The 144179-nt window shown below is 44.0% G+C and overlaps 1 protein-coding gene across 1 annotated transcript; it reads left to right on the top strand.

The window, feature by feature from the left end:
- The first annotated feature begins 29801 nt into the window (after positions 1 to 29801).
- Positions 29802 to 142552, top strand: LOC142099474 (disintegrin and metalloproteinase domain-containing protein 33-like). Its single transcript, XM_075182989.1, has 23 exons — positions 29802 to 29950; positions 70698 to 70777; positions 86362 to 86435; positions 113836 to 113914; positions 114834 to 114910; positions 115925 to 116114; positions 117149 to 117214; positions 120124 to 120195; positions 120677 to 120843; positions 121350 to 121434; positions 122445 to 122587; positions 122835 to 123012; positions 123148 to 123237; positions 125859 to 126054; positions 126566 to 126674; positions 126890 to 127094; positions 129315 to 129392; positions 130743 to 130851; positions 131156 to 131291; positions 137446 to 137548; positions 138617 to 138862; positions 139676 to 139803; positions 140852 to 142552. The coding sequence occupies exons 1-23, from the start codon at positions 29857 to 29859 to the stop codon at positions 140907 to 140909; spliced, it is 2763 nt and encodes a 920-aa protein (XP_075039090.1). The 5' UTR covers positions 29802 to 29856; the 3' UTR covers positions 140910 to 142552.
- The last annotated feature ends 1627 nt before the right edge of the window (positions 142553 to 144179 follow it).

Genomic DNA, 144179 nt, shown 5'->3' with positions numbered 1-144179 from the left:
TATAGAGACTGACGCTCACCCAGAGACGCTCTGTCCATATAGAGACTGTGACGGTCACCCAGAGACGCTGCGTCCATATAGAGACTGTGACGGTCACCCAGAGACGCTGCGTCCATATAGAGACTGTGACGCTCACCCAGAGACGCTCTGTCCATATAGAGACTGTGACGCTCACCCAGAGACGCTGCGTCCATATAGAGACTGCGACGGTCACACAGAGACGCTGCGTCCATATAGAGACTGCGACGGTCACCCAGAGACGCTGCGTCCATATAGAGACTGCGACGCTCACCCAGAGACGCTCTGTCCATATAGAGACTGCGACGGTCACCCAGAGACGCTGCGTCCATATAGAGACTGCGACGCTCACCCAGAGACGCTCTGTCCATATAGAGACTGCGACGGTCACCCAGAGACGCTCCGTCCATATAGAGACTGTGACGGTCACCCAGAGACGCTCCATCCATATAGAGACTGCGATGCTCACCCAGAGACGCTCCGTCCATGTAGAGACTGCGACGCTCACCCAGAGACGCGTCCATATAGAGACTGCGACGCTCACCCAGAGACGCTCCGTTCATGTAGAGACTGCGATGCTCACACAGAGACGCTCTGTCCATGTAGAGACTGCGACGCTCACCCAGAGACGCTCCGTCCATATAGAGACTGCGACGCTCACCCAGAGACGCTCCGTCCATGTAGAGACTGCGACGCTCACCCAGAGACGCTCCGTCCATATAGAGACTGCGACGCTCACCCAGAGACGCTCCGTCCATATAGAGACTGCGACGGTCACCCAGAGACGCTCTGTCCATATAGAGACTGCGACGCTCACCCAGAGACGCTATACACAGAGATTATGATGTAGAAAGAATTGTTGCCGTTAGTTTTGGAATTTTAACATCACATCAGTTTGTGTATGGGAAAGTTATTAAAGTTGAACCATAAACCACTCAAATCTAATCCCCCAAAAATCCCCACTGAGCAGTGCCCCAGCTAGGAGCCAGAGATTGGTAATGCACTTACAGAAATTCCACCTTACAGTAAAATACATACCAGGAAAAGGAATACATCTGGCCGATGCGTTACCCACCAGGCCCGGATGAGAATTCAGAAGAAATTGAAGGACATGAGCACATGTTATTCACAAATCTACAAGTGTCATGGGAGAAACTAACAGGTTTTTATAAAAGAGACACAGGATGGTGAAACTGTATTAACTAATAGACCGCCGTGTGGAATGACCAAGAGAGGAGATAAGATTCCACAAAAGTTACGGGGCTTCTGGGTCTCCAGCGAGGAGGTGACTGAAGTGGATGGAATTATCGTCCCATTAAAACGTAGAAAGGAAGTCATTATGATTGGAAGGCCTTAGCAGACGGTGAGGAAACTTACGCTTTTGGTCTGCTATGTTTTATAACATTATGAATATGGTAAATGCCAGATTTTCTATACACACAGAAAACTTCAAACCAAGGAGCCATTACTACATGACAATCTCTGGGAGTCGACTTACTCACCTTTGTCCAATAGAACCACATAGAAATCCATTACTATCCAAAAATCATTGATATTGATTGTCTAAGTAAAGGTAGAGGTTTGATGATAATTACTAACCCAAATACTCATTTGGTATTGAGTTCCCATTTCAGAAAATGCGCCACAAATGAATTCACAAAAGTCCAAGTGTTTACAAAGGACTCTTGAGTTTTTCCATCCCACATCAAGCCTCCATGATCTTCTGACAGGATGGCGGAGGGAGGGGTACAGACTATTACGATAATGCTAAAAAAAAAGGCCAAAACAGACGGGATAGACCCATTCCTGTCTCTGCTAAACTGGAGAATGATCCCAGTACAAATGCATTAATTATTCATAAGGATGAATAATACAATTTTTTTCATCTAAAAATTTGAAGACATTTTCTTATGAAACAAATGTGCTTTAATAAGCCACTTCCTTAGAATTGTATCTGTGTCAACATATTTGCTTTATATTTCCTTCCTCTTTTACTTTCTGCTAATGAATATCATTGTAGCAGATCATATTGATACATGAAAATTATTTTTTGCTTCCTTTGGCCTGACTTGAAAAGGATCCAGATGTTTAAGGGCAATATTGGAAGGGATTACATACCTCTAAACTCTTCTTCATGAGGTCTTCATCTATAGTAGCCCCCTTTCCAAGGAACACAATATATTCCAAAGTACTTGGTTGACCCCATGTCTTAACTCATAGTAGTGGCAGTTTCTAAAATAGAAAATCGCCTGGTGGACAGGACATGGAAAGATGTAGCAGACAACTGCAAGAGTAGCAGGATAAGTCCAAATAGACAAGCTGAGGTCAGGGCAGGCTTAGAGCAAACGTGATCAAAAGATAAACAGGTCAGGGCAGGCTGAGTACAAATGTGTGATCAAAACACAAGCTGAGGTCAGGGCAGGCTGAGTACAAACATGTGATCAAAAGACAAGCTGAGGTCAGGGCAGGCTGAGTACAAAGATGTGAATCAAAGACAAGCTGAGGTCAGGGCAGGCTTAGAGCAAATGTGATCAAAAGATAAACAGGTCAGGGCAGGCTGAGTACAAACATGTGATCAAAAGACAAGCTGAGGTCAGGGCAGGCTGAGTACAAAAATGTGATCAAAAGACAAGCTGAGGTCAGGGGAGGCTGAGTACAAAGATGTGATCAAAAGACAAGCTGAGGTCAGGGCAGGCTGAGTACAAACATGTGATCAAAAGACAAGCTGAGGTCAGGGCAGGCTGAGTACAAACATGTTAATCAAAGACAAGCTGAGGTCAGGGCAGGCTGAGTACAAACACGTGGTCAAAAGACAAGCTGAGGTCAGGGCAGGCTGAGTACAAAGGTGTGATCAAAAGACAAGCTGAGGTCAGGGCAGGCTGAGTACAAAGATGTGATCAAAAGACAAGCTGAGGTCAGGGCAGGCTGAGTACAAAGATGTGATCAAAAGACAAGCTGAGGTCAGGGCAGGCTGAGTACAAAGATGTGATCAAAAGACAAGCTGAGGTCATGGCAGGCTGAGTACAAAGATGTGATCAAAAGACAAGCTGAGGTCATGGCAGGCTGAGTACAAAGATGTGATCAAAAGACAAGCTGAGGTCAGGGCAGGCTGAGTACAAAGGTGTGATCAAAAGACAAGCTGAGGTCAGGGCAGGCTGAGAGCAAAGATGTGATCAAAAGACAAGCTGAGGTCAGGGCAGGCTGCGCTTAATATAATAAGTTGTAGCACAGGCCACAGCTGGCAGAGTTCAATGCAAAATCTGGTTAATAGATCAAGTTCATGGCAGGAAGAGGTTAATAGCAGATCCAGAAATTTGGTAATGGTCAGTGGCAGGAGAAAGCAACAAACTCCAAGGTATGGGTCACAGCAAGGAGTCAAATCATATCAGTCTTTCAAACAACACATTAGCAGAAACTGACACCAGCATGGGTGACGCACAATAAGGGGTTTGTACACTGAGAGGGACCAGTGGGATGAGCCCAGCCTGATTGGCTCCAGAAATTGCAGGAAGCCTCTGATGAATGGATTAGCTAAGTAGCTGTTGCTAGCTAGCAAGGACGACACGCTGGAAGTTCATAGAGAAGGCACTGGTTGTCGGTTTCTGGGCAACTATCTGAGAACAAGGCGGAGTCCTCTACCGCCTGATTGGCGCAGGATGCCAGCTACTGTTACTAAGCATTCAGCCTGGCATGCAGCAGCGCCCAATGCATCTTCTAAGACAGATATCTGTGATTATTGAAAGCTGTATGATCGTACAAGAGACTTTGGCCTTCACTTGAAGCTTTAATTTTGCATAGAGCTTTCATTGGAACATGAGTAATTGTTGACATGCTACTTTAAAAGTAAGCTGGGATTTGCTGATTCAGGCTCTGGTGCTCCTGGAGGTCCTTTCATTTGTGAGTTTATGGTAGGAACACATAATACAGTTAAATGTCTACTACTTACTATTGGATCTATTGGAAACTTGTCTGACAGATGACCAAAATATCCTTGGAAAGTAAAAAGTGACAGTGGCTACCGTGGACTCAAGCAGTATGGATTTATCTGCAAAGCTTATTTTCTGATAAACACATCCCAAGACGGACATTCGAGGAACAGGATATCCATTGAGATGTCTTTGGAGGAAGAGAGCCCTTCGTCCTACCAGAGAAGACTTTGTGCTACCACATCATCATCATCATCATCATCATCATTTATTTATATAGCGCCAACATATTCCGTAGCGCTTTACAATTGGGGACAAACGTAATAAACTAATAAACAAACTGGGTAAAACAGACAAAGAGGTGAGAAGGCCCTGCTCGCAAGCTTACAATCTATGGGACAATGGGAGATTGACACATGAGGTTAAGTATACATTTTGCATCTTGGCCCTGCCAGACTGCAAAGGTAGGGTGACTCATAAGCTTAATGATCCTGTCACACAACAATGTTGGTCCGGGGGTAGTTGTCTTGTGTGAAATTGTGTAACAGGCTAAAGGTAGTGAGGTTAAGATGGTGGTTGAGGAATATTATAAGCTTGTCTGAATAGGTAGGTTTTCAGAGAACGCTTGAAAGTTTGTAGACCAGAGGAGAGTCTTATTGTGCGAGGGAGAGAGTTCCATAGAGTGGGTGCAGCCCGAAAAAAGTCCTGTAACCGGGAATGGGAGGATGTAATGAGGGTGGATGAGAGACGCAGATCTTTTGCAGAACGGAGTTGCCGAGTTGGGAGATATTTTGAGACAAGAGAGGAGATGTATGTTGGTGCAGCTTTGTTGATGGCCTTGTAGGTTAGTAAAAGTATTTTATATTGGATTCGGTAGAAGACAGGCAGCCAGTGTAGAGACATACAGAGTGATTCAACAGAGGAATAGCTATTTGCAAGGAAAATCAGTCTTGCCGAAGCATGCAAAATAGATTTTAGGGGTTTGAGTCTGTTTTTGGGAAGACCAGTAAGGAGGGAATTGCAATAGTCAATGCGGGAGATGATTAGTGCATGAATTAAGGTTTTAGCAGTGTCTTGTGTGAGATATGTGCGGATTCTGGAAATGTTCTTTAGATGTATGTAACATGATTTAGATATAGAGTCAATGTGGGGAACAAAGGATAGGCGTGAATCAAGGATTACACCTAGGCAGCGAGCTTGTGGGGTGGGATTTATGGTCATGTTATCAACAGAGATAGAAATGTCAGGTATGCTCTTGTTGGCGGGTGGGAATATTATTAACTCTGTTTTAGAAAGATTAAGTTTGAGTTGACGAGAGGACATCCAAGATGAAATGGCAGAAAGACAGTCAGTTACACGGGACAACACAGATGTCGAGATATCAGGAGAGGATAGATAGATTTGGGTATCATCCGCATAGAGATGATACTGAAAGCCAAAGGAACTTATTAGATTTCCAAGAGAAGCTGTATAGATAGAGAACAGCAGAGGACCTAGCACCGAGCCTTGTGGTACTCCAACTGATAGGGGAAGCGGAGCAGAGGTGGCTCCAGAGAAATTAACAGTGAAAGAGCGATTAGAGAGGTAAGATGAGAACCAGGATAGAACTGTGTCTTGAAGACCTAGGGATTGCAGCGTTTGTATGAGAAGAGAGTGGTCAACGGTGTCAAATGCAGCCGAGAGATCAAGGAGAATTAGGAGAGAGTAATGGCGTTCAGTCTTAGCAGTGATCAGATCATTAACAACCTTGGTCAGCGCAGTCTCTGTGGAGTGTTGAGAACGAAAGCCAGACTGAAGAGGATCCAACAGGTTGTTTGCGGAAAGAAAGCGTGCGAGGCGAGTGTAGGCAAGTCTCTCTAGAAGCTTGGAGGGGCAAGGGAGCTGAGAGATGGGACGGTAATTTGAGAGAGAGTTTGGGTCGGAGTTTTGTTTTTTTAGAATAGGAGTAATCACTGCATGCTTGTATAGTGATGGAAAGATGCCAGTAGAGAGTGAGAGATTACAGATTTGAGTTAGAGGTGAAATGAGCACAGAAGACAGGGATCTACCAATTTGCGAGGGAATAGGATCAAGAGGACAGGAGGTAGAGTAGGAAGATAAGAAGAGCGTAGAAATTTCCTCTTCATTTGTGGGGTCAAATGAAGAAAGGGTGTCAGAGGGTAGAGGGAAGGAAATGAGCTGATGGCTTGTTGAGGAAGAGGATACCATTTCTAGTCTGATCTTGTCAATCTTGTCCTTGAAGTAGGAAGCAAGATCCTGAGCACTGATAGTAGATGGAGGGTTCGGGGTGGGAGGATTGAGAAGATGATTAAATGTATTGAAAAGGCGTTTGGGGTTCGAAGCCTGAGCATAGATAAGAGATTGAAAGTATGTTTGTTTTGCAGTGTCCAGAGCATTTCGATAGGAGTGGTAGACAGAAGTATATGTGAAGAAGTCATTAGAGCTTCGAGATTTACGCCAGTGACGTTCTGCTTTACGGGACAGTTTTTGAAGATTTCGTGTTGCTTTGGTGTGCCACGGTTGACATAGTTATCTCTACGCTTTCCCTACAGCCAGTAACCTCCTGATTGAGGCCTAATGACCTTTCTGTTCACCAAGAACATGGTTCCATAATATAGTACAGGCCTGGATAGTTTATCCTTCTCACCCAATGGACCTCCTCCTCTACCCACTGCCTTGGTCACTCCCTTGATCTTGTCTTCTCCTACCTATGTAATCTCTCCGACTTCTCCATCTCTCCCTTTCCTCTATCCGACCACCATCTCCTCTCCTTCTCTCTCTCCTCTTCTCCTGCTCCCCCCCCCTGCCCAAACCTACTCTGTCCATACGCAACCTCGATGCTCTTGACCCTGCCTCTCTGTCCTCCTCTCTCGATACCCTCCTTTCTCCCCTTTCCTCCCAGGCCTGCCCCAACCAGGCGGTCTCCCTCTACAATCACACCCTCACCTCCGCTCTGGACGCGGTCGCCCCTGCCCACTCCGTCCACCCCCGCTGCTCCAAACCCCAACCCTGGCACTCCAAATTTACCCGCTTCCTCCAAAAATGCTCCCGTTCCGCCGAACGTCACTGGAGAAAATCCCGCTCCCTGGCTGACTTCCTCCACTTTAAATTCATCCTTTCATCCTACAGCTCTGCCCTCTCACTCGCTAAACAATCTTTCTTTAAATCCCTCATCTCTTCCCAGTCCTCTAACCCCCGCCGCCTCTTTGCCACCTTCAGCACTCTCCTGGCCCCCTCCCCTCCCCCCACCCCCTCCTCCCTGACTGCCTCTGATTTCGCCTCCTTCTTCTCCTCTAAAATCGAGGCCATCCGACTTGAAATCTCCTCCTCCACTCTCTCTTCCACCCCTCCCACTCTTCTGTCCTCCCCCCCCAACCACCTTCCCCTCCACTCCTTCCGTCCCACCACCGGCGAGGAAGTCCACTCTCTCATTTTATCCTCCCCCCCCACTACCTGCCCCCTGGATCCCATCCCCTCCCACCTTCTTCGCTCCCTTTCCCCCACCACCTGCTCCCACCTCGCTCACCTCTTTAATCTCTCCCTCTCAACTGGCATCTTCCCCTCCTCCTTCAAACATGCTCTCGTATCCCCCATTCTTAAGAAACCTAATCTCGACCCCACTTCTCTCTCGAACTATCGCCCCATATCTCTTCTCCCTTTTGCCTCCAAAATTCTTGAGAGGCTCGTCTGCAGCCGTCTCACCTCCTACCTTTCTGAATACTCCCTCCTTGATCCTCTCCAGTCTGGTTTCCGCCCCCTCCACTCCACTGAAACTGCCCTGGCTAAAGTCACCAATGACCTCCTCTCTGCAAAAGCCAGGGGCCACTTCTCCCTTCTCATCCTCCTTGACCTCTCTGCAGCCTTTGACACCGTTGACCACCCCCTCCTCCTTCACACCCTCCAGTCTTTCGGCCTCTCCGGCCCAGTCCTGTCCTGGTTCACCTCTTACCTTACTCACCGTTCCTTCTCTGTCACCACCTCTGGGTCTCTCTCCCCCCCATCCACCCTTCCAGTCGGGGTCCCTCAGGGCTCTGTTCTGGGACCCTTACTCTTCTCTCTATACACCTCGTCCCTGGGTGAACTCATCAGCTCCTTCGGCTTCAGCTACCACCTTTACGCTGACGACACTCAACTATACCTCTCCTCTCCTGATCTCTTTCCCTCCCTCCTCTCTAGGGTGTCCGCCTGCCTCTCTGCCATCTCCTCCTGGATGTCCTCTCGATTCCTCAAACTTAACCTTGCCAAAACTGAGCTCATAGTTTTTCCTTCCTCTCATACCCCATCCCCTTCTGACCTCTCCATCACTGTCGACAACACCTCTATCTCCCCTGTCCCCCAACTTCGCTGCCTTGGTGTCATCCTCGACTCCTCTCTCTCCTTTGGCCCCCACATCCTCTCTCTTGCTAAATCCTGCCGCTTCCAGCTGCGCAACATCGCTCGCATCCGGCCCTTCCTCTCCCAAGATGCCACCAAATGCCTTATCCACTCTCTGATCATCTCCCGCCTGGACTACTGCAACCTCCTCCTCACTGGCCTCCCCCACTCTCATCTCGATCCCCTTCGATCCGTCCTTAACGCTGCAGCTAGGCTTATTTTCCTCTCTCGCCGCTCCTCTTTTGTCTCCCCCCTCTACCAATCCCTTCACTGGCTCCCATTCTCCTTCAGAATCCTCTTTAAGCTCCTCACACTCACCTACAAGGCCCTCGCCAACTCCACTGCGCCCTACATCTCCACCCTCCTCTCTATTCATGCTCCATCCCGCCCTCTCCGTTCTGCCTCTGACCGTCGCCTCTCTTCCCCCCTTATAACCTCCTCCCACGCGCGTATCCAAGACTTCACCCGCGCTGCCCCCCTCCACTGGAACAAGCTCCCTCCCTCCATCAGAACTTCCCCTAATCTGTCCAGCTTCAAACGGGCCCTAAAAACCCACCTTTTTCTTAAGGCCTTTCTGTCTCCCACTTAACTTCCTACCTTATCTTCTGCCTCTGTCCCCCTACTCTCCCTCTCTCCCCCGCGTCTCTCTGTCTGTCCACCCCTCCCCTTAGATTGTACGCTCCTCTGAGCAGGGCCATCTCTCCTCCTGTTTCCACCACTTCTAACTCTGCTCTCCAGCTACTTAGCCCTCCTCCTCAAAGGTTCTCCACCCCACGTTCACTTTCGCTCCCTCCTCCCCCCTGGGGGTCTCCCTGTCTTCCGCGCCCCCCTTCTTGGGGGCCCCGTCATTTTCGGATCCTCCCTCCCCCTTCCCCGCCCTCTCTAGCTGTGCATTGAGCGTACTGAGTTGCTGTGTTTACTGTACTGTGCTGTCTCCCATTGTATTGTGATTTTGTTTGTCTCTGTACGGCGCTGCGGATGCCTTGTAGCGCCTTATAAATAAATATTAATAATAATAATAATAATAATAATAGCATCAGCTTTTGCCGAAGCTGTGAGCGGAGCCTGGGGGCCCAAGAAGTGGCAGCACCAGGGCCCGATATTACGCTCAGCGGGCCTGGGGCCCCAGGCAAAAAAAGAAGACAAAAGACCCCCAGTTTATCACATGCCTAATATGCCCTGTAAATGCTGAAAACAAGTATTATTACTATGGTCACTTTGTTTACTACACATAAGACGAATGTGGAGGCCGTATAATGTCGGTGTTCTCCCTCTGAACTGCAGCTTGGATCTCACTCTGTATTTGTTTATCTTTTTGTAAACATTTCCTGCTCATTTCCTGAGACATCTGCAATAACCGAATCACGTGTGTCTGAGCTTCGTCTCAATTCTGGCCACAAGCGAAACGTCTGCCCCGTGAGAATCCCCCCATGTCTCAGATATACCCCGGGGTCTCCAGCAGGGGGACTGCGCCATCTCACGTAGATCGTCATCTCTCGTTATAGTGTTAGTTATGTATCAGACTCTGAGTTGTTGTATGACCTGTAAAAGGAAATTATACCATTCAGGGTTTGATCTCACTTGCAGTTTCTTTATAATTTAATTGAAAACACGTTGGATGTATTTATTCAGCATTGACTAATACACAATGTTTTAATTACTTACAGGCCTACTAATTGGCAAGTCTGCATAGTTCCATCATTTTTTTTTATTGAAATGGCAAAAACAATCAAAAACAATGTATTTAAAAAGGAAAAATAACAAAACACAACAAATTTTACAAGTCAAAAAAAGTGCATTTTAGAGAACTATAAGACAGTAAAAAAAACTTGACTTAACCTAAATGATTGTGTGTGTGTGTGTGGGCTGGGGGGGTTACATGACATGGACATACGGGGGCATGGGAGGGGGATGATTCGGGAAGGGGTATCCAGGACTGCTCTCTGACACATATGGGGGGGAGGGGGAGGGCTTTGGTGGCAGAGTATTTAGTATGTATACTTGTGTCCACTTACCTGGGTAACTGGGTGGTGGGGGTGTTTTTGTTTCCATTGGGAGCATATAATGGGAGCTGTACTGAGGGGCTATATACTGCTCTAGCTTTGGCTTTCTTTGACTAGTCTTTGTGTCCTGCCCAAATATGTGTCTCCTATCATGGAGGTAGTACTGTAACGAAACTCACCTTTTCCACACTCCAGCGCTGACTTCTCTGTGCCACACGCGGCACCTCCGGGTAGCGAGGCTCAGACCGCTCTGATTGGGTACTCACCTGTCACTCGCCAGTCACTCGCTCCAGCCCTGGGCTCTGAGTGCAGCGCTCTGCATTTCCTGATGCAGGTCACATGACTCAGTCACTGGGGCTGGAGTTTCAAATCTTACCTATATAAATCCTGCACTGACACTCGAACGGTGTCAGCACAACTAGTTTGCTGTCCCTCTGACTCCCTTGTTGTTCTCTATTGCTGCATTATCCTTGAATCTCCTAGTGTACCAGTTATCGCCTTTCTGACCCAGTCTGTGGAATCTCCTAGTGTACCTATCTGCCTGATATTCCATGCACCAATTCCCTGCACCACGTTGCGTACTGCCGCTATTTCTGCAGCCACCTTCCTACTCTCAGTCCTGTAGCGGTTCCTCCATCCTATTTGAGACCTTCTCCTTTGGCCCAGACCTTGTGTTACCTGCTGAGGCAGTCCTGAGGGTCGCGACCTCCTGGATGCTAAGCCTATCCCGCCTTGCAGCGGTTCTTGGTTGTCACCGGGGAAGCCGTTAGATTCCGCGCCTCTGGTCTGCCAGCGCTAATCAGGATTGATACAGGTACCTACTGTATGTTATATTTCCATAGCTGCAACTATCTTCAGGAATTGGGTTGAAGATGGAAGTAGTTTTTTCCAGTTTTTGGCCAGAATACATTTGGCAGCAAATAATATATGAGAGCAAAATCTTTTAGAGTGTTTGCTAATGTTTTCAGGAGGGGTAACAGAGAATAAGAATCCATGGGTCCATCTGGATTGGAGCTGCCACAGGGTATTGGACATACCCCAGTACAGGGCAATTATGGGGAGGAATCACTAGATATTATACAGGGTTCTCCTGTGGTCACAAGTTCACCAGAATCTAAGATCAGTTACTGGGAATCATCTCATTCAGTATATCTGGTGTGTCGTACCACCCGTGATAAGCTTTATAAGAGGTCTCCATTATTATAGTAGACATATAGCTTTTTCTATCATTTCATATCATATTCCTCTCTCATGTCACCCCACGCTTCCTCATCTGGTGGAGGGCCGAGATCTCTCTCCAGTTCATGATGGGTGAGTGGGGGGGGGGGGGGGGGGGGAGGGGGCTAGCCCTTCCAAAAATAAAGCATAGAGGTGGGAGATCATGCCCCTGCTTAGTTGGGGCATTATTAAAGTGGTGAGGCCTCTCACAGTTTGGGACAGGGGAAGTGAAGAAAGAAAGTGATGAATGTGTATAAACTTAAAAGGCCTATGAGTCTATGATGGGAATTTCTGTTGACGTTCCTCCTGGGGGAGTCATTGGTCGTGTTTAGCAAAGTCGACCAGAAACCTATATCCTGCCTGGATACAACTGGGAAATCTAGGATGATATGCTGGATTATCCCGGAAGGGGGTCATTGCGGAGTTTCGAGTGGTTATTATATTATTATTTATCCCCTGTGAGTTCAGATTGACAATAAAGTACAGTTATACCATCCAGCTGTCTGCCGAACCCATAGAGGTACCAGCTGTCCTAAGCCATCAAACCTCTTATTGTAAAGGTGACATCCTATCACAGTACCACGCAGGAAGTCACTGAGCTCTTCAGAACGACCCATTTTGTATCCCAAATGTTTGCACATGGAGACTGCATGTCTAGGTGGTCAATTCAATAATTAACAGGTGTGGCCAAATACTTTTTCTTTTGTCAATATATGTGTGTATATATATTTTTTTATCTATATATATATATATATATATATATATATATATATATATATATATATATATATATATATATATATATATCAGATCATGGTTATATTTTTCATGTTATTTGATGGTGAAAATTAGACTCTAGTATAAGGGTTAAATTCTCCAACAAGTCATTCATTGTTCCACCACCTGTCATCCAGCTACGGATCTCCGTACGCGTCTCCACCTCATGTGGAACTGTCCATCAAACTGTTTCTTGCACAAGAGCAATTCTTCTACTGTTTATCATTCCAGTCACCCTGTAAACAAAGTGTTATTGGAAGCATCATAAATATATGCAGAATTTAGCCACTTTTATTTGGGCCTTTAATTAATTTGCAGGTCAAGGTTTCTGTGACCAGCTTATATTCTAATTCAATGACAAAATGAGTAATTAGATAGCAAATTAACCCAATAATAAATCAAACGGAGTAATTGTCCTTTTTTGGTAAATCACAGACATAGTCATTTCATATTATCATCATCATCATTTATTTATATAGCCTCACCAGTTATGCAGCGCTGTACAGAGAATATTTGCCAAACAGCCCTATCATAATCATCACCATTTATTTATATAGCGCCACTGATTACGCAGCGCTGTACAGAGAACTCACTCACATCAGTCACTGCCCCATTGGAGCTTACAGTCTAAATTCCCTAACATACACACAGACAGACAGAGAGAGACTAGGGCTAACCGCTAAGCCACCGTGCTTGGCAACATAATTGTATACCATCTTCATCATCATCCTCATTTATTTATATATAGCGCCAACATATTCCGTAGTGCTTACATCATATAATGTATGCATTTATTGCTGTCTTATATAACTTCAGGGGCTGCAAACTTTTAATCTCGGAGAGCCACATGTGGATCTAGTTGCCTCTAACTGGTCTCATATATAATTTTCCTTATTCCTCGCCCTTCCCCCACCAGTAGAACCACGTAATCCTTTCTCACGGACCATTCCAAACTATTCACCACAACGCGTTCACTTGGAGAGTGTCAAATATTAGGATATTGGCCAAGACATGTGTCGCTTCTTCAAACCGTGCACCCAACATCCTGCTTTCAGTTCCACTGAAAATAATCATGTTTTCCGCATGGTGACGGAGCAGAAGACCCAGTATATCTATCAACTGGAAAGGGAGGGGGGTGGAGAATTTACGTAATTGTCCTTTAATGTATATACATAATTGGTTATGACTCTTGCTGTGAAGTTGCCACACTACATCCTTTGTGTGTTTACGGCTAAGAGCCACAAGACAATGTGGTGAGTTTGACACTGCTGGAGAACCACCAAAATCTGTGTTTCTTATCCTCAAGGTTTCATTACAATATATCATCATTCTTCTATGTGCCGTGACTTTCATCCAGTATACACAGACAGGACAAGACCCTGATCCCTCCTAATATAATATTTCTAGGAGCAGAGAAACTGAGTATCCTATTAGGGGGTCCATGCATCAATAAGATGCGGTGCAGCTAAATATACATCGCTGCACATCGCAGTGATGCATATGTAGGTATCGCTAAGATGTACCATGCCGGGGCTGCTCTGGGAGCCCCGGCGAAGCGACCCCTCTCATGCGATCTTTCTTTCCTGCTTACCGTTGTTAGTCTGCTGGTCTGATCACCAACCCACAGAACTAGATGACGGAGGTCTTCACCTATAGCAGCCGCCTTTCCCTTAGAGCTAGATGCGCTCACCAGTACTCAGATTTCCCCAGGACTTAGCTCCAGCTGTAGTGTGGGTTGGTAATGCAGGACCACAGCGGCGGGTAGTCAAGCGGTAGCCGAGGTCAAGGGTCACAGGCAAGCAGAGTAGTCAGTAAACACGCCAAGGGACGGGGTCACAGGCAAAGTAGCAGAGTCCAAGGTACTGGCCAAAGGGTCAGGGTCACGGGCAAACAGGCAGAGTCCAAAGTCCAGGCAGGGGTCATACACAGAAAATCCAACAGAGTATCCACAGGACAGGGTAAAACAAACAGGAGCAGGTCAGCAAGACTGGATCAGAAGCGCTATAACCGGCAGGGAGGCTAAGCCCTCCCTGCCTTAAATACACAGAGCAACCAATCAGGGCTAAGCCCTAAGAACTAATTTAATAAGGCCACATTAATCAGCCCACAGGATAAGGAGATTTCGGCGCCTGCGCCCGGCTGTCCTATTTGCCAGGGCGTGCTGTGCAGGGAATTGGCGTCCGGCCGTTGCCTTGGCAATGGTCGGACCTGCTGGTGGAAGTGACGTCCCGGTTGTCAAGGAGACGACCGGGACGCTCAGCTGGGTAAGAGACGAGTCGCGGCTCCTAACAACCGGCAGCTTAGCGGATTCTGCGAAGCCAAAGAGGCTTCAGCAGGATCCCATAGGAAATTACAAGTAACGCCATTGTGAGATGGCATTACTTGTCCATGCAATGGGAAGCTTATCAAAGCTTCATGAATTGCAGAACATCACAGTCCCCATAGTAATCTATGAGGACTGCGATGCTGCACGGTGTCAGGCTAAACGGAGGAGATTTCTGTGAAAATCTCCTCCGTTAGGCAGTGAATACACAGCAAACGTACTTAAAGATGCGGAAACAGCCGTTTCTGCATCTTTTAAGTGGAAATTACCTTGATACATAGACCCCTAAGTGTCCTCATCGCTGTCTCCGTCAGTGTATCGTGATTGTACTCTACTGATGACTGATTCATCTCTATGAATATATCTCTAAAGCTAGTGGTGCAAAAGTGCATTGTTCGACCTCCTAGTAGCATTTTAGGAAGGGCCCGGCGATTGCGTTCGCTGCATGTGTACCTGACTCGCACATGCCCATAGAAGGCCTCTGCTCTGTTCCTTTGAGTGTGGAGCAGGGGGAAGCTGGGTCAATGGAGGTGGGATGGTGGGGGCAAACTGGCAGCACTGGATGGCTTTCAACACTGGGTCCTGTTGAGGCCACAACCCCTGCAGTGAAGCTGGTTCCACCACTATATGAAGCTCATTTTCTAGATCTAACAGATGCCAACGTAGCTTAGTAAATATCTGCACAGCGGCGATGATCCCTTGTCCTTCTGTCTGAGGTTCCTTGGTCTCTCGGAAGAGGGAACACTGAGACTGATAAATCACACAGAAACCACAAGCAAGATAACCGAACAACAGATTTAACAGAATGGAGATGTTCTGGGTCACTCGTCCTCTTGATCTGAGATGTTTTACAGCTACACTTTTACTGGTAAACAAACCTTACGAGGAACTAACCACAGATGTTAGAGCAGGCTGCATCTGTAGATTACATCTGTGTTATGGTAATTACACAATCTCGTCCTAGCAGTGTTTGTAGTCTGTTCCACCTAGAGACCCATAAGATCGCATGCCCTGAGCGGTCTCTTGTAAAATATTGCTATAAATGCCAACTGCTCTGCCATCGGGACCCTGTGGAAGTCCAGGAGAGACCGTGAGGCCTTCTCACAGGAGAAGCAGTAATCAAACGAGGATCACATGCAAAGCTGCCAAGAGTTTGCCTGAGGTGAAATACCAGGAATTGAGGTGGGGTCTCGGGAATCAGGGGAGCGGAGTGAGCGTGCTACAGGAGAAACAGAGATGTAGGTGGAGCAGGATATCTCCTGCAGAGACCCAGTGAGCACAGCAAGGGACGTGGATAGTGTAAATCTCAGAGGCTCATAGGGGTAGATTCTGTCTGGTGCAACAAAGGGAATCTCTGCTTGTGCCAACATAACGCAGCTTTTTGGCCGCCAGATAAGATCCACTTATTGCACCTGATGTTTTACCCATTTCAATGGCTCGCTGGATCTCTGGCAGAAAGTGCAGGGTTCAGAGAGCAGGAAAGTTGGACTTCGATACCCAGCTATTGCGGAACTACAAGTACCAGCATGAACTGGCAACCAACACTAGAAGGCATGCTGATGTTTGTTAAACCACAAGCATTACCAGTCAGTAGCTGCCAGGACATGCTGGTACATGTAGTTACAGAATAGTGGAAAATAATAATAATAATAATAATAATAATAATAATAATAATGTTAACTCCATAAAACACAGAATCCCTTTTATCATATGTTTAGTATCAAATAAAATTATTCTTCCTCATAGTATGACGGGAAATTCTTCCGTCTTTGTTATCCAAAGTCTATAAAGCTGACGCAGCCGGTCGCTTTGAACGCTAACATTGACCACATAGGGAAACTTTGATTGGGAGCCGGTGATAATTAGCTCCGTCGGTTTTTGGATTTCTTCTTTTTTTTCTTTTTTTTGTTTACTGTTATAAAAAGTTAAATAGACATTACTAATAATTCACAGAGTCCCTGCATCTTTTAATAACTGAACGCGTGGGTAGCAGATTCAAATAATTATTTACAGTGGCTTAGTAGTTAGCACTTCTGCATCACAGCACGGGGGTCATGAGTTCGATTCCCGACCATGACCTTATCTGTGTGGAGTTTGTATGTTCTTCCCGTGTGTGCGTGGGTTTCCTCCTGGTGCTCTGGTTTCCTCCCACACTCCAAAAACATACTTGTAGGTTAATTGGCTGCTATCAAATCGACCTTAGTCTGTGTGTGTGTGTCTGTGTGTGTGTGTGTGTGTGTGTGTCTGTGTGTGTGTGTCTGTGTGTGTGTGTCTGTGTGTGTGTGTCTGTGTGTGTATGTTAGGGAATTTAGACTGTAAGCTCCAATGGGGCAAGGACTGATGTCAATGAGTTCTCTGTACAGCGCTGCGGAATCAGTGGCGCTATATAAATAACTGATGATGATGATTGTTTTATGCGAGCCAAAATATCCCAAAATATCTAAAATATATATAGAATGGGGTAGGACATAAGCTGTCTGCGCTGTTCTATCTATGGGGAAATAACAGAGGTGGTAGAATGTCTGGTTTTAATCCCCAAAAATTGAAGAACACAATGGTGGAAGCTGAAAATGTACCATCTACAGCGTCATCATTGTGAAGTGAATTGTCCTCAAAGAGTCGATCTACCAACAAGATGTCCCGGGATGGAGTCTCTACATAAAGTTATATGTACGGGTGACAAGTATTAAACATGGCAGCTGTACAGATAACGTATATTCTACCACCTGGACTGTATTACTCCATGTACGTTCCAGCATAAATAATCAGAATCAGGAGGTGAATATATGGAGTCTGGATAAAGCCACATTCTACACTGTGCAAAAACAATATAATACTATGGATTCCCAATGGGAACCGCCTTAAATTAGACTGAAATGTGAAGACTAAATTACTTTATTAACAGAATCCAATAACTTTTTTTATACACTACATTACATGTAGAAATGTTAACGCCAGAGTATAATGAACAAATAACTATGTTATAAATCACTGTAATAAAGGAATTTCTTTACACATTGCACGTCCATAAAACCCAAAGGGGGAATTCAGTTGGTCGCCTTACTCTCGAAAGTAATGGGCACTATTACTGTTTCTACGGAAATAGTGCACATTGTTACCAAGAGTATGCTACTTTTGAGTAACGCAGCCAATTGAATTCCCCCCAAAGAGTAGTATTGTGGCAAATACGTCCTGTCCAACGCAAGCGGCGAATCAGTTGATTTTGATTGTGACGATAATATTCTTGACAGTAAGATGTTTGAACTGCACGCTCTGGGTGACCTGTAAGGGTTCCACCATGCTGACATCCTCGAGGGCGGCCTCTTGGCATGTTTGTTGTAAACACAGCGAGGATAGGTGAATAATGAAATAACACAGCAGTCCTTGATGGAAAATCCCACAAGATGCGCTGACATATGGCGCTGCAATTAACTGTCACAGTTTCTAGACCACCCAGCAGGTCACAATGTCCAGTTCTCCCAGCAGGAGCACAGGGAGAGTTCATGAACTGTCACAGATTCCAGAGCAACCAGCAGGTGCACAGGTGTATTGCCAACTGTCACATTTCCAGAGGACAATGGTAATGTATTGTTGTAAATGGCAGGCGAACCTTATGCGAAATAACTCTGAAACGTTGCAACTGATTACAACGCTGATATTTTTCTGCAAATCTACAGACCAAGACCTTTAATGTGGTATATGATGTGCTCTGCTCAGACAACAGCATCATAGAAATAAGTCACTCATAAAAGTCGTACTTATGCTACTAATATATGGATTGTAAATGTGACACCTCCCTCAATTATTGGCAAGTATGTTATCTAAACAAAAGTGTATAAAATGTATTCATTTCATCTGTTATCCACAATGCAACCCTCGCTATATGTCAGGTTAGACCTGTGTATACATTAAATGAACAGCACAGTTCAGTTATTTCTCTGTAAATAATTTTATACCCAATAGCCCAGCACAAGTTCCCGACGCATGTTTAAAAGATACAGCAGACAACATTAGAAGGAAATCAGTCACATTTATATCATGTGGGGGAAGTGGTAATTGATGACAGAGTTGAAATACATGTTGTATAAGTGCTTTGTCTGTGGGTCCTGTTTGATAACAACTGTTTAGATTAAATCTGTGTTTGTAACAAGATGATATGTTAGCTTTGAAAACTGATGTATTGAATTCATTGATCGATGGATCCCATCCACAAAATCATTTGTCTATTATCCAACTGCAAGCTTTATGCTTGACTCCCCTAAATATTACAATATTGCTACATGTCACAAACAAGATCTTATCTTAAAAGATAATCTTCAGGGTTTGAAATATTTATCTGCACTTTACTCTAAAAGTAATTGTATCACTTATGTGTATGGACAGATTAACCGATCTTAATTAAATTATCTCTTTTCTGTGTGTGTTCAATAGATCAAGGTCATCAGATTTAAATTGTTCTGTGTGTGCACAAATTGTTCAATGAAATGATCAATTGTGAAAAGACTTTCCAGTTCCAATTCATCGGTTGCGTGTGTGGGCACCCTGCGCTCAGAATAATCTTGGAGATTATATACATTTGATATCTGAACATGACAAGGATAAACACAATGGGCATGATTCATCAAACTGAACAATATACAGATCCCGACTGCGGGGCCAGAGCAGCTGGGACCAGTGTGATAAAGGGAAATAATGACACAGGAAAATATCATATTTTCTCAAATATCGTACTTATTGGAGTCATGCTTGGCATGAATGAAATGAAGGGAAACGTATGACCTGCTGTGTGGATGTAATATCATCTTTGTAGGACATTCTGGAGAGAAGTTAGGCCAGGGTAAATAAAACCTGGCTTGAAAAGTGTTTGAACAGTGGTCAAAAACAACTAATTTGCATTTACACACACTGTTACTTACACACTGTCACGGTTCTTACGAGGAGACTCGGTAGATGCAGTGAATTCTAGAGGTTCGTACAGTTTGGCACTACTCCAGCAGGGCGCGGAGTCTAACGAGGAGACCTTGTTCACCAGGAACCGCCGCAAAGCGGTATGGGCTTAGCCGCGTCTACCTCGCAGGTCGCAGTCCCTACTAAGAGCACTGTACGAAAGTCCTTGGGTAGGCTACAGGAAATAGTACCGTAGGAAGAGAGGTCAATGCTGTAAGTAATGGCAGCGTAGATGCCGGAGATAGGCGTCAGCTCTGCAGGCCACTATGTGGCAGATGAGGCAGGAGATGAGCGTCAGCTCTGCAGACAAAAGTAGAGAAGATTTCCGGAGATGAGCGTTAGCTCTGCAGGCCACTGTGTGGCAGATGAAGTAGATTCAGGAAGGTGAGTGTCAGCTCTGCAGACCACTATGTGGTGTCGATTTCAGGAGAGTGAGCGTCAGCTCTGCAGTCGAGTATAGATGGCAACTGCAGCAAGACACCAGGGAAGCCACTTCTATCACCAGGAGGTGACTAAAAGAACAGGCACTGAAGACAGAGAGGAGGTGACTTTTAAACTTGCCGCCAAAGAGAAGGACCAATGAGCAGGAGGCAGAACGATTAATGCAGCCGCCTGCGCAGACCCGGCTCCAAGATGGCGGCGCCCAGCGGGAAGCGGAGCGCCGAGGAGAGGTAAGTCTGCCGGGTGTCGGGTGCGCTGCCCAAACACCCGGCGCGTGATACACACAAGTACTGAAATCACAGGAAGGGGGGCTGTTGGTACCTGCAGCATGTTTAAAAATGTCCTGTAACTCTAAAAAAATTGTCACTTTTTAGGAGTCATTTTCATATTGAGAAGTGTCCCTTTATTTCATGCTCTCACAGCAAGGCAGGAACTGATCATTTGTAAGTTATTGTTTCTGTTATTTTATTCCTTTTAATTTTACAAGAAACTAATGTATTATATATGTGTATGTCATTTCATTAATTGTTTCTATCGTAAGCATTGTGGATTAATTTTCCATATTAAATTACACTTAATAAGTTCAGGTCTCTGTGTTCTTATGAATTCACACGTCAGGCTTAGCTTGGTATTTGAAAGCTACATGTCTGAAATAGAGGTTTATGATAACTCTGATGAAAGTAGAGTGTGATAGATTCGTTTATAGGGAGAACTGAAGGCTTCCTGAGTAAGAGTGTCAGCTCTTCAGAAAAAAACCTTGGTGGTAGCATAATTGGAAAGGCAAAGTTAGTGTGTGGCATAGACAGGAAAAGTTTTAATCATTTTTAGACAGACCAGGTGGCTGTTTTTCATTAACCCTTTGTCACACACACATTACACAGGCTCAGGTGGGGGCTGATCATGACAATCTCCCTGTCTATATTTTTCATTGTGCAATGCATAATGTTATTTATACTGTTTACTATGTATCATCACTGTATGGGTATTTGTAACTAATGTATTGCTTATGTTTTATCTAAAGTTGTTTTATTTGTTTTTTATTTGCTGATAATGAGTCGGCAGGTTATGTTCCCATAGAACGCACCCCATTATAAACATCTCAAGTTCTATAAAGGTATGAAAACTTTGACTTGTGTTTTAACATAATATTTTCTAGTTTATAGGTTAAGTGTTTAGCTGGGTGTTGAAAATAAGTTCATATATTAAGAAAAGTGTTGAGGGAACCATTTCTAACATAAATGAGGGAACCTAATTTTTAATTAAAATATACATTGATCTACCACATTAAAACCACCTGCCCAATATTGTGTAGGTCCCCACCATGCCGACAAAGCTCCTGCCCATTGAGGCATGGTCTCCACAAGACCATTGAAGGTGTCCTGTGGTATCTGGCACCAAGAAGTTAGCAGCAGATCCTTTACATCCTGTTAGTTGTGCGGTGGGGCCTCCATGGCTCGGACTTGTTTTCCAGCACATCCCACAGATGCTCGATCGGATTGAATTTGGAGGCCAAGTCAACACCTTGAACTCTTTGTCATGTTCCTCAAACCATTCCTGAACAATTTTTGCAGTGTGGCTGGGTGCAATATCCTGCTGAAAGAGGTCACTGCCATCAGGGAATACCGTTGTCATAAGGGTTATACTTGGTCTACAACGATGTTTTGGTAGGTGGTATGTGTCAAAGTAACATCCACATGAATGCCAGGACCCAAGGTTTCCCAGCAGAACATTGCCCAGAGTATCACACTGCCTCTGCCGGCTGCCTTCTTCCCATAGTGCATCCTGGTGACATCTGTTCCCCAGTTATATGATGCACATGCATCCGGCCGTCCACATTATGTAAAAAAAACTGTCATTCATCAGACCAGGCCATCTTGATGAAGGTTTAGAAAGAGATGGGGGTTTCAGAGAGAGGAGATGGAGTTTAGGAGAAGAGCTAGGAAATGTGATAACATTTTATAGAAATAACATTATAGGAAGAAAGACATTTAGGTTTAAGTAGAAAGGTTATTGAGTTTCAGAAATGGAGGGAATAGAGGTTTAGGATGTGTAAGAAAATATGGCTTACATTGAGAAGAAGCTTTAGGAAGAGGTGAGATGGTGGATTAGGAAAACACAGGAGATAAAGGTTTAGGGAGAGGAGAGATGGATGGTTTAGAAGAAGGAGAGTTGAAAGAGAGGAGGTTCATAAAATGAAAAGATAAAAGTCTTAGGAGCGAATATGGAGGTTAGGAAAAAGAAAAGCTGGTGTTAATAAGGCAGGAGTTGAAAGTTATGTTAGTGGGGGTTTAGGTAGAGAGGCAATAAAGATCTACGAGGTGAAGAGATGGCGTTCCCGGGACCCCAGGTGGTATCAGGAGAGTGTAAGTGACTTAGCAGAGGTTTAACATAGAACACATTCCATAGCGGATTGGCTGTTGTACGCTATTGCTTCATCATCTGCAATTTATGTTACAATAAAATAGTAATACACAGATTTACTTTGATTGAAAACTAAACTTTATTTCACATAAAATATATGAATGACATACATAAGACATAAGAGTGCTGCTGGGAGACATTACAGCAAGGTACATAAAAATGTATACATTATAAGACAGTATACATCATACACAATTATTATTACTATAGTTTATTTAGAAGGTGCCAAAGGGGTCCACAGCACTGTACACAGAGTATACAGTAAGACATAACATAATAAAACAGTACAATAACAATGCAGGCAAAGCACTACAATATAGACAGAGCAATATGCGCACAAGGATTAGCAATAGCGTCACTGAGGAGGTAGGAGGGGGATATCCTCTCCAAAAAACATGAGATATGGGGAGAGGGGGGAATACGAGAGAGTAAAACAGAACTACCTGAACCTGTACTCAGCACAACACGGTGGCTCAGTGGTTAGCACTTCTGCCTCACAGAACTGGGGTCATGAGTTCAATTCCCGACCATGGCCTTATCTGTGAAGGGTTTGTATGTTCTCTCCGTGTTTGCGTGGGTTTCCTCCGGGTGCTCCGGTTTCCTCCCACACTCCAAAAACATACTGATAGGTTAATTGGCTGCTAACAAATTGACCCTAGTCTGTCTTTGTGTATATTAGGGAATTTAGACTGTAAGCTCCAATGGCGCAGTGACTGATGTGAATGAGTTCTCTGTACAGCGCTGCGGAATTAATGGCGCTATATAAGTAAATGTAATAATAATATTAATAATAATAAAGTGGGCGTAGCAAGCAGGATCAGAGTCCCTCATTGATGAAATCAGGTGGTAACAAAAGTGGAGGAAGAAAATGACATAAGGGAAGAGGGTCCAGCTCCTGAGAGCATAGAATCTACAGGGAGGGGCAGGTGAACGGTATAGGGAGGGTGAGACAAGGGGAGTAAGGGTGAGTTAGGAGGAGAACTGATAGACATCAATAAAAAAATGGGTTTGAAGCCTTAGCGAGAGGTAGAATGCAGGATGATTGGGAGAGGGAGCTCTTCAGAAATTCCTGAGAACCACAAAGGAAGAGGAACGGAGGGAAAATGGGAACCTGCTTTACTGAAGACAGACACATAAAGGGGGAAGAGGTGGAAGAAGAAGTTTAATCCTCTCCTTCCTCAGGACTGTGTGTGAGGGAATCAGCTCCTAGCTGTCTTTCCATCAGCTTCATCATCTTCTCACGTTTCCATTCAAAATGATTCCTAGCAAGTCTCCAAATGTGTTATCACAGCCCCAAGGTGACAGGTTTCATAGATAGACCCAGGTGTTTATTCTAGAAAATAGTCTGTAAGGTGCTGACTGCTAATGATGGCTGTTCCTGGGCTCACTGTATCTGATCTCATGTTACATATTTCCATATGTTCCTTATCGTGGCAGCAAAAGGAGAGAGATGAGGCGCCGATTGTTAAGACTATATCTCTCCCCTTCTGCTTATACTAGATCGTATTCACAACCTCAGAGGTATTCTGACCTCCACCATTTCCTCATACAACTCAAACAGCTCTGGGACAATGAGGTCTCATAGTGCTTCATTGAGCTCCGCTGTGAGACGATCACTGCCCAAAGTCCTTCCAAGCCTAAAGGAACTAGTCACAGGAAGCAGCTCCTCCAACACTGAGAGAAAGTCCAAGGCTGATTTACTTATGATTTCAACAATGTTAGTGATATCTGACAGGAAACCATTGAGTAGAAGTTTAGAAGGTGTTATAGTATTCTCTAATGACTCTCACCGCACCCTCCTACCCCATTCCTGATAATGCCATTCTCTGTGATAGAACTCAGGGTGGAGTTTAACCTTCTGTAAAAGAAGACAATGTGCTTGGATTCCTCCTCAGTACCTTTTCAAGCCCACTTTGTCTTGTCAAGGTCATCTCTCTCGTCCAAGACACACAGGTAAAGTTTGTGCAGAGACTGTAGTTGCCTTGGCAGCCTTCTGTAGCTCCTCTTCATCTGACATATCTCCTCTTCCTATCTCATGTTATCCACCTTTTAACAGAAAGAATCTGTGAAAATTAATCTAGACATATTCCCACCACTATAAATACTGTCAAAATAAAGGCTCCAAGATTCGGAAAAATTCCATTTTGTTCCCGGGTGGTTTTCATGTTGATCCAGGAACCATCTATAAAAATCAATTTGCCACGGGCAAGCTTCTAGACAGAATCAGGCACTAGGAGACCCTGATCAGGATGCAGACACCCATAGACATCCGTTTCCTTCGTACCAGTAGAAGATTTGTGAGACCAATGCCTGCAAAAGTAGAATGGGTAGTTCTGCCATCTAATTGGTCCCTTAGTCTTATCAGATTAAGGATAAACACAGTGAAGAAACCATTTGTTCACTAAATACCCTAATTGCAGATTCTGCTTGAGTAGATCACCATCTCCTATGCCAGGATCTTCCTACCCAGGTTGCTCGATAACAGATGTGGCTGACATGCTGGACACCAAACAATGACAAAAAATGTAGCTACAGAACTAGACAGAGATGTTCTTTTACTCCTTTAATACCAGCTGTGACCGGATGGGCTTACTTCACCACCCAGTCTGTAGGGAGGAGGAGGAGGATGAAGGGATGTTCTTCCAGCACAGATTATCTGGGTTTACTGACCACTCCTACTGGTGTCACCTTGTCAACAGTCACTCGTTGACTGTGAATGCCAACTGCACAATAGCTGTAGGAGGATTCGGTTGCCACTACCAGGCTCCTTCAATGGCACCTAGAACTGCTTACTTCTAGGGTAGCTGGTATAGCTGCTGTAGCGCCTCTTTGTTATGTCCTGACTGGTACCTCCTGACCACTTACTATGTATCAGGACGACAAGGTAGCAGGCAAAGAGTTGACAAATAGATGCTGGGTTGTACACAGGATAACTGGGGAACGGACTAGAGTGTAAGCTCTTATCTGCTGGTCACAGGACACAGCAGGCAATAGGCCTCAGACAGAATCTTCAAACAGTGATATTTTACTACTCAAGAGTCCTGATAAAGACATTTACACACTAGTTGGTGGTACTAGTGATCATCCAGAAGTACAGAATAATACTACATTACACGGTACATAAGAGCTCCTTCTATACTGTTGCTGACACACATATTGACAGGGGGTAAACCATCAATCTATGATTTTCTAAATTACTTGCTGGTTGCATTATTCATGTAGCTCGTCATTTTAACAATGCAGGATTTATGTAACGAACGCCTGCTGTGATTTCAGACTAAAAACATATGCTAGTCACTTCGGAGATGAAAAGCCTGAATAAGGATGATTAGACTGCCTTCAGAAGTTACAAAAACAAATTTCCTCCTACATGGCATTCAGCCTCAGAAATCAATATAATGCCAATAAAATACAACACAATATCAAAAATTACTACATTTGCAATGATATAAAGCAGTGCACTGCACCCATAACTAAACTAAATATATGTCTGTACTAAAAGTGTCCCAAGAGTGAGGGGACATCGGAACTATCTGCGTTACATCTTTCCTTAGGTTGAGAGGACCCCGGGACTGTCTATATTACATATGTCCTGAGAGTGAGGGGACACAGGGCTGTCTCTTACACTGGGCACAATGGGCAGGTGCCCGGGGGCCCTGCTGGCAAGGGGGCCTGTCCGAGGCAGCGCTGTAAAAAAATAAATTCTGAAAAAAAAAAAATGAAAATACTTACCTTGCGGTCACATCAGTGGCGATCCGGCTCCCTCCCTGGTCCCCTCTTCCGTGCTGTGCTCGCAGTGAATGCTGGGTCATGATGTCACGCCGAGCATTTACTGGGAGCACAGCACGGAAGAGTGCAGAAGAGACTCAGCAGCGAGGAAAAAAAAAGAGAAGGGGATCAGACTTAAGGTAAGTTAACGGGGCCCCTATATATATATATAATCACTTTTTTTTTTACATACATATATTTTTTTTTTACACACACACACTATATATATATATAATTTTTTTCAGGGGCCCGGTGCACTGCAATGCACGGGGGCCCATAAAACAGTTAAGGTGGCCCTGAGGGGACATCAGGACTGTCTGTATTACATGTATCCTGAGAATGAGGGGACAGCAGGACAGCCTGCATTACATGTATCTTGAAAGTGAGGGGACACTGGGACTGTCTGTATTACATGTGTCCTGAGAGTGAGGGGACACCGGGACTGACTGTATTACATGTGTCCTGAGAGTGAGGGGACACCAATGCTGTCTGTATTACATGTGTCCTGAGAGTGAGGGGACACAGGGACTGTCTGTATTACATGTGTCCTGAGAGTGAGGGGACACCGGGACTGTCTGTATTACATGTGTCCTGAGAGTGAGGGGACACCAAGACTGTCTGTATTACATGTATCCTGAAATTGAGGGGACACCAATGCTGTCTGTATTACATGTGTCCTGAGGGTGAGGGGACACCGGGACTGTCTGTATTACATGTGTCCTGAGAGTGAGGAGGCACCGGGACTGTCTGTATTACATGTGTCCTGAGAGTGAGGGGACACAGGGACTGTCTGTATTACATGTGTCTTGAGAGTGAGGGGACACCAGGACTGTCTGTATTACATGTGTCCTGAGAGTGAGGGGACATCAGGACTGTCTGTATTACATGTGTCCTGACAGTGAGGGGACTCTGGGACTGTCTGTATTACATGTGTCCTGAGAGTGAGGGGACACCGGGACTGTCTGTATTACATGTGTCCTGACAGTGAGGGGACTCTGGGACTGTCTGTATTACATGTGTCTTGAGAGTGAGGGGACACTGGGACTGTCTGTATTACATGTGTCCTGACAGTGAGGGGACTCTGGGACTGTCTGTATTACATGTGTCTTGAGAGTGAGGGGACACTGGGACTGTCTGTATTACATGTGTACTGAGAATGAGGGGACACCAGGACTGTCTGTTTTACATGTGTTCTGAGAGTGAGGGGACATCGGGACTGTCTGTATTACATGGGTCCTGAGATTGAGGGGATACCGGGACTGTCTGTATTACATGTGTCCTGGGAGTGAGGGGACACCGGGACTGTCTGTATTACATGTGTCCTGAGAGTGAGGGGACACTGGGACTGTCTGTATTACATGTGTCCTGAGAGTGAGCGGACATCAGGACTGTCTGTATTACATGTGTCCTGAGAATGACGGGACACAGGGACTGTCTGTATTACATGTGTCCTAAGAGTTAGGTGACATCGGGACTGTCTGTATTACACGTGTTCTGAGAGGGAGGGGACAATGGGACTGTCTGTATTACATGTGTCCTGAGAGTGAGGGGACACCGGGACTGTCTGTATTATATATGTCCTGAGAGTGAGAGGACATAAGGACTGTCTGTATTACATGTGTCCTGAGAGTGAGAGGACACCAGCACTGTCTGTATTACATGTGTCCTGAGAGTGAGGGGACACTGGGACTGTCTGTATTACATGTGTCCTGAGAGTGAGGGGACACCGGGACTGACTGTATTACATGTGTCCTGAGAGTGAGGGGACACCGGGACTGACTGTATTACATATGTCCTGAGAGTGAGAGGACACCGGGACTGTCTGTATTACATGTGTCCTGAGAGTGAGGGGACACTGGGACTGTCTGTATTACATGTGTCCTGAGAGTGAGATGACATTGGGACTGTCTGTATTACATGTGTCCTGAGAGTGAGATGACATTGGGACTGTCTGTATTACATGTGTCCTGAGAGTGAGGGGACACCGGGACTGTCTGTATTATATATGTCCTGAGAGTGAGAGGACACCAGGACTGTCTGTATTACATGTGTCCTGAGAGTGAGAGGACACTAGGACTGTCTGTATTACATGTGTCCTGAGAGTGAGAGGACACTGGGACTGTTTGTATTACATGTGTCCTGAGAGTGAGATGACATTGGGACTGTCTGTATTACATGTGTCCTGAGAGTGAGGGGACACCGGGACTGTCTGTATTACATGTGTCCTGAGAGTGAGGGGACTCCGGGACTGTCTGTATTACATGTGTCCTGAGAGTGAGAGGACACCGGGACTGTCTGTATTACATGTGTCCTGAGAGTGAGAGGACACTAGGACTGTCTGTATTACATGTGTCCTGAGAGTGAGAGGACACTAGGACTGTCTGTATTATACGTGTCACTCATGATATTGCTTTCGTGTATAAAGTGTGTCTGGCTGATGGACTGTGTTGCCCTCGCAATGTTAAAGCAGAGAATGAAACTCCAGCGCCCCAGGGGACATTGAGAAGGTCGGGGAGAAAAATGCTGTGTGTCTTGTCTGACACTGCGCACATCTACTAATCATGTCCTTTCCCCACCCGTCTGTCTCATTTAAATAATCTTATCTGTCTAAACAAGATGAGATATTAACATGTGTTGCAAAGTTGATGACTTTATGTGCCTGGCTCGCACTCAGCGCTGACCGTCAGCTGCGTGGGACAACCCATCCCATACATGTGTCGCCCTCTTTGCCTGCACAGCTCTGACCTTTCAGGACATGTGGGCGCATTTACTCTAAAGTATTTGTGTGACATCACAAAACAGCATTTGCACTTTGTTGCACTATTACATATTTACACTGTGTTATAGGATCCTGTGTGTATGTTAGGAAATTTAGACTGTAAGCTCCAATGGGGCAGCGACTGATGTGAGTGAGTTCTTTGTACAGCGCTGCGGAATCAGTGGCGCTATATAAATAAATAGTGGTGGTATTAACATGTACATTGGCCCTGAGCGGCAGTGTTATAGGTGTCCAACAAGCCTGGTTTATCCAACGCTTTCCTCCCATTTCCAGATGTTTGCATGTTTAACCCGCTATTGTGTCCTCCGGCACACACACACACACACACACACACACACACACACACACACACACACACACACACACACACACACACACACACACACACACACACACACACACTATGGGGGGATTGTGTCAGATTAGTCCTGTGCTGCTGAGTTCTGATTATTGAGGAGCAGGGTGTATGTAGAGGAAGTGAGGGTTCAGCAAGGAGGGGCCCCAGGCTGGGTCCTGCCTCCTGCCAATCAAGGCATGGCTGTCTCTCTCCTCTGATTAACCCTTCCAGCTCCAGACCCCATCCATGCAGTGTGTGGTTGTATCCACACACACTCGCTGCCTGTCTGTCATCACATCTGGAGTCTCACAGAGCTCCAGCCATGGTCAGAAGGTGGTGGGGGCTGCTGGCAGCTGACACAACCAGCAGAATGAGTCTGCATCTGATTACAGCATGTTAGGGGCAGGGCAGATGTGAGAGAGCAGGGGGGACGTTTAGTCAGAGAGGAGGGGCAGGTCATATATATATTTATATATAGAAGGAAGGACGGCATGTTGGAGGATGAGTGAAAGAACAGACCTGGGATGGGGACAAGCTGGGAGAGAGGAGCTCACTGGATATATATTCTATACATTTTCTTTTTTATGGCCCCCCTAATCACCCCAGAGCAGACCCTCGGTGAGTAACCTCTTTAGCCCCATGGTGTGCTGTGGCCCCTGGCTGGGGGATAGCTGTTGTAGGGATAATGTATCCCGGGGTCAGTGGTGGGAATAACTGCCCCAACCTCACCTCAGCACTAGTAGGGATGGGGGGCAGTTTCTACTAGTCCAGTAAAGTTATCTGCTGATGTTCAGAGACAAGTTCTAGGAGAAACATTGTTGCAGATTTCTTTGTATTAACTATAATACAAATGTATCTAATGACTCTTCCACTGTGCGCTGTAGTTCTATTCATATGTCTCCTCTTAGTTGCATGATACAATGTTACTAAGTCTGTCTGACAGAACTGCTGCTGTTGATCGTTATTCAGAGTTTGTACAGCTCTAAAAACTAAACAAGACGTGAAGTAATTAAACAACGGGGGATCATCCCTGTATAAACGTTACTTAGTCACAGGTACAGGCTGAGGTTTGTGCACACTTATTAATGTATTTACATTATTTTGTTGTTCTGGTATTCAAAGTCTCTTCCAGGTATTTATTGTACTATATGTGTTGCTGGTTTCTGAAGCTATTTTCTGGTTATGGTTTGGAAACTCTTTATATAACAAATAGCAATGACACCTGAGATGATGGTGGCACTATATAAATAAATGATGATGATGATGATGATGATGGTGATGATGATGATGGTACATCCTGCAGTGAGATACAAGTCATCCAATCATGGAGCAGTGTTCGCTTTTTTGTGTAGTTTTCCATTGAATGCAATTACATTGTGTAAATCTATTGAATGGAACTATAATAATAAGTCAAATTCGCATAAAAGTAAAGACACAATTTCACAAAAAAATGAAATGCTCTGTCCGGACATCAGAGCTTGCAATCTATAACTTTAAACATCTTCAATCAATAATATTCAAAGTACAAACTGATTGGAAAATCCCATCAGCAGACAGACCTCTCTGTACTGATGTATTTAGAATATCCTCATAAATGTCGGTGCATTTAGCTAATAGGCCGATATAAGTTTACATTAGATTGCAAACTCTTTTGCCTGGTGTAAGTCTGTACAAAACTATGAATTCCGTGATTGTAAATCTTATATTTACGGCTTAAATAAAAAAGTATCCATATATAGCAATGGCCTTTCTGATCTGGCTGGGAAAGGGTTAACAAAACTCACGGTTTATTTTCAAACCCCAAGTCAGGCCTGGTTTCCTGCTGCTAGAGATACATGACATTCCCCAGATAATCACCCATCACCAACTGCAACTGTGAGAATACTTTCATGTATAGAGATGGGGTCTCTCTGTAGGGTACTCTCTCACATATATAGAGATGGGATGATGTACGAGGGGTCTCTCTGTAGGGTACTCTCTCACATGTATAGAGATGGGATAATGTACGAGGGGTCTCTCTGTAGGGTACTCTCTCACATATATAGAGATGGGATGATGTACGAGGGGTGTCTCTGTAGGGTACTCTCTCACATATATAGAGATGGGATGATGTACGAGGGGTCTCTCTGTAGGGTACTCTCTCACATATATAGAGATGGGATGATGTGCGAGGGGTGTCTCTGTAGGGTACTCTCTCACATATATAGAGATGGGATGATGTACGAGGGGTGTCTCTGTAGGGTACTCTCTCACATGTATAGAGATGGGATGATGTACGAGGGGTCTCTCTGTAAGTTATTCTCTCACATATATAGAGATAGGATAATGTACGAGGGGTCTCTCTGTAGGGTACTCTCTCACATGTATAGAGATGGGATGATGTATGAGGGGTCTCTCTGTGGGGCACTCTCTCACATATATAGAGATGGGATGATGTATGAGGGGTCTCTCTGTAGGGTACTCTCTCACATATATAGAGATGGGATAATGTACAAGGAGTCTCTCTGTAGGGTACTCTCTCACATATATAGAGATGAGATGATGTACAAGGAGTCTCTCTGTAGGGTACTCTCTCACATATATAGAGATGGGATGATGTACGAAGGGTCTCTCTGTAGGGTACTCTCACATGTATAGAGATGGTATGATGTATGGGGGTGTCTCTGTAGGGTACTCTCTCACATGTATAGAGATGGGATGATGTATGAGGGGTCTCTCTGTATGGTACTCTCTCACATGTATAGAGGTGGGATGATGTACGAGGGGTCTCTCTGTAGGGTACTCTCTCACATGTATAGAGATGGTATGATGTACGAGGGGTCTCTCTGTAGGGTACTCTCTCACATATATAGAGATGGGATAATGTACGAGGGGTCTCTCTGTATGGTACTCTCTCACATGTATAGAGGTGGGATGATGTACGAGGGGTCTCTCTGTATGGTACTCTCTCACATGTATAGAGGTGGGATGATGTACGAGGGGTCTCTCTGTATGGTACTCTCTCACATGTATAGAGGTGGGATGATGTACGAGGGGTCTCTCTGTAGGGTACTCTCTCACATGTATAGAGATGGGATGATGTACGAGGGGTCTCTCTGTATGGTACTCTCTCACATGTATAGAGGTGGGATGATGTACGAGGGGTCTCTCAGTAGGGTACTCTCTCACATGTATAGAGATGGGATGATGTACGAGGGGTCTCTCTGTTGGGTACTCTCTCATATGTATAGAGATGGGATGATATATGAGAGGTCTCTCTGTAGGGTACTCTCTCACATGTATAGAGATGAAATGATGTATGAGGGGTCTCTCTGTAGGGTACTCTCTCACATGTATAGAGATGGAATGATGTATGAGGGGTCTCTCTGTAGGGTACTCTCTCACATATATAGAGATGGGATGATGTATGAGGGGTCTCTCTGTAGGATACTCTCTCACATGTATAGAGATAGGATAATGTACGAGGAGTCTCTCTGTAGGGTACTCTCTCACATATATAGCGATGGAATGATGTACGAGTGGTCTCTCTGTAGGGTACTCTCTCACATATATAGCGATGGGATGATGTACGAGGGGTCTCTCTGTAGCCTACTCTCTCACACGTAAGCATGGCTCCAGAACTTCCAGTAAACACTTGTCATTATTATAATTGGATTTATATAATATTATTACCTTCTATTTATAGACAACATATTCCGCAGCTCTGCATGGTGAGGGATAAAACACACAGACATCAGTTACTGTGCAGGAATAGGAGATGAAACAAATGGAGCGGTCACAAGAGCTTACAATCTAATAGGGAGCTATAGTCTTGTGTATGTGTTTGTAGAGGCGGATGCATCGTTTTCTGTGCTTCTTTAATGCCTTTGTCTTGGTCAGGGGATCTGACCAACCATTGTGGCTTGTTAGATAGACTTCCCCATGGCAAAGCTTACCGCCAGTAGATTGGTTGCTCCTTTGATGTATTAAAACACCCTTTATTGCCAACAAGAGGGCTCTATTTGTACTTTGATACATAGATCCCCGTTTGTTAGTCACAGATGGAATCTGTTAGTAAAATAATATCTTCCAGGGTTACACTGTACAGTAGATCCTACGGGTGGAGTTATGATTAGTTTCAGCTTCAACTCCTTTATAGGTGCACAGATTAGAGATTACACATTACTGAACCCTGAAATGAGCATTTTTAAATGTAAACCCCCCACCCCAGGAGGAATGTGAGGTATTAGTATAATATTTGTGCTGCCCCCATATGACTGAGCCTGAGAGGGCTGTGGGTTTGTAACAATGTTATGTCTGTTATGAGATATTTGGAGCGAGTTATTGAACCTGGGACAGACTTCGCTCTGTTCTGCCAGACTCACAGAAGAGGAGATTTCCTGCCCATGTGCTCAGCCTGCACCCAGAGTATCTTATTATCCAGGGGCTGTAATACCCTCAACACAACAACATGACACAATGATATCAACCGTATAAAGTGCAACCAAATTACTTCTAACAAAATTGCAAATAGCCAATGAGAGACGTCTGGATTAGCAGAAACAAAGGTCATTTTCCAACAACACACAGTGTATAAACATGTCACATTATCTCTGCAGCTTTCTGAACGTAAACTTATATAAAGTACAACGTATAACACACAGCCACAAACACTACAACACAATGTAACACATAATAGTACAGTATAATAATTCCATAGATATCTCTGTATCATATTGGAAGGAGAGATGTGACAGCTGACAATGGGCCCTGCAGATGTGGAGCCCTAGTACTGATTTTATATAGTCTACATAAAATTAGAGGCTTTGGATAAACCATGTGGTCATTTGCATATTATTACCCATAAATCCTAGGTGCAGTTATTCCCATTATGTGCTTCATCACTTGGTTTCAGCTTCTAGAGCCAAGCAGCTGGGGCAAATACCCTAGGGTAGGGGGACAGGGGGCATTATGGTGGCACAAGAGGGTGACATGATAGGGCACAAAGATGTACTGTATGTGCCGGCATTGGGCTGTATGTACCTGGATGGTCGGATCTGCTGTGAATTTACCGTATTTAGCCACGCGGGTAGTTTTGTGGAGCTGTGTAAAAATAAGATTTCGATTTTGCTTCGTATGTCAACTAAAATAAGATAACGTGGTGGAGAGGGGGCATTTTTAGTGGAGCTCCTCACTATGCTGAGGGGCACAGTCATATTTAAATCTGCAGCAGGCTGAGAACTTTGCTTCGGGTCTCAGGTATTAGTGGGGTCGCACCCATTACCTTTAGTGGAACGTACTTTGTGCCTTCCAGTGGCACTTCGGAGGAGAAACGTGTTTCCTGGAAGCTCCGTCCCACCAAAGTGCCACTAGTTATAAAAACATCCCGATGTCCCCTAACTCATGATTAATTAAAGCCATCAATAAGCCTAAACAAAGCAGTGTTTCAGGAGACTAATAATCAATTAATAGAAGGATAATTTGTAAAGTGGTTAGTAAGCTGGAATTTGCTGTGGCAATTACAGCTTTCAGTTTATTTATCCCTTTCCCCTCGGCTGGACACACTCCTGTCTTGTGGATGCGTCTCCCAAGAGAGGAAGCTATGTGCGGACCTCGAAATGCGTTGGGTGAACCATATAGACCCAGTGCACTTTATAAATTAGGTCCCATGTATATTCCCTCTGCAGCGCACATCGCGTTTCATGGACTAATTTACCCCTAATTCTTACATCGTGCAGCTCTTACATAATCACAAGGATAAAACTGTGAAAAATGTTTATATGAGAACACAGATGTTTTGTTATAAGAAAATGTTCCAATGTGTCTTAAATCTCAAGAACGGGCACAAGCTAAGCCTTACTTTGTCCACTGAGATTGCTTGGTAATATTGTCTTCCATCCCGTCTAATAACTGCAAACGCCCTGAAAGGACCTCGTTTCATTTGGAGTTACTTATACTTGTGTGATACTGGGTGCACTGGCCTCATATTTCCCCCTGACTTCTATTTATGGAAAGTCTTTAATTTATGGTTAAACAAAGCAAGGTCAGGGGCCAATGTGATCAGGAGGCCACAGAGTTTCACACAAGAACCGCCTATACTTATAGCTTAATGCAGATAAATGATTAGGGCCCCTGAGAGTCATGGGAAAGGAGCAGAGCTCAATAATTATACCGTTACTTGGGGTCGTGTTTGTACAGTCCCGGGTCATACTATTACCAGCTGTGGTGCCAACTTAGCGAGTTCAAGTACAGCGGCAGGTCAAGGACCTCCGAGGAGATAGAATGACCCTATCTTCAGACAACAAGGACACTGGTCCACATGGAGTTTGCTTAGTCTATAATTCCCACCCTGCTCTTGTCTGCACTATAACTACACAAGTATAGGATTTATGGAGATCAGGAGGGCCCCCGGGGCCGCTCTGTATAATCGCTACTAGTTATTAATAAACCCAACAGTACAGAGTCATTTCCTACAGGCAGTATGTGGCTGTGCAGCTAATTAACGGACTCCACTAGTTGGTACAAGAACAGTTACATTGCCCCCGGCCTTTCTCCCTCCCCCACGGGAATCTCTTCCCATTATTCCTGGTAATCCAACATGAAACTTAGAAAAATGAGCATTCTGAGGTTAACATTTAAAGGCAAAAATCGGTACATTGTGAAGGTATTTACAGCAAAGATTGTTCTGTGACAATGGAAATACTTTGTTGTTGTGTGGAAATGTTTATGCCATGTATGCGGTGGTATAATATAACTTATAACTTGAAGTATGTATGTGGTGATATTATACCTTGAAGCATGTATGTGGTGATATTATACCTTGAAGCATGTATGTGGTGATATTATACCTTGAAAAATGTATGTGGCATTTTTGTTGCATTCCGAGCACATTTTAGGCATTTTAGGAATTCATCAAGATACAAGGAGAGAGATTACAGCCGGCAGAACATCTGATCCAGATTCCTGTGTGTGTATATCTTTATATAGTCAGATAGATAGATAGATAGATATAGATATAATATATATATATCTAATGGAAGACAAGCATTTTTCTGCATCACCATAGTCGTGTCTGCCGTATCTGGGCACAGTTCCAGCTTTGGCAGATTCATCCCTGGAATTATCCCTATTTTTTAGGAATGACCAATTGCACAATAAAAACCCTCTTTTCCTGCACATTGAATATGATTCTTTCCATCCGTCTTTATTCCCTGATCTTTCTAACTAGATATTTGGGGAGTTTTTACGATGCACAAAGCATGTTATAACCAAACTCTGTAAACACGGCATGCTGGGAGTTGTGGTACCTCCCATCAGCAGTGCGACCCTGGACGTAACCTTGGCACATGGCTCTGTGTAGCTGTCTGTAACATTTGGACAGCAGATGGTCCCCAGCAGGGGAAGCTATAAAGGAAGATAACATTAAACATGTCCTAGAACTGAGCCAGAGACTCCTCAGATGTTGTCACAGCTCATAACTCGCTGACAGTCAGAGCCCAGCTAGACCCGCTGTGGGATCATTGTCTGTTTAATAAACCTTACTGGGTCCTATCAGGGGCAGAGCTAGATCTTTGGGGGTGGAGCTTGATGACGCAGTTTGTGTGGTTGAGGCAGACTAATCGCATCATTAAGCCCCACCCACTTTAGTAAATACTAATGATGATGTATGAACGTACCAGAACACACTCACATATATATATATATATATATATATATATATATATATATATATATATAGTGTTAATGATGCAAGATCTAGTTATGTACATTTCTGATTCATGCTCGGTCGTATGTGAAGGGACTGTGTATATGCGCCTGGTATATTATAATAGCTGCGGAGGTCTGCTGCATGTCTAATGTCAGATCATGGTGGTGACACGAGTCTGCCAGGAAAGCTGTGTTGTAGATGTAATGTAGCTTCCTGGGGCAGGGACTGATGTGAGTGAGTTCTCTGTACAGCGCTGCGGAATTAGTGGCCCTATATAAATAAATGGTGATGATGATGATGATGATGATGGTCTGTTGAACTGGCTGTCACTTGTCAGCAGTGGTGGGTTTCAAATAAATTAACAACCGTCTCTCTGCCCTAATGACAGTTTTAAGTATACAAAAATATATAACGAATATATACCGAAAGGTATCTCAATACCTCATGCATTTAATACTCAAATAAGAACAATAAAAGAGGTACACAAAACTAGATTATGGTATAAGAAAGAGTTTTGTGCCATGCTGCTTATATCCCAATTCACACTGTGCCATGCTGCGTATACCCCTCTTCACACTGTGCCATGCTGCTTATACCCCTCTTCACACTGTGCCATGCTGCTTATACCCCTCTTCACACTGTGCCATGCTGCGTATACCCCTCTTCACACTGTGCCATGCTGCTTATACCCCTCTTCACACTGTGCCATGCTGCTTATACCCCCCTCACACTGTGCCATGCTGCTTTTACCCCCATTCACACTGTGCCATGCTGCTTTTACCCCTCTTCACACCGTGCCATGCTGCTTTTACCTCTCTTCACACCGTGCCATGCTGCTTTTACCCCTCTTCACACCGTGCCATGCTGCTTTTACCCCTCTTCACACCGTGCCATGCTGCTTTTACCCCCATTCACACTGTACCATGCTGCTTATACCCCCCTTCACACTGTGCCATGCTGCTTTTACCCCCATTCACACTGTGCCATGCTACTTATACCCCAATTCACACTGTACCATGCTGCTTATACCCCCCCGTCACACTGTACCATGCTGGTTTTGCTCCCCCCCCCCCCCCCCCCCCCGCCCCCTTTGCTTCCGTTCCTTCACTCACTTTTTCAATCGGCTTCTTTCTTCTCTTTTCTTCTCTTCTTGCCTTCTGTCTTCCTGCTGCTGGCTCCTCTCTGCGCCGCTCTTCACTGAATGTCGGGAGTGATGAAACTCAGTGCGGACGGAGCAGGGAGGAGGAGTGCCGACGCCGCGAACAGGTGAGTATTTTTTTTACCCTGCTCCCCCCACCAATGAAGAGGTCTCTGGAGCAACCGGTTTGCCGAACTCACCTTAAAATTAGGTATCGGTTCGGGCGATCCGCTGGGAACCGGCTGAATCCCACCACTGCTCCTCACAGGAACCGTGTGCGAGCATCCCAAAAATCTGCCCTTCGGGACTATCATTTATCAGACAAACTGTATAACGTACAAACAGCTAAAGGTGACCGGTTTCAGCTGCCAACAGTTTAAACAAACTTTTTTCAAGAAAATTTCATTTTGAATATAAATTTGTACTGATTACCAAGATTGGAGAACCTCAGGCTGGTTTATCAGGGGGCAAAAATCCTTATTACCATATTGGCTTTTTTCCCCAGAGTAGCCCCGACATGGGGCATTCCAGCGGTCCCTAAATGTGCATTCACTGCGATGTGCAGCGATGTATATTTAGTGGCCCTGCATTGTAATGATGCATAGACCCCCTACTGATAATAAATAGGGATCTTTCATAAATCAGCCCCATATCCATCTCTCCGGAACAGACCTGGCCAACCTGTGGCTTCTAGGTGTTGTGGAACTACAAGCCCCAGCATGCTGTGCCAGTAGATACCCAACTGACAGCTGGCAGGGTATGTTGGGATCACAACAGCCGGACAGCCACAGGTTGGCCAGACCTGGTGTAGATGGTTCTCCCAGCGCACCCGCTCCTCACTGCTGAAGTGAGGCTGTGGAGAGTACAGCGTTAGAGGGTGATACCCTCAGTACTATGAGTTAATGGGGGACAGCGTTAGATCCCCAGCACAGACCTCAGCCTGGCTGGGCTGATGAGTTCAGCAGGTCATGTCTGTGATTCTATGGAACAGATAATGATTGTACCAGCTGTAATACACAGCTCACTGGGGACGTGACTTCCTCCTGTACATGAGCCATGAGCTCTGTCTGTCTCACCAAATTCTATCACCACATCGGACTCATGTTCTCCTGCACTAGATTTATAAAAGCTCGGTCTGGATTTCATGCCCACAGGATCTTATTTCTCTTATTGCATAACGTTGAAACCTGAAGGTATCATTACCGATGACTCAATACCTGGCTGCAGAACAACTAATGGAAAATACTCAGGAGATAACAGACTGCCCCGTGTAATGACGTATGATGTTACTCACTACCCTCATTTTCATGGCTGGACCAGTACTTGGCCTATTAACTTGCTTAAAATCGGTGGCATTACTGAGGTATGAGGCACTTCCTGTCTTGTGCCTCATGTCTTTTGAATGAGTAGCCTGGAGCCTGGTAGATATCAGTTTAGCCAACACAATGGCTGTTTGTGCTGTATGCAGGAAACACTTTTGGTATGCTATGAGTCTGCAGTGTGATGCCCCCTACTGGTGTGTGTGTGTAGGGCAGGTAGTGGAGTATTTGTTATAAATAGATGGAGAGTGCAGGTTGAGTGCCTCAATCAGTGTATTTTTTTTTAAATAACTGTGTTCCGTCTTCTGCATTTGTGTATAAAATCCTTTCTTATAGAAGTGTGAAACCACATAGATTTTCCTGTCACACTTCCCGCTATCAAGTTGTCATATCACCATCTGAACCAAGTGCCCCCCCCCTATTTACTGACCTGTACTAGATATCCGGAGGCTTATAAGCAATCAGCAACGCTCTGCACATAGTTACTCAGCAATGCTCTGCACATAATTACTCAGCAACGCTCTGCACATAGTTACTCAGCAACACTGCACATAATTACTCAGCAACACTCTGCACATAATTACTCAGCAACGCTCTGCACACAGGGCCGTCTTTCCCATTGGGCACGCTGGGCAGATGCCCGGGGGCCCTGCAGCCCAGGGGGGCCCTCCGGAGGCAGGAAAAAGAAAACTCTGAAAAAAAAGAAGAAAATACTTACCGTGCTGTCAGCTGGCGATCCGGCTCCCTCCCTGGTCTCCTCCTCCGTCGCGCTGGCAGTGCATGTTGGGCGTGACGTCATCACGCCCGCCCGACATCCATTGCGGAGCGCGACGGAGGAGGAGACCAGGGAGGGAGCCGGATCGCCAGCTGACAGCACGGTAAGTATTTTCTTCTTTTTTTTCAGGGTTTTCTTTTTCCTGCCTCCGGAGGGCCCCCCTGGGCTGCAGGGCCCATATGTATAATCATTTTTATTTTTTTTGTATATATAGGGCAGGGGCGGATCTAGATAATTGGTGTACCGGGGGCGATTTAGGGGGGGGCAATTTAGGCCCCGCCCCCTTTCTGCCTTCTGATGATGCCGGCGGCTGCACACTATGTGCAGGTCCGTTCTGCAGTGACAGTGTGCTGCCCGAATGCAGCCGGGCAGCACACTGTCACTGCAGAATGGACCTGCACATAATGTGCAGCCGTCGGCAGCAAGCCCCTGCTAGGGGGGGCGATCGCCCCGATCGCCCCCCCCCCCCCTTCCTGGATCCGCCACTGATATAGGGGCCCCGGTGAACTGCTGTGCCCGGGGGCAAAGAGGTTCTTAAGAGGGCCCTAACTGCACATAATTACTCAGCTACACTTACCATATAATTACTGAGCAACACTGCACATAATTACTCAGCAACGCTCTGCACATAGTTACTCAGCAACGCTCTGCACATAGTTACTGAGCAACACTCTGCACATAATTATTCAGCAACGCTCTGAACATAATTACTGAGCAACACTCTGCACATAATTATTCAGCAACGCTCTGAACATAATTACTGAGCAACACTTTGCACATAATTACTCAGCAACGCTCTGCACATAGTTACTTAGCATAGCTTTGCATATAATTACTCAGCAACACTCTGCACATAGTTACTCAACAACGTTCTGCACATAATTACTCAGCAACGCTCTGCACATAGTTACTAAGCAACGTTCTGCACATAATTACTCAGCAACGCTCTGCACATAGTTACTCAGCAACACCAAAGTCTTTTCAGTTATTTACAGCAACTCAAACAGTAAAACCTGTGGACAATTCTCAGATATTCAAAATGTTGTTTCTACCAAAACAACCTGGAACTTGGCTTCTCCCGGTGCCTGTGGGATCCGTGCTGGGACATAGGTAATGACATAGGTAAGTAAACCTATAATTGATCCATGACACATCATATATGGACCTGGTGGCAGTGTTATAGTGTGTCTCTTTAATACAGGACCAAAACAATGGGCAGGCAGGAGAGGCAGCTGTCTGTGTCACAACAAAGTACCAGCTTTTAGAATAATATATTTTTTCCGCTTTGGAGAATTATAGGGAGAACGGGATCTCTGCAGCAGTTCAGCTTTTACATTTGCAGCCATTAGAAGATGCTGAAGATCTAGACTACAGTATTACGGTACATGAGATTAGATATCGCTGCATGTACAGATGTCCGTGTTCTTCTGCAGCTGGATTGTAAAAGAGAAAATAGAATGTTTTACAGCCGATGTGTTTCCTGCTCTCCCCTCTGATCCCGTATCCAGTTTCAGCTAAATTCCTATATTGAGGCTGCTTCCCATATAAGCACATTCCATGAATTATATCCACCCATCCATAGGTCCCATACAGAGCCGTCTGTCAGTATGTACACACATGTGCTCTCATACATAGCCATCTGTCAGTATGTACACACATGTGCTCTCATACATAGCTGTCAGTATGTACACACATGTGCTCTCATACATAGCTGTCAGTATGTACACACATGTGCTCTCATACATAGCTGTCAGTATGTACACACATGTGCTCTCATACATAGCTGTCACTATGTACACACATGTGCTCTCATACATAGCCGTCTGTCAGTATGTACACACATGTGCTCTCATACATAGCTGTCTGTATGTACACACATGTACTCTCATACATAGCTGTCAGTATGTACACACATGTACTCTCATACATAGCAGTCTGTCAGTATGTACACACATGTGCTCTCATACATAGCTGTCAGTCAGTACACACATGTGCTCTCATACATAGCTGTCAGTATGTACACACATGTGCTCTCATACATAGCTGTCAGTATGTACACACATGTACTCTCATACATAGCTGTCAGTATGTACACACATGTACTCTCATACATAGCTGTCAGTATGTACACACATGTGCTCTCATACATAGCTGTCAGTATGTACACACATGTGCTCTCATACATAGCTGTCAGTATGTACACACATGTACTCTCATACATAGCTGTCAGTATGTACACACATGTGCTCTCATACATAGCTGTCACTATGTACACACATGTGCTCTCATACATAGCCGTCTGTCAGTATGTACACACATGTGCTCTCATACATAGCTGTCACTATGTACACACATGTGCTCTCATACATAGCCGTCTGTCAGTATGTACACACATGTGCTCTCATACATAGCTGTCAGTATGTACACACATGTACTCTCATACATAGCTGTCTGTCAGTATGTACACACATGTGCTCTCATACATAGCTGTCAGTATGTACACACATGTGCTCTCATACATAGCTGTCAGTATGTACACACATGTGCTCTCATACATAGCTGTCAGTATGTACACACATGTGCTCTCATACATAGCGTCAGTATGTACACACATGTGCTCTCATACATAGCTGTCAGTATGTACACACATGTGCTCTCATACATAGCTGTCAGTATGTACACACATGTGCTCTCATACATAGCTGTCAGTATGTACACACATGTGCTCTCATACATAGCTGTCAGTATGTACACACATGTGCTCTCATACATAGCTGTCAGTATGTACACACATGTGCTCTCATACATAGCTGTCAGTATGTACACACATGTGCTCTCATACATAGCCATCTGTCAGTATGTACACACATGTGCTCTCATACATAGCTGTCTGTATGTACACACATGTGCTCTCATACATAGCTGTCTGTATGTACACACATGTACTCTCATACATAGCTGTCAGTATGTACACACATGTGCTCTCATACATAGCTGTCAGTATGTACACACATGTACTCTCATACATAGCTGTCTGTCAGTATGTACACACATGTGCTCTCATACATAGCTGTCAGTATGTACACACATGTGCTCTCATACATAGCTGTCAGTATGTACACACATGTGCTCTCATACATAGCTGTCAGTATGTACACACATGTGCTCTCATACATAGCCGGCTGTCAGTATGTACACACATGTGCTCTCATACATAGCGTCAGTATGTACACACATGTGCTCTCATACATAGCTGTCAGTATGTACACACATGTGCTCTCATACATAGCTGTCAGTATGTACACACATGTGCTCTCATACATAGCTGTCAGTATGTACACACATGTGCTCTCATACATAGCTGTCAGTATGTACACACATGTGCTCTCATACATAGCTGTCAGTATGTACACACATGTGCTCTCATACATAGCTGTCAGTATGTACACACATGTGCTCTCATACATAGCCATCTGTCAGTATGTACACACATGTGCTCTCATACATAGCTGTCTGTATGTACACACATGTGCTCTCATACATAGCTGTCTGTATGTACACACATGTACTCTCATACATAGCTGTCAGTATGTACACACATGTGCTCTCATACATAGCCATCTGTCAGTATGTACACACATGTGCTCTCATACATAGCTGTCTGTATGTACACACATGTGCTCTCATACATAGCTGTCAGTATGTACACACATGTGCTCTCATACATAGGTCACCATACATACCCGTCAGTCACTATACACACAAACATTTCATACATGGGTCACCATACATAGTCTATTCACAAATTAGCACATGTTGCCATCCATCTATTAGCCAGCTCAGCTAACTTATCCATCCACCCTCATTAGTATACATATACACCCAATCACCGATCAGCACACCTACCCATCCAGACACAGATCATTACATCTACCCATCCAGACACAGATCATTACATCTACCCATCCAGTCACAGATCATTAGATCTACTCATCCAGTCACAGATCATTACATCTACCCATCCAGTCACAGATCATTACATCTACCCATCCAGTCACAGATCATTACATCTACCCATCCAGTCACAGATCATTAGATCTACCCATCCAGTCACAGATCATTACACCTACCCATCCAGTCACAGATCATTACATCTACCCATCCAGACACAGATCATTACATCTACCCATCCAGTCACAGATCATTACATCTACCCATCCAGTCACAGATCATTACACCTACCCATCCAGTCACAGATCATTACATCTACCCATCCAGTCACAGATCATTACACCTACCCATCCTGTCACAGATCATTACATCTACTCATCCAGTCACAGATCATTACATCTACCCATCCAGTCACAGATCATTACATCTACCCATCCAGTCACAGATCATTACATCTACCCACCCAGTCACAGATCATTACATCTACCCATCCAGACACAGATCATTACATCTACCCATCCAGTCACAGATCATTACATCTACCCATCCAGTCACAGATCATTAGATCTACTCATCCAGTCACAGATCATTACATCTACCCATCCAGTCACAGATCATTACATCTACCCATCCAGACACAGATCATTACATCTACTCATCCAGTCACTGATCATTACATCTACCCATCCAGTCACTGATCATTACATCTACCCATCCAGTCACAGATCATTACATCTACCCATCCAGTCACAGATCATTACATCTACCCATCCAGTCACAGATCATTACACCTACCCATCCAGTCACAGATCATTACATCTACTCATCCAGTCACTGATCATTACATCTACCCATCCAGTCACAGATCATTACATCTACCCATCCAGACACAGATCATTACACCTACCCATCCAGTCACAGATCATTACACCTACCCATCCAGTCACAGATCATTAGATCTACCCATCCAGTCACAGATCATTACATCTACCCATCCAGTCACAGATCATTACATCTACCCATCCAGACACAGATCATTACATCTACCCATCCAGTCACAGATCATTACATCTACCCATCCAGTCACAGATCATTACATCTACCCATCCAGTCACAGATCATTAGATCTACCCATCCAGTCACAGATCATTACATCTACCCATCCAGTCACAGATCATTAGATCTACTCATCCAGTCACAGATCATTACATCTACCCATCCAGTCACAGATCATTACACCTACTCATCCAGTCACAGATCATTACATCTACCCATCCAGTCACAGATCATTACACCTACCCATCCAGTCACTGATCATTACATCTACCCATCCAGTCACAGATCATTACATCTACCCATCCAGTCACAGATCATTACATCTACCCATCCAGTCACAGATCATTACATCTACCCATCCAGTCACAGATCATTACATCTACCCATCCAGTCACAGATCATTAGATCTACTCATCCAGTCACAGATCATTACATCTACCCATCCAGACACAGATCATTAGATCTACCCATCCAGACACAGATCATTACATCTACCCATCCAGTCACAGATCATTACATCTCCCCATCCAGTCACAGATCATTACACCTACTCATCCAGTCACAGATCATTACATCTACCCATCCAGACACAGATCATTACATCTACCCATCCAGTCACAGATCATTACATCTACCCATCCAGACACAGATCATTACATCTACCCATCCAGTCACAGATCATTACATCTACCCATCCAGACACAGATCATTACATCTACCCATCCAGTCACAGATCATTACATCTACCCATCCAGACACAGATCATTACATCTACCCATCCAGTCACAGATCATTACATCTACCCATCCAGTCACAGATCATTACATCTACCCATCCAGTCACAGATCATTAGATCTACCCATCCAGTCACAGATCATTACATCTACTCATCCAGTCACAGATCATTACATCTACTCATCCAGTCACAGATCATTACATCTACTCATCCAGTCACAGATCATTACACCTACCCATCCAGTCACAGATCATTACACCTACCCATCCAGTCACAGATCATTACATCTACCCACCCAGTCACTGATCATTACATCTACCCATCCAGTCACAGATCATTACACCTACCCATCCAGTCACAGATCATTACACCTACCCATCCAGTCACAGATCATTACATCTACCCACCCAGTCACTGATCATTACATCTACCCATCCAGTCACAGATCATTAGATCTACTCATCCAGTCACAGATCATTACATCTACCCATCCAGACACAGATCATTAGATCTACCCATCCAGACACAGATCATTACATCTACCCATCCAGTCACAGATCATTACATCTACCCATCCAGTCACAGATCATTACACCTACTCATCCAGTCACAGATCATTACATCTACCCATCCAGACACAGATCATTACATCTACCCATCCAGTCACAGATCATTACATCTACCCATCCAGACACAGATCATTACATCTACCCATCCAGTCACAGATCATTACATCTACCCATCCAGACACAGATCATTACATCTACCCATCCAGTCACAGATCATTACATCTACCCATCCAGACACAGATCATTACATCTACCCATCCAGTCACAGATCATTACATCTACCCATCCAGTCACAGATCATTACATTTACCCATCCAGTCACAGATCATTACATCTACCCATCCAGTCACAGATCATTACATCTACTCATCCAGTCACAGATCATTACATCTACCCATCCAGTCACAGATCATTACATCTACTCATCCAGTCACAGATCATTACATCTACTCATCCAGTCACAGATCATTACATCTACTCATCCAGTCACAGATCATTACATCTACCCATCCAGTCACAGATCATTACATCTACCCATCCAGTCACAGATCATTAGATCTACCCATCCAGTCACAGATCATTACATCTACTCATCCAGTCACAGATCATTAGATCTACCCATCCTGTCACAGATCATTACATCTACTCATCCAGTCACAGATCATTACATCTACTCATCCAGTCACAGATCATTACATCTACCCATCCTGTCACAGATCATTACATCTACTCATCCAGTCACAGATCATTACATCTACCCACCAAGTCACAGATCATTACATCTACTCATCCAGTCACAGATCATTACATCTACTCATCCAGTCACAGATCATTACACCTACCTATCCAGTCACAGATCATTACATCTACCCATCCAGTCACAGATCATTACATCTACCCATCCAGTCACAGATCATTACATCTACCCATCCAGTCACAGATCATTACATCTACCCATCCAGTCACAGATCATTACATCTACCCATCCAGTCACAGATCATTACATCTACCCATCCAGTCACAGATCATTACATCTACCCATCCAGTCACAGATCATTACATCTACCCATCCAGTCACAGATCATTACACCTACCCATCCAGTCACAGATCATTACATCTACCCATCCAGACACAGATCATTACATCTACCCATCCAGTCACAGATCATTACATCTACCCATCCAGTCACAGATCATTACACCTACCCATCCAGTCACAGATCATTACATCTACCCATCCAGTCACAGATCATTACACCTACCCATCCTGTCACAGATCATTACATCTACTCATCCAGTCACAGATCATTACATCTACCCATCCAGTCACAGATCATTACATCTACCCATCCAGACACAGATCATTACATCTACCCATCCAGTCACAGATCATTACATCTACCCATCCAGTCACAGATCATTACATCTACCCATCCAGTCACAGATCATTACATCTACCCATCCAGTCACAGATCATTAGATCTACCCATCCAGTCACAGATCATTACATCTACCCATCCAGTCACAGATCATTAGATCTACTCATCCAGTCACAGATCATTACATCTACTCATCCAGTCACAGATCATTACATCTACCCATCCAGTCACAGATCATTAGATCTACTCATCCAGTCACAGATCATTACATCTACTCATCCAGTCACAGATCATTACATCTACCCACCAAGTCACAGATCATTACATCTACTCATCCAGTCACAGATCATTACATCTACTCATCCAGTCACAGATCATTACACCTACCCATCCAGTCACAGATCATTACATCTACCCATCCAGACACAGATCATTACATCTACCCATCCAGTCACAGATCATTACACCTACCCATCCTGTCACAGATCATTACATCTACTCATCCAGTCACAGATCATTACATCTACCCATCCAGTCACAGATCATTACATCTACCCATCCAGACACAGATCATTACATCTACCCATCCAGTCACAGATCATTACATCTACCCATCCAGTCACAGATCATTACATCTACCCATCCAGTCACAGATCATTACATCTACCCATCCAGTCACAGATCATTACATCTACCCATCCAGTCACAGATCATTAGATCTACCCATCCAGTCACAGATCATTACATCTACTCATCCAGTCACAGATCATTACATCTACTCATCCAGTCACAGATCATTACATCTACTCATCCAGTCACAGATCATTACACCTACCCATCCAGTCACAGATCATTACACCTACCCATCCAGTCACAGATCATTACATCTACCCACCCAGTCACTGATCATTACATCTACCCATCCAGTCACAGATCATTACACCTACCCATCCAGTCACAGATCATTACACCTACCCATCCAGTCACAGATCATTACATCTACCCACCCAGTCACTGATCATTACATCTACCCATCCAGTCACAGATCATTAGATCTACTCATCCAGTCACAGATCATTACATCTACCCATCCAGACACAGATCATTAGATCTACCCATCCAGACACAGATCATTACATCTACCCATCCAGTCACAGATCATTACATCTACCCATCCAGTCACAGATCATTACACCTACTCATCCAGTCACAGATCATTACATCTACCCATCCAGACACAGATCATTACATCTACCCATCCAGTCACAGATCATTACATCTACCCATCCAGACACAGATCATTACATCTACCCATCCAGTCACAGATCATTACATCTACCCATCCAGACACAGATCATTACATCTACCCATCCAGTCACAGATCATTACATCTACCCATCCAGACACAGATCATTACATCTACCCATCCAGTCACAGATCATTACATCTACCCATCCAGTCACAGATCATTACATTTACCCATCCAGTCACAGATCATTACATCTACCCATCCAGTCACAGATCATTACATCTACTCATCCAGTCACAGATCATTACATCTACCCATCCAGTCACAGATCATTACATCTACTCATCCAGTCACAGATCATTACATCTACTCATCCAGTCACAGATCATTACATCTACTCATCCAGTCACAGATCATTACATCTACCCATCCAGTCACAGATCATTACATCTACCCATCCAGTCACAGATCATTAGATCTACCCATCCAGTCACAGATCATTACATCTACTCATCCAGTCACAGATCATTAGATCTACCCATCCTGTCACAGATCATTACATCTACTCATCCAGTCACAGATCATTACATCTACTCATCCAGTCACAGATCATTACATCTACCCATCCTGTCACAGATCATTACATCTACTCATCCAGTCACAGATCATTACATCTACCCACCAAGTCACAGATCATTACATCTACTCATCCAGTCACAGATCATTACATCTACTCATCCAGTCACAGATCATTACACCTACCTATCCAGTCACAGATCATTACATCTACCCATCCAGTCACAGATCATTACATCTACCCATCCAGTCACAGATCATTACATCTACCCATCCAGTCACAGATCATTACATCTACCCATCCAGTCACAGATCATTACATCTACCCATCCAGTCACAGATCATTACATCTACCCATCCAGTCACAGATCATTACATCTACCCATCCAGTCACAGATCATTACATCTACCCATCCAGTCACAGATCATTACACCTACCCATCCAGTCACAGATCATTACATCTACCCATCCAGACACAGATCATTACATCTACCCATCCAGTCACAGATCATTACACCTACCCATCCTGTCACAGATCATTACATCTACCCATCCAGTCACAGATCATTACACCTACCCATCCTGTCACAGATCATTACATCTACTCATCCAGTCACAGATCATTACATCTACCCATCCAGTCACAGATCATTACATCTACCCATCCAGACACAGATCATTACATCTACCCATCCAGTCACAGATCATTACATCTACCCATCCAGTCACAGATCATTACATCTACCCATCCAGTCACAGATCATTACATCTACCCATCCAGTCACAGATCATTAGATCTACCCATCCAGTCACAGATCATTACATCTACCCATCCAGTCACAGATCATTAGATCTACTCATCCAGTCACAGATCATTACATCTACTCATCCAGTCACAGATCATTACATCTACCCATCCAGTCACAGATCATTAGATCTACTCATCCAGTCACAGATCATTACATCTACTCATCCAGTCACAGATCATTACATCTACCCACCAAGTCACAGATCATTACATCTACTCATCCAGTCACAGATCATTACATCTACTCATCCAGTCACAGATCATTACACCTACCCATCCAGTCACAGATCATTACATCTACCCATCCAGACACAGATCATTACATCTACCCATCCAGTCACAGATCATTACACCTACCCATCCTGTCACAGATCATTACATCTACTCATCCAGTCACAGATCATTACATCTACCCATCCAGTCACAGATCATTACATCTACCCATCCAGACACAGATCATTACATCTACCCATCCAGTCACAGATCATTACATCTACCCATCCAGTCACAGATCATTACATCTACCCATCCAGTCACAGATCATTACATCTACCCATCCAGTCACAGATCATTACATCTACCCATCCAGTCACAGATCATTACACCTACTCATCCAGTCACAGATCATTACATCTACCCATCCACTCACAGATCATTACATCTACCCATCCAGTCACAGATCATTACATCTACCCATCCAGTCACAGATCATTACATCTACCCATCCAGTCACAGATCATTACATCTACCCATCCACTCACAGATCATTACATCTACCCATCCAGTCACAGATCATTACATATACCCATCCAGTTACAGATCATTACATCTACCCATCCAGTCACAGATCATTACATCTACCCATCCAGACACAGATCATTACATCTACCCATCCAGTCACAGATCATTACATCTACCCATCCAGTCACAGATCATTACATCTACCCATCCAGTCACAGATCATTAGATCTGCCCATCCAGTCACAGATCATTACATCTGCCCATCCAGTCACAGATCATTAGATCTACTCATCCAGTCACAGATCATTACATCTACTCATCCAGTCACAGATCATTACATCTACCCATCCAGTCACAGATCATTAGATCTACTCATCCAGTCACAGATCACTACATCTACCCATCCAGACACAGATCATTAGATCTACCCATCCAGACACAGATCATTACATCTACCCATCCAGTCACAGATCATTACATCTACCCATCCAGTCACAGATCATTACACCTACTCATCCAGTCACAGATCATTACATCTACCCATCCAGACACAGATCATTACATCTACCCATCCAGTCACAGATCATTACATCTACCCATCCAGACACAGATCATTACATCTACCCATCCAGTCACAGATCATTACATCTACCCATCCAGACACAGATCATTACATCTACCCATCCAGTCACAGATCATTACATCTACCCATCCAGTCACAGATCATTACATCTACCCATCCAGTCACAGATCATTACATCTACCCATCCAGTCACAGATCATTACATCTACCCATCCAGTCACAGATCATTACATCTACCCATCCAGTCACAGATCATTACATCTACTCATCCAGTCACAGATCATTACATCTACCCATCCAGTCACAGATCATTACATCTACTCATCCAGTCACAGATCATTACATCTACTCATCCAGTCACAGATCATTACATCTACTCATCCAGTCACAGATCATTACATCTACCCATCCAGTCACAGATCATTACATCTACCCATCCAGTCACAGATCATTAGATCTACCCATCCAGTCACAGATCATTACATCTACTCATCCAGTCACAGATCATTAGATCTACCCATCCTGTCACAGATCATTACATCTACTCATCCAGTCACAGATCATTACATCTACTCATCCAGTCACAGATCATTACATCTACCCATCCTGTCACAGATCATTACATCTACTCATCCAGTCACAGATCATTACATCTACCCACCAAGTCACAGATCATTACATCTACTCATCCAGTCACAGATCATTACATCTACTCATCCAGTCACAGATCATTACACCTACCCATCCAGTCACAGATCATTACATCTACCCATCCAGACACAGATCATTACATCTACCCATCCAGTCACAGATCATTACATCTACCCATCCAGTCACAGATCATTAGATCTACTCATCCAGTCACAGATCATTACATCTACCCATCCAGACACAGATCATTAGATCTACCTATCCAGACACAGATCATTACATCTACCCATCCAGTCACAGATCATTACATCTACCCATCCAGTCACAGATCATTACACCTACTCATCCAGTCACAGATCATTACATCTACCCATCCAGACACAGATCATTACATCTACCCATCCAGTCACAGATCATTACATCTACCCATCCAGACACAGATCATTACATCTACCCATCCAGTCACAGATCATTACATCTACCCATCCAGACACAGATCATTACATCTACCCATCCAGACACAGATCATTACATCTACCCATCCAGTCACAGATCATTACATCTACCCATCCAGTCACAGATCATTACATCTACCCATCCAGACACAGATCATTACATCTACTCATCCAGACACAGATCATTACATCTACCCATCCAGACACAGATCATTACATCTACCCATCCAGACACAGATCATTACATCTACCCATCCAGTCACAGATCATTACATCTACCCATCCAGACACAGATCATTACATCTACTCATCCAGACACAGATCATTACATCTACCCATCCAGTCACAGATCATTACATCTACCCATCCAGTCACAGATCATTACATCTACCCATCCAGTCACAGATCATTACATCTACCCATCCAGTCACAGATCATTACATCTACCCATCCAGTCACAGATCATTAGATCTACCCATCCAGTCACAGATCATTACATCTACTCATCCAGTCACAGATCATTACATCTACTCATCCAGTCACAGATCATTACACCTACCCATCCAGTCACAGATCATTACACCTACCCATCCAGTCACAGATCATTACATCTACCCACCCAGTCACTGATCATTACATCTACCCATCCAGTCACAGATCATTACACCTACCCATCCAGTCACAGATCATTACACCTACCCATCCAGTCACAGATCATTACATCTACCCACCCAGTCACTGATCATTACATCTACCCATCCAGTCACAGATCATTAGATCTACTCATCCAGTCACAGATCATTACATCTACCCATCCAGACACAGATCATTAGATCTACCCATCCAGACACAGATCATTACATCTACCCATCCAGTCACAGATCATTACATCTACCCATCCAGTCACAGATCATTACACCTACTCATCCAGTCACAGATCATTACATCTACCCATCCAGTCACAGATCATTACATCTACCCATCCAGACACAGATCATTACATCTACCCATCCAGTCACAGATCATTACATCTACCCATCCAGACACAGATCATTACATCTACCCATCCAGTCACAGATCATTACATCTACCCATCCAGTCACAGATCATTACATCTTCCCATCCAGTCACAGATCATTAGATCTACCCATCCAGTCACAGATCATTACATCTACTCATCCAGTCACAGATCATTACATCTACCCATCCAGTCACAGATCATTACATCTACTCATCCAGTCACAGATCATTACATCTACTCATCCAGTCACAGATCATTACATCTACTCATCCAGTCACAGATCATTACATCTACCCATCCAGTCACAGATCATTACATCTACCCATCCAGTCACAGATCATTAGATCTACCCATCCAGTCACAGATCATTACATCTACTCATCCAGTCACAGATCATTAGATCTACCCATCCTGTCACAGATCATTACATCTACTCATCCAGTCACAGATCATTACATCTACTCATCCAGTCACAGATCATTACATCTACCCATCCTGTCACAGATCATTACATCTACTCATCCAGTCACAGATCATTACATCTACCCACCAAGTCACAGATCATTACATCTACTCATCCAGTCACAGATCATTACATCTACTCATCCAGTCACAGATCATTACACCTACCCATCCAGTCACAGATCATTACATCTACCCATCCAGACACAGATCATTACACCTACCCATCCAGTCACAGATCATTACACCTACCCATCCAGTCACAGATCATTACATCTACCCATCCAGACACAGATCATTACACCTACCCATCCAGACACAGATCATTACATCTACCCATCCAGTCACAGATCATTACATCTACCCATCCAGTCACAGATCATTACACCTACCCATCCTGTCACAGATCATTACATCTACTCATCCAGTCACAGATCATTACATCTACCCATCCAGTCACAGATCATTACATCTACCCATCCAGTCACAGATCATTACACCTACCCATCCAGACACAGATCATTACATCTACCCATCCAGTCACAGATCATTACATCTACCCATCCAGTCACAGATCATTACACCTACCCATCCTGTCACAGATCATTACATCTACTCATCCAGTCACAGATCATTACATCTACCCATCCAGTCACAGATCATTACATCTACCCATCCAGACACAGATCATTACATCTACCCATCCAGTCACAGATCATTACATCTACCCATCCAGTCACAGATCATTACACCTACCCATCCAGTCACAGATCATTACACCTACCCATCCAGTCACAGATCATTACATCTACCCATCCAGACACAGATCATTACATCTACCCATCCAGTCACAGATCATTACATCTACCCATCCAGACACAGATCATTACATCTACCCATCCAGTCACAGATCATTACACCTACCCATCCAGTCACAGATCATTACATCTACCCACCCAGTCACAGATCATTACATCTACCCATCCAGACACAGATCATTACATCTACCCATCCAGACACAGATCATTACATCTACTCATCCAGTCACAGATCATTACATCTACCCATCCAGTCACAGATCATTACATCTACCCATCCAGTCACAGATCATTACATCTACCCATCCAGTCACAGATCATTACACCTACTCATCCAGTCACAGATCATTACACCTACTCATCCAGACACAGATCATTACATCTACTCATCCAGTCACAGATCATTACATCTACCCACCCAGTCACAGATCATTACACCTACCCATCCAGTCACAGATCATTACATCTACCCATCCAGACACAGATCATTACATCTACCCATCCAGTCACAGATCATTACATCTACCCATCCAGACACAGATCATTACATCTACCCATCCAGTCACAGATCATTACACCTACCCATCCAGTCACAGATCATTACATCTACCCATCCAGACACAGATCATTACATCTACCCATCCAGTCACAGATCATTACATCTACCCATCCAGACACAGATCATTACATCTACCCATCCAGTCACAGATCATTACATCTACCCATCCAGACACAGATCATTACATCTACCCATCCAGTCACAGATCATTACATCTACCCATCCAGACACAGATCATTACATCTACCCATCCAGTCACAGATCATTACATCTACCCATCCAGTCACAGATCATTACATCTACCCATCCAGACACAGATCATTACACCTACCCATCCAGTCACAGATCATTACATCTACCCATCCAGTCACAGATCATTACACCTACTCATCCAGTCACAGATCATTACATCTACTCATCCAGTCACAGATCATTACATCTACTCATCCAGTCACAGATCATTACATCTACCCATCCAGTCACAGATCATTACATCTACCCATCCAGACACAGATCATTACACCTACCCATCCAGTCACTGATCATTACATCTACCCACCCAGTCACTGATCATTACATCTACTCATCCAGTCACAGATCATTACACCTACTCATCCAGTCACAGATCATTACATCTACTCATCCAGTCACAGATCATTACATCTACCCATCCAGTCACAGATCATTACATCTACCCATCCAGTCACAGATCATTACATCTACCCATCCAGACACAGATCATTACACCTACCCATCCAGTCACTGATCATTACATCTACCCACCCAGTCACTGATCATTACATCTACTCATCCAGTCACAGATCATTACATCTACCCATCCAGTCACTGATCATTACATCTACCCACCCAGTCACTGATCATTACATCTACTCATCCAGTCACAGATCATTACATCTACCCATCCAGTCACTGATCATTACACTTACCTATCCTGTCACAGATCATTACATCTACTCATCCAGTCACAGATCATTACATCTACTCATCCAGTCACAGATCATTACATCTACCCATCCAGTCACTGATCATTACACTTACCTATCCTGTCACAGATCATTACATCTACTCATCCAGTCACAGATCATTACATCTACCCATCCAGTCACTGATCATTACACTTACCTATCCTGTCACAGATCATTACATCTACCCATCCAGTCACTGATCATTACATCTACCCATCCAGTCACAGATCATTACATCTACTCATCCAGTCACAGATCATTACATCTACCCATCCAGTCACTGATCATTACATCTACCCATCCAGTCACAGATCATTACATCTACTCATCCAGTCACAGATCATTACATCTACCCACCCAGTCACTGATCATTACATCTACCCATCCAGTCACATATCATTACATCTACCCATCCAGTCACTGATCATTACATCTACCCACCCAGTCACTGATCATTACATCTACTCATCCAGTCACAGATCATTACATCTACCCATCCAGTCACTGATCATTACACTTACCTATCCTGTCACAGATCATTACATCTACTCATCCAGTCACTGATCATTACATCTACCCACCCAGTCACTGATCATTACATCTGCTCATCCAGTCACAGATCATTACATCTACCCATCCAGTCACTGATCATTACACTTACCTATCCTGTCACAGATCATTACATCTACCCATCCAGTCACAGATCATTACATCTACTCATCCAGTCACTGATCATTACATCTACCCATCCAGTCACATATCATTACATCTACCCATCCAGTCACAGATCATTACATCTACCCATCCAGTCACTGATCATTACATCTACCCATCCAGTCACAGATCATTACATCTACTCATCCAGTCACAGATCATTACATCTACCCACCCAGTCACTGATCATTACATCTACTCATCCAGTCACAGATCATTACATCTACCCATCCAGTCACATATTATTACATCTACCCATCCAGTCACAGATCATTACATCTACCCATCCAGTCACAGATCATTACATCTACCCATCCAGTCACAGATCATTACATCTACTCATCCAGTCACTGATCATTACATCTACCCATCCAGTCACTGATCATTACATCTACCCATCCAGTCACAGATCATTACATCTACTCATCCAGTCACAGATCATTAGATCTACTCATCCAGACACAGATCATTACATCTACCCATCCAGTCACAGATCATTACATCTACCCATCCAGACACAGATCATTACATCTACCCATCCAGTCACAGATCATTACATCTACCCATCCAGACACAGATCATTACATCTACCCATCCAGTCACAGATCATTACATCTACCCATCCAGACACAGATCATTACATCTACCCATCCAGTCACAGATCATTACATCTACCCATCCAGTCACAGATCATTACATCTACTCATCCAGTCACAGATCATTAGATCTACTCATCCAGACACAGATCATTACATCTACCCATCCAGTCACTGATCATTACATCTACCCATCCAGTCACAGATCATTACATCTACTCATCCAGTCACAGATCATTACATCTACCCATCCAGTCACTGATCATTACATCTACCCATCCAGTCACAGATCATTACATCTACTCATCCAGTCACAGATCATTACATCTACCCACCCAGTCACTGATCATTACATCTACCCATCCAGTCACATATCATTACATCTACCCATCCAGTCACAGATCATTACACCTACTCATCCAGTCACAGATCATTACATCTACCCATCCAGTCACAGATCATTACATCTACCCATCCAGTCACAGATCATTACATCTACTCATCCAGTCACTGATCATTACATCTACCCATCCAGTCACTGATCATTACATCTACCCATCCAGTCACAGATCATTACATCTACTCATCCAGTCACAGATCATTAGATCTACTCATCCAGACACAGATCATTACATCTACCCATCCAGTCACAGATCATTACATCTACCCATCCAGTCACAGATCATTACATCTACCCATCCAGACACAGATCATTACATCTACCCATCCAGACACAGATCATTACATCTACCCATCCAGACACAGATCATTACATCTACCCATCCAGACACAGATCATTACATCTACCCATCCAGTCACAGATCATTACATCTACTCATCCAGTCACAGATCATTACATCTACCCATCCAGTCACTGATCATTACATCTACCCATCCAGTCACAGATCATTACATCTACCCACCCAGTCACTGATCAGCAAACCTTCCCATCCACAGGGGCAGTCTGGGCTGGGGGGCAGGGGGGTATCTCCCCCCCGGGCTGGTCACATAATGGGCAACCTTGGGCTGGGTTACTGGGCAACCTGCATTTTTTTCCTTTAAAATAGGCTGTTGAGTCGAGTCCTGCCCCCCGGGCTAAAGCTTACCAGCCCTCCCCTGCAAACCCAGTCACAGATCACTGCTAAAACTAAAGGGCATTACTCAAGTCTCCTGGATCTCTCTGCTGCATTTGATGCTGTTGGCCACTCTACAAACGCTACAATCCCTAGGACTTCAAGGACTTCTCTGGATCCACCTCTGCTCCTGCCCCTCTATCAGTTGGAGACCACAAGGCTTAGTACTAGGTCATCTGCTGTTCTCTATCTACACCACTGTTCCGGGGCAACTAATAAGCACTTTTGGATTTCAGTATCTCTCCGGATCTCTCGCCATCTTTGTTGTCTCACGTTACTGACTGTCTTTCTGCCATTCCATCTTGGACGTTCTTTCGAAAAATCAAACTCAATCTTTCAAAAACAGAGTTAATAATATTCCCTCCCACCAACAGAAGTTTCCTACCTGACATTTCTATTTCGGTTGACAACATGACCATAAATCCCACATCGCAAGCTCGCTGCCTAGATGTTCTTGGCTCAGAATTATCCTTTGTTCCCCACATCGACTCTATATTTGAATCATTCTAAATCTTGCTGAACTACTCTGTTTCTACATTGGTTGCCTATTTTTTTTACTGAATCCAATATAAAATACTTCTAATAACATACAAGTCCATCAACAAAATTGCACCGACATACATCTACTCACTTGTCTCAAAATATCTCCCGACTCGACACCTCCGTTCTGCACAAGATCTGCGTCTCTCATCCACTCTCATCACATCCTCCCGGATACAGGACTTTTTTTGTGCTGCACCCATTTTGTGGAATTCCCTTCCTCGCACAATAAGACTTTCCTCTGTTCTACAAACCTTTCTGCACTCTCTGAAAACTCACCTCTTCAGGCAAGCTTATAATATTCCTCAACCACTCTTAACCTCTCTAGGTTACCCTATTACCACCCTCTACATAGTTCACACCAGACAACAACCCTCTGACCCCCTGACCACCTTTGCTGTGACACTGGATCATATAGCCCACTAATCACTTTTTTACCTTTAGAAACTGGCTAGACCAATATGCAATATGTAGCACTTGACCTTATGTATCAAACTCCCATTGTCCTATAAATTGTAAGTATTGTGAGCTAGGCCCTCTTACCTCTCTGTCTGTATTACCCAGTATTGTTTTGTCACTGTGTTTTTATCCCAGTTGTAAGGCGCTACAGAATTTGCTGGCGCTATATAAATAAATGTTGATGATGACGCTGATCAGCACACTGACCCATCCAATCACAGGTCATTACACCCATATACCAGGAAATGTAGCTGGCCTAATCATATATCTGTACATATAGCAGGTCACTGGCACACAGGAGGTTAATTCTATCTTGTTGTGTTTCTGTAATAAATACATCTGTCAGCCCTGGACACTGCTGAGTTCCTATATGAAGATTACGACCTTCCTATGCGCTAAACAGCTGCTTCCTGCCCTAATATTCTCCTCACTCTACTTGCTGCTTCCTTCCTCATGTGTGCTATGATGAAACCCTGCTGACTGGTGTGTGGTCACCTCAGGACATCCCTGACGCTCCCCTTCTGCATTAAAGTGTAACTGGTGCTGCCAATCACAACAATCCAATCAGAGCAGAGCTCTGCACTAGACAGATGAAAAGCTAACTGCTGATTGGTTGCTGTTGTACACTGTAACTTTTGCAGTTAAATGCAATGTTAGTGAATGAGCCTAGTGATCTGCAGACGGGCGTTCTGACCAGATCATAGAGTAATATTCATCTACTGCAATGTGTGTCTATCGGCTATACAGCTTGGATTGTTAGTGCTGGGTACAGGTTAAGTTTTAGATCTGAGTATTGTGTTATTTTAGGGGGTCAATTTAGTTTTCTCCTCACTGTCAAACTTTATTCTGAACATCAATAGAATATTAGTAACAAAAAGGGGTAATTCAGAGAGTGGCTCAGTGGTTAGCATTTCTGCCTCACACCGATGGGCTCATGAGTTCAATTCCCGACCATGGCCTTATCTGCGTGGAGTTTGTATGTTCACCCCGTGTTTGCGTGGGTTTCCTCCGGGTGCTCCAGTTCATACTTACCAACCTTCTGTTCTTCAAATCCGGGAGCCAGCGGAGGAGGTGGGCATAACGTGGGGCGGGGCTCCAAAATGCGCGTCAAATGCCACGATTCACCGGGAATCGCGGCGTTTGGGATTTAAATCTGCCCACTTCACTAGGAAATGGGCAGAATTATCCAGATGCGGGAGATTGCCACACTCCCTCGGGAGTCCAGGAGACTCTCGCAAAATGCGGGAGTCTCCCGGACATTCCGGGAGAGTTGGCAAGTATGCTCCAGTTTCCTCCCACACTCCAAAAACATACTAGTAGGTTAACTGGCTGCTATCAAATTGTGTGTGTGTGTGTGTGTGTGTGTGTGTGTCTGTAAGCTCCAATGGGGCAGGGACTGATGTGAGTGAGTTCTCTGTACAGCGCTGCGGAATTAGTGGCGCTATATAAATAGCTGCTGCTGCTGATGATGATAGTGCTTTGCACTGCAATACCCCAGACTGTGCCCTTTTTAGGTCTTCATTTGTTTTGGTAATGAGCTTCTGTTAGAGATATGGCAACATTTGTCCATGTGTGCACTCATCACTGTGTTGGTTGCTGGTTTTGTTAGCTGTGTATTTGTGTGTAGTACAGTCAGCACTGTGTTGGTTGTGTTAGCTGTGTATTTGTGTGTAGTTGTACTGTTGATCAGGTGTCATAGGCCCTAATTAGTAAATAACAGGTTTTTGCCCCTATAAGTCTGATATGTTATCGCAACGATGACAGATGACTTTTCGGCTCCATTTAATATACAAGTCATGTCGTGACAGCGCACCTCATTGGGGACTTTTTTAATGAAGACTCCGGATTCTGACCGGATTCTGACCCAGATTCTTTACTGCGCATGTGCTGTTGTCATTTGCGGTAAACAGCGCAGGGGAGAGCACCAGCGCTGCCAGAGAGGGATCCGAAGGTCCCTCTCCTCCGATGCTCTCTCCATAGGATTGAACGGCTATCGCCATCTGGGTGAAGCGCCGAAAATCTAAGCTTTTCGAAACTTGATAAAATTGCCCATTGAGTCAGGGGCGCATGCAGGATTTTTAATAAACATATAGAGAGAGCTGCTGCGCATGCGGATGCGCATGCGCAGCAGCTCCGTTTCGGCGGCACTGTACTGAACAGCAGCCGCGGCTTCTTTGACAGCACTGCGGCTGCTGTATAGTACAGTAACGCTATGTAGGGACACTGTTCTTCGCGGAGGGGAGGGGTTTCTGGAGAACCAGAAACCCCCCCTGCGTGCGCCCCTGTGAGTAGTATGGAGAATGAGATTTAAAGAGGTAATTTGCCAATATCTCCTGCATTAAGCTTTTCTTGAATGCACATTTTACTTTAAAAGGCCTACACCATGCAGAAAGATCCCTTTCCGCATGGTTTAGGGCTAAATAAATAGGCCCTTTGTGAGTTATTGTGCTTCGAGAGCATGACGGGAAGTGTGTTTTGCCAAAGTGACACATAAATATAGTGTTATTATTCCCTGGTGCCTTATAGTAGTTACAGATTATAAACATGGTGAGCGTGAGACCGTCATTGTAGGAGGGAAATGCGCTCGGACTGTTGTGTCATGTACAATATTCTTACAATGTCCAGTGCAGCTGTATACACAGTGCCAGTAATCACCGGCCAGAGAGAGAGTATACTGCGGTGACCACCGGGCCGGCTTCACTACACGGCCAGACCCGATGGACTACAGATGAGAATTTTTAAAACTCAATTTATATGTGGTTTATGATTTTTCATGTTTCCCCTGTCGAATTTGTGTTTGAGGGTTCCTCAAAGATACCCCCTATAATGAATATTCTGGAATTCAAACCCCACCATAGATTATTTAGGGTCCCAGCTTTATTTATAGAATCCAATGAACTGTGAATTACAATACAATAGTATTGTACAATACAAAATGATACTCTGCAGATGTTACACCATTTCTGATTGACATCTGATAGACACAATCAGGTATTGATCAGGATCTGCAGGCAGTTTGAACTCATTGCATTTGTTGCTTTGTGACCAGTTAAGTCGAAAATGGAGATTGTGTCTTCTGTACTTCTATGGATGAATGGCTACAGATGATCCCCTGCCAGAGTTATCAGGGTCATGGGTGGTTTATCTATGATGACTTCCAAGATCATCTTACTATGTCATCAATATACATTTCTAGATGAGCTTCTCCAGAATGGAGGTGACCATCCTGTGCTTGCTGGGCTCTAGATCTCTCCCAAATACTCAGTGAGAGGGTAAGCTGCTCACAGGAGCCGCTGTGGGGAACAGATCCTGGTTGAACACACAGACACTGAGGTGTTGTCTTCCAGGAGATGTTGGAAAGATTAGGATCCAGATGTCCCAGCTCTGTTCACATGGGCTCTCTCTTATATATTACACTCACAACCTCAATATTCTATCGTAGATTCAATGATCCTTTGAACGAGGTCAGACTGAGTACTGAGTCTATGTTCTGTGCTGTCTAGGTAGCTTTATGGACCCTGTAGTATAAGTGTTAGGTTGGGGATTGTTTGGACATGATCTTCGGTCCAAGAAGATTTTATGCTGCATTTAACACATCAGGTATTCTTATCATGGCACCATCCTGGTAACAGCTCTAGCGCCTCCCCCTTCCTCATGCCCAGACTTGGCACAAGGTCCGTGAAGCCCCTTTGGCCCTCTACAGCGAGTGCATTGAAGTGGCTTAATCGTGGATGTGCCACTTGTTGTTCTGTTGTCCACAGAACAGGGACTCAAACTTAGGGTGGCACGTCGCCTTTCTGCCATGCTTACCGGGCTTACCGTGTTCTGCCGGACCTGACCTCAATAATCCTTCCTCTTTTCTGTATATCAACACCTGCAGAAAAAGCATAGTTGCCATCTTACTGTAGGTATAAACAATCCTGTATAGTTGCACTGTAGTTATCATCTCCAGGTCTCCATATCTTCACTGTGCTTCAAACAATAGATGGTGCATTGTCCCAATTAGCAGATAGCGGAATGTACTCCATGTGCAGCCCAAATACCTCAGTTCAGCCCACCGTCCAGTGCATTATAAGGGGCACCCATAACCCTCCACTCTCAGGAGGTGGGTGGGCCTCGGTGTACGGAAAGACGGAAACATCTCCACAGGTAGAGTGTGACTAGGAAGGTCCCTCTACACCAAAGTGAAACATAGAGATTGTAAACTGTTCCCATTAAAAGAATAAAATGAGGCACAAAGGCCAACAGCTCTAAGCTAGAGCAAAAGATAAATATATTAATATTTATTTTATTATGTATAAGTGGAACTAAAAGTCCAAGTGCAAGCCAGAACGTCGCTAGCTCACACATGTGCTTATCCCCGAGAATGGGCCGGTGAAGTGGTGCGTTAACCCGATATTTTATAGATAAATTAATATGGAATTTTTTGTAGCTGCAATAAGCCTTATCACCTCATATTAATAAAACTCAATATATTTTAATGATCCTGCTCAAAAAAAAAATTGTTTCAGCAATCTAGGTGCAAAGTCGCACCTACTCCGTACCTTGCGAAGAACGCCCTCTCTCTGCCCAACTGCTCCCCTCTCGTCCACGGCAAATGGCTTAATCAAATGATGCCACTTGTGGCGGTCGAGTAGCACAGAGAGTCCCACACTGATTGTGTACTGTGCTGCCGATGTCTGAGAATTATAAATGACTCTGAGTTTTCATAGTTAAAAGTCTGCAGCAAACCCCTTTAATGAATAGGACTTTGTAGACGAACAATGAAGCGGCCCACAGGGATTCCACAGCAATAAAACTGAGAGGAAAACATTAACTTGGAATCTTATTTCTGTAACACTGAGTACAGGATGCTGTTAATCTATGGTCAACACCGATCACTAGTCAAGACTGATCACTGGTCAACACTGAGCTTCTATGATCAACACTGATCACTGGTCAACACCAATCACTGGCCAACACGGGGCTTCTATGGTCAACACTGATCAGTGGTCAACACTGATAACTGGTCAACACTGAGCTTCTATGTTCAACACTGATCACTGGTCAACACCAATCACTGGTCAACACTGTGCTTCTAAGTTCAACACTGATCACTGGTCAACACCAATCACTGGCCAACACGGGGCTTCTATGGTCAACACTGATCAGTGGTCAACACTGATAACTGGTCAACACTGCGCTTCTATGTTCAACACTGATCACTGGTCAACACCAATCACTGGTCAACACTGTGCTTCTAAGTTCAACACTGATCACTGGTCAACACCAATCACTGGCCAACACAGGGCTTCTATGATCAACACCGATCAGTGGTCAACACTGAGCTTCTATGTTCAACACCGATCAGTGGTCAACACTGATCACTGGTCAACACCAATCACTGGCCAACACGGGGCTTCTACGATCAACACCAATCACTGGTCAACACTGAGCTTCTATGTTCAACACTGATCACTGGTCAACACAAATCAATGGCCAACACAGAGATTCTATGATCAACACCGATCAGTGGTCAAGACTGATCACTGTTCAACACGCAGCTTCTATAGTCAACACCGATCAGTGGTCAAGACTGATCACTGGTCAACACTGAGCTTCTATGATCAACACTGATCACTGGTCAACACCAATCACTGGCCAACACAGGGCTTCTATGGTCAACACTGATCAGTGGTCAACACTGATAACTGGTCAACACTAAGCTTCTACGTTCAACACTGATCACTGGTCAACACCAATCACTGGTCAACACTGAGCTTCTATGATCAACACTGACCACTGGTCAATACCAATCACTGGCCAACACGGGGCTTCTATGGTTAACACTGATCAGTGGTCAACACTGATAACTGGTCAACACTGCGCTTCTATGTTCAACACTGATCACTGGTCAACACCAATCACTGGTCAACACTGTGCTTCTAAGTTCAACACTGATCACTGGTCAACACCAATCACTGGCCAACACAGGGCTTCTATGATCAACACCGATCAGTGGTCAACACTGAGCTTCTATGTTCAACACCGATCAGTGGTCAACACTGATCACTGGTCAACACCAATCACTGGCCAACACGGGGCTTCTACGATCAACACCAATCACTGGTCAACACTGAGCTTCTATGTTCAACACTGATCACTGGTCAACACAAATCAATGGCCAACACAGAGATTCTATGATCAACACCGATCAGTGGTCAAGACTGATCACTGTTCAACACGGAGCTTCTATAGTCAACACCGATCAGTGGTCAAGACTGATCACTGTTCAACACGCAGCTTCTATAGTCAACACCGATCAGTGGTCAAGACTGATCACTGTTCAACACGCAGCTTCTATAGTCAACACCGATCAGTGGTCAAGACTGATCACTGTTCAACACGGAGCTTCTAAGGTCAACACCGATCAGAGGTCAACACTGTCCATCTACAGCAAAATTGGTGGTTTGACAGAGGAATTTACATCTAATAATTAACTGACACGAGATATCAGAATGTGTGATAAACGTGCTGTGAAAGTATCTATTTACACCTCTGTATGCTTCCTGTACATCTAAGAGGAACTGAAATCCTTATTCATAGAATTGGTACTGACAGTCAAGCCTTAATATGTAGTGTCTCAGAGCTAAGTAATAACATATAATTAAGTAGTATATAAATATAAGCAAGACACCAGTAATATATAAATAAATATCAGTAATGTAACAGTTACATAGAAATAAGTAGTAAATACATATAAGTAATACGCCAGTAATATATAAGTAAATAGTCTATAATATAAATGTCTAGTGGCGTGTGTTAGTCTGTCTGTGTGTGTGAAAAAAAAAAACCAAGCTACAGCGCTACCTGCTGGGCAGAGTTATACACTGACCTATATATTTCTTGAAGGAGAAGTGACAGTTGGGAGTGGTTGGTGGTTGCCAGGGGTGACAGTGGGGAGTTTTTAACAACTTAAGTAGCTTGATTTGACTAGAATGCACGGGTTACCTGACCTACTAAATTCTTAGTGTGTGTGGAAAAAAAACCTCAAAAAGGGCTGAAATTTGGTATACTGACATTATTGACGAGTTGAGGGGTCAAACTCATTTTCGTGAGGTAATTTTACCTCATGAACACACATGTGTACAGTGACGGATCCAGGGGGGTGCGATCGGGGCAATCGCCCCCCCTAGCAGGGGTTTGCTGCCGACGGCTGCACAGTATGTGCAGGTCCGTTTGGCAGTGACAGTGTGCTGCCCGGCTGCCCTTTTTACTTAGGCATGAAATTCACATCAATATAAATACAATACCTGTTTACACCTTTTAGAATGGGTTCTATTACCATCATACAAGCACAAAGTTTTTATCACGATTTATAATTTGTTTATATGTCATATTGACACATTGTTTTTGCTCACTTATTAAGATATTTCTTGGTAATAATATTCCATATAGCATATATTTATATGCCTTACTAAAGAGAAAATGAATTTTGCTCACTTTATATTTTCACTTATCAAATGGTATCACTGACATCACGCTAGGGCAGTGTCCTATCAGCCCCATACTAGGGTACACACAAGGCTAATCTTTCTTCTTATATATAAATTGGATATATCTGAAATGCTTTTAAGGAATCCCATAGTTAACATTTCTTATATAATACTTACCTGATACATGGTTATGAATGATTGGATAATCGTCACTACTGTCAATACAGCGGAAGGCAGATATAAGACCTAGTTTTTTTGGTAGGATTCTGTCCCCGAATACTGTTACTATGGATGTCTCTCTCCTCCCCCTTCTGCTGCCATAGCAACCAGTACACAGCTTAGCTGGCCCGCGATTGTGTCTCCGGGCTGGATCACGTGATAGTAGGCATAGCTCCCATTGGCCCAGATGGAGATGTCACTCTCAGTTAGAAGTTAATCCACGTCACAAAGGGGCGTGATTACACGCTTAAATAACCTATCTCTGCTTGTCATCGGGTTGCCTTGATAAAGCTCGTAGCGAAACGCGCGTTGGCGTTCAGCTGAGCTCACTATGTGAATGTCTAAATATTATTCTTATAAGTAATTAGCTGCACTACCTTACTCCTCTCCTACAGATTAGCGGGGTTACGCTAGGCACCATACTACTGTGCTAGAGAGCACACGCTATTTAGAAGAGTACATTAAACTAGCTGATCCCTGACTAGTTAGACCTTGAGCTCATAGACCATAGAGCACCTCTCCTATTAGCAGATTTGGAGGTAGATGAACGGAATAGGAGGCTAGACAGGTATCTAGATATTCAGTGATACCTAATCCCAGTCCTCTATATTGCTCAATTTATAGACTGGAACATAATATTACATTATTACTATCTAGCAGTAGAGGGGTTAGAATATGTACCTCTGCACTATTAGTTTATTAATATCCACACTATAATAACCAGTGCAGTACCTAGTTTCACCCCAAGGAGCAATAATAAGGGACTGTGAGTAAGAGAGGAGTTCTGTATCCAGTTATGAAAGGGAAACGATGTGTCCTATAATAAACCTATGAAATGATAGAAGGATTGGATACACAATAAGGATAACCCAATATAATAATTTTTTGTATACTGAATCAACACTTTATATGATAATGGTGCAGCTCATTCCTCAACATTAGTGACAAAACATAGTGAGACAGCATAGTAGTCTTTTTTACTACTTTTTAACAGTGTTCTACCAAGTTTATTTGGTCAATATTCTCATTCACTATAGGTTTTTTATTATTTCGCTTACGAATTATGTGTTTACTCTAATAAAGATATTACTCTTAACAGATTTATATAGTACATAGAGTACCAAAAGAGTGCCCTATATACACATTTTCCTACCCTTTCCCCTTTCCCTTTTCCCTGTTCTTAAGATATATATTGGTAATGTGTAGGAGCACCTCCCCATCTGATGAGACAAATAGATCTCTGTGATATACAAGGGGTTGAGCTTGGTGCGGTGAAAATTGTTTTGTTTGGAGCACACTGTCCCTGCCTGTCACTGCCGAGCGGACCTGCACATACTGTGCATCCCCCGGCAGCCTCAGAAGTCATAAAGGGGGTGGGGCCTAAATCGCCCCGCCCTAACATCCCCCCGGGGAACAAACATTTTCTAGATCCACCCCTGCATGTGTAGCGGCATGTGTTAGTGTGTGTGTGTGTGTCTGTGGAAAAAACTATTTTCTCAGAAAGGGCTCATCCGAATGACCTGAAATTTGGTATACTGACATTATTTGACAAAAAAATGCATGAGTATCATGCATGGGTTAACTTGTATATATATATATATATATATGCACAGTATATACATTAATGTTAGTTTGTTATAGCTGAGATTTTACCAAGCATTATGAAGCATTGTGAAGTCAGTAATAATGAGCCAAATATCCTAAGGTGAGCTCCTTTATTTAGACATGCAAGCAGCAATGAGTACAGCATTCTATCAAGAGTCTGAACACCAAATAATGCTTTTACACTGTCTTATATTCCTTTGTTGTTACTGGGCAGATTTTAGTAGCACACCCTGGCTTTGGACTTTCCCCCCTATATAGTGTTTGACCTTGCAGGGGTCCGCAGTACATCTGGCTTCATCTGGTTCTCTGGTAACTTGGTACAGTCAGGCCCTTATCTCATTCTTTGTTAGGCATCAGTTGAACAAACTATTTCTTCTACAGCTATTAACTTGTATTAACTCTTTAAGCATAAGTCTATGTACACATTCATTATTTGAATACATCCAAGTTCCATAAAATTCATAACAAGATAGTAATGAAATAACTGCCATGTACTTTAGCTTTTTGACCGATACAAGCAGTCTGCAGCCTTTTGTCTTATGCATCTGCCCAATCTGAGAGCTTTGTAAAGGGATCTCTATAAAGCACATTATTTTCCTGTAGTTCCGGGTAGTGATAATAGTTACTCTCCTAGGTAATACCTCAATAGGTATATTTAGAGTCACCGGCTGAACGAAGGGTTAAAGTTTCACTCGCTGGATTGGTTTTCCTGCTGACTTGATATGTAGATTGCGGGTTTTATACTATTTTTATTGATATTTAATCCAAAAATAAATTGACTACAACGACTATCACAAATGTGTCTGTATTAATCTGTTGATAAATACAGATATCAGACATCTACAAAGTAACACATGTAATGGCCAATCAGATGCCTGCTAACAGGCGCTGGTCTGATGGAAGTTGACGTCTGATTGGTCGCTATAGGTTATAGCACATTTAATCTCGCACCGTGTTGTTATATGAGTCCACAGAGATACAATATAAGAAAACAATAAGCGACAGAACCATTTTCTGGCTGATTTCCACCGTTAAACAGGTATATTTTGTTGTCTGATCCTCTAGCAGCCAGAGTGACCTTGTGTTTGTGTGTTTACATGTCAGGGGCCACACATGGGGAGGCGGTGACCGCGGGTTGGCTGCTGAACGGACGGGTGCGGAGGTCGGTGAATACAGAGGACAAGGTACGTAAGATTTGCTTTATCCTAGTGTTAGATTTTTTGCTTTGAAATATATAGTGTTTATCCGTGACTTCGGCCCCCAGCCGCAGAATGATACTTTGTAACGTTGATATTTGTCTGGTTTTCCTACTTTGTATCCATGATACATCGAGGTGAGATAGGAAACGAAGAGTAGGTGGGGCCTGATGACATGATTTGCATCAAGTGGGCAGGGTAAGAATCCATAAAGCCACGCCCAGCTCAGTGACACAGGCTTGATGATACAATTCACATCATGTTCCCGCCCACCTTGCGGAAGGTAGACGCTCTCTGGGAGAATTGCCTGCTCTCTCGGGAGTCCTGGAGGTCTCCTCCTAATCCGGGGGTCTTCCGGACACTCCGGGTCACTAGGCAACTTTACTTTAAGATCTGGGACAAGTTAATGTTTGTCTTTAAATCCCCCTTTATATCTGTGCCGTGGTCAGTAACATGTTTCTATTCTCTCCGCGCGGCTGTTTTTATAACCTCCCCTGTTCTGTTCTTATACACCGTCCAAATAATACAACTCTGAAGAGGTCTTATATTGTATTTATCCTGAGACTGGAATGTGTGTAAACAGCCGGCGCTCCGGGCACCTAATAAGAGACAGATCGCGGACTTGTTTCATGGAACAATAGAAGAAGAGAGCGCAGTATTCCAGGCCCATAGAGAAGGTTAGGCCCAGGTGTAGATGGTCATATAGCGCTAAAGGATGTGTGAATAACATTATAATGTCAACATTCTCCCGTTCTGACTTTAGGGTCTGTTTATTAAAAATTCTCTTCTCGCAGTGATAAAAAAATGATTTTTATTGCGATTAACTAATATTATATAACTTGCCGGTTCTCTTAATTAACGTTCTTAAATTCAATTTATTTTTTTTTAAGAAGAAAAAGCTTCTATACCTGGAAATATAGTGGTAGATTTATTATACAAGTTTATTTATAAGAATACAAACAATAGCTCTAATCTCTTTAAAGAAATTGGCACTGAAAAATAATTATTTAATAAATAAATTGTATTGTTCAGTGCTCAGTTTCTGTTATGTGTAATGGGGCTTTCAATGAGTCATATGTCCCCGGCCACAGGACAAATGATATAGGACAAAATATAACTTTACAGCCCTTTTAATTCTGAAAAACTGAGCAAAATGAAGTGCGCCAAGTTTAAGCAGCGCAGCCAGGGGGCGCCCAAGGGGCCGGCTCCTCATCTACTGCCCTGTTGTACCTGGATCCGTTCCTCCCAGTATCTTCCCCAACTAATCCACATTTAAGCACATATCTCCACCATGTATCTACTCAACTTATTTTCTCTCTTACTCCTACTCACTTTCACCACACTTCTCTCCAAACTCCTATTCTCTTTCTGGCATCCCACTTCTCCCACTGCTTTATTCACATCCAATTTCTCTTCCAGTCCTGTCATCTCCTCTTTCAAAATATTGCCAGAATATGCCCTTTTCTTAACCAAGAAGTTACCACAACTGTCATCTATTATCTCATCATTTCCCACTTTGACTACTGCAACCTCCTACTATCTTGCACTCCCCTCAGCCACTTATCCCCACTTTAAACCATCCTAAATGCTGCTGCAAGACTGATCTTCCTCTCTCACCGCTCCACATCTGCTGCACCACTTTGCAAATCCCTACATTGGCTCCGTGTGTCCTCCAGAATCAAATTCAAATTACTCACCCTGGTCTACAAAGCCCTCAACAACACTATCCCTGCATACATCTCAAGTCTCATATCAATATACTCTCCCTCCCACCCTCTTAGATCTACCTCTGACCTGCGCCTTGTCTCTGGTAACCACCTCTCACTCCAACCTACAAGACTTCTCCCGTGCTGCTCCCCACTTATGGAATTACCTACCACGCTCAATCAGACTCTCCCACAACCTTCAAATCTTTAGATTCTCTTTGAAAACCCATCTCTTTATTAGAGGTGACTTTATCCCCGATAACACTATTCACACTAATGCACCCTTACAACTGTCCCAATCTCCACTCTGAGACACATCTACTCCTCTTGTTTCAGCTGTGCCCTCCTCCACTTAGAATGTAAGCTCTCTAATGAGCAGGGTCCTCCATACCCTTAGTTTTCATGTCGGCATTATTATTTTTTTATGTCCCTGTTTTATGTATGTCTGTTTTCCCTACTGTACCACGCTGCGGAGCACAGTGGCGCCTCACATATATATAATAATAATGATAATAATAAGCAGGGAAGGATCTTCCATCCATCAGATGATGTTACAGAGAATAAACAGTCAGTCATGAAGGAAGCGGAGACATTATATTCCTATTCCGCCCTCTGGCTTACAAGATGTTTTGGTTGGACTGAATTCTATACATTTCCCATGTAGAGCTGTGTCTGATATCTCCTGTTCCCTTCCCTCACTGAGTACATTCCATTCCATGTGATTTATCTTCTCATGTGGCCTTTAATGCATTATATTTCTTTTTTATTCTATTTCTCCTTACTGCGTTCAATGTTCTCCTTCTTTTATACATCATAAGATATTTATACTATAGTAATAATGATAGTAGCAGCAGTAGGTTGTTAACACAGGAGGAGATTGGTGAGAGTAAGGGCCCCCCACCCGGTACTGACCGTTGTGTTAGGTATATAATGTACTGAACGGACCCCACTCACAACAAATGCAAGGGAATAGTCTGTATGGTCATTGAGTCTGTGTATATAACATCAACATGCTCAATACTGTCCCGGCAGATGCTGGAGCACTACAACACCCAGCATGTCATGTTTACAGAACCTTAAGTACTGTAGTCCTAGTCTTAGATTTATATTGATCTAGAGAATAAGAAGAGCTGGTAAGAATCACATCTACCTATCTTATAGTCAGTACTGAACAGCAGTGCTGATATTAATGCAGCAGGATCTCTGTCTGAAGAGCTGACGATCTAGTGCGGTGCATGTGGAGGGAAGTCATCTCGCACTTTGCAGACAATTCTGTCCGGTTAGTCCTGGCTGTATTTGTACCCTCTTCTCTGTACGGAGCCCCAGAATATGTGCTTTATAAATGGCATTAATAACCACATGTAGACAGGGGAGGATCGCAGATCTTGGCTCACACCTGGAAATAAACAGACCCTGTGGTGCCGGCGAAGTGAAGGGAGGGAGTGGACTATTATTATAAGTCAACGTTCTGGCATGAAGTGACTTTATTACAAACAGACCTCATCCATGGGATAGATATATATATATATATTATATAACAATATCACTGGGAGTACATAGCTCTGCCCAGCTCATATACTGTAACCAGCTCCCCCACACCCAGCGGGTTACAGGGTATGCAGACTGGCATTGTCTAACCAGCGGGCACAGACCTCACACAGCTGGTGAGAAGTGCACGGATGACACAATCAGGCAGACCCAGTGCACAACGAGAGTTACTGCTGTATGTGTCCCAAGACACCGGGGAGCGCTGTAACAGATGTGTAGCTGCGAGTTGGAGTTACACCCAAAATATGTTCTCTGCACACGTGTTTTCCACTTGCAGGTGGTACAATGTTCACCATAAAACACGTGCATGGATCAGGCAGGTTCACAAGCAGAGCTCCTTTATCTCAGCCAGTTATCAGGACACTAAGGACAAGGAGGGCAGATATTTAGACTAATATATGTCATTATTATACTATTTGTACTTTCAGCTGTTTGGGGAGATATCGCAGAGTTTAGGTGGTTTCCTGTATTGAATGAACTGAATCAGAGATTGTACAGTGTTACCCAGAATGCCTTGCAGCAACATCCTCCCTAATTATCCCTGAATCACACATTGAATCACTAGGGAGAAACCTGATTCATATTCAGTTCCACAGAAAATATTATTGTTTTCATGATCGTTATTCTACACTAGAAACATAATATCACTGTGTAATGACAAATTGTGGACTCCATGACATTTATTTTGACTCCAGCAGGGTGGCGCAGATTTAATCTAGTTATTGAGCTGTGCCTGGATTACATTATATTTTAGTAATTGTACAGAATTATTTTACAATCTTTCAATGTTTGTCAGAATGGTAATAACCAAGTGACCCATCAAGCAGGGGTAGGGGGGGCGGAACGGACCATTGCTGTTGGTAGGTGTCCTTCTCTCTCACCCAGGGAGTTGTGTGTACCAGTGATGTTGTTTCTCTTGATGTCTGAGAAACTCCTGTTACTAATATTCCAGGGAGTCTCCTTCGCTGTGAGCTCCATGGGAGATGCAGCCTATGATCCGAGTCTATATCTACTGTTCATCCTACATTCACATCTGTTAGGACTTACATCCATGTCTGGATTAAAATCTCTTCCGCTTCCTCAGATTTATTACAGTTGTTCTGGAAACCATTAAATTCTGATTTGTATAAGTGGTCTGAAGTCAGACGTGTTTTTGGGTTCCCACAGTCTAACATAGGGAACTCCAAACATTTGTGCCTAGGTAAGATGTAAAATATATCTTAGAACCGCTGTATTATCTTCAGCCATCCCATAAACATGTGTGTCGTCATGAGCCCCTCATTAGGTCCGACAACACTGACCTTTGAAACATTCCCTTTGTCTGATCCCATTCGGGAGTCATGTTTTTGCCAACCCTGGATCCCTCGCCACATTCTCTGGTCTGCGCAGTTTGAGTTGATATGATCCAGTTGTTGGCTGGTTGGATTTCTAAGTCTACACTCTAAAGGGGGGATAAGTAAACAATTCCAGGGCTCCAGTAATGAATAAAACACTGGGGCCCCATAGAAAAGATGACAAGACGAGAGGAAGACAGTGTTCGGGCCCTAATGAGTGTGGGACCCATAGAAAATAAAATCTGCACCACCCATATAGTCCCACTCTTGTCAGACAAGTAGACTTCTTCTCTACCAACCTCTCCATAATCTACTTTTATCTTAGGTGGTTACAATAAAAATCCTGTTTTTTGACTTGTAACTCATTTATTTTATAGACAGGACTTATATTTACTCTGTCGTTGTGGCACTGGTCTTATTATCTCCTCATTTCACCTTATATGTAGCTGTCATCACCTAGCTCTGAAGGTCCCTTCTCTGACCTCTAATCATTCAGCCAAGGACAACTGACGCACAGGAACGTAGGGAAAGTCTTTGAAGTCAAGTTCAAGCTGTTATCTCATTCGTTTCTTTCCATGTGAAACATTCGTCCTGCAGAATGATGATCGCTCCACAGCTTTTATCTATAAACTCTCCATCTGGTCTCCTTTAGTACCTGTGTGTGATTCCTGGACATTGTTCCTGCATCACATTTCAAGCTTAATCAATACATAATGTTGGTTCTTTTCCGTTATTCCATAGCTAACTCTAATCAATTATTGTGACAGTGATGCAGTTTATTATAATCACCACATACCGTGTTTTATCTGTAACACTCCTGTTATTTTGGTTTGAGCTCCATCCTGTCTCCGCCTTGTGGTATCTTCTGAAGGTGACCCTGCCCTTCCTGTCGTACAGGTGGTAACGCCACTGATTTTCCATGAAACAACACTTTATCTGGTCTGTAAAGTACGACCGGCTGACGTTCATGTCGTTTTCTGTGTGAGGTTGCAGTTACTGGCTTTCCTGTTATTAGAATGAGCAGATGAGTCTATCAGAGACAAGCCCAAGGTGGGATCCCAAATGTACAAATGTAGCAGAATAGGATGTACCACGAGGAAACACAGGATGTCCATCATTGCGCTTTGTCAAAGGTCACCTCACAAATCAGATATCTGCATGACATATATAGGGGCTGTGACAAATTGTACCTCGGGGGTGGGGGGGGGGGGGGGGACTCGAAACAGCAGCCAAATGGGAACATTTTAAAGGGAAGAAAAATGCATGTGGCCCAGTGACTCCACCCAAGATAGCCCACTATGGGACCAGCCCGGGGGCTCCCCCTGCCCCCCAGCCCAGCCGTGTCCTAATAGAGCCTGCAATTATATTGTAAAATAAATATAAGGTTTGCATAGAATGGGTTGCCTGGTGGTCATAGATGGTACTGCACCATTTTTTGGCTATATTTTGGACAATATCTCTTGATTTGCAGAGATACTGTGTATCTATAATATAATATGTCTCTATATAAGATGGAGTTACCCAGCGGTGCACAGTAATAATAACAACGGCAGTCAGACTAGTTGTTCCTTAATATTTTACACTCTTTGGAGTAATTTAACTTTGTTCCCTTATCTTTTCTTTGATAAAACAAATACTAATATAATATATAAGTTAGTGGTGAATATTTTGCATATGCTATCTTATATATGTACAAATATAAGCAGCAACAGCCAAACACCTGAGTCCTGCCCTAGGATGGTCTTCAAGCCATTGTGTCCGATAAACAGGCGAAGGTGGAATGGTACAGCGTAGCGGCACCTGCTGGCAGGTGTATGGTGGAACTGATCCAGCCGGGACCTCGGACCCTAAATTCTGTGACAATCATTGAGCTATTCCTGAAGCCCTATTACCAGGGATTTCTAATTACTCAATACGTTGCTTGTGGTCCTAATCGGTGGCCAATAACAAGAAGACAGTTTTCCTTAGGTGATTTATTGTGGTTTGTACCTGTAATCGCACCTTACTATTATAGTTACTTGTGTACCAGACTGTCTTGTCCTGGACTACGTTTCTGCTGGTCCCTGATTCCTACCACTCTGATCGCTGGACTCAGTCTCTGATACCAGACCTGTTACCGCCTCACCTCCATACATACATAAGAACTATTTATTTCACCGACAACTGTAAACAACCGATAAAAGACTTATTAGTTACTTCTCATTCTATACTCGGACTACTTAGCTGCCCCTTGTCTTGCCCCAAGACATCTAAGGAGTACATGAGTGTTGTTGTTGGTTGTCTCTCGGGTCTACTAGTGACCCAGCAGATTGCACACAGTAATGTGCAGCTTACAGTCATCCAGTTTCATACATATCTCCTTAATGTCTCCCTCCATATATATTATTTATATACATTTTGGTGTCCGAGTTCCAGGAATGATGTCAGTTTCTTGGTATCTTCTCAGCCACCCAGGGCACAGGCTCTGGGAACATGTAAGTGTGAGGGACATTATCTACAAATGTCTGCTGGCCTTATTTGGAGAAACGACTGCTCGGCACAGCTACACTAAGCGATTACAAATGCTATAAAAATTGCAGTGAAATGAGTAAAAAGACTGGAGCCAGCCAAACATTGTTACTGGACGATTCACAACACAAATAAATCTTATTAACTCTTAAGACGTCATTTCTAGGGAGATAATTATGTTCCTGGGTAAAAAAAAAAATATTACCGGAAAATAGTCCAATTTCAGCCATTTGTGGGTAGATTTAATAAATATGAAGAGAGTCTGGGCAGCCTATTCACACTCCACACGATCATTATGGTCTGGAGAGAAAGTAAATATTCAGTGTGTGGGTGATACAATGTATATAGTACATCCTGCATGGCATAAAGATCACTGCTCATAGCTGATCTGATTCATCATGTTATATAGCCGCCTCTCATCCGCATTCAGCCCTAAGATCACCGAATATGGCTCTATCCCCACCGTATACAGCCCCCTGTCTGCTACATCAAGGGCGGCACTGTGGCACCGTCGTTAGCATTGCAGCCTCTGCGCTGGGGTCATGAGTTCAGTTCACTATCTGTGTGGAGTTTGTATGTTTCATACACGTTTGTTTGGGTTTCCTCCGGGTGCTCTTGTTTCCTCCCACACTCCAACAGGTGACGGCAAAATAACAGGGTTCTAGAGTATTAATCGATTGGGCAAAGTGAGTACATACCTTTCACCAGCAAAGTGGCTTCTCCCCCTTTAATAACAATACCCCTTAGATCGTAAGCTCCACTGGGGCATAATTAAACATTCTCTGTAATGTGCTGGTAGGATGTTGGAACTATAAAGGTAAATGAATAATTAATATATACCCATGGTCACCACATACAGTCACATTGTTGATCAATTTCAATTCCATATACCTATAATAAACCAATGCCCAGTCTAGTTATTACGCCAGGACCCATCTAATGTCACACATTCCAGGTATGTGAGAGTGCAAATATCATCATCTATCAATCTAATATGGTCCCCTCAGCTTATAAACGTCAGTATGAGACACAACAATGTTCTTCACAAATAACTAAGTAGAAATATAGAATTTGGGGGCAGATAAGAACCACTTGGCCCATCCAGTTCTGCCCATTTTATAACCTACGGTGACGCTCTACAAAACTGCGCCAATTGGGTCTATGATGTCTCCTTTTCTTATAGTGCACAGATTGTCTGGAGACTAGGAAGTGTAACCCAAAAGCAGTGCAGGTCCCTTGCTGAAGACCCCAACCCCTGATGATTGTTTCTGTCAATGCTTGGAGCTCGCCATGGGCTAAAACACAGTCCCAAACTATCTGCAATTTTGGACAGCTAAAAGGGATGTGGCATCTCCCAAATTAGTTTGTTTGGATCAGGGACATGGGCTAATTTGTCTAATTGTGACAGTTTGGCAGGTAAAAAGGTTCTGTAACCCAAAGCAACCAATCACATCCCTGCTGTATGTAACGCAGTCCTTGTCACCTCTCTTACTGGGGTATATATAGAGGTGACCAAAAATTTCTAAACTCTTCTGCAAAACATTCCCCTATTGAATGCCATGGACCCAGCACTCTTCGTAAAATATGATTTGCGCAAACTGTGACTTTGCAAACACAGCGCTGAATGGCGAAGCAAACGTGGAATTTAAGGTTATATCACTGAAACCTCACACCTCATGGACACGGCTCGTTGTGCCCAAGTCCTCGGTTTGCATACTATATATTACCTCATTTCTATGTACATGTACTGAGTATGTAATTGTATGTATTCCAGCACCCTGTCATGAAGCCAGATTATTATCCTATTCTTTCCTAATTACGGGGATGTGCGGCTGTACGTGGTCTTTACATACCATTGCCTGGTAACGTCCTCACATGGTCAGCACAATACTGATCCAGAGGATAAGACAAGGTCCTCCTGCCCAAACTCACATACTCCGGTATTAAATCTCTGCTACATCAGCAGGAAATCAAACCGTCAATTAACACTCCCCCGAAAACATATAGTTAAAGCAGAGTATTATTACCCCGACCAAACAGAAAAAGGCTCCGTTCTCCCTACAGATGTGTAATTTGCTGCTGAGGACCTCCGGGCTGGTAATAAGCAGCTTCCTTCATGTCCTTGGGGCAGGGACTGATGTGAATGAGTTCTCTGTACAGCGCTGCGGAATCAGTGGCGCTATATAAATAAATGGTGATGATGATGATGTCCGTCATGCAGTGTTCCTCAGTGACACAAACTCCTGGTGAGGAAGAGTCTGAATTGTGTGTCTCATATAAAGGTTAATATGACACCTTAACTAGACTTCTAAACACTACTTTATGCCCGAGGAGCAGCAGGGGAGAGTGTGGGTGGGTGGTTAGACCGAGTGGACTAATACTACTTGTTTACGGCATATTTCTTTGTTTAGTTTAAAGTGCAGTTGTCGCCTTATGCACAGCGGAGGCAGCCATCTTGTGCATACTTACCTACTTTTGAGACCAGCTGTCCGGGAGGGGGTCCGTCGAGGGGGCGTAGCCACGCGCGATGCCCCCTGTCAATCTTAGAAAATTCTGGTTCAATCGTAGCAGGGGGTGGGGCCATCTACAACAACGGGGAGATGCTGGTTCCGGGATTTTTGCCTGCTCTCTCGGGAGTTCGGGAGAACTCCCAAAAATTCGGGAGTCTCCCGGTCATTCCGGGAGAGTAGGCAACTATGATCTTGTGTGCTGAGCCAATATTCATCCAGTTACTAAGGGCAGGATTTCCAAATGCTTGATTATGGCATCAAGTTTGATTTGGTTTTTATTGGACGGTGATGTTTAGCGTCTCTTCTCCGCCCACGCTGAGCTACGCTCGTTAACGTGTTTAACGTGTGTTTAACTTGTGTGTGTGCCTGGACATTACTGACATTACTAAGAGCCTCGTCCCTCCCTAGACTTTAGTTTGTTTTACACAGCAAAATTGTGCGTCCTGTCCTTTCACAGCACACCCGAGCTCCACTCGTTGCTCAACATTACAAACTGCGACAAACTAATTCCCAATCTGGCTCTGGGGCCTTAACTATATACACATTCCTGATATCCTCAGTCAGTGCAGTCTAACGGCCCCTGAGTAATGTGACGTACAGCCGGCTGGCAGTGGGCTTTGCTGATCATACAGTACTTACAAATCACCTGACACTTACAGATCACTTCTGGTGCCATATAAGTGACAATTCAGCAATGTGTGCTGTCAAATGTCACCTTCAGTGCTCTGCGGCTATATGTAACCACATCCTGAGACATGACACGTACTGAAAGCGCATTGAGGAGAATATGCAGATATATATATATATATATATATATATATATATATATATATTATATGTTAGTTCTTTTTCAATGAGTTTCACAGATGAGTTTCCTGTTTGTCACTATTTAGTTAAAACCACAATTGCCAGGTAACATTACAGTAGAGATGGGCGGGCTCGGTCCCCCGAGAACCGAACCCACCCGAACTTAGGCTATCCGAGTAACGAGCCGAGTAGGCTCGGTACTCTCCCGCCCGCTCGGAATCCAAATTGAGGCCGAACGTCATCGTGACGTCATCGGATCTCGGTGCTCGGTTCTCGCGATACTTGAAAATTATAAATACACGCCTCCACAGCAATCCATTGCCATTTGACAGAGGGAGAGAGCAGGGTGTAGTCACGGGCTGATTAGAGCAGGGACAGACAATACAATTCTGATTCCAATTGTGCTAACAATCGATAGAGAAGAGAGGAGGATAGAGGATTTGCATTAATATTTCTGGCTGTCAAAAGTAGTATCTGTCAGCAGATTGAAAAAATAATTTGTAGCACTCCAAAGTGCTTTTGGGGTGTCCCCCATTCTTTTGCATTAATATTTATGTCTGTCAAAAGTACTATCTGTCTGCAGTATCTAAAACAATTTGTAGCACTACAAGTGCGTTGGCCTCAGAATGGATTCAAAGCAGTCCACATATAAGCAGAATGAGCAACCAGGTTCTGTCACCAGTCCTGATGGTAATGTTCCCAGTACGTCATCTGGGAAAGGCGATGTCAAACTACACAGTCTTTTGAAATCAGTCAAAAAAACACACACCCAAAAAAAATTTACCGTGTTGAAGCGCAAAAGAAGTGTAACTGAGGAAAAGTTAAGTGCCGATAAATTTTTTTTGCCAACATGCCATTCTACACACGCAGTGGCAAAGAGAGAATGAGGCCTTCACCTTTGGCTATTAGTGGCAGATCAAAAAATGTTACCGAGCCTACAATTGGTGCACAACTACTGTTACGCGTCAAAGCCGAGCTGCAAGATAACAGTAAGGCATTAGAGGATAATGTTTGCTCTGAATCACAAATGACACCAATCCCTGTGGAGAGTCCATCCAACAGTGGGATGTCTAATTGTGAGCATTCTGTTAGTGTACCCATAAAGAGGGACCCTTTCAGCAGATCTGCTGATGTGTACCTGAACAGCCCGAGTGTAGCCGGTGATACACAAATTGAGGATGCCACTTTGGAAATAGAAGAGGATGAAGGGGAGATTTGTGTAGGCGACGAGGGCGCTAATGAGCATGTTGATAATTATGATGCAGACAGATACCAAATTGCCTTTCTCAATTTCTATTTATATTCTAGATTATATATAACGGCTGAATAGTTTTCTATTTTACTCCTAGTGGAGAGGGGATCTGATGCAGACAGATACCAAACTGCCTTTGTCCATATCTTTGTATATTCGAATTTCTAGTTCTACAGTCTATGCAGGCTGCTTTTTTTCTATTTCACTACAAGTGGATGGGGGAGGGGGGAGGGGCGGCTGATGCGGACAGAAACCAAACTGCCTTTGTCCATTTCTTTGTATATTCGAATTTCTAGTTCTACAGTCTATGCAGGCTGCTTTTTTTATATTTCACTACAAGTGGATGAAGGGGGGGGGGGCTGATGCAGACAGATAACAAACTGCCTGTGTCCATTTCTTTGTATATTCGAATTTCTAGTTCTACAGTCTATGCAGGCTGCTTTTGTTCTATTTTACTACAAGTGGATGGGGGGGGGGGGGGGGGGAACTGATGCAGACAGAAACCAAACTGCCTGCGTCCATTTCTTTACATATTTAACTAGAAGTGTAGGGTGTAATATACACCCAAAGACGATGGCTGCATTGCCTATAGGCTAAGATGGAGAGGAAGACAATCAGGTTCGTGTGCAGAATTAAGGACGGCCTACCAGGGATTAAACTGTTTTTTTCCTAATTTATTAGCTTTAGAATTACCTTACTTATCCAAGAAACAGGTGGAGCACTAAATTTGGTTACTTTATGCCCAAAAAAAGTGATTTTCCAACAAAATAGCAAAATAAAACCAAACAAAACCAAAACCAAAACCAAAACACGCAATGGCGGTTTTGCAAAACCAAAACCAAAACACAAAGGTAATCCAGATCCAAAACCAAAAACAAAACCAAAACACGGGGGTCAGTGAGCATCTCTACATTACAGCCGTGGATATGGAATGGCTGTCAGAGATGGAGAGCCTGTTATTGCTGGATATAGATAAAACAATCTACGTGGTATGAATGTGTCAGGTCTCTGTACATGACTGTTCTCTGATGGATTATCCTGATGAGGGAGGAAGATTTCTGGGACTTACGAGAGTATATGGAACATATTCTGCAGGAAATACTCCAGTTGCACGGTGCATATGTTTGTGCAGACATCCCCTCTGTCCTCCATGCAAAAACACACGCAATTAAAAAAACATAAAAGTGCACAAGATGACAAGTTAAGAAGAAAATGTCTTTCAGCTGCCGCAGTACAATATTCCACATTTATAAATTACTTTTTTATGTGGTGAATCAGGGTGGAGGAGGTTATGTCCTCGTGGTGGCTTTATACAGTAATATTATACTGCTATAACTGTACTGTACAAACCACTGCCTTAGACCTAATATAACCAGCATGTGTCACGTGTGGAACTACTAGTCTCAGCATGCCAGCCAGGGGTCATCTTGCAATTCCACTACAGGTCTGCAGGTTCCTAAGCCTGCTGTAAACAGACATTTGAGCCCCTTGTGATTTGGTGGAGGAACTAGTACGACAGACAGATGGATCTGGAGTATCACACACAGGACTTTGTACCAGAATAGTAAGAAAAACAGAACAGACTCCAACTAACGAGACCCAAATGTTTATTTATATCCCAGTTTGTGGGAAGAGGCTCCTGCGTTTCATTCACAGCTTTAGGTATAAATAGCTGCGGCTTTCTCCATATAAAAAGAAGGTCCTTTGTGTTGAAGTCCAGATGCCCAGACGTGGCTGGCAGGGTGCCACGGACGAAGCCTATTCTGAGAAACCCTGGCATGAAACGTCCCTCTGCCCCGAGATTTGGGACTCTAGGTCCTGGGGTGTGGATGAGACCTGGTCACCACTGTGTCTGTCAGTGGGACTGTGTCAGGGACAGAGTCCAGGTGTTTGGTGTGATTGATGGACTATCTGTGTCTGCAGGACCATTCATGGTCAGAAGAGCCAGCTTTATGGTCTTGTCTCAGAGTTGGCGCTGTGCTCAGTCTAATCTGAAGCCAAAATATTACTAACTGTTCCACTGAGCCTCTCTTCTCATGTCATCCTTAAACTGACAGCGCCCGGTCTAAGGATCTATATCACCGGTCCTGGCACTAGAGAGCCCTCTACCTTTTCTTTCTCTTGTTTTGCTTGATATGATTCTGTATTCGGAGGTGCGCCACCTATTGGAGACATTGGGAATTAAAAATACATTATAAATAACATATTTCTGTATATGGTTATGAATTATAAGGTCACAATTTACATCAGACTATACTGTGACAGTTCCAAAAATGTGTAAGTAAGCAATGTAAATAATCACGGCACAGAGAGCATGTCGTGTGTAAATAAGTAAAATATATATATATATATATATATATATATATATATATATATTACATGAGACTCCTCCAAACGGTACTGTGAGGAGCACTGACTTACAAGGAAATAAAGAGGAGAATGTTGTACACACCTCCTAAAGGTATTGGGCCTAATTCATTAAGGAAAGTTAAGCTAAAGTAAGGCAAAACCATGTTGCATTTAGGGGAGGTAAATGTAAAATGTGTGGACAGATTTATAGTTGGGGTAGGGCATGTCCTAGATCAACTTTAAATTTCAGTGTAACAATAAAGCTATGAAGTATTTGTGTGCTAGATGAAAAAACAACCAGTATTTATCTTATGTGCACTATAATATACTAATTTGCACCCCTTGTATTGTAACATGGCTTTGTCCAGAAATCTTGAGTAAGAAAACTTACTCAATTTTTTGCTTAACTTTCCTTAATGAATCAGGCCCACTGTGGAGAACACTGCTGTACAAGGTAATGAGGGGGGTGCTGTACATTTAGTTATATAGATCACTGAATGTCTCCTCCTACGGTCACTGTGAGGAGCACTGATATGCCAGCTAATAGGAGGGATGCCATACATACTGACATGGTTACCTAGGCAGCGGGGACTACAGGTTTCGGCCCATCCTTTCAATGCAACACCTTCTTACAGGCCATTTTCTACAGCAATGCTATGAATACATCCAAGCACAGCAGCCATACGTGTAACCAGGTCTGTTCCGAGGTCCCATCATTCCAATGATTAGCACAAGACCTAAATGAACCTGGACTGAGCTGCGTTGTAGGAGAACAACTGACCTCTAGTGTCAGAAGCTCAGCTCTAGACGACTGTTGTTTGACTCTTGGCTGTGAGTTATTGTCAGAGTCCAGTAACCATTTACATCCTTATAGATAAACCTCCCAAATGTCCTGATTCAGGTGGGACAGTCTCTGCGGACAGGCGCCCCTTCAATGTTTAGCAAACCGTGACAGGTGCACATGGCATTTAATATGGGAAGGGAGCCCAGTGATCCACGCGTGGCCATACCCATTGTAATGTTTCCACACACCCTTCCTATGTGCTCAGAGTGCCCCCTTGAGGGACATCTACAAGTTTCGGGGGGCAGGGGCAAATGCAGGATTTGTAGAGAGGTTTCCACGCTAGGCCGCCAGTGGGCGTGACCAGCATACATGGGGGCATGACTATAATTTTAGACAGTGCTTGGCTGCTCTCCAACTCTTCCTATCCCCATCATATACACAGGAAATTCCTATCCACATCATATACACAGGGCAAGCCACCTCAAGCATACAGTGCCCCATGCTGGGAGGGGGTTTCCAGACACTAGGAAACCCCCCCCCCCCTCGGTTTGCCTATGTGGGGGGACTACAAATCACAAAATGCCTTGTCAGACAGATATGCCTCTGGTAAAATCAGCTACAAGTTGCCTAGAGAAGGGAAGAGATAATCTGCCAGGTCCCAGTCTTGTGTCTTTAGTTCCTACAGATAGAGCCTTCCCATAACACTGACCGTGTGTATCAGACCCTCGTTCTCCTATCTGCAAATCCCAATAACCGTTGCTTTGTCTCCATCAGGTGGCTCCAGTTCGGGGAAACATCTTGTTGACATCGGAAGGAAGGCAACTCGTCCTGGAAGTGGAGAGGAACCAGTAGGTGTTTGTGTCTTCTGTTCCCATGTGTCCCCATTTTTCCAAGACAGTCCCACTTTTTCCCCACCAAATATCTTTAACTGATAATACCTATCTTCCGAAAATGTAACCCGGATTAGCAGAATAAACTGTAATGGGTTCCTATAACTGTTTTACCTTATTGGAGACCTATAAAGAAGTATGGGCTAGATTTTATGACCTGAATAAACATCATTTCAGAGTAATGGGGTCTGTGTTGTAGCAGACAGCATTACTAATTGGGAATTAAGGATAATATAAGGAACATCCCAATCCACCAACATCAATCCCAGATTCTCCCAACCCATTCCCAGCCCAACTGGTGAAAATTGGGCCGTAGGAATGTCAGGACTGTCGGCAGGTATATTGTGTACACCTGATATACACAGACTAATGACTAAGCACTATTACACACAGTAACAACATCTTGGTTATTACCATTAAAATCGCCCAAATACTGACTCATTCTAGTTCCAAGTTTTCTGTGTCCTGTTCTTTAAAGTTATAGGTCCTGAGTCATTAAGGAAAAAAAGGAATAAGTTTTCTCCTGGACAAACCATGTTACAATGCAAGGGGTGCAAATTAGTTTAGTATTCTGCATATAAGATTAATACTGGCTGTTTTTTCATGTAGCACAGAAATACTTGATAACTTTATTTTTACACTGAAATGTAAAGTTGATCTAGCACATGCCCTACCCCAACTATAAATCTATCCCCACATTTTGAATTTACCTCCCCCTCCAAGGCAACATGGTTTTGCCAACGTGTGGAGTTACTCCATTTTTTTGCTTTGCTCTCTTTATAGGCCCAAAGACTATAAATTGAGATTAATGACAACAGTTCCACAATAACTCTTTGACGCATTTCGCCACAAAATTTAGAGCGTTTTACTGTCAGAATGTAAGTGTTCCCAGTCCTGCCTCAATCAGACAGCAGAATGACTGTTGTTGTCCCAAATCTATTCTTAAACTAAATTACGTGGGATGCAAATGTACAAATAGCGCGGAATGATGAAGCCAGAGTGGAAATGAAAGATTGTATCACCGGAACATCTCACCTCTGCGGAACATTCCGTGGCACTAGGGAACTAGGGTTTCTGCTAAAGTTGGCCGCAACTTCTCTCATCTGTAACTGTAAATTTATGGGACATAATCATGGAAAGGTGGAAAGTGCTAATTGGATAATTCTTTCATTAAATTTACACAAACAGTAATTTTATCACATGCAATCATTGTCGCAATGGGGATTATATTATGATCACAAACATGTAAAAAGTCATTGACAAAAAGTTTATAAATGCGGAGAAATCCTCATGGGGGACAGAGGATAAGAACTACCATTAATGTAGCAGGTGTGGTGCACTGGGTACTGTAATGTGCGTATTGTCGCTAACCAATAACGATTGTCGAACCTCGATTTGTGTTTCCAACGCACAAAGATTTATTCGCAATAAGTTGAAAAAATATGCTCAAGCGATGTAATAGTAAATACAGCCGTTACTTAACGCAGGCGCTCTGGATCCAGTGCAGTCATTCAATCCTGAAGTCTGGGGACAAGAAGTCTGCACTCTGGATCACAAGCTGCTGCTTATATACACAATCAAGTACAGTAATACAATGAAGATGGTATAGCTTGCATCTATTGGTCCGGGTCTCAGGAATGTCCAAGGGGTCGTCAATCATTGGCTGGTTCATCCTAAGGAATCCAAAGGAGGGGGTCATCTCTGCAGGGGGTATGCTCTGCTCTTCCCGCCAGAATTCCTTAGTCTTAAGTAGTTCATAATTCCCTATCATTCATAACTTGCGTATGCACTCTGCGATTCCCTCGCAGAGCGCACCAAACAGTAGGATATGTAACAAGGTTCATTATGATACCACTCATGATGTTATTCCTTTAACCCGTTCTGTGTATTTCACTAATATGCATGTAACTCTGATATAACATATAAATACTACTATATTTCGACATAACTGACTATGTGTTGCAACTACCAATAATGTGTACTATTTTATAAGTATGCGTGTTTGTGCGAATGTATGGTAAAAGACCAATTACTGTTGCTGCCACGTGTAGTGGATGAGTACGCCCTTTCACGCCGTAGCGTGCCCTTGTACGTCATAGCGTACCGTACGCATCTTTTCAGACAAAGACAACCAAGTTTGCTAGATTTTAATTGAAATGACTTTATCCAATTTGCTGACTTCGACAGTTCCACCCTTTGATAGTGTAATAAACTATCACCCAATCACCGTTTCAAGTTCAGGATTATACAATACTTCTTCACAGACCATGATCTCGGTATCTGGTACCACCCTTTCAGTCTCTTTACTCTTATGAGACCGTTTTCCACACTTCAACACAGTAGGAACACATTTGACAACTAAACCAATTGCTAAGATGACACCCAGTATAAGGAGAAGGAGCTTACCTACACTCGCAATCATTTCCTGTACCCACTCCCCCAGACCGGAGAACCATTTTGCTGGGTTCAACCACGAGAACCAACCCGCCACCTTTTCCCCGACCTCATATAACGAAGAATTATGGCTCTTTCGAAATTCCCATTTCAGCTGCAAAATTTCATCCATCTTCCGGTCTATAACCTCTTTAGGGTCTTCCGTATTATTAGTAATGTACGTGCAACATTTGACACCGAACTGGGTGGCCAGTGTCACACAGTACCCACCAGTAATGGAGGTGAGATAATTTAGTACCAGTCTATGTTGCACCAACTCCTTCTTGTACGCTTGTAGCTCCCTTCCAGTATACCTGAAAGTGTCATCATACATCTCGGTGATATTATCTATTAATTTAGCTAGGTCTTGGATATATTTAAAGTTTAATGTTCCCCGAGCGGTCCTGGTGAGATCTAGAGCAACCATAACTTGGAAACCAGCAGTTTCACTAATCAATTTTGTGGCTATGGGTTCCTCACCAGGAATCATATTTCTCTTGCCACGGTGTTCATACTGTGTGTGTATGTATGGTGGTGATGTAGTCTTGTGAATATCTACCATTTCTTCATGAGTAATAGTCATGATTTCAGGAACCAGTTTAGCTAAGAAACACAAGCCCTTGGAACTCGGAGTCACCCAGGAATAAGCTTTCCTCCCACAAACAAAATACACATCATCAGGGAGAACATAAGGAACAGTATGCCCATGAATTATATCACACAGAGTTTTGATAAAACTACCCATGCCTAGTGTCTCCATCTGCTCTAGACACGTGTCGGCATTAATGATATTTTCACATTTATCTGTAGAGACTTTTCCAATAGATACCTTCTTATGTTTGGTTATGCGCCCTAACTTGTGACTTCCATCAGCATTCCTGCCTAGTAGTGACCTTGTGAGTCTCTCTCTAAAATGAGTGTGGCGAGCCATTGTCTGATCTGATAGGTCAGCCTCCCAATTCTCCAGGCGCTTTGCATGAGATATGTTTAGGCACAGCAAAGATCTGCCTATGGAGTATTGTCGAAGCGTCAGACTAGGGGACCTAGTGTTATTGTACCTCCCTTCTATGGGCCTCCCACCCCTTAATTCGAGTACTTCGGATATGTTTAGCGGGAATGGCACTAGTCCTATGTTATGCTGCCCTTGAGGCACGTGAGAGCACACCCAACACTCAGTTTGGTTTAGCACCTTACCCACCAGGGAGTGATAATCCTCCAAAGGATGTCCGCCTATATTCAGAGTACTGGGGGACTGGCATCGTTGGATGCATCTCTCGTCAACTAGGGAGTTGCAGAACTTGCAGATACAATACTCATCAGACAATAGCCCCTCACACTGCCTCCGAGTTCCTGAGCTAGCAGACCTTTTCATAACCCCTGGACCAAGTTTGATAATGGGCTGCTCAGGATATCCTATTAACTTTTCTTCGGCCTCCATTTCATCCGTATCACTCCCAGAACTCTCCTCCATCCTCCATTCTCCTTCACAAAAATAGAATGTCCTAGAAAAAGTAAAAACAAGGAAAATCCTGGAACAAAAGAAAAACAAAAACCGCCACTCCATCGCTGGAAAGATAGTTCTGAGGCAACGTCTCTGGTTCAGGTGTCTTAACTGCAGGCTTTAGGTCTCCCGGAACAGGCTCACAAGTGACAGCTCTATGTCGTCGGTCTGAGTCTTGTCTTGCACTTTCTCCGGATTATGGACTCTCCTGCAGTGGGTGGAATGGACCCAAGTGTCTCTCTCTGCAACCTTCAGTGATGTAGTACTGGTCAGCAGCACTTGGTACGGGCCTTCCCAACGGTCTGTTAAACAACCTGAACGTAAGAAATTGCGGATCATAACATAGTCTCCAGGTTCAACATCATGACAGTTCGTTTCTGGCATACCAGGTGACAGCATTTTTAGTTTTTGTTGTTGTTGTTTCAGCTGTCTACTCATTCTTATAAGATATTGTACAGTCACTTCATTATTACACTTTAAGTCGTCTTGTGGACTCACGATCAAATGAGGTTGTCGTCCGAACAGTATCTCAAAGGGGGACAGATTAAGAGGAGGTCTAGGAGTGGTTCGAATGCTGTGGAGGACCAACGGCAAAGCCTCAGGCCATGCCAACCCAGTTTCAGCCATTATCTTACCTAGTTTGTTCTTGATAGTACCGTTTACTCTCTCCACCTTACCACTGGCTTGTGGTCGGTAAGGGGTGTGAAGTCTGCTACTGATTCCCATGAGTTTACACATATTTTGGAAGACATCACCAGTAAAATGGGTACCCCTATCACTTTCAATGATTCTAGGGATACCGAACCTACACACAAAGTCTTGTACAATTTTCTTTGCAGTGAACACAGCAGTATTAGTGGCTGCCGGATATGCTTCTACCCAACCGGAAAACACATCAATACACACTAACACATACTTCAGATTCCTGCACGGTGGTAGTTGGATATAGTCAATTTGTATTACCTGAAAAGGTCCGTCTGTAGGAGGGATGTGGGATGGCTCAGTTGGAATAGTTTTCCCAACATTTTTCCTCAAACAAGTAAGACATGACATTGCTTTCTTACCAGCTTGAGAGGAAAATCCGGGAGCACACCAGTATGCTCTCACCAGTTTGCACATACCTTCTTTACCCAGGTGAGTCAGGCCGTGTGCTGCTTCAGCCAGGCTTGGATAGTATGTTCGGGGAGCTACAGGCTTACCTTGTCCATCCCTCCAGAGTCCTGAGGACTCTTGACCACATCCCTTCGCCTTCCAGACCGCCTTCTCCTGCAGGGAACACAAATCTTGCATTTCAATTAATTTCTGCGTGTCTAATGTCTGAAAAACCATCATAGTCTCGGTCGATACAGTCATAGGTTGCCCTGCTGCCCATTTAGCAGCTTCGTCTGCCCTGTTGTTGCCCAATGACACTGGGTCTTCTTCAAAGGTATGGGCTTTGCACTTTATGACGGCTACTGTTCTGGGTAACTGTATCGCTGTCAGAAGTCCTTTTATGTGTTGTGAGTGTGCCACTGGTGTACCTGCTGCTGTCGTAAAGTTTCTAAGACGCCAAAGGGCCCCAAAATCATGCACTACCCCGAAGGCGTACCTAGAGTCAGTATATATGTTGGCTGATTTACCCTCTGCCAATTCACACGCTCTCCTTAGTGCTACTAGTTCCGCCACCTGGGCTGAGTGAGGTGGACCAAGGGGTTCAGCTTCTACCACATCCTGATCGTCTACAACAGCGTAACCAGTACATAGCTCTCCTGTCTCTGTCTGTCTATGGCAACTTCCGTCTGTATAAAACGTAAAATCTACATTTTCTAAGGGGGTGTCACATATGTCGGGCCTTGCAGTAAAGGTCTGATTCAGGTGTTCCATACAGTCATGCGTGTCAGTATTCTTGCCTAACTCATCATCAACCAGAGTCTCCTCACCTCCCACCCTTTGTGTCTCTTGAGACACATACGGAAGGTATGTAGCTGGATTTAGGGTGCTACATCGTTTGATGGTGATGTTTGAGGGTGCCATCAGGGCTAGTTCCCACTTTGTGAATCTAGCTGAAGAAACATGTCTGGTTTGGGCTGAATTTAACAGAGCTGATACAGCATGGGGTGTATAGATGGTTGAATTATGTCCTAATACTACATCCTCGCTCTTACTTACTAGAAGGGCCGTTGCTGCTACACTTCTGAGACATGTTGGGAGTGACCTTGCCACATTGTCTAATTGTGCACTGTAGTATGCTACCGGTCTGCTAGCGTCACCATGTTTCTGTGTGAGGACACCTGCTGCACAGCCATCAGCTTCTGTACAAAATAGCTCAAAAGGCTTTTCATAATCAGGTATTCCCAATGCAGGTGCTTTTGTCAGACTATCTTTAAGATTAAAGAACGCTTGCTCCGACTCTTCTGTGTGTACGACACGTTCTGGTTTTGAGGAAGAGACTAGCTCCTGCAATGGTAATGCCAGAATAGAAAAACCTGGGATCCAGGACCTACAGTATCCACACATCCCCAAGAAAGTACGAATCTGCTTCTGGCTCTGCGGCAGGGTCATGTGTTGTATGGCCTCAATTCTGTCGGTTGTCAGGTGTCTTAGCCCCTTAGTGAGGCAGTGTCCTAAGTATTTGACCTTAGTCTGACATGGCTGTAATTTATCCTTTGCCACCTTGTGCCCTGTTTGTGAAAGATGAAGCAACAACAATTTAGTATCATGTAAACATGACATAAAAGAATCAGAACACAACAACAAATCGTCCACATATTGAATTAGAACAGACCCATTGTGGGGTTGAAAGGATTGCAAACAGTCATGTAAGGCTTGGGAGAAAATACTGGGGCTGTCAATGAACCCCTGGGGTAGTCTGGTCCATGTGTATTGCACTCCCCTGTAGGAGAATGCAAAAAGGTATTGGCAGTCAGGGTGAAGAGGGACTGAAAAGAAAGCAGAACATAGATCAATGACAGTAAAATGACTGGCAGACGGTGGAATCTGCATGAGGATGACAGCTGGATTCGGCACTACGGGGAATTGGCTCTCAACAACTTTGTTAATTCCCCTTAAGTCCTGGACTAATCTATAGCCCCTCCCCCCACTCTTCTTCACAGGGAAAATGGGACTATTTGCTGTACTGGCTGTACGAATTAAAATCCCTTGTTGTAACAGCCTCTCAATAACAGGATATACCCCTAGTTCCACCTCCGGTTTTAATGGATACTGTGGGATTTTTGGAGCTATCCTACCACTTTTTAGATTGACCATGGCAGGGGCTACGTTTGCCATCAGTCCAGTGTCCTGTCCATCTCTGGTCCATAGGGAACCTGGTATTTCCAGCAACATCCCCTTTACTTGAGATGGACTTTGTTCTATAACAGGAGAGTGTAACATTAACCTTGGAGGGGTGTCCAATATGTCCTGTACCTCATGTGCAACCCTCTCGGGTGTATCTAGGAACACACCATCTGAAGTACAGTATATGACACATCCCATTTTACATAACAAGTCTCTCCCTAGCAAGTTAGTAGGAGCCGCTGCAGCCAAGAGAAACGAATGCTTAGTATGCAGAGGCCCGATAGTAACTTCGGCGGGTTTAGTTAGAGGATAATGTAACACTTTTCCCGTCACCCCCATAGCTGGAATAGTTTTGCTGGTCACCTGTAGATTGAAAGGAGAGGTTATCACAGATCGGGCCGCCCCTGTATCTACAAGAAAAGTTTGTTTCCTGCCAGCTATGTCAACTATCATTGTTGGTTCTTCACTCTGACTCTCAGTTAACCTCACTGGCTGTAGACTACAGGTATGACCTGACCCCTAGCGCTGACTATTGATTTCCCGCGCAGCATTTGCTGCCGTAATATGCGCGGGTAGATGTGAGTCTTCTAGTCTATGTGAATCCTTTCTTGGAGGATATCTATGTGACCCACCCTTATGTGTATTGAGTCTTTCTTTATTACAATCTCTAACGTAATGTCCTTCCTCGTTACAGTTGAAACACCTGATCACTTTAGGTTTCCTGTTATATGGGTTGTATGCTGGTGGTCGTGTATGCACCCCTTCTAGAGCCTGTATACTTACCGTCATTAACCTATCACTTTTCTCTTCCCTTTTTTTTAAAAGGTTCTTGTCATGCTCCACAGCAGACTCCCTAAGGGAGTCTACCGTGACGCCTCTCCAATTAGGTAATGTGGTTTGTACTCTCGTCTTTAAATTTTCCCTAAGGCCATCCATCAGTACCCCTACAGCTACCTCTCTGTGATGTGGGTCCTCACTTATGTTGGATATCCCAGTAAATCGTGCAATCGCTGTTATAGCTCTAGCAAAGTAATCTGAGGCAGTTTCACTATCTTTTTGTTTGATGGTGAAAATCTTACTCCAATTTACTACTACTGGAAAACAGATGGCTAAGTGTTTGACAATTTGTTCTATATTCCGTTGGTTAATCTCATCAGTCAGGGTGTCATCTTCCTCCAACAAACAATCTCCAATAAATTTTTGTATGTTAGTATTGGGAGGAAGACACGCCCTCAACACTACCCGCCAATCCTTACTGGTTGGTTCATGAGCATTCCCTAAGTCTTTAACAAATTTTTGACATTTAGCTAACTCTTTTCTAGGATCTGGGAATTCAGTCATAATGGAACGTAATTCTGATCTAGTCCAGGGACAATGCATTGTAACATTTCTTAAAGGAACTACACCATCCTTATCCGGTTTCCCATTGGGAACTGATATTGTGCGGACCGGGAACACACCCTCTGGTACACTAACTTCAGGGGACGCTACAGGATTTACAGGCCCTAGATTTAGAACACTTTCACTCCTAGTGATCACGCTACTCTCACCTATCTCAGCCATTTTCTCATACTTGCGCTGAGCCTCTAGTACATTAACAGCATGGGCAATGGCCGAAATCACAGTGGGTTCATCTTCGTTTTCAGATACACTTGATTGAAACTGATTTAAAACAGGGTACAACTTAGTAATTTTTCTATTTTCAGTTTTAACAACGGCTGTACTTACCCCTCCCGCCACATAAGGTGGCGGGGGCGCGCTTGCGCTGAGTTCGCCACGCTTCTCAATGGTTACATCCGCCTTGCGCGCGCTTTTCGCCACGCCTATTTCCGGTTTGTATTCGCTGCTCTGCCACGTGTTACCTTCCATTTGCCACAATTTTAAACAATCATTATGTCTATTTCTCTTTTTCGTTGACTTGATCAACCATATTTTATCTTTTACAGTATTCAGTACCTCTGCATTAAAACTCCCTATTGTTGGAAAAGGCCTATCACAAGCTTTGGTCATCCCGACCCACGTGTCACAATACACAGTTGCATATGCACCATACTTCTTACACATGAGAAACCTCGCTGAACCAATAGGGCCTTCCTTAGGCAGTACACTGACCATCTCTAGCGTATGCTTAGCACCCATGTTGAACAATATACCTTCTACCCGGAACACAGACACACCGCAATGCTCTGTTCCTTCCGGCCAAATGTGAAATACAGACACACCGCAATGCTCTGTTCTTTCCACCTAATAATTTCAACTCTGTTGCTATACTCACCGCTAGAGATCTATAATCCTCGGTGAACGTATTTCCTTTAGCCGCGTTCACTCGCTTTTCTCGCCCCTGGCGAGGATCCCTAATACAGAAATATCACTGTGGGCCCCAAGGGCTATCAGCTCCTCGATACCCTGGCTAAACCACAAAATCTGCTGAGTTTATTATCGCTGGGAGCGCAAAGTCGATACAATCAACTTGCCTTTCCAGTATAATTCCTCCTAGCTGCTTCACCAATTCGCACTAACGGTGCGACCGGATCGCACTGCCTACCAATACTAATTATTAGCAAACCTTGCGATCTATTGGTAGCGCTTTGCGAAAACCCAGTTTTCGCATTCGGTATACCTGCCCTGTATACCGTCCTTCAGTTGGGCAATCCGCCTCGTCAGACAGCAACTGAGCACCTCAACAATAAAACAGTGTATCTACGTTACAACATCACACACTATACACCTTTTCTGCGCAGAAAATCAAAAGTTCCCAACAATAGTAATAATGTCTCAGAGGCTTTCACAAGTAATTATACTATGCATGTATAATAACTATCAAAACGATTGTTTAACCACGTGGCAAGTTTACCGGAAGTTCGCGTACACACAGCAGGAAGTACACATACGCTAAACAATGCAATACAGTTAAAACGCACAATGACAGAAAAAAGAAACAGTTTTCTCTTTTGTCCCTAGGTTCTAGTTAGCGTGCCCTAGATAATGCAAAACGGACATTCGGTTTCACAACACAGAGTAAAATTCAGGTTTTGAACACAATGCGTTCTTACCCGTTTATGACGCGTCTCCACCCTTTGTTGAGGAACCGAAATCCGTTGGTCTTGCGTATCATCGGCAACGAAACCTCCAAAGCTCACGAGCCCCCAAATTGTAATGTGCGTATTGTCGCTAACCAATAACGATTGTCGAACCTCGATTTGTGTTTCCAACGCACAAAGATTTATTCGCAATAAGTTGAAAAAATATGCTCAAGCGATGTAATAGTAAATACAGCCGTTACTTAACGCAGGCGCTCTGGATCCAGTGCAGTCATTCAATCCTGAAGTCTGGGGACAAGAAGTCTGCACTCTGGATCACAAGCTGCTGCTTATATACACAATCAAGTACAGTAATACAATGAAGATGGTATGGCTTGCATCTATTGGTCCGGGTCTCAGGAATGTCCAAGGGGTCGTCAATCATTGGCTGGTTCATCCTAAGGAATCCAAAGGAGGGGGTCATCTCTGCAGGGGGTATGCTCTGCTCTTCCCGCCAGAATTCCTTAGTCTTAAGTAGTTCATAATTCCCTATCATTCATAACTTGCGTATGCACTCTGCGATTCCCTCGCAGAGCGCACCAAACAGTAGGATATGTAACAAGGTTCATTATGATACCACTCATGATGTTATTCCTTTAACCCGTTCTGTGTATTTCACTAATATGCATGTAACTCTGATATAACTAGGGATGTGCACCGGCGACTTTTGAGGTCTCGTGTTTTGTGTTTTGGATCCGGATTTTCGTTATTTTTGAGGTTCGGATTTGTCTCGCAAAACACTTGACGAAAGGTCTCGGTTCGGATTTAAGGTATTGGATTCGGATTTTTTTTGAAAAAAACATAAAAAGTTTAAAAATCAAGTTTTTGGGCTTATTTTCACTCCTAGGCTATTATTAACCTCAATAACATTCAATAACAAGCATTTCCACTAATTTACAGTGTATTCTGAACACCTCACAATATAGTTATTAGTCCAAAACGTTGCAACAAGGTATCTTTCTGGACTGCGTAGAGGAGTGGGTCACCACAATATATATTAAAAACCCTGAACTTTTATGATTCGCACCAATAATTGTACCTGGACTGCGTAGAGGAGTGGGTCACCACAATATATTAAAAACCCTGAACTTTTATGAATCGCACCAATAAATGTACCTGGACTGCGTAGAGGAGTGGGTCACCACAATATATATAATAAGAAAACCATCAACTGGTTTGATTCGCACCAATAAATGTACCTGGACTGCGTAGAGGAGTGGGTCACCACAATATATTAAAAACCCTGAACTTTTATGAATCGCACCAATAAATGTACCTGGACTGCGTAGAGGAGTGGGTCACCACAATATATATAATAAGAAAACCATCAACTTGTTTGATTCGCACCAATAAATGTACCTGGACTGCGTAGAGGAGTGGGTCACCACAATATCTTAAAAACCCTGAACTTTTATGAATCGCACCAATAAATGTACCTGGACTGCGTAGAGGAGTGGGTCACCACAATATATATAATAAGAAAACCATCAACTTGTTTGATTCGCACCAATAAATGTACCTGGACTGCGTAGAGGAGTGGGTCACCACAATATATTAAAAACCCTGAACTTTTATGAATCGCACCAATAAATGTACCTGGACTGCGTAGAGGAGTGGGTCACCACAATATATATAATAAGAAAACCATCAACTGGTTTGATTCGCACCAATAAATGTACCTGGACTGCGTAGAGGAGTGGGTCACCACAATATATTAAAAACCCTGAACTTTTATGAATCGCACCAATAAATGTACCTGGACTGCGTAGAGGAGTGGGTCACCACAATATATATAATAAGAAAACCATCAACTTGTTTGATTCGCACCAATAAATGTACCTGGACTGCGTAGAGGAGTGGGTCACCACAATATCTTAAAAACCCTGAACTTTTATGAATCGCACCAATAAATGTACCTGGACTGCGTAGAGGAGTGGGTCACCACAATATATATAATAAGAAAACCATCAACTTGTTTGATTCGCACCAATAAATGTACCTGGACTGCGTAGAGGAGTGGGTCACCACAATATATTAAAAACCCTGAACTTTTATGAATCGCACCAATAAATGTACCTGGACTGCGTAGAGGAGTGGGTCACCACAATATCTTAAAAACCCTGAACTTTTATGAATCGCACCAATAAATGTACCTGGACTGCGTAGAGGAGTGGGTCACCACAATATATATAATAAGAAAACCATCAACTTGTTTGATTCGCACCAATAAATGTACCTGGACTGCGTAGAGGAGTGGGTCACCACAATATATATAATAAGAAAACCATCAACTTGTTTGATTCGCACCAATAAATGTACCTGGACTGCGTAGAGGAGTGGGCACTGGGCACCACAATAAAATATATAAAAAACCTTCAACAGGTCTGCATTACACTACACATACGGCTGCTCCTCCATCCTCTCCATCATATACATGTTGGAGTTTTAGCATGTGACAACCTCTTGTTTGAGGTGATGGCAGGGCAGGTTCAAGCTTTTCTGATGTGCCTCTAGTCTGCGGTAGGCACTGGCTGAATGCCGAAAGTGTCCAGCAATTTTGCGGGCCACCGCAAGCATCTCCTGCACACCCCTGTCACTCTTGAGGTAATGCTGCACCACCAAATTAATGGTGTGGGCAAAACATGGGACGTGCTGGAAATTGCCCATATTTAATGCCCGCACAATGTTACTGGCATTGTCTGACACCACAAATCCCCATGAGAGTCTAAGTGGGGTAAGCCACTGGGAGATAATTTCCCTCATTTTCTCTAATATGTTGGCAGCGTTGTGCCTCTTATTAAAGCCTGTAATGCACAATGTTGCCTGCCTTTGCATGAGCAGCCATTTTGTAGATGCTGCTACTGATGCAGCTGTTGCTGTTGCTGCGGAAGGGGATGCATCTACCCAGTGGGCTGTCACAGTCATATAGTCCTTCGTTTGCCCAGAACCACTTGTCCACATGTCCGTGGTTAAGTGGACAGTGGGTACAACCGCATTTTTAAGAGCACTGAGGACACTTGATCGTACTTCTCTGTACATTTTTGGTATCGCCTGCCTAGTGAAGTGGAATCTCGAGGGGATTTGGTACCGGGGACACAATACCTCCATCAACCCTCTAAATCCCACTCCACTGATGGCGGACACCGGGCGCACGTCTAACACCAACATTGCAGTTACAGCCGCAGTTATACGCTTTGCAATAGGGTGACTACTATCGTATTTGGTGGTCATGGCAAACGACTGTTGGACGGTCAATTGTTTGGTGAAAGACTTAGCGGTCTTACGACTTCCCCTCTGGGAAGATGACCGACTAACAGCAGCAACAGCAGCAGTGGCAGTAGTAGGCGTACCGCTGCAGGATTCCTCGGATGAATCCCGTATTGAGGAGGACTCAGTCTGGCTGGTGACTTGGGCTGCAGGACTGAATCTGATGGAGATTGTGGAGGAAGTTGACGAGGAGGGTGTTGCTGGTGTGTATCCAACTGGACCACGGGATTTAGGTGTCCCTGTACCGATGAGGGTCCTAGCCCCAGTTCCTGAACTAACCACTGAACTATGAAGGTTATTCAGGTGACGTATAAGGGAGGATGTTCCTAGGTGGGCAAGATCCTTACCCCTGCTTATTTGAGCTTTACATAAGCTACATATTGCCATACATTGGTTGTCTGGATTTGGATAAAAATAACTCCAGACCGAAGAGGTGCATTTTTTGGTCTTCTGACCAGGCATGACGATGGGCTTTTTCATCCCATGGACATCAGCTGTTTCCCCCCCTGGTGCCTCATTTACAATAACCACATCACCATCCTCATCATCAAGTTCCTCCACAGCGCCAGCTACATCATCAATAGCCTCCTCCCGAGCCACCTCTTCCCGTACAGTGATGGGAAGGTCAGGCTTGACAACCACCAACACGCTTGGACTCGCCTTGGGGATTTGTGATAATTTCTCTTTAGAAGGCAGAGTTGTTTGCTGTTTTGTTGCTGACAGCATAACTCTCTTCAATTTTTTGTAGGGGGGGGGAGGAGGAGGAGGGCTAAGATCCGTGGGTGAAGCTGAACCACTAGTCATGAACACGGGCCAGGGCCTAAGCCGTTCCTTGCCACTCCGTGTCGTAAATGGCATATTGGCAACTTTACGTTTCTCCTCAGATGATTTTAAGTTTCTCTTTTTGCTACTTTTTCTTAACTTGGGCTTTTTGGATTTTACATGCCCGGTACTACGAGATTGGGCATCGGGCTTGGAAGACGACGTTGATGGCATTTCATCGTCTATGTCATGACTAGTGGCAGCAGCTTCAGCATTAGGAGGAAGTGGGTCTTGATCTTTCCCTACTTTATCCTCCAAATTTTTGGTCTCCATTATATGTAGCACAAGATACTGCAGAATGTGTGAACTTGGTAATATTGCAGTACCAATGGACTTATAATGCTGGATTGGTTTTGCAAATTTGGTTATAATTATTATATATATTTTTTTTTTTTTAAATTTTTTATTTTTTTTTACTTTTTTTTTATTTTTTACAAACTTGGGAATAATGGGGAAATAACTATGCCCTTAGAAGCACAGAGCACAGGACACAGCACCACTGGACTGAACAGGACACGGCACAGGACCCAGCAGCACTACGGAACTCAGCAGGACAGAGCACAGGACACAGCACCACTGGACTGATACTGCAGAATGTGTAAACTTTGTAATATTGCAGTACCACTGGACTTTTACTGCTGAATGTGTGAACTTGGTAATATTGCAGTACCAATGGACTTATAATGCTGGATTGGTTTTGCAAATTTGGTTATAATTATTATATATATTTTTTTTTTTTTTAATTTTTTATTTTTTTTTACTTTTTTTTTATTTTTTACAAACTTGGGAATAATGGGGAAATAACTATGCCCTTAGAAGCACAGAGCACAGGACACAGCACCACTGGACTGAACAGGACACGGCACAGGACCCAGCAGCACTACGGAACTCAGCAGGACAGAGCACAGGACACAGCACCACTGGACTGATACTGCAGAATGTGTAAACTTTGTAATATTGCAGTACCACTGGACTTTTACTGCTGAATGTGTGAACTTGGTAATATTGCAGTACCAATGGACTTATAATGCTGGATTGGTTTTGCAAATTTGGTTATAATTATTATATATTTTTTTTTTTTTTTAATTTTTTTATTTTTTTTTACTTTTTTTTTATTTTTTACAAACTTGGGAATAATGGGGAAATAACTATGCCCTTAGAAGCACAGAGCACAGGACACAGCACCACTGGACTGAACAGGACACGGCACAGGACCCAGCAGCACTACGGAACTCAGCAGGACAGAGCACAGGACACAGCACCACTGGACTGATACTGCAGAATGTGTAAACTTTGTAATATTGCAGTACCACTGGACTTTTACTGCTGAATGTGTGAACTTGGTAATATTGCAGTACCAATGGGCTTATACTGCAGGATTGGTTGTGAAAATTTTGTGGTAATTAAAAAATATTAAAGTAGTTTTTGGTATTTTATAAAAAAAACTTTTTTTTATTTTTTTAAACACAGGGGAATATTGGGGAAATAACTATGCCCTTAGAAGCACAGAGCACAGGACACAGCACCACTGGACTGAACAGGACACAGCACAGGACCCAGCAGCACCACTGACCTCAGAAGGACAGAGCACAGCACACAGCACCACTGGACTGATACTGCAGAACACAGCACAGCACAGCACAGCACAGCACTAAACAGCACAGCACTAAACAGCACAGCACTAAACAGCACAGAACTAAACAGCACAGAACTAAACAGCACAGAGGACCACCTAACACACCCTCCCTCTACCCTGATCAATGCCCGAGTGAAGATGGCGGCGACTAGCGGGGAATTTATAGGATCCGAGTATCGCGAGATCCGACAACGGGATTATGAGTCAGAGCCTCAGTTTCACTTTTGAATTTGGCGCCAATACCCGGATCTGTCTCGGATCCGACTCGGATCCGCAACGTTCGGGTGGGCTCGGATTTCAGAAATCCGAGCGCGCTCATCCCTAGATATAACATATAAATACTACTATATTTCGACATAACTGACTATGTGTTGCAACTACCAATAATGTGTACTATTTTATAAGTATGCGTGTTTGTGCGAATGTATGGTAAAAGACCAATTACTGTTGCTGCCACGTGTAGTGGATGAGTACGCCCTTTCACGCCATAGCGTGCCCTTGTACGTCATAGCGTACCGTACGCATCTTTTCAGACAAAGACAACCAAGTTTGCTAGATTTTAATTGAAATGACTTTATCCAATTTGCTGACTTCGACAGTACCTTGGAGATAATAGGGCTCGCTGCATGGGGCCTTCCTGCACCAGGGCCCACAGCTCGCTACTTCCGCCTCTGCCTCCCCGTCTTATATAGTTGCCCTCACTTTACATTGAGTGTAGATGTTCATGTCACTTTCCTTCCATTGTGGCCCCTACGTTCTTCCTTCTTCATTCCACCAATCAGTGATAGAAAATATGTTATCGCCATAATTTATCAATGTTACCTGACAGCGCCACCACAGTGCCCGTCCCGTGAGCTGTCTCTCCTGCAGAGATTACTTCCGCCCGGCCTTATCTCCGCACGTTATCTTTTCCCGGTTCTCTTCTTTTGATGTCAGTGATTAAGCACAGCTGAAGCTCCGCTCGTACGCAGTATATTCTGTTCTACGTACCTGACTCCTTCTATATTAATACTAACAGCAGACATCACATATAAACACTTCTACGTAATTATCTATTGATGACCAATAAATCTGGGAAACGATTACAAGTTCCCCAGATTCATTGGTTGTCTATAGAACTACATATAAGGCGTACCATCGGTGTTCAGCCATTGGTAACGAGAGAGGATGAAAAGTCCTTTCTCTGGCGAAAATGGGAGCGGAGAAAGGGGCTTTTTCCTTTGATAAATAAGCCCTTGTGTGTAGCATACAATGCAGGCTCTCCGCACTGTGTGCAGTCAGTGATCTCCCCCTTTGTCTGCAGCTCTCTGTCCTGAGCCGACTGTAATGGATACGTCTCACTAGCGGGTATCAGCTCTTGGATCAGGGCCTAGACAAGACGTGTCTGGGGTGAGAACCGGGATTTCTACTGCAGCAGAATGAGTAGAACTTTGTGTTGTCCACAGACGGAGAGATCGGAATCAGTCACGTTTCTGGAGACAGCGAGGAAATATAAATATTTGTCTTTTATTGAATTTCGTGGACTTGGGGAAAAATTGAACAAATTAAAGATCCAAAGATCTGTCATAGTGAGAAAGCCATGTCCACTAAGTAGTGCTAACAATGAGTTGTGGTTCATTCCTATGGGAAATAAATGTAAAAGAATTAAGTCTAAACCAATGTGGCTAAATAAAAAGGTAAAGGAGGAAATGCAAAGGAAGAAGCGTGCATTTAAATTGTTTAAGTCTGAAGGGTCAGAGGAGTCCTTTCATAGGTACAAGGAATGTAATAAAACATGCAAATAGGAAATTAGATGGGATAAATTAGAAAATGACAAACAAGTTGCAAAAGAAACTAAGACAAACCCCAAAAAGTATTTCAAGTATATAAAAGGCAAAATAATATAGGACCCTTAAGAAGTGAGATGGGAGAATTGATAAATGATACTAAGGAAAAAGCAGAAGTATTAAACACTTTATTTTCTTCAGTATTTACTAGAGAGGAACAAATGGTAGAATAATACATAAAAATGGAAATGAAACCGTACCATTAATTAATACTTGGTTGAGAGAGGAAGAAGTCCAAAGGCGCCTGAAGAATATTAAGATAAATAAAGCTCCAGGTCCGATTGGCATATACCCAAGGGTCCTTATGGAGCTAAACTCAGAAATAGCTAGACCGCTATTCTTAATTTTCATAGATTCAGTCTCATCAGGCTCAGTACCAAGGGATTGGCTAATAGCAGATTTGATGTGATTGTTTAAAAAGAGGGACGAGATCACAACCAGGGAATTATAGACCTGTAAGCCTGACATCAATAGTGGGGAAACTACTGGAAGGTGTATTAAGGGATAGTATTCAGGATTACTTGGTGAGCAATAAGATTATTAGTGGGAATCTGCATTGATTTGTGAGGGATAGGTCATGTCAAACTAATCTAATTAGTTTCTACAAGGAAGTTAGTGGGAACTTAGACCAGGGCAGCACAGTAGATGTGGTCTACTTAGATTTTGCAAAGGCCACACAAGAGGTTGGTTTACTAAATAAGGGAACTAGGTCTAGGAAACAACATTTGTACTTGTATCGAAAACTGGTTAGAGAATAGGGAACACAGAGTTGTGATAAATGGAACATTTTCTAATTGGTCAAAAGTTTTAAGTGAAGTACCTCAAGGATCCGTGCTGGGGCCACTCCTTTTTAATATAAATAAAAAGGGGCATAGATGCAAGGGAAGACAGTGTAATTTTGCCACTGTATAAATTGTTGGTAAGACCTCATCTTGAATATGGAGTACAGTTCTGGGCACCACTCTATGAAAAAGATAATCTGGAACTAGAAAGGGTTCAAAGAAGGGCGACAAAAATGATAAAGGGTATGGAGTCATTAAGTTATGAGGAAAGGTTAGCCAGTTTAGACATGTTTACTTTAGAAAAGAGGCGTCTACGGGGAGATATAATTACTATGTACAAATACATTAGGGGTCAATACAGAGAACTTTCATGGGAACTTTTTACCCCAAGAACTATACACAGGACACGCAGTCAAGGTTAGAGTAGACTAAATTTCAAATTTGAAAAAGTTGGCAATTGGCTGACGAAACGTTAGACCTTTTCCCTTCCATTTTTTACTTTATTCCTAAAGAAAGAGGCATTTTCATTATCTCCACGGAGAGTATTTTACATCAAAAAGAAGTATAGTGATTAGATCTCTATCCCGAAAGGGAATATTGAGCCGCCAGAATTTGATGAGACAGCTGAGCACAGCAACCGTGGCTCTCTAACAATTACCTTCTATGCTTGTAAAGCCACCTTCATATCCGGCTAAGACGCTGCGGATACATTAATCTAATAGCCGGAACATATACCATCTAAGTTCACTCTGCCGGCTTTTCTATTCAAGTGGAATAAGCACTCATATCACAGCGCTCTTGTTATTCAATAGAATCTCTGAGGAGACCAAATATTGTTACCATCCCGGGCGCTGAAATAAGAGAGGAATCATCATTATATTCCGGATAACGCTACATCTCAATATAACGGATTAAGAGACATCGTTATCCCATGTTATAGAAGTACTCCGAGAATGGGTGAGATCTCTCCTTATTATCTGTGTACACAGTTATTATCTTTGAATGATACATCCATTAGTGTGGTTATAAGGTGTACTGGCCAGACACCTATTATTGCCCCAGCTTACAGAGACATTCTGATTGCATATTATATCTAGCCACATTCAGTGTGATGTATACTACATACTGATCATTGTCTTCCGAGCCATTGTCAGGCACATGCGCGTCCGTTGCCGCGACAATGGGACGCGCGTTCCGACTTCCTGTTGGCGGTCAGTGCTACTGACCGCCGCCCCACTGTCCACCAACGAGGGCTCACTTCCCTCTATTCACAGCAGGCTCTGGCACCATTAGGGTGCCAGAGTAACTAGGTCCACTAGCCTCCAGCACTTCTATATGATTATTAGCCTTCTGACTGTCTCCCTGTGTACCGACCCAGCTTTCCCTGACTCTGCCTTAGATACCCCTTTTGGATCTGTGTTGTGCTTTCCGGTTTGACCTTTGGCCTGTTGACTCCGCTTCGTCTTCTGATTTGGTACCTCGTTTGCCCGCGCGGTCCCTGAGCTCAGCCTGTACGACCATGATTGTTCACCGCCATCTCGCGGGTAGCTTCCTGGGAGGGCCACGACCTGCACGTCGTTTGCCACGAAATCCAAACCCCCACAAGGGAGTTTGGATTTCAAAACCCCCACAAGGGAGTTTGGATTTCAAAACCCCCACAAGGGAGTTTGGATTTCAAAACCCCCACAAGGGAGTTTGGATTTCAAAACCTCCGCAAGGGAGTTTGGATTTCCCTGGTGTAAACCAGCGGCGTGTTAGATTCCGCGCCTCCTTGTGTAGCAGCGCCAATATCCGCAGGTGATCTGCATTCCAATATATACACGACAGGCAGTCAAGACTTGGAATTCACTGCCAGGGAAGGTTGTGATGGCAGATTCAATACATATATGTTTAAGAAAGGGTTAGACAATTTTTTTTGCGGAAAAGTGTATCCAGGGATACGACCATTAATTAAAATGTAGGATAGTAGTGGATATAGGGAAAAAATAGGACTGCAATATTGAGTCTGGGGGGATTTTCAGAAATGAAACAGATTGGCGGTTGCTTATTCTGGATCAATTTCAAATATAAGTGCAGGATCCTTGGAGATCCAAAATAGGATCAACCTCATCAATTATGTTACTATGTTATGTTACCAATACACCACCGCCGATACGCCACCGATACTCTACCACCAATACACCACCGCCGATACGCCACCGATACTCTACCCCCAATACACCACCGCCGATACGCCACAGATATGCTACCACCGATACACCACCACCAATACACCACAGATAATCTACCCCCAATACACCACCGCCGATACGCCACGGATACTCTACCACCAATACACCACCGCCGATACGCCACCGATACTCTACCACCAATACACCACCGCCGATATGCCACCGATACTCTACCCCCAATACACCACCGCCGATACGCCACGGATATGCTACCACCGATACACCACCACCAATACACCACAGATACTCTACCCCCAATACACCACCGCCGATACGCCACCGATACTCTACCACCAATACACCACCGCCGATACGCCACCGATACTCTACCACCAATACACCACCGCCGATACGCCACCGATACTCTACCACCAATACACCACCGCCGATACGCCACCGATACTCTACCCCCAATACACCACCGCCGATACGCCACGGATATGCTACCACCGATACACCACCACCAATACACCACAGATACTCTACCCCCAATACACCACCGCCGATACGCCACCGATACTCTACCACCAATACACCACCGCCGATACGCCACCGATACTCTACCACCAATACACCACCGCCGATACGCCACCGATACTCTAACACCAATACACCACCGCCGATACGCCAGGGATACGCTACCACCGATACACCACCACCAATACACCACAGATACTCTACCCCCAATACACCACCGCCGATACGCCACGGATATGCTACCACCGATACACCACCACCAATACACCACAGATACTCTACCCCCAATACACCACCGCCGATACGCCACCGATACTCTACCACCAATACACCACCGCCGATACGCCACCGATACTCTACCACCAATACACCACCGCCGATACGCCACCGATACTCTACCACCAATACACCACCGCCGATACGCCAGGGATACGCTACCACCGATACACCACCACCAATACACCACAGATACTCTACCCCCAATACACCACCGCCGATACACCACAGATATGCTACCACCGATACACTACAGATACTCTACCCCCAATACACTACCGTTGATACACTACCACTAATACACTACCGTTGATACGTCACTGATACGCTACCACCAATACACCACCGCCGATATCCCACCACCACTTTACTTCCCTCCACCCAACTATCTCTCAGCTGCTCAAGCGATATTTCAGTAATAAATTGTGGTGATAACAGATTTTCTATTGTGGTTATAAAAATCGATATCAAACCCTCGCTGTCGCTGCAGATTGAGGAATAGAGGCCGATAGGGGACAGGACGATCTCAGAGCTTCTATGTTGCTCTGTTAAATTTGCATTTGATCCCCTGTAGATCATGGAATATATAAATATACACACATCATGCTGACTTCCGGCTGGCTCCAGTCTTCCAGGTAGTTCCTGGTGTCCGTATATATCTCTCAGTATCCCGGGACCTGTCTAACGCTCCTCTAAATAACGTTATCTCTCTTACAGGGTAGAGGGTAGAGTCACAGGAGTAATCATGCCGGCATAAGGGTCCTAGGTGATGCTGATGCTTTCACTGTCTATGGAATTAGTTATTATTGTTACCATTGGACAGAGTGATCGATGTACAACGTGTTTTCATCATCTAAATTGATCCTAACCCAACTCACCCTTATGGGTCAGACTCGGACCAGAGCTCTGTCCGTGTAGAGTTTGTATGTTCTTCCTACATGAATGATAACTATTCTCCATACAGCACTGTGTAATATACAGACAATAATAATAGTATAATAATAATAATAGTATAATACTGCCAGATTTAAATTAGGTTCTATGGCCAATTCCATCTAAGCTGCATATTTCCCATAATTAATTAGCTGCAGAACAGATATCATTTACATATGTCAGAATATAAAGGGGAGAGTGGGGCCCCCTGAGGTCTCACCCATAATACGGGGTAATGGGCTGATTTGAACCAGTAAAGGGGACAGTCTATCGCTATCGCTGTATTTCCTCATTGTGATATTCAGGCCGAGCTGCTATCGCTGTGTGTGAAGGTGTCAGTGAGCCTACAGGACGACGTCACTATGCTGGTAACGTCTAGCTCTCCGGCTCACACAGACGTTGCTGACAGAGCGGGTCGGGGGGAAGGGGGTGGGTGACCCAGCTGGCGTCCCAGCTAGTTTTTGGTCTCGGAAAGAAAAGCTTTGACTTAACCAGAAGCAGCTGTGACGCAGAGATCGGCGCGTGATAATAAGACTCTTGTTTAGGGTTCATTAGTGGACACTGTCACTTGAGGAGAGAGATAAATTGGGTTCCCATGCAGGGGCTGGGGGGCAGAGGGGGTGTACGCCCCCCGGGCCGTCCCCATAGTGGGCTACCTTGGGCTGGATCACTGGGCAACCTGCATTTTTATCTTTTAAAATGTTCCTAATAAGCTGCTGAGCCCAGTATCGCCCCCTCCCCCCAGGCTAACATTTACCAGCCAGCCCCTGTTCCCATGTGTCCTGCTTTTTCCCTGGAGAGTCCCTGATTCTGGAAGTCTTGTACTCAGCATTCATATTTTCTGAGAATTGAGACTTGTGTGCTCACAGATTTATCAGGAACATGATCCTAAACATGCAACGGGCGGCGATGTAACTATGTCACATATCAGCCCCAGGCCGGGTACAGGGAGGTACGGAGGCACATACCATTTGTGAAGTGTTAAAGTGTTGAATCACAACTGTGTTGGAGAATTGTCCACCCCTAGAATGGGTTAAACATAAAAGCACTAAATGTTCTCTTGTTGAGCTCATGTCTCTGTAGTTATTTGAGAAACTCACAGATTCAACACTTTCCACAGCAGCCGTCCCCTTATTCCTACCACCCTCTATCCCACGAGTATATAGCAGCGTCTAGTGTCAAGTGCTTTGTGCTCTTTGAGGAGCACGGCCCGGCTGAGCTGTGTAATGACCCTATCGTTGCCCCAACCTGGGAGTAAAGTCTTTGGCAGTAGTTGGGTATTTAATATAGTTTTGCAATCAGGGCGACTTCTTCCAAATATCTCAGTAACACTTAGCTGTGTTCAGTTCTGTCAGTTTATACATTCCCTCACTCTCAGTCATACAGATGCACTCAGGAGTTAATAATTCAGACTACAGTGTAGAATAGAGATCTCCTTCCTTTCTCTGTCTGGCATAAGCGGCTGGTCCTCTGCTCCTCTCTTCTCATCTGTGTCCAGGATCCGTAATCTCTCAGTAATTCCTGAGCTCTGCTTTATCCAACACTCTGCAGGGAATATACTGTACTAATACTGCTATCACCCAGTGCAGACCTCTCCTGCAGGAACAACAACTTATATGATTCAATCAGATACATCTATCAAAGTTCCAGTAGTTACCCTGAAATCTTCTGCACTAACCCACTTTCCATTGCACGTCTGATGGTGACGTTGGCAGTGCTTAGTCCAACTCAGCCCTGGTACGTTCAGATAAAGTCTGGGCACACTAGGCACAAGTCATAGTACAATGTGCTTTAACAATCTGGTATTTCTCCCAGTAGAAATAATGGGGGAAGGGTGTTTAATATACATTACCATGTTATACACAATTACTGATAGTGGTTTTAGTAACTCACAATTAGAGAAGATGAAGCTGCGGCAACATTTCTCGTGGATGCAGTTTTGCGGCAGAGCACAGGCCGTCCTGTGGTTTATAGTTCCAGTGACACAATCTTGTGTGTTTGTGTTTCATTACACCACAGGGCACCATTCCGCCGTTCCTCGCTGTATTTGTACATCTGACACTTGTTCCTCCTTATGACAGGAGAGGCGGAACAGGAGAGGGACGGGGTAGTCATCATCATCATCATTATTTATTTATATAGCGCCACTAATTCCGCAGCGCTGTACAGAGAACTATTTCACATCAGTCCCTGCCCCATTGGAGCTTACAGTCTAAATTCCCTACTATAGACACACACTCACAGACAGACAGGGAGACAGACAGGGAGAGACTAGGGTTAAATGTGATAGCAGCCAATTAACCTACCAGTATGTTTTTGGAGTGTGGGAGGAAACCGGAGCACCCGGAAGAAACCCACGCAAACACAGGGAGATCATACAAACTCCACACAGATAAGACCATGGTCGGAAATCGAACTCATGACCGCAGTGCTGTGAGGCAGAAGTGCTAACCACTAGGCCACTGTGCTGCCTAGTGGTTAGTCTAACGCAGGCCGAGTCTAACGCAGGCCGAGGACTATAAGGTTGTGCCCATACAAATGCCATTGGCACAGAGATCCGTATAGGCGTTGCATCTTTTGCACCTATAGAGGACGCTGATGATGATGCTGGAGCTCTATTGACAGATTGTGGATTCACGTCTGAAGCTGGCTGTGATTAGATTATAGGATATTGTGGGCACAGAGGTGCAGGGAGGTGGGGAGAAGGAAACCGGGAACCCCGACCTTCTGCGTCTGTCACGCAGTGGGCCCCATTATCTCCATGGACCCTTGGAATTTGTATGTTCTCACCGTGTTTGCGTGGGTTTCCTCCCACACTCCAAAAACATACTGGTAGGTTAATTGGCTGCTAACAACATGACGTGTGTGTGTGTGTGTGTGTGTGTCTGTGTGTCTGTGTGTGTGTGTGTGTATTTAGACTGTAAGCCCCAATGGGGCAGGGACTGATGTGAGTGAGTTCTCTGTACAGCGCTGCGGAAGTAGTGGCGCTATATAAATAAATGATGATGTGTGGGCGTATTTCATTGGTGCACGAGAAGGAATATTACATCTGTACTATATAGCGCCTAATAGCGGATGTGTCTTTCCCTATCAAAACAAAAGTAAACAAACTTTTCCTGTGCTTACGCCCTGGTTGTGTGTATGCGGGTGTACTTATGTCTGACGTCAGTCTGGCACGTAAGCTACAGATCCAGGGCTGGATGGTCATGAGATGCCCACGGCCCAGCATATGGGCATAAAGACGCTATTTTTTTACGGGCGGCTTTTTTGTGCGTAAATTACACCTAACATACGTCCAATGCAGGATCAGACCCTCATAGTCTGTACATAGAGCGGTGGTTTCACTCTGCGGGGGAGAAAGAGGGGTGGGTTTGGGGTATAACGCCAGAGAAATCCCACCAGAACAAAGCTAATACTGGGAATTCCGCAAAGAGAAAGATTTATTATTATCATCATACGTCCTCGGTATTCCTTATCCCAATACAACGAGAGCAGCGGGCTCTGTGCTAATTGTCACACAATATAAATATTCCCACGTGTCCCGTAGCCCCCAACACCCCACGGGTCTTTAGGAAACAGAGCTCAGTCTAAATCCATGTTTTTCTTGTCAGCAAATAGAGATAATTAGAGCCAGGTGATTGGGCTGTAAACATTACCAGGATCCTGGCACTTACATAACAGTATGAACCAAATGTGTTTGTTTCTGTAGCACCTCACAGTGGTCACCGGCCGAATAAACTGAGGACAGCAACCAGACTGGAATTTAGAATACTGTAGGAAAAAGGGGTTTCTGTTCCAAGGAGCTTACAATATAATTAGGCATTTGATGACATATATACATATAATTTAACGGTGTTGATCCCCCAAGTAAAGGACATAAACAGGGAAATGTTTAGCTGTGGGAGAGCAATGAGAAAGACTAGTACAGTAATGGGGCACAGCTTGGGTCCTGGATTCATGTGCGGTCCGTAAGAATATGCGCCGCAGTATCGGTGATCCAAAGTCATTTAACACTTCAACACTTCTTATTGCCATAAGAAGTGTCAGCCTTGTAGATCATGTCAGCAGCTGTGTCTGTGAATGAAACATAATAAAGGAGATTGTTTTCATTTGTTCAGCAAGAAACGTCCACTTCTAAAGTAGCCGGTACATTAAATCACGGCCCCGCGGTTACATGTGACACGTCGAAGGAAACACTAAAGTGTAACCAGATGTAAACGGAGCAGATGTTATATGTCGCAAACAATAAAACAACAATAACAAGGAAACAAGAATGAAATGACACAATGAGGTTCATGTGGTAAATTGTGGTTCAGAAACGGATGTAAGGGTATAAGTCAGGCCTGTCCAACCTGCGGCCCTCCAGATGTTGTGAAACTACAAGTCCCAGCATGCCCTTCCAGCTATCAACAGGTTGTCTACTGGCAAAGCATGCTGGGGTTTGTAGTTTCACAACACTTGGAGGGCCGCAGGTTGGACAGGCCTGGTATAAGTCATAAGGGGCGGGGGCGAGAGGATGGGATTCTGGGAATGGGTTTTAGGCACAGACTGGGGCCCGTGTATCAGGACCAGTTTCTACATTTTGGGCGTCTCCCCTGCCTCATTCTATGCATCTTGGCCATAATATTAAGGGTTCTGCCATTAATTCAGTTAGTGGTCAATTTTTATGCTGTTAATCTCACATAAGACAAAATATTATGATAAAATGCCGGCCCTGGGTTTCTGCCACCCGAGGCCGGACCTGCTGATTATTCTGGTGTGTATGTATCTGTGTCACTGTCTATGTTGGAGGTCAGTAATGAGTCCTGTCTCCCACAGCCTCCTGCTCTCTCCTGGTTTCACCGAGACACATTACACAGAGGATGGGGAGATGGTGACGGTGACGCCGAATCACACGGTGAGTTGTGCAGACAGCCAGGAAAAATCATTGTCATACACTTTATGTGCAAAATGTAAAACATGCTAAATTAGAACATTACATTGTTTGCTTATAAGTTTGCAAAGTGCATCACGCTCCTTCTCTCCATTCTGATTGCAGATTGAACCTATATACACAGAAACTTGGTGGCCAGCAGGATAGTTTTATACCAAAGTTGTTGTGGGCACAAAGCAATCAGCAATTCCAGTCTACATTTAATCAGGATTGATTAGATGTTACTTGGTTACTGCGCCTATCTTCCATATATATAATTCTAATGAGGCTTCATGTGATGCACTCACTAGGTCTGAGAACCAGAGCTAGTGCTTCTATTTGATGAATCTAGGTTTCCAACTAGGATGCCATTGTTCAGCGTACACAGAAAAAACTAAATGAGTGATATTCTGTCCCTCATTCAGTGTTTCAGTGCCTGAGAAGGTAAACATCTAGGGTGCCCACAGACTTCTGCCAGCTATGCTGAGGATACATCGAATAGAATAAAATCACAGCGTATTTAGAGTTGTCCAATTGCAGCAGTAATTCCCAGGATGAGGGAGTTGCCCAGGATGAGGGAGTTGTTTTACATTAATAGGTCATTTAGGAAAATTGTTGCACAGACATATTTTACAAAAACAGTTTAACAGAAAATGAAGTCACCTCTAGGACGTATTGTGCTCCATAGGTTAGAGCCACGGGTGTCTGTCTGATAATGGTAACACAGGCTGCAATATTACAGGTATAATTGGGCAACAGGGCTGATCCTGCAGTGTGTGCAGCCCCAAAATGACCACATAACCTAATAATGATCTTATTCTATTCAGTCGGCTCATTATCCAACATGTTGGTAAGATGACCTCTGTTAATCGTCTTAATCGCCCTTTTCCCCTACTGTGTGCAGGAACATTGTTACTACCATGGACGAGTGAGGGGTAATGACGAGTCCTCGGTTGTACTCAGCAGCTGCTCAGGGATCAGGTAATACTCACTTATCGCAATTACTGAGATATGTCTGGTGTCTATGATACTATCCTTAGCTCCTATATGTCCTGTAACTCCACATGAATCTAGTACAACGGGGACTTTATACCATAATACCTGTAAGATAACTTCCACATTTCATGCTACTCTTTTATTTACTTTCATTTCAGCTGTAGTGTTACTTGTTTACTGTATTGTTGTTTGGCCTCTGTACGGAGCTGCAGACCTCATGTGGCAATAAAGATTATTAATAATAAAAATAATAATAATAATAATAATAATTGTTGCCCCTGGTCTCTCAGGTGTTGCCCCTGGTCCCTTAGGTGTTGCCCCTGGTCCCTCATGTGCTGCCCCTGGTCCCTCATGTGCTGCCCCTGGTCCCTCATGTGCTGCCCCTGGTCCCTCACGTGTTGACCCTCACATGTCACCCCTGGTCTCTCACGTGTTGCCCCTGGTTCCTCAGTTGTCACCCCTGGTCCCACACGTATTGCCTCTGGACCCTCAGGTGTTGCCCCTGGTCCCTCACGTGTCACCCCTGGTCCCTCACATGTCACCCCTGGTCTCTCACGTGTTGCCCCTGGTTCCTCAGTTGTCACCCCTGGTCCCACACATATTGCCTCTGGACCCTCACGTGTTAGCCCTGGTCCCTCACGTGTTGCTCCTGGTCCCTCAAGTGTTGCTCCTGGTCCCTCACATGTTGCCCCTGGTCCCTCACGTGTCACCCCTGGTCCCTCACATGTCACCCCTGGTCTCTCACGTGTTGCCCCTGGTTCCTCAGTTGTCACCCCTGGTCCCACACGTATTGCCTCTGGACCCTCACGTGTTGCCCCTGTTACCTCAAGATGCTGATATTCACCAGTTGTCTACTAAACATCACTGACATACAGTTATAATCTTTACTGCTCCGTGATTGACGACTACATCAATCAAACAAATGAAAACACATTGTTGATAATACGTTAGTTTGGTTGAAGCTGCGACTTCTAATCTTCTCTCTGGTCCTGTTTGCAGCGGCCTCATCACCCTCAATGCCAACAACAGCTTCTACCTCCACCCTCTGGCAGCGCCAGGCTACAGAACCCACATGCTGTACCGCACAGAACACCTGCCCATTAACGGAGGGAGTTGTGGTCACGTTGGGCACCTAGGAACTGGCACCTCTCACCTCAATGACTTCATCTCCCAGCCCAGGCACCACAGGGTAAGGCTGGCACTAAACTGAGGGATACAGGGAGCGTTACTATCCCCAACCAGCGAGCTGCCGTATGTTTGTGTCACAAGGACTTAGGTGTTATTGTGTTATTGGAGTAATGGGTATAAAAAAGTTGGTTGAAATTATTTTTTTGCATATTTACTACAATATTTTAGAATTGGTTTGTTACAAACAAATGAATATTTTGGAATGGGTGCGAACAACTGGTCTGTATATCAAATCCTTGTGGATGTAAAGATTTCTCATTGCAGCGATAGAAAGCATTCGGCCGACCAATTTATCAATAAAAGATTGTCAGGGCAGCGGAGCGATGCTCGCCGGCTCGCACAGACGGAGGCGCCTGGAATTCTGGGGTTGGGCTTCCGACTTCCAAATTCTTAAAAAAATATATAAAATTTTTATAAAATATATAATAAAAAACTTTATTTAAAAGAATTTCATATTTTAAAGATAGTGCCCCCCGAATGATAACAATGGCTGGTGAAGGCTCAACTGGAAGGGGAGGTTTGTTAAATAGGGAGAAACCCTAAGGATTTTCTCTATTTGATAAATGAATATCAAATAGAGGAAATATGAATATGAATATGTTGGGGGCTTCTGTGGGTATTGACCACCGAGCCATCAATATCCTGCACGGCCAACTACTTTTTTTACAAGGGGATTAGATTGCCATCTAGTGGCCATTATGTTGAATATTATGTATCAATGTAGGAACAATGCCCTAAATAGTTCTGTAATTGTATTGCGTATAGAGACTGTGGTTTGTACAGTGCTAAGATCAGGATGGATGACAGCTCTTAGTCTTGTATATGTTCAGTGGTTGGGTTGATCAAACAATTCATCATATTTGGCAAATAGCAGCCGGTGGACGGTACTGACCAGGCTCATGGTGCCACCTCCCTGACCGATACATGGGTGTGAGGCTCCGCTCACTTATAATGGCTGAGTATGTAAGACAAATGTCATCTGGTCTTTATTGTGAATAACCCTATGTCCTCACTGACATAACATCTCCTCTGCAGAGGAAGAGGAATGTCTGGGAGGCTCAGAAGTACATGGAACTGTATATTGTCGCTGACAATTTATTGGTGAGTTTGTTTTCTGCTATATATAATATGGAAACAGGTCCTGACCTCATTGGTCAATCATCATTTACCCTCACTCTGCGGTTAGCAAAACTATCAGTCTCTCTCTCTCACTCTCTCACTGTCTCTCTCTCACTCTCTCTCTCACTCTCTCTCTCTCTCTCTCACTCTCTCTCTCTCAGTCTCTCTCTCTCAGTCTCTCTCTATCTCAGTCTCTCTCTGTCTCTCCCTTACTCTCAGTCTCTCTCTCACTCTCTCTCTCTCAGTCTCTCTCTCTCTCAGTCTCTCTCTGTCTCTCCCTTACTCTCAGTCTCTCTCTCTCTCTCTCTCGGTCTCTCTCTCTCTCAGTCTCTCTCTCTCTCAGTCTCTCTCTGTCTCTCCCTTACTCTCAGTCTCTCTCTCACTCTCTCTCTCTCTCTCTCTCTCAGTCTCTCTCTCTCTCAGTCTCTCTCTCTCTCAGTCTCTCTCTGTCTCTCCCTTACTCTCAGTCTCTCTCTCTCTCTCTCGCTCAGTCTCTCTCTCTCTCAGTCTCTCTCTGTCTCTCCCTTACTCTCAGTCTCTCTCTCTCTCTCTCTCTCTCAGTCTCTCTCTCTCAGTCTCTCTCTGTCTCTCCCTTACTCTCAGTCTCTCTCTCTCTCTCTCTCTCTCTCACTCTCTCTCTCTCAGTCTCTCTCTCTCTTTCAGTCTCTCTCTCCTCTCTCTCAGTCTCTCTCTCTCTCAGTCTTTCTCTCTCTCTCTCTCTCTCTCTCTCAGTCTCTCTCTCTCTTTCAGTCTCTCTCTCCTCTCTCTCAGTCTATCTCTCACTATCAGTCTCTCTCTCTGTCTCTCTCTCTCTGTCTCTCTCTCTGTCTCTCTCTCTCTCTTAGTCTCTCTCTCAGTCTCTCTCTCTCAGTCTCTCTCTCCTCTCTCTCAGTCTCTCTCTCTCACTATCAGTCTCTCTCTCTCTCAGTCTCTTTCTCTGTCTCTCTCTCTCTCTCAGTCTCTCTCTCTCTCAGTCTCTCTCTGTCTCTCCCTTACTCTCAGTCTCTCTCTCACTCTCTCTCTCTCAGCCTCTCTCTCTCTCAGTCTCTCTCTCTCAGTCTCTCTCTGTCTCTCCCTTACTCTCAGTCTCTCTCTCTCAGTCTCTCTCTCTCTCAGTCTCTCTCTCTCTCAGTCTCTCTCTGTCTCTCCCTTACTCTCAGTCTCTCTCTCACTCTCTCTCTCTCTCAGTCTCTCTCTCTCTCAGTCTCTCTCTCCTCTCTCTCAGTCTATCTCTCACTATCAGTCTCTCTCTGTCTCTGTCTCTCTCTCTCTCTTAGTCTCTCTCTCAGTCTCTCTCTCTCTCTCAGTCTCTCTCTCCTCTCTCTCAGTCTCTCTCTCACTATCAGTCTCTCTCTCTTTCTCAGTCTCTCTCTCTCAGTCTCTCTCTGTCTCTCCCTTACTCTCAGTCTCTCTCTCTCTCTCAGTCTCTTTCTCCTCTCTCTCAGTCTCTCTCTCACTATCAGTCTCTCTCTCTCAGTCTCTCTCTCTGTCTCTCTCTCTCTTAGTCTCTCTCTCAGTCTCTCTCTCTCTCAGTCTCTCTCTGTCTCTCTCTTAGTCTCTCTCTCAGTCTCTCTCTCCTCTCTCTCAGTCTCTCTCTCACTATCAGTCTCTCTCTCTCTCTCAGTCTCTCTCTCTGTCTCTCTCTCTCTCTTAGTCTCTCTATCAGTCTCTCTCTCTCAGTCTCTCTCCTCTCCTCTCTCTCAGTCTCTCTCTCTTACTCTCAGTCTCTCTCTCTCCTCTTCTCTCTCAGTCTCTCTCTCACTCTCAGTCTCTCTCTCTCTCCTCTCCTCTCTCTGTCTCTCTCTATGTCTCTCTCTCACTCTCAGTCTCTCTCTCTTAGTCTCTCTCTCAGTCTCTCTCTCACTCTCAGTCTCTCTCTCCTCTCCTCTCTCTGTCTCTCTCTCTCTCACTCTCAGTCTCTTGCTCTCTCTTCCTCTCTCAGTCTCTCTCTCACTCTCAGTCTCTCTCTCTCCTCTCCTCTCTCTGTCTCTCTCTCTCTCATTCTCAGTCTCTCGCTCTCTCTTCCTCTCTCAGTCTCTCTCTCTCACTCTCAGTCCCTCTCTCTCCTCTCCTCTCTCTGTCTCTCTCTCACTCTCAGTCCCTCTCTCCCCTCTCCTCTCTCTGTCTCTCTCTCTCCTCTCCTCTCTCTGTCTCTCTCTCAGTCTCTCTCTCTCCTCTCCTCTCTCTGTCTCTCTCTTAGTCTCTCTGTCAGTCTCTCTCTCTCTCACTCTCAGTCACTCTCTGTCTCTCTCTCTCAGTCTCTCTCTCCTCTCTCTCTCACTCTCAGTCTCTCGCTCTCTCTTCCTCTCTCCTCATAGCCCCCTCTCATCCCTTCCTAACGAACTTTTGAATCTGAGTCGCCCCTTTTTCACTCGTGTCTCTTGTTTCTCTCATGAATGGATTTGGGTCAGTCAGTGACCCCATCACTGTCCCTGAGAGGGGTGATCTGCACTAATCATTATTTCCTATTAAAGTACTATTATAACCTGACATAAGATAATTTGTTGCTTATATTCTGTTTCTGGAATGTGAGCGTTTGATAATCCCATAAATATTCCATACACTGTATGGTATAGTTATTATATGTATTATCCTACCTGCTGCCTTGTACTATATGTTGTCATTTCCTTGTGTTTTACTGAGGGTGACTCAATAAAACCTGAGGCCAGTTGTGAAAGGACCATGTAACCCCCCTTCCCCCTCCAATGCACCACTCATAGCAATAATCAGCTCTGGCTCTATAGAAGCTTTAGCCCAGTGAAATGGACCTTCCACACGCTGGGTCCTAAACCAGTTATCTCTGTTGCCCTTGAGCCATCTCTGGTTTATACACATGGATTTATCTCCATACATCAATGTAGGTTTGTAAATGTAACTTCTCTCTCTGACAGTACAGAAAACAAAACATGGATCTGGGAAAAACCAAACATCGTATTATGGAGATTGCAAACTTCGTGGACAAGGTGAGTCTGACGTCTCCGATAGTGGACCCGTGGCTGTGACGTGGTAACGGGAGCAGGTTGGAGGTCATGTGGTGTTAGAGAAACCATGTAAAAGAGCGAGTCACCAAATGCCTCCTATAGTTCGGACAGAGACACCGGTTTCCGTACTCCAGTCGCTGTCACCAATCCAGTAACGGACAATAAAAGAGATGTTTTTCATTATAATTTAACTAGAGAACACAAATATTTACACCCAACATCTGGCCCTGGGTATTATACAGTAACAGGCCCGATCCATGGGACTTAATCCGTTCTAGAACAAGCAGCTGCCGGGGGCTTTTCTGATACTGATGATACCAGGAAGTAAATATCTAATAATGCGCTACAGACGGTGCCTGTTCCCTGGTATTAGTAGTGAGGACGGGTTATAAGGAGCACAGATGATAAGTACTAAGGGCATCGGGTCATGGAGGTAACTTATCCCCGTCTTGTCCCCTTACAGTTCTACATGTCCATGAATATTAAAGTGGCTCTTATTGGACTGGAGGTCTGGACATCTTCAGATCAGTGTGAGGTGCAGGAAGATGCCAACCAGACGCTGAAAGCCTTCCTGCTCTGGAAGCAGAAAATGAGGAACAGGAAAAAGCATGATAATGTCCAGCTCATCACGTTAGTATAACGCCATTACCCGTTATATTTATATAATGTCCAGCTCATCACGTTAGTATAATGCCAGTACTCGTTATATTTATATAATGTCCAGCTCATCACGTTAGTATAACGCCATTACTCGTTATATTTATATAATGTCCAGCTCATCATGTTAGTATGACGCCATTATTGGTTATATTATGATGATAAAAAGAATGGGACATATTTTGAACCTCAGAGACCCACGAGCACTTTGTACACACGTCTCACACCCCGCACACCCCGCACACCCCGCACACCTCAGCACCTTCTCCAAGGTGTATCTGAGCAGCGGAGAGTAATCCGGCACCCAGAAATGTTCTGGGCGGACAATCAGGCCGCACTGGTGACAAACAGGAAACACAATAAATATAAGTAACATGACACAATGTCTCTGCCACAAAGAGGTCATTATCTGATGTGTGTGTAACAGACGGGGGGTTTATGCTTTATATATTAATTATTTACATCTGTGTCTCTTTAAGTGGCGTGACGTTCAAGGCGACCACGATCGGGATGGCCCCGCTGGAAGGCATGTGCAGTGCCGAGAATTCTGGTGGTGTCAGCATGGTAAGAACACGGACATTACACGCCAAGAACACGGACATTACACGCCATCCCGGGCTAGTCCTGGACCTCACAGTATATCTAACCGTCATAGAGTAACCTGCAGTTGTTTATGGATTGATAAATCACAGGAGCGTCACTTAGTGTCCCAGCTCAACTCTAAATCACAGTGAAAATAAAGCTGCCCGGAATCTATACGCTACGTGCAACAGCCGCCAGTATCTGCATCGCAGCGTGGTTCATCCAGGAGCAGATTTACACCTATTAGCTGGACTTACTACTAGCTCTAAACGAGGCCCATAGACTTTAATTGAGAATATGGAAAAAAAAACAAACTTTTTTTCTTACACTGAATCTGTATTTAGAACATGATGATAACCAAAGGGCCACATATGACCTACATTTATGAAAAAATCGGAAAATAGTCAAAGGGATTAATGATCCCGTTGATATCTCCCTGTTACAGGCGGCATTAAGGAGCTGTGGCTACAGATCGTCATCACCATTTGTTTATATAGCGCCACCAATTCCGCAGCGCTGTACAGAGAGTATTTGTCATTTGCATCGGTCCCTGCCCCATTGGAGCTTACAATCTAAATTCCCCAACACACACACTAATTTTGTCAGCAGCCAATTAACAGTTTGTTTGGGAGGAAACCCACGCACGGGGAGAACATACAAACTCCACACAGATAAGGCCATGGTCGGGAATCAAACTCATGACCCCAGTGCTGTGAGGCAGAAGTGCTAACCACTGAGCCACCGTGCTGCCCTACAGATAACACTCAATGTAAATACCAAAAGGGCGATTGGATGATTTCGGGGCAGGAGTGTGAATTGGGTACTTTTTTCTCCCATGGCACCAGTTTGGGGTGCGGGGGAGGGGGGCTAATTTAATTCTGGGTCAGCAAACTTAAATTCAACTTTTGTCGCCTTGTTTGCCCATATTTACATTTGAGCCAGTGGGGTCTATCGTATTATCACATGCCGGTCTTCTTTCTTGCCGATCCTAGGACCACTCGGAGTTGGCAATCGGAGCAGCTGCCACAATGGCTCATGAAATTGGACACAACTTTGGGATGAGTCATGACAAGGAATACTGCTGTGTAGAGGCCACTCCGGAACAAGGAGGCTGCATTATGGCTGCGGCCACAGGGTGAGCACCGGCGTGAGTGAGCACCGGCGTGAGTGAGCACCGGAGTGAGTGAGCACCGGCGTGAGTGAGCACCAGAGTGAGTGAGCACCGGCTGAGACAAGTTATTCACTGTGTGAAGGAGAGATAAAAATAAAGCAATATATTAAGGACAAGCTCATGCCGTGGGGTGTAATTAAAGAGAGCACCATTTCTGGTTGTTTAGTTAAAGGCTTTATAGTGATTTTACTTTCCTTCTCCCCTGTCCCAGTCATCCTTTCCCTCGCAAGTTCAGCTCATGTAGTCAGCAGCAGCTGCGCAGCTACTTCCAGAAGGGGGGAGGAATGTGTCTCTTCAATATGCCGAACACCGAGGACCTGGTGATGGGGAAGAAATGTGGGAATGGGTTTCTTGAGGAGGGAGAGCAGTGTGACTGCGGAGAACCGGAGGTAAGTACTAACCAGCCAGACAGAGGTTATCTCATCTTATTAGATTGGACACAAACTGTTATGTCTTTTCATTGGTGTGTCATTGGATCATTAGATTATGGATAATTAGTGTGATTACAATTAATATCTCAACAGGAATGCACCAATCCTTGCTGCAATGCTAAAGACTGCACCTTAAAGGAGGGAGCTCAGTGTGCACATGGGGACTGCTGCCAGAACTGTAAGGTAAGTACCGGATCTCAGCCACAAGCCACATCATCACCATACTTACACATGGGGTGGGGTGAGGGCTCAGTGTGCACATGGGGACTGCTGCCAGAACTGTAAGGTAAGTACCGGATCTCAGCCACAAGCCACATCATCACCATACTTACACATGGGGTGGGGTGAGGGCTCAGTGTGCACATGGGGACTGCTGCCAGAACTGTAAGGTAAGTACCGGATCTCAGCCACAAGCCACATCATCACCATACTTACACATGGGGTGGGGTAAGGGCTCAGTGTGCACATGGGGACTGCTGCCAGAACTGTAAGGTAAGTACCGGATCTCAGCCACATCATCACCATACTTACACATGGGGTGGGGTGAGGGCTCAGTGTGCACATGGGGACTGCTGCCAGAACTGTAAGGTAAGTACCGGATCTCAGCCACAAGCCACATCATCACCATACTTACACATGGGTTGGGGTGAGGGCTCAGTTTGCACATGGGGACTGCTGCCAGAACTGTAAGGTAAGTACCGGATCTCAGCCACAAGCCACATCATCACCATACTTACACATGGGGTGGGGTGAGGGCTCAGTTTGCACATGGGGACTGCTGCCAGAACTGTAAGGTAAGTACCGGATCTCAGCCACAAGCCACATCATCACCATACTTACACATGGGGTGGGGTGAGGGCTCAGTGTGCACATGGGGACTGCTGCCAGAACTGTAAGGTAAGTACCGGATCTCAGCCACATCATCACCATACTTACACATGGGTTGGGGTGAGGGCTCAGTGTGCACATGGGGACTGCTGCCAGAACTGTAAGGTAAGTACCGGATCTCAGCCACAAGCCACATCATCACCATACTTACACATGGGGTGGGGTGAGGGCTCAGTTTGCACATGGGGACTGCTGCCAGAACTGTAAGGTAAGTACCGGATCTCAGCCACAAGCCACATCATCACCATACTTACACATGGGGTGGGGTGAGGGCTCAGTGTGCACATGGGGACTGCTGCCAGAACTGTAAGGTAAGTACCGGATCTCAGCCACATCATCACCATACTTACACATGGGGTGGGGTGAGGGCTCAGTGTGCACATGGGGACTGCTGCCAGAACTGTAAGGTAAGTACCGGATCTCAGCCACAAGCCACATTATCACCATACTTACACATGGGGTGGGGTGAGGGCTCAGTGTGCACATGGGGACTGCTGCCAGAACTGTAAGGTAAGTACCGGATCTCAGCCACAAGCCACATCATCACCATACTTACACATGGGGTGGGGTGAGGGCTCAGTTTGCACATGGGGACTGCTGCCAGAACTGTAAGGTAAGTACCGGATCTCAGCCACAAGCCACATCATCACCATACTTACACATGGGGTGGGGTGAGGGCTCAGTGTGCACATGGGGACTGCTGCCAGAACTGTAAGGTAAGTACCGGATCTCAGCCACATCATCACCATACTTACACATGGGGTGGGGTGAGGGCTCAGTGTGCACATGGGGACTGCTGCCAGAACTGTAAGGTAAGTACCGGATCTCAGCCACATCATCACCATACTTACACATGGGTTGGGGTGAGGGCTCAGTGTGCACATGGGGACTGCTGCCAGAACTGTAAGGTAAGTACCGGATCTCAGCCACAAGCCACATCATCACCATACTTACACATGGGGTGGGGTGAGGGCTCAGTTTGCACATGGGGACTGCTGCCAGAACTGTAAGGTAAGTACCGGATCTCAGCCACAAGCCACATCATCACCATACTTACACATGGGGTGGGGTGAGGGCTCAGTGTGCACATGGGGACTGCTGCCAGAACTGTAAGGTAAGTACCGGATCTCAGCCACATCATCACCATACTTACACATGGGGTGGGGTGAGGGCTCAGTGTGCACATGGGGACTGCTGCCAGAACTGTAAGGTAAGTACCGGATCTCAGCCACAAGCCACATCATCACCATACTTACACATGGGTTGGGGTGAGGGCTCAGTGTGCACATGGGGACTGCTGCCAGAACTGTAAGGTAAGTACCGGATCTCAGCCACAAGCCACATCATCACCATACTTACACATGGGGTGGGGTGAGGGCTCAGTTTGCACATGGGGACTGCTGCCAAAACTGTAAGGTAAGTACCGGATCTCAGCCACAAGCCACATCATCACCATACTTACACATGGGGTGGGGTGAGGGCTCAGTGTGCACATGGGGACTGCTGCCAGAACTGTAAGGTAAGTACCGGATCTCAGCCACATCATCACCATACTTACACATGGGTTGGGGTGAGGGCTCAGTGTGCACATGGGGACTGCTGCCAGAACTGTAAGGTAAGTACCGGATCTCAGCCACAAGCCACATCATCACCATACTTACACATGGGGTGGGGTGAGGGCTCAGTTTGCACATGGGGACTGCTGCCAGAACTGTGAAGTGCCTGATTTCATCCATAAGCCACATCACCATACTTACCCATCAGGTGGTGTAACAGCTACCAGAACACTGAATTTATCCTTTAGATGTCATCATTAATTTTGGTGAATAGCTACAACCCTGAATAATAACATTGTTGGCACCAATTCTATAGACAATACAATTACATAATCTTTATGCTCTTTTTTTTTCCCATAGTTAAAATCTGCCGGGACTCAATGTCGGGAACAGTCAGGAGCATGTGACCTACCCGAATTCTGCCGAGGGAACAACCCGTTCTGTCCCCCCAATGTTTATATGCTAGATGGGTCTCCGTGTGCCTTTGGTGAAGCGTACTGTGTCAATGGGATGTGTCTCACCCACCAGCAGCAATGTGTTCACCTCTGGGGCTCAGGTAATGGAGGATCCTGTCTGCAGTATAATGTCATGTATATGATATTATTTATAGGGGAATACTATTTATAGGCAGTTGGTGCATTGACAAGGGATTACATTTGCTCATTGAACCATATATGGATGATAGCAACCAGTTCAGTTACATGTAATTGCAGACAAGATGACCTTAATGTGACTTTGCCAGGCTTCCTGTACAAGAAGTGACATTCTAGCCACCCGTGTTGTCTATAGATGCATCTAGTTGACATCCACACACCCTAAACATTGTGCTTGTAATAATTCCATGGAAGTCTATTGTGACTCATGTGGGCTCTTATATAATGGCCATCTTGTAGCTACATTATAACGTGTTTGAGAATACAACGTCATTGTCTATTCCTGCATCATGATAAGTCTGTCTGTCTATCTGTAAACCTGCATCTACTTATACCAGTGGGACATAGCTTATTATATTATAACCAGCGTAGACGTCTGATTTCTAAATTCTTATATCTCTGATGCTTCGCCAGGAGCCCGGCCAGCACCTGACATCTGCTTCATCGATGTGAACAAGGCTGGGGACCGTTATGGAAACTGCGGGAAAGACGGACAGGGAAAATTTGTAAAGTGCAGATCTAAGTGAGTAGAACTTGTTGGCTTTTATAACAGGCTCGACCAGTGACATCTGGTTTGGGTTACACCATAGAATAGAAAACTTTCCACTGGTCTATCATCCAACAGCAGACCCAAAGTTTTGTAATTAGAAAGACATTGGTTGCCAGGATTAAACTATTAAAACACAAAATATATTATACATGAATATGTTACCAAGTCTTTGTCAATCTCTTTCATAGAGACGCCATGTGTGGGAAAATCCAATGTCAGAGCAGTGCCGAGAAACCCAAACACGACAATACAGTCTCCATGGACACCACCATCAACTTCAATGGGCAAGAGGTGAAATGTCGTGGCACATATTACTATTCGGCGCAGGAAGATGAAGGAGACTCTTCTGACCCAGGGCTAGTAATAACAGGAACCAAATGTGGAGATGGAATGGTGAGTCCCTGACTGTATAGACCAAGAGTGGAGATTGTATGGGGAGTCACTGACTGTATAGACCAAGAGTGGAGATTGTATGGGGAGTCACTGACTGTATAGACCAAGAATGGAGATTGTATGGGGAGTCACTGACTGTATAGACCAAGAATGGAGATTGTATGGTGAGTCACTGACTGTATAGACCAAGAATGGAGATTGTATGGGGAGTCACTGACTGTATAGACCAAGAATGGAGATTGTATGGTGAGTCCCTGACTGTATAGACCAAGAGTGGAGATTGTATGGTGAGTCACTGACTATATAGGCCAAGAGTGGAGATTGTATGGCAACTTACTGACTGTATAGACCATGAATGGAGATTGTATGGTGAGTCACTGACTATATAGACCAAGAATGGAGATTGGTTGGTGAGTCACTGACTATATAGGCCAAGAATGTAGATTGTATGGTGAGTCACTGACTATATAGACCAAGAATGGAGATTGGTTGGTAAGTCACTGACTATATAGGCCAAGAATGTAGATTGTATGGAGAGTCACTGACTATATAGACCAAGAATGGAGATTGTATGGTGAGTAACTGACTGTATAGACCAAGAGTGGAGATTGTATGGAGAGTCACTGACTGTATAGATCAAGAATGGAGATTATATGGTGAGTCACTGACTGTATAGACCAAGAGTGGAGATTGTATGGGGAGTCACTGACTATATAGGCCAAGAATGGAGATTGTATGGAGAGTCACTGACTATATAGACCAAGAATGGAGATTGTATGGTGAGTAACTGACTGTATAGACCAAGAGTGGAGATTGTATGGAGAGTCACTGACTGTATAGATCAAGAATGGAGATTGTATGGGGAGTCACTGACTGTATAGACCAAGAGTGGAGATTGTATGGAGAGTCACTGACTGTATAGATCAAGAATGGAGATTGTATGGGGAGTCACTGACTGTATAGACCAAGAGTGGAGATTGTATGGAGAGTCACTGACTGTATAGATCAAGAATGGAGATTATATGGTGAGTCACTGACTGTATAGACCAAGAGTGGAGATTGTATGGGGAGTCACTGACTATATAGGCCAAGAATGGAGATTGTATGGAGAGTCACTGACTGTATAGACCAAGAGTGGAGATTGTATGGAGAGTCACTGACTGTATAGATCAAGAATGGAGATTATATGGTGAGTCACTGACTGTATAGACCAAGAGTGGAGATTGTATGGTGAGTAACTGACTGTATAGACCAAGAGTGGAGATTGTATGGAGAGTCACTGACTGTATAGACCAAGAATGGAGATTGTATGGTAACTTACTGACTGTATAGACCAAGAGTGGAGATTGTATGGTGAGTCACTGACTGTATAGACCAAGAATGGAGATTGTATGGGGAGTCACTGACTGTATAGACCAAGAATGGAGATTGTATGGAGAGTCACTGACTGTATAGACCAAGAATGGAGATTGTATGGGGAGTCACTGACTGCATAGACCAAGAATGGAGATTGTATGGTAACTTAGTGACTGTATAGACCAAGAATGGAGATTGTATGGTGAGTCACTGACTGTATAGACCAAGAATGGAGATTGTATGGTAAGTGAACAGTCAATTGATGTGTTGGATGCAGGAAAAATGGGCAAGTGACTGTCTTTACCATGTGTGGTTTGATGTTTGTATTACATTGGTATACTTGAGCTCTCTTGTTGTATAAAGTTTATATGGAGGATGATGAAAGTTCAGGCCACGTTCGGGTTTCCACCACTTCTACAGATGCCTAAAATCATGTCCTTTTACAAGGAGAAAAATGCTCTATGGTCTCCACTAAACAGGACACCCCCCGCCCCACCATGTAGTCACCATCTCCACCCCTCACATCTCTTTTCAATAATTACATCACACAACCGTAAATCTTATTTTCTCATGGAAATGTAGAGGAAGCACCATCATGCTCCTGGCCTAAGAAAGGACATAACTCCCCCCATCAGACAATGCAAAAATGTGTACCCCCTGAGATGCCACCATCTTATATTCATACCCTTCCCCATAAATATAGGTGCGTGATTTAACAAGACGGCATTTGAGCTGCTCTTTAAATCTTCTATAAAGGACCTTAATAGTTTTCGGGAACTTTTGAGATATCCTGTTATTTTTCACTGAGGTTTCAAATATCCACAGGAGACCCTGGTCTCACAATGTTTTCTTGTCTGATTTCAGGTATGTAAGGATCGGCAATGTCAGAACGCATCCTTCTTTGAACTGGATAACTGTATCGCTAAATGCAATCAACATGGGGTGAGGTTCTTAAATGTATTTTTAATTTCAAAAAAGTAAATCAAGAGGCTAATTAAATAACGCACAATAATCTGTCTACTAGGTCACAAATATCCAGTATACCTATCAGAATTGAGATAAGCACAGTCCTAACATTGAGAATTGTTCATCCAGAGTTGACTAGGTCTATCATGGACCATAGGTGGAAGGATGATGGCTTGTGTAGCCCATCACCCATTCCACATTGAACACATTATTCTACATAAGATGGTCCTATATCACATTCCAGAATTACACATCCAATATAAGAGTCTTGATGACTTTTCCCAGTTACCTCACTCAAGTCCATGTTCTCCTCTCCCCAGATAGAGAACATTAACATTTAAGTGACATTTCTTTAGCCTGGAGATGTTTGATGTTGATTAGAGCAGACAATGGTAACGATACACAAGAGAATACTCCTAAACCTGCAACTACGCCCTAGTGTTGTTAGTGGGGGGTTGGAGCTAAATCTTATTAGCATATGTCATGTGATGCGTTAATTAACAACTTGGTACAAAATAAAATACCATGTCTAAAGGGATATTGAAATCATGGACTTCCATTTAAGAACGTTGTAATTTTCTGCAAAAATTTATGCACATTACTGGTTTTTCTTCATGCTGTGCAGGAATAATGTGTTATTTACACATAGAAACATTTAATTAATGGTTTACAAAATACAATGTGAGATGGAACAGTAGAGTGTTGCAGTGTTAGGAGGGGCACAAAATGTAATCCAGGCCCTTCATGTGTCTAATGCTTCATTTATCTATGTGCCCCCATTTTGGTGGTCCCATTTTATGTGTGACTTCACGTCCCAAGGGAATTTCTCATCTACCGCAGTATCCCCCCCCCCCTCCCCGACTCCCCCAGCTGTATCTGCCCAAGCGTTTCCGTAGTCTGTGTCGCGTCTTAGACACCCAGGCTTGGAGGGGGGTTTACAGGCACCAGGAAACTCCCCTCCAAGCCTGGGGCACTGTATAATTGAGGTGGCTGGACCCTGCTCCCCCCCCCTCCCCCTTCACACGACTCTGCTTGAAAAGGGAGAGCTGCGTGCACCTAACAGCAGTGCACGCAGCATTGCCCATGTATATAATCTGTCTAAAATTATAGCTACGCCCCCATGCATGCTGGTCACGCCCACTGGTGGCATGGCGTAGAAACCCTCCTCTACAAATCCTGCGTTTGCCCCTGACCATTACCAGACAGAGAACATTATATGTTTTACTGCACATGTTCTTGGAGAACCATGTAACATTTGATCATTTGTGTACAGATTTATGTTCATATTTATATCGCATATTAACCTGTTCCTTCATCAACCTCCAGGTCTGCAATAGTAACAGAAACTGCCATTGTCATGCCGGCTGGGCCCCGCCCTACTGTGCTGTGTCCGGCCAAGGGGGGAGTGAGGACAGTGGTCCCGTGCCGGATGACTGTGAGTTGTGACTTATGTTTGAAATGCTTGGTGTGTAATATGCGCTCACACCACGGTGCTTTGGGTTCTGTGCCATTGTGTATTATGACATCATTGTGGTGTTAAGGTATAGTAGGACTTTGAGCAGCTCCAATTTTCATTAGTGTGTGATTAGATAAAGAAGTTTGGATGGGATGCTGGTGTTAACATTATTACCTGAGGCACTAGACATTGCACTATTTAATTCCACAGAGTAGCATCTGGCTGAGCCAGCTATACCCCCTAAGATATCATTGTCAACTAACGATATATCTCCTCTTGCCAGTTCGAGATGGCCTCATTGTCTTCTTGCTGCTCCTCTTCCTGGTCTTCATCCCACTGGTGGCTTTTGGGATCTACTACTGGTACCGAAAACCAAATTCTGAATTGAACAAATGGGTGAAGAGTAGAGTGAAGTGCAGGTGAGAGATTAGACAGATTCTGGGTAATGTCATCGATTCCCTCGCTCCTAAGAGATGTATAGAGCAGCTCCCACACAGGTCCTGTGGAGCGCAGCCGGAAATGTGGCTGAAAGTGGCCAATCCAAATCCTGCACATTCACCTTCAGAGAAGGAATCATTTAGGACTAGACTTGACTTTCAGGTCCTCACAAAATAATAGGGAAGTGTTGATTAACTGAACACAATTTTTGATATATTAACAATATTCTTAACAATGTTGTACATTCAAAAGATTTAAAAAAAAAAAAAAAAAATAACATAGGAGAAAGGAAAAAAATAACATAATTGTTTTATTCACTTGATTTAAGTGTTTTTATTTTTTAGACTTGGTGTTTCAAACTGTAACTTACCTGATCCAGGAACCCACTGTGTGTGTGCGCTGCCCAGGCCTCTTCGCTGCAGCGACATGCACAGTCTCTGCGTTGTGTTTCAGGTGCACAGGATGTGATGACATCATGCGTTTGTTGCTGCAATTGTTGCACTGAGATTTGTTGCATTTGCCATGTGATTATGGCATCACGCCTCATTAACGCCCTCATCTGCATTCCTCCTATTTCCTGAGCCAGGAATTAGTACTGAGCTTTTGCTATGAATGATCCTTTAACTGTTATTACTGTGTTACTGAACTTTTGCTATTCTGACCACTCTGATTTTTCCAACCCTGACCTTGGCTTCTGTCCTCAACTATTGTGATCTGTCCTAACCTGACCTCAGCTGGTGACCTTAACCATTTTGCACTCTCCAGTCCTTTACCTCTGCTACTGACCTAAACGATTCTGCCCTCTCCAACCATGAAATTGGTTTGTGACCTCAACCACTCTTTCTCTAACTCTGTCCTCGGCTAATCACCACAACTATTTGGCTCTCCCCAACCATTGACCATGGCTAGTGACCTCAACAATTCTTCCTTCTACAATTCTGACCTCAGCTGGTAACTTCAACCATTTTGCTCTCTCCTATCTTGGCTTTGGCTATTAACCTCAACCATCCTGTCCTCTCCAATCTTGACCTCAGCTAATTAATTCAACAATTATGCCCTCTCCAATCCTGACCCCGGCTTGTAACCTGAACTATCCTGTTTTCTCCAGCCCTTGAACTCGGCTTGTGACCTCAACTAATATGCTCTCTCCAAACCTGACCTTGGATAGTGACCTTAACTATTCTGATCTGTCTACACCTAACCTCGGTTTGTGACTTTAACAATTCTGTTCTCTCAAAACTGACCTCAGCTTACAACCTCAATCATTCTGTTTTCTCCAATCCTGACCTCAGCTAGAGACCTCAACCAGTCTTCCTTCTCTAATTCTAATCTCGGTTTATGACCTCAAATATTATGCTCTCTGTAATCCTGACTTTACTTGTGACCGCTACTATTATACTCTCTCCAATGATATTGTGACCTTAACCATTCTGCTCTTTGTAATCCCTAACCTCAACTTATACAGGGAACATTATCCTACAGAGGATGGGAAGTTTTAGGAATGTTTTTATCTGCCATCAAATTACATGTTTCTAAGTATGAGGAAATTAAGATAATCTCAATAAGTGTATCCATGATTTACTGGGGTATTAATCCTTGACTTACTACCTAACACTCGTCCACACATGGGGCGATCCTGATACTTGGTGACACCAATGTTTAATTTGGAAATACATTCATTAGCTGCACATTTAAACCTGTTTGCTTGTTTCTATCATTACGCCTGTTGAACGGAGGATTGTATTCACTGCTCCCCCAAAACATTGCAAACATATGTGTGTGTCAACAGTATAGTATATATATATATATATATATATATATATATATATATATATATATATATATATTTATTAAATAGTTAATATTTGATCCTGGGCACAGTGGGCACAATACAGGACTGGATTTACCGTCCTGGGAACTGTGCCCTCTGCAGATTCTGTAGAGTCTGTCAGCAGAATAACCAAACACACTAGCGATCAGGGACCAGTCCCTGATAATAGTCCCTGTAGGATAATGTCCCCTGTACCTTATTATAAGTCTTGATACCTTGGACGTCTCCCCCGTCCTTCCTCGATGGGTCATCTGCATAAAGCAGTGCTAATGTAGCAATATATCTAATAAAGAAATTATAGAGAACTGGTCCAAGTACAAATCACTGGGGTACACCACTGGTAAACTTTCAAATGCATTATATTTATTGTGGTTGAGTGGATATGATGTTGGGTGAAGTAAAGACGGCAGAGTCTATACTTCACCCAACATCATATCCACTCAACCACATGGGAATCCAGTTCCAAGTATTCCAAACTATTTTTGTTACCAGTCTTCCATGTGGTACAGTGTCAAATGTCTTGCTAAAATCTAGTAAGACTGCACCCAGTGTCGGACTGGGGCATGAAGGGCCCACCGGGGTAATGCAACACTAGGGGCCCACCAGAGGGGGTGTGGCCAACCATCATAGAGGCGAGACTAGACGCTAGAGGGGGAGTGGTCAGCCCACGAAGGACAGATAGCACCATAGTGTAGTATATAAAGAATGCAGTGTGTGTATAAAGAATACACAGTCTTGACCTGCCACTTAGATTGGGCAGAACAGTCACCAAAAATCAGGATTGTCCCACTAAACCAGGATTGGCTAACTTGTGGTACTCCAGGTGTTGTGAAACTACAAGCCCCAGCATGCTTTGCCAATATATAGCAGCTTATTGCTGGTAGGGTATGCTGGGACTTATAGTTTCACAACACCTGGAGTACCACAGGTTAGCCAAGCCTGCACTAGACTCAGATCATGTGACAGACTGTCCTACCTGTTGTTGTCACTTTTACCACCTGTGGCTGCTGGTTTCTTTAGTTGCGCCTTGTGTGGATCCTGGAATGTTGAGGGCCCTATTTGGAAAAAAGAATGGGTACATTTAGAAACGCCAACCATCCCTGCCATTAAATCAACAGCACCCACATTTAATAATTAGGCCTCACTCCAGCCTCAACATTAAAGTAATAGTGCTCACATTTGATGAATAGATCAATTTCCCTCCAACCAACCCCAACATTAAAGTAATAGTATTCCCATTTAATAAATAAACCTATTACCCTCCCTCCAAACAGCCCCAGCAATAAATTAATAGCATTTACGTTTAATACATCCATTTCCTACGACCATTCCTAGCATTAAATAATTATTTTTCACATTTAATAGATAGCCCTCCTCCCCACACTCGCCCCACATTCAATTATAAACGGAATGGTCCACAGGGCGCTCAAGTACAATAGGGTGAGATGACGTTGGTGGTAGCTGTTAGATGCAAAAACTTGTATATGCTCTCGGTGGGATATGTGGGGTGACTGGGATTAAGTAAACAAGTCTGAGGGAACAGATTATGGAATAAACAAAATACACATTAACAGTCACAAAAGATAAGTGATAGATGCACAGAAATGCAATGGATGTTGGTAAACGGACAGAAGACTGGAATATGATGCCAATGTTTTGGATATCAGCTGGTGTGTGCCAGGGATGGCTGCGTAGCAGCGGGGCTGCTCTGATCCTCTGATCTTATGTGAGGTTACAATTACCTTATTAGAATGGTGTGTGCGCTCGGTAGTGGATTCTGTGGTGCAGTCGGCTGCAGTCTGAACTCCGTGGTCTCCCTCTGTAGTCTCCTTCTGTATGACTGTGGCTGCTTGAAGAAGGTCGTGGTGTAGGCGGTAAGAGGTGTCCGAAGGCAGCTGTGTGAAGTCGGCGATGTGCGCTCGATATGCCGGTGGATATACGCTGCAACTTCCGTGACTTCCTCTTGACCGGGTGTCTGTGTGCAGCTAATTACCGCGCTTGCACAGAGCTGGGTGCTCAGGTGAAGCCTCCAGATAAGCTCCGCCCACGGGTAAAAGGGGGTTTTGCCGTAAGGTAGCGGAGCCTACCGGTGATTTTACCGGTAGCTCGCTGGGCCAGTCCGACGCTGACTGCACCTTAACCCATTACCTTAGTAATGCGTTCAAAGTCAATCAATAAATTCATGTTGTTTGGAATCTTGACTGTTGCTAAGTTTCAGATATTCTGTAATTTTTTCTTCCAGCAGTGTCTCCATTAGTTTCCCCATTACCAGTGTCAGGCTCACTGGTCCGTAGTCGCCACCCTTTAAATATACCTCATTTTTAACCATGAAAGAAATACTAAGCTATTTAAGTTCCCATAGTATAGGGTTCATGCTAAACTAGGGGTTAGAGGTATTTTTGTTCTGTATGAATGTTCTCACAGGACAGCTTGGGGCAGACCAGGAGATCTGCAGTATGATAGTGAGTATGAAATGATAATTGATATTTATTGAGTTATAGGATGTTTAAGTCCCTCCTTGTGCAGACTGAGACCCTCACACAGTCATGTTCCAGGGGGATCCAGATTACGCCTATGTAAACAGGAGAAGCCACGTAATAGGGCAGACTTGGGGCCTGATTCACTAAGGAACATAAATGCCGATACATGCCATATTTAGGATAAAACCACTTTGCACATGCCCAGGACCGAAGTATACACCAGAGAGCGCAGCAACGACTAATTCATCTTCAAGCGCAAAGGACCCTTACTACAGTTTCAGGGGCAGAATGGGGAGGGGACTGGCGGATGCACGTAGTCATTGTACAGTAAGGTACTTGGGTATCTCTCAGGTACGTGCTTTCTGTTCTATCACTTACACCAGACCTGTAGTTGGTGTAAGTGCCGAGTGATAGGGGTGACGGCTGTGAATGCAGCTAGAACATGTGTTTGTAATCAGGAGCAACTGTAACAATGTATTTTATGTACAGTAGACATCAATAACATCCTAATAAATGTATTTTCTTGAGGGGGAAAAAAAATAAAAAAAAAAACTTGTGTGACAATCAAATATTTTTTTCTTTTGCGTTCTTTTGTGGCTTTATATTCCACATATGTATTGGACATTTCCTGATGTGTCTTGTCTCTTAGAGCAGAGCGGACCTAGACCCGTTTACATCAACACACGTTTCTTTACATCCGCTGCTTGTTGCATACGGACGTGCGTATGCCTGATTTATGTGCGTTAATACGTTAGATTAGCGGGCATTAATAACTCAGGCCCTTAGTCACCATGGGCACTGAATTGAAGGAAATCTTTTTTTTTTTTTTTTAACATGCCCTCTCTACTGATATTATTGTTATTGTCTCACTTTATGGTTTGCTTTGTTGTCAACATATAATACATAAAGTGACAATAGTCATCCTCTAAAATCTATAGAGTTGTATAGGAATTGTTTATGCTGTTTGATTGTTCCAAGCAAAATTATTGTAATTATACTGGTATAAAGGTACATGATAATGATCAGCAACATTATCTAGCTGCTTCTGATTGGCTGACTGTATATTGACTTCTGCAGATAGTATGTAATTCATTAGCGTCCCAGCTATATTATATTATATTATGTCACGGTCAGCTATTGGCATTAGGTATTTGTCCTTCCCGTGTGGCTACTGCAGGAACGGAGATTCCCATTGTATATATAAAGGTGTAAACAATGGATGTTGAGACACTATTCTCTCTTGTGCAGACGACACTTCATTACTTTATTATATTGTGCACAAATAGGGTAATATGACTTCTACATTTACTACACTGTCACGCCACTTCTCTATGCTGTTATTAGTAGTGAGTATACACACTTGTGACACTGGTGCAAATATTAGAGCTTCCCAGCTGGATGCATCTGACTCGGCGTTCACACATAAGTTTGGTTTCTTTACTTTGGTGGCTTCTGCATACGTTCAACACTAAGTGAAGCCAATGAGCCCAGACGCCAGAGGGAGGTGTATACTGTAGGAGTTCTCCTCAGTTCGGCTGCACAGTGAATTATTTAGGTAGGCTAGACAACGGTGAGATTGGACAAGGTGTAGATCGCGTGTCGGCGTTGGGTGGTGTTCTATGGTCTACCCATGTTTGGCTGGGAGTTATTTTGGAAATGGAATTAGGAATTTTGCTAAGCAGAGAAGTAATTTCTAGTTATGCCCCATGTGGTATTGTAGGAACTGGTTGGACATCTCTCGCTGCCTAAATCACATAATAATGTAAAATAATGTTGTATTTAAATATTCTCAGCTCCTTGTCATGGTGTTTTGTCTTGTTACAGAATGGGTAGCACTCCTCGCCAGCAGCCGGACCAAGGCCGTTCTAACACTATCTTCACCCAGCGCCGTTTCCCGCCTCCCGCGGCATCACCAGCCACACAGAAGGTAATGCCATCACCAGTTGCTTTGTATGTAATAATAGTTAAGTACCCAACGCATTTCTGTGACTCAAAGTAACCAGAGCTATGATGCCAGCCTCCTGGTGTCATGTTAAATTGCTGTGAGCACAGAGTGACCTGTAACAACCTGTAACAACATCCCTGGGTGCCCTTTAATGGAGTTTATTTTGGTGCAATGTACCCAATGCATTACATTGGATTTACTTAGCCATTTCTTGACATGAAGCACCATCTGGACTTTTCTTTGGAAGTCAGTGTGGTTTCGGGACTTGGGACTTTGGGTACAGTATACGGGAGCAGACATAGGGTAGAGTGTTGGTAGAAACATGTGCGTGTTTACATGTGCTATGAAATTACTGTGAAGTCAGAATAATCAGTTTGTGGAGTATATGAGAGGGTAAGCAGGTTGGTCGGCGTTCGGAGGGTTTATGGATTGAAACGATGGAATTGTGTGAAAAGGAGAAAAAGTAGAATTTAGATCTGGAAAGGAGGTGGTAAGGGATATAGAAGAACAAGTTGGTGACTTCAGTAGGGCAGAGGCAGTAGGAGATAGAGGCCTAGGAGCGGATAGTACAGTGAGAGGTAAGGGCAAAGTAATAATAATAAGGCATAATGTAATATAGAAGTAAAACGTTGTAGTAAAGGAAGAGGCTACATAATAATTCAATAGTCAACTAAGACATAGAATAATGTATGATGCAATGAATAAATGTTATTAATATTGAGATAATTAAAAAAATGACAATAATAATAATATTAATAATAATAATACAATAATATATAATAAATTATTCCAGTTGTAGTCAGCTGTGTAAATGACAATTTCAACACATTTCGCCACCAATTTGTGTCTTCCTCTGTGGGCTCTTTCAGTGGATGTTATAACATACAATGCTGTGATGGTGCCATTGGATGATCTGACATTAATATTAGATATTTCAAAAACACTTCATTTTTTAATTGTGTTTTGTCAGTTATATTGTTCTTCTCTAATGAATCCCATGTGTGAGGACTATTCATACCGCTCCATATCATCTTTGTTCTTCTTCTACAGAACTCTTGGAGCACGTTCCATGGGAAGAACGGTTCATCTCAGGCCAACTCTCAGCCAGTCAATGTTGTGCGTCCTTTATTTCCGCCGATCAGCCAAGTAACCAAGCCTAGCACACAGCTGAAGCCATCAAGACCTCCTGCGCCCGTCAAGTCGTCCCCGAGCATTCCAGCAAAACAGGACAATCAGCACCCAAAGCTTCTGCCTCCAAAGAAGCCTCTGCCCTCCTGCCCTACTCGACCCCCGCAGGTACACAACAGATCACAAAGAGTACACACTCACACATTGAAAAATAGATGTGGCTATATAGAATCTTCCAATCTAGAGGAAAAATATAACACAAACAGTCCGTGATTTATAATGATTATTGATTTTACTCCTGTCCAATATACTCATGGCATTTAAATTAAATTTACTTTATATTGGATTACAGTGATATACAAAATTGTGTTCATGTAATTGTCCTAGCATGTGATTACCGTCTGTTCCTGAAATGTGTAATGGACCAGCTTGTGTCTATATAAGGGTCCTAGCATGTAATTACCGGCTGTTCATGGGATGTGTAATGGACCAGCTTGTGTCTATATAAGGGTCCTAGCATGTGATTACCGGCTGTTCATGGGATGTGTAATGGACCAGCTTGTGTCTATATAAGGGTCCTAGCATGTGATTACCGGCTGTTCATGGGATGTGTAATGGACCAGCTTGTGTCTATATAAGGGTCCTAGCATGTGATTACCTGGAATGTGTAATGTACATTAAGTTGTATTACATATTTAGCTAAATATTATTTAAATTTGTATACAGTTTTCAAATTTGATGACACATTTAACATTCAGCACCAGGATGATTGATCTTGTAATAACATAGTAAGCTAGAAAGAGGAGTAAAATATGATCAGGGATTTGGGATTAAAGAAATTTATATTTTATCAAAATTACTTTTTATGAATTTTTATGCAAAATGTTATTAAATTATCCCTGATGGTTAATATATTAATGAGCCCGCTCTCAAAGTGCATAAGTATTTATAATTCATCTTATTTCTGTCGCTCTCTTCAAGCTGAACGCCCCCCGCAAGCCGCTGCCGGGAAACCCCACTCAAAAGGAAAGTCTCCTGGTAATGACAGTCGGTACCAAAAACAATCCGTCCATCACCAGCTCAGGCACCCAGCTGAAAGGGCCCCAGCGGTAGGTGATCCAATGTGCGCAGGAGATTGATGTACCACGGACACAGCGACTGATGTGTAATCTACGATAAACTAACGATATCTGACACTTGTAGCTCTTACCTGGGACATGAGATTAATATAAATATTTAATGGTGCAACAAATATCTGTCTGACATAAAAAAAAATAGTTTTTAAGTACAATCTGCATTACAACATATGTACCAAAATGTAAAAACAATTATTTTGTATTTTTTTTGTCATGGATGTAAATGTTCTGACAAAGACTCCACAACAGACTGCTATAGCTTCTGTATGGGCAGAATATTCACAGACACTATAAACCAGAGTAGCTTTTATACTGTCAGGTTATTAACTGTACATGCATTAGCTAAATACATTTTCAGTAACAATATGTAAATTCAACAATACAATATGAGACTCTTCGTGGTTACAGTTGTGCTACTTGTGGTTTTGTACATCTGACAGCTAAACAGGAAACAGCTGCAGGACATTATCTTCTTACAACAGTTTAATCCTCCCACCACTTTTTCTGAAATGAAATCATGTATACAGTTATAATGAAGGCATTGTTTTTAGAGCTCCCAGTACCTTAGTTACAGTACTGTGACAAATTGCCCTGTCCGTGGCTTCAGTATATAGGTCTAGCTCACAGCTCCCGTAGTGTCGTGGGCAGCTGTGTCGTCCTGTAGACAAGAAAAGGTAGTGAAACAGCTTTTGGCTGTGCTTTATTTCTAGCTCAAGGCAGTAGGAACAAAAGTTTTACAAGGTATAAAATCAGTTTACATTTTAAACCTATTTCTTGTAAAATGAAGTATATAAACTAATTTTCGATAATATGTCATGTTCTAGACTTAATGAGTGAGGCCGGCTTAGATCTATCTACCACAGAGACTAACACAGTATGTTACATGAATTTTATTACTAATCGCATGAAAACTCCTCATCATTAAGCGGCTCTGTTATTGCAGCCCACATAAGTCCTGTATAAAAGCTCTTGAGAACCTCTTCCATAAAGTCATTTTCACCATTTCTTGGTTCTTTTACAGGCCGAAACCAGGGGGTAAGGTTCAAGCTGCAGCTGCCGCCTTTCTCCAGAAACAATGACATCCAGAGAAAGGAGAGTGGAGATCTACCCAGGAACCAGGAGTAAAGCCATCCAGATATTTGCACTATAAGGATGAGAATACCCCTTGGACTAAGCGTTGTGAAGCTGTCCGCACATAGACGTCTGGTGGAGAACAGCCGCTTTTCTTTGTGTATTGCACTGAGATACTTCACAGATGAACTCTGCCCCTGGTCGCTTCAGATGGACCTGTAGTGATACCACCCATACCCTGTATTGCTCTAGAGTCCTCCAATATGATTTACGGCGCTGTATTTGGTTGGGGAATATTTCGTTGACATTGTACTGGAACTGGGTTGGAAAAGTGAACTTGATCTTCATGATCTGGAGTAATCCTCGTTCACATTGACCATTGTCACTTTGGTACCTCTTGGGACCCTCACCTTGACGTTCCAGAACACCAGGAGACATAGTGACCGGGGTCGGGTGGTCTTCTTATGACCAAGAAATGGATACTGCTTTACCAATGAGTTTTCCTTTTTTGAGTTCTTTATTTCAGAGTAGGTTGTACCAGAAACCAGTAAGGTGACCCACCGTGATACCGATTGTCCCCTAGTATATTACAATTTTCCATAATAAGTCGTGTCTTGTCTGAAACCTTCACTTCAGTCCAAAATTGTTGCAGTCTAAATGATGAGCCTCTCTTTGATTCATACACCTTCCCTGATCAGGTGGAAAAACATCTCCACCAAGCTGTACCCTCAACAGACATGAGAAGACGGTGGTGTCAATAGTGTACTCTGAACCAATATGAATGGATGACTGTATTACGTACTATGTATGACACTTACAATGTACCGTGTGATTGTGCTAAACGCAAAGACAGACGTAAATGTGACTTGGGTCCCCTTATTCCAGTATTGTTAGATTTTTATATTCATGCCCAATTAAGTCTATTCTGATGTCTATGTCATAGTGAATGTTTAGTGGTCTTGAAGCCCCCTGGGGTGTTACTATTAAAATTATGTCCTCTATACAGAAAAATTACATCTGTAGCGCAGATAGCATCATACATACCAATATCTATAGATGCCAAAATCGGCCCAGCCCAGAATTTGCCCAAATTCCAACGTTAAGTTTTGAGCACACTTCAAGCTCCTCCCATATCGAGGTCCTCAAATCGTAAATGTCCGGGAAAAATCGGGATAGTAAGAAGGAATGCATCATATTTATATCTATAGTAATACTATTTAAATGACTCCCCTTACAAACCTTACTGTTTTCACTTCCTAGCTGTAATCTAATAAAACGTTGATTGTAAACTATATGATAATATATGGTTGTGTCCTCCCCCCACAGATTATTTATATTGGGCTGCCAGAGGGGTATTCACTGAAGCCACATACTCTGTTATGCAATAAATTTCTCGTTTCCAGGATTACAGGGGTTAATGACATAATAATGGCCCCTGACTATAGGACCCCTGATTCTCGTGTCCATCCCACCGCTGACCCCAGTCTGCCCCCCCAGGACAGACTGTCAGGTACCCCCATTACTGCGGGATGTTTACAAGGCTCACCCTCCCTGAGCCCCCTTTTTCTTACGATGTGCAGAGAATTTTGTATTGTATTTAATTCTGTGGTACTGAAAATTTACTTTTAATAAAATTACTTTTTTACTGTTATTATTAAGTTGTCCTTAATTAGCTATGTGACATGAACACATATAAAGAGATTTATCACATATTCAGACTCTTACTGTTGTCTGTGTGTTTCTTTATCGAATGCTGGAATTACTTTGCTTTCGATTTTGGAGAGAAGGAGCTTTGTGCTGTCTAAACATCCTAAACAAAGAGATATTCCCTACTTAGAAGGTGCTTCCTGCTCGGTGTTATTCCTGATTCATCATCATCATCATCATCATTTATTTATATAGCGCCAGCAAGTTCCGTAGCGCTTTACAATTGGGAACAAACAATAAGACAATACTGGGTAATACAGACAGACAGAGAGGTAAGAGAACCCTGCTCACAAGCTTACAATCTATAGGACAATGGGAGTATGAAACACAAGGGCATGTGCTACATCATATTACACAATGGACCAGCTAGAATGCAAAGGTAAAAGTATTGAGTGGGCTGTTTGTGTACGAATGTTGGTCAGAGGGTTGTTGTCTTGTGTTAGCTGTGTAGAGGGTGGTAATAGGGTAATCTAGGGAGATTAAGATGGTTAAGGAATATTATAAACTTGTCTGAAGAGGTGGGTTTTCAGAGAACACATGAAGGTTTGAAGACTAGAGGAAAGTCTTACTGTGCGAGGGAGGGAATTCCACAAAGTGGGTGCAGCCCCGAAAAAGTCCTGTAACCGAGAATGGGAGGATGTGATGAGAGTGGAGGAGAGACGTAGATCTTGTGCAGAACGGAGGTGTCGAGTAGGGAGATATTTAGAGACAAGTGAGGAAATGTATGTCGGTGCAATTTGTTGACGGCCTTGTATGTTAGTAGAAGAATTTTATATTGGATTCGTTGAAGTACAGGCAGCCAATGTAGAGAATGACAGAGTGGCTCAGCAGAGGAATAACGATTTGCAAGGAAAATAAATCTAGCCGCTGTGTGCAAAATAGATTGTAGGGGTTTGAGTCTGACTTTGGGAAGACCAGTAAGGAGGGAATTGCAATAGTCGATGCGGGAGATGATGAGTGCGTGAATTAATGTTTTTGCGGTGTCTTGTGTCAGATATGTGCGTATTCTGGAAATGTTCTTTAGGTGTATGTAACATGATACAGGCTGTAATATTATTCCCTGGTATTATACTGGCTACTTGCAGTAATACAGTGTGTGCCAATCACATAATGGGAATGTTCACAGCAGCACAATGTATTTCAGGAACTTAATGTACTGATGTTGTAAGAGTGATGTGTTAGTGAGGACAAAGCTGCATGTGACAGGGGCAGTGACATGATGTAAGGAGGGGAATAGAGGCAGCAGGAAACCACAGACTGAGAGTTATATAGTACAAGGAGCAGGGGCCCCCCAGCAGCACAGAGTATATCAGGAGATGAGTGATGTGTTAGTGAGGACAGGGCTGCATGTGACAGGGGCAGTGACATGATGTGAGGAGGGGAATGGAGGCAGCAGGAAGCCACAGACTGAGAGTTATATATTGGAAGGAGCAGGGTCCCCCAGCAGCACAGAGTATATCAGGAGATGAGTGATGTGTTAGTGAGGACAAGGCTGCATGTGACAGGGGCAGTGACATGATGTGAGGAGAGGAATGGAGGCAGCAGGAAGCCACAGACTGAGAGTTATATAG

The sequence above is a fragment of the Mixophyes fleayi genome, chromosome 1, assembly GCF_038048845.1.
Source record: "Mixophyes fleayi isolate aMixFle1 chromosome 1, aMixFle1.hap1, whole genome shotgun sequence".
NCBI classification, from domain to species: Eukaryota; Metazoa; Chordata; class Amphibia; order Anura; family Limnodynastidae; genus Mixophyes; species Mixophyes fleayi.
This window is presented reverse-complemented; position numbering and strand designations above follow the sequence as displayed.

Bases quoted from the DNA above. Each gene is read 5' to 3' on its own strand.
- LOC142099474 (XM_075182989.1), top strand. From the start codon at position 29,857: ATGGGGACAAGCTGGGAGAGAGGAGCTCACTGGATATATATTCTATAC. The intron at 130,852-131,155 runs GTGAGTTGTGAC...TCCTCTTGCCAG, and splicing joins TGGTCCCGTGCCGGATGACT to TTCGAGATGGCCTCATTGTC. The intron at 137,549-138,616 runs GTAATGCCATCA...CTTCTTCTACAG, and splicing joins CATCACCAGCCACACAGAAG to AACTCTTGGAGCACGTTCCA.